General features: G+C 60.8%; 3 protein-coding genes across 3 annotated transcripts; all 3 read left to right on the top strand.

Annotated features, from left to right (window-relative positions):
- The first annotated feature begins 6,129 nt into the window (after window positions 1–6,129).
- DRG2 (developmentally regulated GTP binding protein 2) lies at window positions 6,130–20,714 on the top strand. Its single transcript, XM_030861209.3, has 13 exons — window positions 6,130–6,385; window positions 9,706–9,866; window positions 11,396–11,485; window positions 12,060–12,120; window positions 13,391–13,481; window positions 14,009–14,081; window positions 14,184–14,274; window positions 14,944–15,041; window positions 15,266–15,342; window positions 16,376–16,464; window positions 17,181–17,239; window positions 19,549–19,602; window positions 19,938–20,714. The coding sequence occupies exons 1-13, from the start codon at window positions 6,322–6,324 to the stop codon at window positions 20,022–20,024; spliced, it is 1,095 nt and encodes a 364-aa protein (XP_030717069.1). The 5' UTR covers window positions 6,130–6,321; the 3' UTR covers window positions 20,025–20,714.
- A 592-nt stretch (window positions 20,715–21,306) lies between these two features.
- Window positions 21,307–77,844, top strand: MYO15A (myosin XVA). Its single transcript, XM_060289934.1, has 66 exons — window positions 21,307–21,335; window positions 27,095–28,228; window positions 28,373–30,827; window positions 32,797–32,879; window positions 33,414–33,477; window positions 34,071–34,180; window positions 34,513–34,587; window positions 34,719–34,809; window positions 38,333–38,338; window positions 38,463–38,566; window positions 38,645–38,708; window positions 39,580–39,693; window positions 40,217–40,378; window positions 41,209–41,322; window positions 41,886–41,944; window positions 42,032–42,155; window positions 43,084–43,179; window positions 43,540–43,671; window positions 44,159–44,284; window positions 44,955–45,032; window positions 45,608–45,756; window positions 45,873–45,918; window positions 46,054–46,178; window positions 47,187–47,304; window positions 47,627–47,802; window positions 48,311–48,395; window positions 49,196–49,277; window positions 49,355–49,485; window positions 49,904–49,999; window positions 50,425–50,660; window positions 52,002–52,183; window positions 52,450–52,522; window positions 52,719–52,907; window positions 53,118–53,278; window positions 53,387–53,481; window positions 53,982–54,102; window positions 54,302–54,369; window positions 54,442–54,519; window positions 54,677–54,857; window positions 54,949–55,081; window positions 55,407–55,512; window positions 55,652–55,724; window positions 56,757–56,878; window positions 57,054–57,113; window positions 57,552–57,627; window positions 57,913–58,028; window positions 58,117–58,235; window positions 59,334–59,475; window positions 59,936–60,047; window positions 60,140–60,214; window positions 60,604–60,782; window positions 61,278–61,393; window positions 61,647–61,719; window positions 62,154–62,226; window positions 62,459–62,532; window positions 62,763–62,845; window positions 64,094–64,224; window positions 65,327–65,421; window positions 65,587–65,664; window positions 66,003–66,099; window positions 67,809–67,969; window positions 68,693–68,826; window positions 71,961–72,094; window positions 72,357–72,490; window positions 73,701–73,841; window positions 76,852–77,844. Exons 2-66 carry the CDS (start codon window positions 27,144–27,146, stop codon window positions 76,951–76,953), a joined length of 10,473 nt encoding a protein of 3,490 aa, XP_060145917.1. The 5' UTR covers window positions 21,307–21,335; window positions 27,095–27,143; the 3' UTR covers window positions 76,954–77,844.
- Window positions 77,845–81,110: 3,266 nt separating this feature from the next.
- Window positions 81,111–104,931, top strand: ALKBH5 (alkB homolog 5, RNA demethylase). The gene is made up of 4 exons (XM_030861206.3): window positions 81,111–81,984; window positions 89,970–90,050; window positions 99,740–99,895; window positions 100,673–104,931. Exons 1-4 carry the CDS (start codon window positions 81,215–81,217, stop codon window positions 100,848–100,850), a joined length of 1,185 nt encoding a protein of 394 aa, XP_030717066.1. The 5' UTR covers window positions 81,111–81,214; the 3' UTR covers window positions 100,851–104,931.
- The last annotated feature ends 2,844 nt before the right edge of the window (window positions 104,932–107,775 follow it).

The following is a 107,775-nucleotide window of genomic DNA, read 5'->3' as shown; positions in this document are numbered from 1 at the left end:
CCCAGGTGCGCTTGCTGTGTGCTGACGGCCGTCCTGGGTGCTTGTGACATGTCCACACATGACGGACCTCGAGAATGGCCTGTGTCCCAGCAGGGGGATACATGGCAATGACACAGTAAAGAATCCGTGTCTGTTAGATGTTGAGGGACAAGCGTTACAGGGGAAGAGCAGGCAGAGGTGCAGCAGGCTGGGGGCCACTGTGGGTTGCGCTGGTTGAAAAGACGGTCGGGTGACATTGAGCAAAGACCTGGAGGTGGGTGCGAGCCACGCAGACGTCTGGGGGTGAGCCCTCCAGGCAGAGGGGACAGCGGCGTGGGGTGTGTGGGAGCCTCGGGGCCTGTGGGACCTTGTCGGTCGCTGTCGGGATCAGGGTCTGGCTTTACTCAGAAGGAGGAGAGGCATCGGAGGGTGTGGGCAGAGGTGGGATGGGACCCGATGCAGCTTTTAAAGGATTTTCCCGGGTGGACAGACTGAAGGGGCCGGTGGAGAGCAGTGGGAGCCCACTGCCGAGCTGGAGGGTGAAGCTGACAGGCTGCCTGGGGAGTGTAACAGCGAGAGCTGTCCGGGGGGTCCGAGGCTTTTGGAAGAACCAGCAGCCTCTGTGTTAGTCGGGGTCACTGTCTCATTTGTTCGCTGCCGACGTTTGATTCATGGAGGTGTCGGAGTGGAGGCACGGAGAGATTTGTAAGAGAAGGGAGCACGCCTGCCACGCGGGGCCGCGTGGGGAGCACCAGGTTTTGGGCAGAAGGTGAACAGAAACCGCCGTCTTTGTTGGGCTTTCTGAGGGAAGGGCGGCGGGGGAGGGGGGCAGACCCTGTAGGGCCGGCTAGTTGGAGTGATTCGGGCGGGCCTGGGGCACGAGGCTGCCTGGCCCTGGGACGATCAGGCCAGGGGTAGTGGCTAGACCATTGCATGAGAAGGTGTAGCAGCAGTGTGGGCTCCGGGATGGTGGCCTGTGTGGGAGAATCACACGGGGGAGTGGGAGCCTTTGCCTCCCCTGAAAACGGGCCAGCTCTGGGGGGGGCAGCAGGGATGCAGAAAATCAGAAGCTGTAGTTGATGTAATTGGCCCTGTGGTGAGCGGATGCCCAGCCGACTAAGAAACTAAGAAAGCACCGAGCCGTGATGGAGAGCGGCTCCTGGGAAGATGCACCTGGGCTGCGCGTGCGTCTCCAGTGCACGTGGCACAGGTGGGCACTCGCGGCCACAGGCTGGTCCGGCTCTAACTGGGCCACCCGTGGTCGCCCTGGGCCCGTGAGGATCGGGCGGTGGGTTTCTGGCGGCCGGGTCTGGGGGGTACGCGTGGCCGCTCCCAGCTGGCTGGTGCCCAGGACAGCGGGTCATCAGGTGCAGCGGCCGACGGTGGAGGGGGTCTGAGGGGAGGGCGTGGAGCTCAGTTTTGGACGCGTTAAGTCTGAGGGAAATACAAGTTAGACTCCAAGTGATGGTGGCCGTGCAGCCCTGAAATTCAGGAGGAAGGTCTGGACTGGAGACGGGGATTGGAGAGCTGTCAGCATCTAGACAGGGTGTTTAAAACCATGAGATGGGGCTTCCCTGGTGGCGCAGTGGTTGAGAGTCCACCTGCTGACGCAGGGGACATGGGTTCGTGCCCCGGTCTGGGAGGATCCTGCATGCCGCGGAGCAGCTGGGCCCGTGAGCCGTGGCCACTGAGCCTGCGCGTCCGGAGCCTGTGCTCCACAATGGGAGAGGCCACACAGTGAGAGGCCCGCGTACCGCAAAAAAAAAAAAAAAAAAAAAAACCATGAGATGGGGGTGCTCATGGATGGGAGGAGGGATCCGCGGTGGAAGCAGGGTGGCGGGGGAGGCCAGGGATCTGGGGTCCTGCGGGCCGCGGGACGGCAGGGCCTTCAGGAGAAGGAGGGACCCACTGTGTCTGTGACGCTCAGGGCTGACCATGGGGTCCAGCGTGTGAAGGTCACTTCTAACCTTGGGGGAGGGGCTTGCACGGACAGGTAGAGGCCAGGGGGAGTCAGAGCAAGCGTGGGAGGGAAGGAAAGTGCTCAGAAGGCTTTGCGGGTAAATTATTTCACACTGTCACACACACTGAGGTTTTTTTTTTAATTGTGGTAAAATATTCACAGTGTACATTTACCATTTTAGCCACTTTGAAGTGTACAGTTCAGTGGCTTAAGCACAGTCATCGTGTTGTACACCCATCGCCTCCATCATCTCTGGAACTTTTCCATCTTCCCAAAGTGGAGCTCAGTCCCCATTAAACACCAACTCCCCACCCTCGGCCCCTGGCACCCACCCTTCTACTTCCCATCTCTGTGGACCTGACGGCTCCAGGGACCTCGTGTAAGTGGGATTGCCAGTGTTTATCCTTTTGTGACTGGCCTGTTTCACTAAACGTGTCAGAACTTCCTTCCTTTTTAAGGCTGAATAATATTCCATTGTATGTATAGACCGCCTTTTGTTTATCCGTTCATCCATCAGCAAACACTTGGGTTACTCCCAGTTTGGGGTATTGCGAATAATGAACGTGGATGTACAAATTCCTCTTCAAGTCTCTGCTTTCACTTTTGGATACGTACTCAGAAGTGGAATTGCCAGATCATGTGGTGGTTCTATTTTTAATTTTTGAGGAACCTGCATACTGTTTTCCATAGTTGGCCGCACCATTTTATATTCCCAGCAACAGCGCAGAAGGGTTCCACTTTCTCCGTGTTCTCACCAACACTTGTTCTCCCCCACTCTCTCTCTCCCCCTCCCTCTCTCTCTCTCTCTCTCTCTCTTTCTCCCCCCTCTCTCTCTCTCTCTCTCTCTCTCTCTCTCTCTCTCTCTCTCTATATATATATATATATATATATATATATATAAAAAATACACACAGACACACAAATACACACCCCATCCTCACGGGCGTGAGGCGTTATCTCATTGTTGGCCATCCATATATCTTCTCTGGAGAAACGTCTACTCAAGTCCTTCATCCATTTTAAAAATCAGGTTGTGTTGCTGTTGACTAATGACTTCTTTTTTTTTTTTTTTTTTGCGGTACGCGGGCCTCTCACTGTTGTGGCCTCTCCCGTTGCGGAGCACAGGCTCCGGACGCGCAGGCTCAGTGGCCCTGGCTCACGGGCCCAGCCGCTCCGCGGCATGTGGGATCTTCCCGGACCAGGGCACGAACCCGTGTCCCCTGCATCGGCAGGCGGACTCTCAACCACTGCGCCACCAGGGAAGCCCTAATGACTTCTTTATATATTCTGGGTATTAACCCCTTATCCAATATATAGTTTGCAGATATTTCTCCCATTCCGTGGGTTTCCTTTTCACTCCGTTGATAGTATCCTTTGATGCACAAATCAAATATTTTACAGTTCCACTAGCAGCCACTTCAGAAGCTTGTAAACTCTTACTCTGAGATTCCTTGGGTGACATGAACACGCGAGGTTGGTCGTTGGCGTCCCAGGTTTGGGTTTGGAAGACCCAGACCTTCCAAGCAGGAAAGGCCTCGTTGCCTAGAAAACGCTTGACATTTGGGTTTTCTCCCTTGACCCTGGGAGTAGGCCTGATTTCACAATATTTATGAAGAAACAGACCCCTGGGGATTGCGCGTGAAGCAGACACAACAGCAGAGATGCCAGGATTCTTGAAAGGTGAGTCGCATTCCAGGACATTTCCACCTTCCCAGATGTAAACCGGTAGTGAACACACCTCCGTGGGCACAAGGGTGGTGGCAGTCAAAGCCCGGAACCGTGTCTTGGGGCAGAGGGAATTAGAGGACCTTCCCCCCGCACCGGGCGAGGGCTCCACGCTTGCCTGGACTGCCCAGTTCCCAGAGGCTTTCACCTCCCATCTTCCCTGAACTTCACAGAGCCTGTAGACATAGATGTTCTCCTCGCTGTCTGCCTGTTACCCTGGGGTCCCTGGACTTCACATCTCAGCCCTGCCATGAAAAGCTTGAGCCGCTGGGCCAGGCACTTTGCATGACTTCTAACCTTGCTTTGTCAGAGGAGGAGGAGAGTGGCAAGCTGGAGCTTACGACACCCCTGTCCAGCCTGGAGCCTGGTGCATAATAGGCGTTTGGTAAACGTGGGCTAAGTCTGGGGAGGCTGTGACACCCCCGGAGGACACGTGATGGACAGTGGCTCTGGCATTCAAGGAGGACTTATGAGCAAGCAAACTTTATCTATTATTTCATTTTTACAGCAACCATGTTATCCCCGTTTTCAGGGTGTAGAAATAGACTCAGAGAGGTTAAGAAATTTAACCAAGCACACACAGTTACGAACCTTGGATCTGAACACAGCGTGATTTCCAGTGACCTGCTCCCTACTCCCAACTTTGTATAAAAAACATGCAGGAGGGCTTCCCTGGTGGCGCAGTGGTTGAGAGTCCGCCTGCTGATACAGGGGACACGGGTTCGTGCCCCGGTCCGGGAAGATCCCACATGCCGCGGAGCGGCTGGGCCCGTGAGCCATGGCTGCTGAGCCTGTGCGTCCAGAGCCTGTGCTCCGCAACAGGAGAGGCCACAACGCTGAGAGGCCTGTGTACCAAAAAAAAAAAAAAAAACATGGAAAGTTGAAAGAATAACTCATACACACACACACACACACACACACACACACACACACACACACACACACACACACACACACACCCTTCCCCCAGGTTCAACAAGTGTGAACATAATGCCACATTTCCTTCACACTTTCTCTGAATATATATATATATACACACACGTACTTGAAAGTACGGTATAGACATCATGACCTTTTACCCCTGTTGCGGACTGAATGTTTGTGTCACCTCCCCAAATTCATATATTGATGCCCTAGCCCCCTGTGTGATGGTATTTGGAGATGGGCCTTTGGGAGGTTTTTGGGGTCAAGTGAGGTCATAAGAGGGGGCTAAGAAGAATCACCAGCGAGTTCTCTCTCTGTCTCTCTTTCCCACTGCGCACACTCCCCGAGGAAAGGCCACGTAAGGACGTGGCAAGAAGGCGGTGGTCTGTAAGGCAGGAATGGGACTTGCACCAGAACCCAACCATTCTGGCACCCTGATGTGGGACTTGCAGCCTCCAGACTGTGAGCAAATTAAATTCTTTTGTTTAAGTGAGCGGTATTTTGTTATGGAAGCCTGAGCAGACAAAGACAACACCTGAGCACCACCACGTGCATCTGCTAAGAATAAAGAAAATCTCCTACATAATTACACCCAAGAAAATTACCAATAACTCTGTAATATCTAATATTCTATCCAAAGTCAGATTTTTCCCAATTGTCCTAAGAATGTCTTCTCATAACTGCTTTTTAAATTTTCACCCGGATGGGACTTCCCTGGTGGCACAGTGGTTAAGAATCCGCCTGCCAATGCAGGGGACATGGGTTCGAGCCCTGGTCCGGGAAAAGCCCACATGCCACGGAGCAACTAAGCCCGTGCACCACAACTACTGAGCCTATGCTCTAGAGCCCACGAGGCACAACTACTGAGCCCACGTGCCACAACTACTGAAGCCTGCGCGCCTAGAGCCCGTGCTGTGCAACGAGAAGCCACCGCAGTGAGAAGCCAGCTCTCCACAACTAGAGAAAGCCCGCACGCAGCAACGAAGACCCAACACAGCCAAAAATAAATAAATATATTTAAAAAAAAATTCAACCGGAATCCAGGCAAGGTCCACACATTATATTTAACATCTCTTAATCTAGAACAATCCTTTCCCCACCGCCAGCCCCTCCACCTACATCATTGACAATTTTGAAAACAGGCCACTTGTCCCATAAAATGTACCACTTTCTAGATTTGTCTGATGTTTCCTCGGGTGTAAATTCAAACACAGTATATTTTGGCAAGAATTCCGCATAACAGATGCTGTCTATACTGCGTCCTATCAGGAGGCATCTGTTGGCAGGGTAGTAAGGCTAGGTTGGGGACCCATATTTAACCTCGATACAAAATAAGCCACCAGACTTTCAGCTCAGCGCCTTTTCTTTACACCAGCGAAGTCGGCTGCGCTGGGACCCGCAGTGCGGAGTCCACCGCGGGACGGTCCCTTTGGGTCTCCCACGCCCCGCTCCTGCACATCTTCGCCTGGCCTCGCCCCCGCCGGCCTGGCCACGCCCCGGCCCGGCCCATCCCCCACCCCTCTCCAGCCCCGCCGGCCTAGCGGGCGGAACCAATAGCATCTGGCACTGCGCTCGACGTCGCCCGCCCGGAGTCTGCATCCAGGTGCTCCGGCCGCACGCGGACGCCGTTCTCGGTAGGCTTCCGGCGCACGCTGATCTGCAGCCGCCGACGGGCCGGAGTTCGCGGAGCCGCTGCAGTCTGTCTCGCCTGTGCGCCTGGTTCAGCCGCCGCCATGGGGATCCTGGAGAAGATCTCCGAGATCGAGAAGGAGATCGCCCGCACGCAGAAGAACAAGGGTGAGGGCCGGCCCGGCGGGGCGTCTGCGGCGGGCGGGGGGGCTGCCGGAGCCGGAGGAGCCGGGCGGGATCCCAAGGGTGCGGATCGGGGCCCGACCAGGGGGCCGAGTAGAGAACCCCAGCATACGGAGCAAGCATCCGACCCGGAGAGGCGGGGTCGGGGTTCGAAGCCGGGTCTCCTGGCGGTCGGGCCTGGTGGATTGGCGCTCTGCTCCTTTGTGGGCGGAAGTCCAGGAGGAGACCCCCCCACACACACAGGTACAGCCTCGCCAGCTGCCCGGAGCCCCTCGGTGGGGTGGAGGCAGTCAGGACTTGAGTCTGGCGGACCTGGGTTTGGACCCCGGCTCCACCTCGTACCTGCTGTGAAAGCTCGGGAAGTCACCTCACCTCTGGGAACCTCAGTGTCCCCCTCTGCAAATGAGGGTAATAACCCCGTGCGCCCTCTTAGCTCACAACTAAGTTAAACCGGATTCTGTTTGCAAAGCACTGGACGCACGTGAGCGCCCGGTATTAAAGTGGATCCCGCAGCATAGGTAGCGCTTGAAGCATCAAATCTGGGCGCAGACTGTAAGGGTGGTGGGAGCTCAGAGGAGAGGAGCAGTGAGGAGAGGAGACTGGTGACACCCAAAGAGCCTTCCAGGAGGAGGTGGGACTTGAGCTGGTTGGGGGCGGGATTCCAGGAGAGGGGCACTGCTGAGGCAAAGACACGGGAGCTGAGGTGAGCACGGCGTGTTCATGGGAGAGGGAGGAGGAGAGTCTAGATGAGAAGGAGGGTCTGGAGTAGTGGGAGATGTGGTTGGCTGTGGTGGGCGAGGCCCAGTGCCTGACCAGCCCTGCTGTGGGATTGCAGGAGCAGGAAGCAAGCCTGTGGTTGGTCTCAGTGTCTGTCGTCCCTTGGCTGTGAAGTTGGGGGGCTGCCTTCACTCTCATTCTGTAAATACTCGCGGAACCCTTACTAGGTGCCAGGCACTGTGGTTAAAGCAGTGAACGGCTGGCACGTCCTTGCCCGCATGGAGCTGACCTTCCAGTGGACCATCTGTAAACTGGTAGCTGAATACACAGGATAATTTCAGCCAATAATAAACGCCGTGGAGACAAACTAGGGTGATGTCGCAAGCGTGTCGGGGTAAGGGCTGGGGCTACTTAGGTGGCGTGATCAGAGAACACCACCATGAGGTGGGGACGTTTGAGCTGAGACCAGAATGAGAAGAAGGAACCAGCCATGCAAAGACCTGGGGGGAGACTGTTCCTGGCAGATGAAACAGCTGCTGCAGAGGACCTGAGGCAGGAATGAACTTGGCTTGTTGAAGGAGCTGAAGGTCTGGGGCTGGAGTGCAGGATGGGAAAGGAGTGGGCCAGTCGTGTAGGCCTTGTAGGTCATGCGAAAGAGTCCAGGTTGTGTTCTAAGGGCAGTGGAAGCTAGTGGAGGGTGTTACGCAGCAGAGACTTCTGTTTTAAAAGTTCCCCCTGGCTGCCCTGCAGAGCATCACCCATGGGGCTCAAGGAAGGTAGCAGGGAGGCTTGAGATGCTGCCGCTTGGGCAGTGGTCCAGGAGGGGACGTAAAGGTGATGAAGGGATCAAGACCTAGTCCTTCCCTTCAGAGATGCTCAGGGTCTCATGCGCCGGGGTGACAGAAAGGACCACGTGAACCCGACTTGCTGAGCCTGTCCTTGACCACTTCTCACTGCCCTCAATTCACTCATTCAGTTGCCAAAACACTTCCTGAGCACCACACCGGAAGCTGGGGATCCTGCCCTTCTGGAGGGAAGGAAGCAAAGAAACAAGATTCAGTCGTCCCTCGGCATGGGGGAGGGGGGCACTGGTTCCGGGACCCACCGCAGACCCCATGATCTTAGAATGCCGCATCCGATAGCCGGCCCTCCATGTCCACGGTTCCGCATCCACAGATTCCGTCCACCGCAGACCATGTAGCACTGTGACATCACTGAAAAAAATTCCCGTATAAGTGGGCCCGTGCAGTTGAAACCCGTGTTATTCCGGGGTCGGCTCTAGTTTCAAATGGTGCTGAGAAGCCATGAAGACAAATGGGACCAGCGAGGGGCCTGGCATGGGGTGGGGGTTACTGCAGACAGTAATAATAACTGACTTGTATTGAGAGCTTACCATGTGCTGGTCATCGTTCGCAGAGCTTTCTTTAATTACAGAAATCTGCAGAAGCAGTTATCGCTGCTAACATCCCTGTTTTGCAGATTAAGAAACTGATGCACGAGGAGGTTAAGGAACTTTTCCAAAGTAAAATGGCCCGTAATTTCAGGATGGAATTCCAACACAGGCCCTTAAGCTCCGCGTGACATTGCCTCTGCATGACTGGGCAGGGGAGGCCTCTCTGAAGAGGTGACATGGAGCTGAGAAGGAGTCAGCCTTGGGAAGATGAGGTTGAAATGGAGTAGCAAGTGCAAAGGTCCTGAGGCGAGAATGGGCGGCTGGACTGTGCCAATGAGAGGGACAGTGGTGGAGACGGGAAGTGGCCAGGCCGGTCACCTGACCACAGCAACATGACACGTAGCTGAGGTCCTGTACCCTCCCTCTGCTGCCCTGCAGTGCAGCTCCCCATCAGTAGTGTAACTTACGTACATGAGAATTTGGAAAAAATCGATATCAAGGAGGAGAAAAAGGAAAGTAATTTATAATTAAAATAGGGTTTATTTCCATAAGTGAATGTAGGGGCACAGCCAAGATACAGTGGAGTTACAAGGAGGCGGTGAGGTGTTTGCAGCGCTGCACATGTGGTAGCCACAGTGCAGATGATGCAGGTGTGTCGTGTGGGTGACTCACGTCCCCTCCACGAGGCCTCCCTGTTGGCAGCCTGGGGTCCCAAGCAGGCAAGCCTGTCTGGGTAAAGTTTCAAACGAAACATGCCATACTCTTCCCTCAGCATACACAGTAGTTCCACTCCTGGGAATGTCAGTGTCTGTCAACGCTGTAAAAACGCCCTCTGAGGCTCTGGGCCCCAGAGATCCTGATCCAGGCTCCCTCTGTGGCCCTGCAACACGGGACAGTTCTTGGCTCTGCTGGTCTGACTTATAGAGCTGCGGGCTTCCCCAGCTCCTGCCTGATAAGTGCCCGTGAAGACCACCATCACTTCACCATCGCAGCGACACCTGAAAACGCCCTCCAGGATGCCCCCAGGAGTGGTGCCGCCTTGGCTGAGAACCACTGACCTTGGGTCGTGTCTGTCTGTCGGTTGCTGTCTGGCTCTGAGGGTCCCGGCCAGCATTCGGCTGCGTGTATTTGGTTGCGTACGGGACCCTCCCAACCCACCCGGGACACTCACCTTCCATCTTGTGTTGTCTTTTAGCCACCGAGTATCACCTGGGCCTGCTGAAAGCAAAACTCGCCAAGTATCGGGCCCAGCTCCTGGAACCCTCCAAATCGTCCTCATCCAAAGGCGAGGGCTTCGATGTCATGAAGTCGGGCGACGCCCGCGTGGCGCTGATCGGCTTCCCCTCTGTGGGTAAGGTCAGTGATGGGCACCGCAGGCCTCGGGGAGGAAGGTGGCTGGTCTCCGCTCTGCTGCGGCCGCGCCCCCTCCCTCCTCTCTGAGCCGGCTCCAGGGCGCAGGAGACCCAGCCTCCCTGGGCCCGGTGGGGACTCTTCAGCAGGAGTGGCCCTGCTGGCCTCTGCCTTGTCCCCAAGCACAGATGTTCACTGAGTGTGCACCTCGTGCCAGGCATGTTCTGCCCCTGCCCACTCAGCCCCGAGCTCGCGGAGGAGAGGGGAAGGGCAGGCACGTGGAGCGGGGCGGCTGCCCTGTGAGCAGGTGTGTGAGCAGAGCCCCGAGGAGGGGACCTTGAGGCGGAGGCCGTCGGGGAGCGAGGGTGGCGGGGCGCCTTGAACTGACCGGGTGTGACCCCTGGGCGGCCGGCGAGCACGGCCAGGCTTTGACTCCTAGGGTGTTGCCGTGGATTCGCTCGTTTTAGCCTTTTCTTTCGACCTTACTTTCCAGCCTGCAAGGCCTTCTCTCCCGGGTGAGAAGCCCAGGCTGGGAGGAGCCACTCTAGTGACCGAGAGCTGTGCCCTTGGGGTCTGGGCCCTGTTGGGAATCTGGGCTCTCTGAGCACAGGAGGGCGCGGGCCGCCCTCCTGCAGGGGCCAGACAGGTTCGGGGGTGTCCCCCAGGTTGGCCTCTGGCAACCACGGCTCTCAGGGCCGCCCGGCTGGCCACACCTGTCTACCCCACCAGGTTTTTACGTTTCCTCAAGTTTCCAAGAGGCCCCCTGGGCAGAGACTTTGTGACCTGAGGCCTATGATCTCTCACGAGCCCTGTTTGGGTTCCAGGGCCTGAGGGCGTGTGAGCGAGCTGCGCCCCAGCTCCCTGCTGACTAGGGTGGGGGCGCCGGGCCGGGCCGGGCTGGCCTCGTGGCACTGCCCGCGGCTGTGCTGGCCTCTGGGCCACAGCGTCCATCACTGTGGTTGCTGCACTCCCCCTGCCTTGTCACCTCCTTCACAAGGTCGGGACCGGATCGAGGTCCCGGGTCCCCAGCAGAAGCAGGACCGAAGGCAGGGTCTCTCAGTCCCGGCCGGGTGTGGCCCCACTCCCGCCGTGGGCCGGCCGCGAGGTCCCATCCGGATCCTTCCCTGCTCCCCTCCCTCCCTCCCTTGCAGCCCTGCGCCACCGCCGGCGCTCTCAGGCAGGAGGGTCCCTGCCTCCTTGCCCTCCTGGGAGCAGCAGCTGTGTGCTGTGGGACCGACACCTACTCCAAGTTTTCTGGGCCCAGGAGGGTCTGGAGGTTCCGTGGAGCTGGGGATGGGTCCCAATGTAGCGGGGGAACCCCCTTAGGAACCAGGTCCCTGTGTCCACCCGAGGCAGGCCTGAGGCCTCAGGCACAGGGTGGCCCTGTGGTGTTGAACCCCCCAGGCAGGGCCAGAGGTGACTTTTCCAGCTGTTGTCATCACAGCCCAGCTGGGGGGATGGGGGTCTCCCCGCGTCGCACCTGGGCTCCTGGAGGCGGGGCACGACCCCCGCTGCAACGAGCTGCTTTCTCCCAGTCCACCTTCCTCAGCCTGATCACCTCCACGGCCAGCGAGGCTGCGTCCTATGAATTCACAACCCTGACCTGCATCCCTGGGGTCATTGAAGTAAGTCGGGGCTTGCCGGATCCCAGGAGGGAGGGTGAGCGCGCGCGCGTGCGCGCGCATGCGTGTGTGTGTGTGTGTGTGTGTGTGTGTGTGTGTGTGTGTGTGTCTCGTGTGCCGGGGGAGGCTCTGGGCTGAGCTGCTCTGCCCTCAAGCATGGACACCGCTGGGGGCTGGGGCTGCCGGGACCCCAGAGACGCCTGGCCCGTCCTGCAATCCTGGCTGGTTCCGAGAGTCTGCCAGCATGCACAGCTCTCCCCGGTGCCCCTCTGTGACCCGCTGCCCTGCGCCGCCCCGGCTCGGGTCACCCGTGGCTGGCTGGCTCCTGTTCCCTGAGAAGCTTTGGAGCCTTGGGCAACGGGGGTTCTGTGGCCTTGGGCCTCCCACCGTGAGGAGCTGTTACCATCAGCAGTGGCTGCCGGGGGCTTATAGAGACTCCCGCCCTCCAGGCGGCCCCTCGGCTGGCTCGCGGGACATGGTCCGCCCAGGCTGGGGGGGTGGGGCCGCGGCTCACACTTGGCCGGGAGGCCCCTTCACAGCCCGCCGGCCCCGCCTTACCTCCTTTCCTGCATCCTAGTACAAAGGCGCCAACATCCAGCTCCTGGACCTCCCTGGGATCATCGAAGGCGCAGCACAAGGTGGGAGGGGGAGCAGGTGGGGGGGCGGGGTGGAGCCCAGGCCCCCTGCGGGCGCCTGTGGACGGTTCACGGGAGGGTTGGGCTCACAGCCCCTCCCCGGGCCCAGTGCTCTGTTCCCGAGGGACTCTGGCCTCAGAGCTGAGGGGACTGAGGCCCAGGAGGTGGGTGGCTTGCCCAGGGTCGCACGGCTCACCAGGCAGTTTTGGTTCCCACGTCCAGTGTGTGGTGGACCCCGCCAGGGACGGGCGCACGGCAGTGGAGCCCTAGCCCCGGAGCCCTGTCCTCTGAGATGGGACACGCCCTCGGCTTTGGTGGCAGGTGGCTGCCCGCTGGGGTCGTCCCTCCCTTGCCAGGTGCCAGCTCCGTGCGGACCGTTGTCTCGCTTAATCCTCTGACACCCCTGTGACTGAGCGAGTGTCGTCATTTCCTTCTCACGGCCGGGAGGAGCGTGGGGACGGACGGCTGAGCGTCTGCCCTAAACGACCGTGCACCTGTGCAGTGCGGGACTGGAGTTGGAGCCTCCTCCTGGGGGTCCCGTGCCCACCGCCCTCATCAGGGCGAGGTCCTGCCTACTTGGATTGGCGTGGGGAGCGATGGTGGTCCCCCAGGAACCTGCCATCCCAGCCAGCAGGAGGAGGCCTGGCCCCCACGGGGGAGGCTCACCCGCTGTAGTCAGGAGGCCCCTGGAGACCACCGGGTCCCCGGCTGTGACCCCAGTCCCCAAGTGGCTGTGTGACCTTGGCCTGGTGCCTGCCTTCTCTGGCTGTCCGATGGCAGGGTCTGACCTTGGTGACGGCTCCACAGCCCCTCCCTGTGCCTTCTGCTGCTTCCTTTCCGTAACCCTCGTTCTGGGAGGGGCAGACTCGTCACATCCTGGAACCACGTAGCTTTGTGGTCTTGGGCAAGTGGTTGAGTGTTTCTAAGCCAGGCCTCGGTTTTCTGGTGTCTGGACCAGGTAGATAACAGCGACTGCCCAGTGTGGCTCTGCAGGCTGAGTGAGCAGCTGGTGGAGGATCACCCCGCTCGGCCCGTGGAGCGGGGTGGGGGTGGGGGGCAGCGGGGGGCACCTCTGCTCCCCAGGCGCTGGTGTCGGGGTTGCTCCTAGAACACATTTCCACGAGTGAGACAGGGCTCAGGAGAAGTACCTGCCTGGGGGCGGCGCACGGCAGACCGCGCGGGCCTGTAGGGGCAAGAGCCTGCGCCATGGGCTGCGGGCGTCCCGCGGTCCTGCCCATGTCACTGTGTAACCACGTTCCGCCCTCCTGACCAGGGAAGGGCCGTGGCCGGCAGGTGATCGCCGTGGCACGCACAGCCGACGTCGTCATCATGATGCTGGACGCCACCAAGGGAGAGGTGCAGAGGTCCGCATTTGGGATGGGGCAGGCTGACACGCCTGGGAAGGCCCTGCGGGGGGAACAGGACACTGCGGCTACCGCCCGTGTGTCCCTGAGCTCGTGGTGGGTGGTTCCAGGGGTGCTTGGCGCTCTGCCATGTGGGAGCAGTGGCAGGACTGTCCACGGCTACACCCAGTGCAGGCGGCCTGGGGCAGCCTCCCCGAGAGGCTTGCGTCTGGAGGATGGGGCTGTGCCGTGCCACCCTGGCTCTGGCTCCTGCCTGCGGGGGCCTGGGTGCCCCATTGCTGCCCAGCGTCTGCCAGGAGCCCGGCCGCAGACAGCAGAGCCTTGCTCACGCCCTGGCCTGCGGCTGAGGGCACAGCAGGCCATCTCCCCTCGGACTGGCCCGAGGGTCTGGGGCTCGTCCTCAGCGCCTTTGGTTGCTGGGAGGGGACGTTCGGCGGCTGGTGGCGGGTGCGGGGGGGCCGGCCGTGGAGGGTGGGGGCCGCACGGCCTGCCCCGGGCACCTGTGAAGGCCACGGGGACTCCACCAGGTCCCTGCTGGAGAAGGAGCTGGGGTCGGTCGGCATCCGCCTCAACAAGCACAAGCCCAACATCTACTTCAAGGTGAGGCCTCGGCAAGGGGGTGGGCCCGGCCGCGGCCGCAGGGTGAGCGGTGCGGGCTGCGGCTGCCGCTCTGTCAGCATCACCCCTCCCTCTCTCCTCCAGCCCAAGAAAGGAGGCGGCATCTCCTTCAACTCGACGGTCACGCTGACCCAGTGCTCAGAGAAGCTGGTGCAGCTGATCCTGCACGAGTACAGCATCCTTCCCGAAGGTGCGAGAGGGGGGCCGTGGTCCTCGGGCAGCGGAGGCCCGGGTGACGCAGACTGCCCACATCACCCAGCTCCGTCCAAGCCGCAGGAAAGCTGCGGCCAGCTCACACGAGGCACTTCTGTCCCCTTTGCTTCACGCTCCCCAAGCTTCAGGCTGGCCGGGCCGTAGCCGTGCACCCCTGGCTCCTTGCAGGGTACAAGGCCGGTCACGTGTGGAAGGAAGACGAGATGGCGAGGGACAGGGCCTCCTGGGCTGCGGAGGCCTCGGGGCGACCCCAGGGGGCAGGGGGGGGCCAGGCTGGGGGCGGTGGTTTTAGCGGAGGCAGGGCGGCCGCAGGGGGCAGCTCGCGTTGTAGTGGGAGCGGGACCAGTGCTCCGGCCTCTGGAACTGGCTGCCTTGGCGATCCTGGCAAGGGCGTCATTTCTTCTGTTGTAACAGCAAAGATTTAAAATATTGAACCCCTTACACGTTGTGCTTCCCTGAGAAAAGTGAGGGAGCTCCCCAAACGTTAAAATCCTGTAAAACTGTGGAAGCGGATAACCTTACAGTCCCTCTTGGCAGCGTCTCTCGCGATCGGCTGTTTCAGGCCCTGCTGGCAGCGGGGGTGGGGGGGGTGCTGCTGGCGCACAGGTTGCCCTTAACCCTGGCCCCTCAGAGATCTTCAACGCGGAGGTGCTGTTCCGAGAAGACTGCTCCCCGGACGAGTTCATAGACGTGATCATGGGCAACCGCGTGTACATGCCCTGCTTGTATGTAAGTGGTACCAGCCCCCGGGGCAGCCACGTGGGAGGGGAGCCCTCACCCCAGGGGCTGCTTCCGTCCCGCAGGCGCCTCGGGCTTGCCCCAGAGCGCCAGCGCAGCCTCTCCCCCAGGCCCCTTCAGCCTCTCCCCATCCTTGAGTCAGCGGGTGGAGCCCTGTTGCCACACTGCTCTCTTCCTCTCATTCCCCAACACCTCCTCCCCCTTTCCAACCCCAGGTTTATAACAAAATCGACCAGATCTCAATGGAGGAAGTGGACCGCCTGGCCCGGAAACCTGACAGCGTGGTCATTAGGTGAGGTTCGCGGCCGCCCTCTCTGAGTGGGGGTCCATCTGTCAGGCCTCTGTGCGCCCCGGGGTAGCTGCTGGTGACCGTGGCCGAGTCCCCCCTAACCTGTCTGGGCCAGGTGGGTGACGGGGTAAGCTCTGGTTATGAAAACAGAAGGACTTCATCCACCAAGGTCTGGGAGTGAGAGTGGTTAGCGGCTTCGTGGCTTAGCAGTTAACTGCAGACCCCCAGAGAGCCAGGCTGTAGCCCGCTGCTCCTGAGGCCCTGGAAGATGCGGCTTCTGTCCCCTCCGCTGGTGGGGGCGGGGAGAAGGGACTGAAGTCCTCAGGTGGGGGCTTCTCTGAGGGCCGGGTCCTGGGAGCCGCCTGCACTCAGGCTCGCCATGGCTGTGGGCCCTCTGTCGGGGCAGCCTGGCTTTGTGCCCACCCTGCTGGCTCCCCAGCTCCACCCAGGTGCTCTGCAGCGTCACGGTGGCGCTTGGCTTTTGGGGAGCGGGACCTTGGGGACTGAGGAGGAGCGGGCTCCTGGGCCCACGCGAGGACTGCTTCCCGGGCGTCCCTAGCAGCCATGAAGAGCAGCAGAGAGCGGGTGTCCTTCCCACAGGACAGCTCGGCTCCCCTCCTGCTGCTGCGTCCGGGCCCCGTCCTCAGGGCCCTGCAGGCCACCCCTGTACCTGCTCACGTGCATCGCAGGGGAGGGCGGGTCCCCACTCAGGGCAGTACAGCGGCAAAGGACCAAGCCAGGGGTCACCGCATTGCTGAAACCCCTGCCAGGCAGCCCTGGGCCACTCGGGGGGTGGGCTCTGCATTGTCATCCTCTGCCTCTGGCCACCCCAGCTGCCACAGGTGCCCTGTGCCCTCCACAGGGCCCCGGAGAGACGGCAGGCTGTGCTGGGCGTGAACGTGACAGTGACAAGAGGTGTTGGCAGCTGAAGCGCCGTCAGGCCTGCGGTTGTGCTGCCCCATGGGCGCCAGCTGGGCCGCACTGGCCTGGGGGCCGGGAGCCCTGGGTGCTCTGACCGGCCCCTTCCTCCCGGCAGCTGCGGCATGAAGCTGAACCTGGACTATCTGCTGGAGATGCTCTGGGAGTACCTGGCCCTGACCTGCATCTACACCAAGAAGAGAGGCCGTGAGTCAGGGCCGCACGGCCCGAGAAGCGGCCGGGCCTCCCCCTCCCCCGGGCCGCCCGGTCCGCGCGCGGCGCCCAGAGCCCCGGCCCAGCCAGTCTCTACACGACAGCTTTCTCCCGTCTCAGAGCTGGCACCACCCTCTACCGCAGCCTGTCAGAGGCCTCGGCCTGAGCCCTTGTGGCAAAGAATGCCGAGTTCTGGGGCTGCTGGCCTTGAGGGGGATGTGGGGATGGGATAGACACCGCCAGCAGTGGCTCCCCAAGCGGTGACAGACGCTACGTCAAGGCTTTAGGGCACTGGGCACACGGGGTCCTCCCCGACGTCCCAGCCCCTGTGCACACGCCTCACATCCCACGGCCTAGCGGCCGAGCTTGGGCAGTTTGCGTCGACCTTGGCCGTGTCTGCAGAGGGAGGTGAGGCTGCCGGCCGGAGCCGGTCCAGCCTGGGTTCTCCTGCGGGTCCCCTCGGCCGGGGCTCTTGTGGCTGATGGGTTTGCAGTAGGTTGCTCCCTGGACTGGGGTGTAGTTTGATTTTCTGTGTTGAGTCAAGGCCGTAGAAGTCCGTTCGGGGCTCTTAACGAGGGTGTGCCCGGGAGTGGGGGAAGCGCAGGCCAAAGCCGGAGACTGGAAGGGCCTCCGCTTCCTGCGGAGGGGGGCTGCGTGGCAGTGGGCCCTGACTCTGCTGACTTCCCGCCCCGCCCCGCCTGTCTGTGCAGAGAGGCCGGACTTCACAGACGCCATCATCCTCCGGAAAGGGGCCTCTGTGGAGCACGTGGTGAGTTGAGGAGACCTGTCCAGGCCGGGGTGGGGGGAGCTCTGCCCATCGCCCGGGGCCCTGCCTGACGTCTTCCCGGCCCTCAGCCGCCGCGTTGCAGTCGGGTGCTTGGACGCGTGTCCTGCCACCCAGCTGCAGTTAGGGGGCGGCGTGGAATGGGGCCCAGCGGGTAAGGCACTCGGCTTGCTGCCCGGTGCAGGGAAGACGCCTGGGAAGCGGTCGTCACCATCCTGTCCCACCAGGGCTGCGGGGTCCTCGGGGCCATTCAGGCGTTCGGTCAGTAGAGCTGCCGCCCAGGACGATTCTGGGTTGTGCGTTCCCAGTTGGGCCTCCCCCATGCTTGCCTCCACTCAGCCCCCCGCGCAGCCCGCCCCTCCACGCGCCCCATCGGCTCCGCCCCCAGGGGCTCAGTGCACCCAACATGCTAGTGAGCGTCGGTGTCCAGCCGAGTAGCCCCGGTTCCTGCCGGAACTGGGGTCCTTTGGGGCCAACAGATGCCAGCCACCCAATCCTGCAGCTAAACAGTCCCACACCGAGGGGAGTGCAGTGGGGGGTGGCTGGCGGCACGTTGGCACATGCCCTGGCCCTCTCAGGACGTGGGGCTTCCGCCACACCTGGCAGGAAAGCTGGAGAGGCCAGGAGCAAAAGGCTCTTCCAGGCAGTGGGGCGGCAGGTGCAAAGGCCCGAGGCAGGAGCGAACATGGACTGTGGGCCGTTGGCTGCCAGCTGGCACGGAGGGTCGCAGGGTCGAAGGCAGCAGGTGCTAGAAGGTGGGGAGGGGCCTGCGGGGCCCTTGGTTCCAGAGCCTGGATCTTGTCCCAGCGAGGCCTGCCTTGCAGGACCTCAGCCCCTCCTGGATACTCACCTATCACAGGTGCCATGCTGTGCACACAGGCCTGCCTGGGTGCTGACCACAGACCCAAAGTAGAGAAGCCAGTCAGACATGGGGTTGCACCCTGGCGCCCACATACTAACGTTGAGGGGTAACCTCATCTGGTGGTAACGGAGCCCCCGGGGCCTTTGCAGTCCACCTAGTGGAGCTGACAAGAGCCTTGCCTGCACAGGATCACGGGCCATGAGCTCCAGGGGCAGAAAGGACCTGGCAGGGCCGGCAGGGGTGAGAGACACTGTGGGCTTCAAGGGTCTCCCATCCACAAACAGTATTAAAAAGGATGACCTTAGGGGACTTCCCTGGTGGTCCAGTGGTTAAGACTCTGCGCTTACACTGCAGGGGGGGCGCAGGTTCAATCCCTGGTCGGGGGACTGAATCCCACATGCTGTGCGGTGCAGCTTGGGTGGCCTTCCATCCTCCCTCATTGCTAGAGACACAAGTGCATAGGAACGCTTGTCTCCAGGGAGAGCCGTGGAGCAGGCTCAGTGGGAAACAGCGCCTACTGACTTTGGTGTCAGGGATGCCAGGGCACGATGGGACCTGCAGCAAACTGGAGGGCACCCTCCCCATCTGCCTCGAGGGCTCCCAGGGTCCCGGGACGACTCTGCAACTGTGTGACCCTGAGCTTGTCAGGCAGGTCTAGTTCTGTCGTTCGGAGGCAAGCGCATTTGCAGGCAGAGCTGACCTGGACCGTCAGATTTCGTCTTTTGGTCTAGAAAACAGCGAGTGTCGGGACGGGTGTGTGTGTGTCTGTGCTCGTCCCTGCCGGCAGTGTCCTCAGCTGTGGCCACGCATCCTTGGTCACCCAGAGGAGGCCCAGATCAGGATGGCCCCCCGGAAACGTTCCTGTAGGCCTGATGTCTGGGCTCAGGCATTTGGTCTCTGCCCAGGGCCTGTGAGGCTGTGGGCACGTGGAGGACAGGCGACGTCGCACTATCCTCACCCCGGCCGCCTCCACCGCGCCCGCCCAGCCCGTGCAGCCAGGGGGCCACATTCTCGGGCGGAAGAGCTGGCTGCCCTCCAAGTTCTTCCCTTCGGGCCTCCTAACAGCGCTGGGTTCCTGTGACCTTTGTCCCTACTCGGGACTGCTACAGGATGTGGGCCATCCTGGGCTGGGGGTGACGTGTTATGTGGGAGGTTCCGGGTCAGGGCGGCAGGAGGTGAGAGAGGCAGGCCCGGTGGGGACCCTGACAGCCCTCATCCACCTGCCAGAGCACCTGTCAGGGCTGCCTTTCCAGCAGGGTGGGTGGGCGGGCCCAGGTCCTTCAGCGGCCGCGGCCCCGTAGAGGCAGGAAGCGGGAGCGCCAGAGCAGCTGTGAGCACAAGGCTGCGTGGGGACCGCCAGAGCACCTGCCCTGGGCCCAGTTGCTTCTGGGCGCAGCCCGGGCTCACCATCCGTCTCTCTCCCGTCCCCCAGTGCCACCGCATCCACCGGTCACTCGCCAGCCAGTTCAAGTACGCGCTGGTGTGGGTGAGTCTTGGGCGGGAGGCAGGCAGGGTCGCCCGGGGCAGCCTCAGGGTCAGGCAGGAGCTCCGTCCTTCCGCATGGGGACTGGGGTGTCCGTCAGTCCTGCTCGCGGGGTGTGTGGTTTGCATGCTGACCCAGACCAGACACGGCCCTCCCGCTTCGGGATCCGGGCCGGGTGGACCGCTGGGAGTCCTGCTGTCAGAGGCTGCGGGGTCTGCTGGCGCTGGGACCCCCACTCTAGACCCCCCATCTGCACCTCCACCCCCTTCCAGTGACAGTCAGCTTCGGCCGGGTGGGTACAGAGGCTGATGTGGTCCCCCGTCCCGCTCCCCACTCAGGGCACCAGCACCAAGTACAGCCCGCAGCGGGTGGGCCTGACCCACACCATGGAGCACGAGGACGTAATCCAGATCGTGAAGAAGTAGTGGCCCCGCCCCCGCCCCCGCCCCCAGTGGGACTCACCAGAGCCTAAAGTGGGGAAATACAAATGCACCCCAGGAAGGGGTCTCTCGTGTCTCTGCTGCTTGCAGAAATTTCTTCAATGGGCAGATGGTGGACAGCATGCTGGGGCCTTAGGACGAGGTTGGGGCTGGGCTGGGCTGGCGGTGTTTCCCATGAGACTGGACTCTGGAAGGGGTCCTATTTGGGTCCCTGGGCCTGCGCCTTCTCCCCCCCCTCCCCGCGCCTTCCAGTGCAGAATGAGCAAGCTGCCCACCTGTCCCCAGCTAGGGCCTAGTGCAGATGGCTGGCTTGATGCCGTGGGCCTACTTGGGTCCCTGGCGGCCCCTCAGCTCCTGCCGGTTTTTCTGGTTCTCAGGGAGGGGGCTGCCCAGGACAAAACCCCCTATCCACCCCCCACCCCAGGGCTGCCCCGTGATGGAAACCAGAGATCTGGGGCTTTAAAGGCCCAGCTCATGCCCTCCACAGCCTGACCAGTCCCGAAGGGCCACCCCTTCCCAGGGCACCCCCTGCCCAGCACAGAGCCCAGGACCCAGCCCGGTGCAGATACCTGGGGTGGCGGATTTGGAGTCTGGGCTCTGCGTTTTCTCTAAATACCACCCCACCCTGCACCCCCAAATCTCTCGGCTCTCCTTCCTGAAATAAAAAGTGGAAACAATGCCTGTTCACTAAGGACAGTTTTGTGAGTTTGCTGAACTCGGTTGCCAGGTTGGGTCGGGGCAGCAGTGAGTGTGCGGATCCTGGGCCTTGGGGAAGCAGGCCCAAGCCTGGGGTTCAGGGGGGCCTCTGTGAGGAGTGATGCGAGGCGCCTTGCGGGCCTGCGAGCAGCCTGGGCTCCAGGGGCAGCGACTTGCCCTCGGCTACACGGCTTGTGAGCGCAGAGCTGGGATTGGAGCCCCAGCTGAGGCTGCTGAGCCAATGAGAAGACATCCTCCCGGCCCTGCAGCCTTTGGGGCAGGTGGCAACAGGTTTTCGGAGGCACTGGGCCAGCAGGTGGGGCAGAGCCCCGGGGGCTGGGCTGTGGAGCAGGCCCACTGCCCAGCTCTCCCGGCTGTTCTTGGCTTCTCTGTCAGCAGCTCAGGCTCCTTTCCGGTGACAAAACAGGAATAATAGACGTTGTTAAATATGCATGGGGGCCCCAGGCGGGCAGCGTGGGGGGCTGGGCTTGCCGCCCACGATACAGACGCAGCTTCTCCACTGGCAGCCGCACTCCTGGGGCCCGGCCGAAGGACCCCCGTCGGGCGGCATGCGGGCAGGGAGCAGGCCACTGGACCCAGGTAAGGTGACCCGGCCCTGGACCCCTGGGGTCTCCGACTAGCACCCCCAGGCGGAAGGGGGAAGGGGGAAGGGGGAGGGGTGGTGGCTGACCTGTGGCCTTGCTCCCTCACCGTGAGGTCTGTCTCAGCCTCGGCTTCTTCATCTGTAAGATGACATGATCGATGCCCAGCGCCGTCCTCCTCTCGGCGACCGTGGGCTGCTTACCTTGGCCCCACCTCCTGCCACAAGGCCTAGCCGCAAGGTCCCAAGGGAGGGTTTCTGCCTGGGCGATGGTCATTGCCGCTTCCTGCCTCAGGTTCACAGGGCGTCAGATCCAGGCCTGTTGTGTCCCCCAAGCAGGCTGGGAAAGGATGGAGATGAGGCTAGAGGTCTGGGCCTCCTTGGCCGGTGCGGGCTTGGCGGGGCAGGGTCTGAGGCTCCGGTCACTGGGCCCCCACGTCTCTCCCGTGGGTGGGCTTGTTTCCAGGGTAGTCTGTGCGTCTGTGATGGGTCCTTGGCCTCTTGGATCTGTGGTCAGCACGGTTAGGCTGTCCAGCCTGCGCGACGGTAGGTCGGCATGAACTGGTCTCTCGCAGCGCCTCGTGCTGGGGAAGGCATCCCTCGGGCAGCCCCCCAACACCTCCCAAAAGTCCCTGCCCCACACCACCAAGGTGCACCCCAAGGGTCAGCCCCTGTCCCAGGCGCCCCCTATTGCCATCACTCATCCTCCTGGGCCTTCTGTGCAGGGAGGCTCTGGCCAGGGTGACCCCAGGTCCCTTCTGCTCAAACGGCCTGTCTTTATGAAGGTCAGCAGTACCCACACGTCCCTCTGCCCTGGCTGCAGGGCTGCACTCCCAGGGGGCCCGGCCTGCAGTTTTACGAGACTTGGGTGCCAAAGGGCTCAGGACACGGATGTCCATCCACGTCCCCGTGTTCGTCCCTGTGTCCCTTCCTCTCCAGCTTAGACTCCCCGCTTCCTCATTTCAGAAACCTCCTTTGGCAAAAATCCCTAAGCTCATCTGTCCTCCTCAAGATCCCATGTGGCCCGGCCCCGGGGGGATGCTTACACCACCCAGGGTGGGCGCCTCCCTGTGCCACTGACAGCCTCTGAAACGGCCCTGCCCCCTCGAACCCCGGCTGGAAAACTCCCAACGCCCCGCACTCATCTGCAGCCACCCCTCCCTCCACAACGGAGAGGCCACCTCAGGGCCTTCACTCCTCTCGCATGCTCTCTCCTGGGTCTGTCCTGAGGATTTGCCAGTGGGTCTGTGTGACTCATCCTCCTGGGCCTAGCCGGGGCCACCATAACAAAGTACGCAGGCTGGTGGCTTAAACAATGGACAAGATGTTCTCACAGTTCTGAAGGCTGGAAGTCAGAGATCGAGGTGCCCCGAGGCCTCACTCCTTGGTGTGCAGACGGCCGCCTTCTTGCTGGGCCTTCCCCACTGAAAACTCACTCCTCCCGGATGCATCATTCCCTGTGGCCACCCCCTCCCCCCCACCAGTCACGGCCTGGCTTCCCCACGTCCACCCTCTGCCCTCAGCTTCCCCAGCGTGCTGCCAGAACAGCTCCTGCCGAGGCCACATGCCACCCGCTGCAGAGCTGCGAGGTTTCTAACCTCGTTCCCCTGGGCCCCTCCTCGGCAGCCCCTCCCCGCCTCCTTGGCACACAGTCCTTAAGGCCAGAGTTGGGGTCCCCCCTTCTCGCTCTGTCCCTCTCCTAGACAGCCTTGACCCTGTCACCCCCGACCTGCAGGGCTAAACTGCCTCCCCAACTCTCCACCTGGACGGCCCACGGTCACCCCAAAACCCTCTGCGTCTCAGACCAAACTTGTCATCTTCCCACACCTCCCACCTGGCCTCAGGCACCGGGCCAGCCCCAAAGGCCCCACACAACCCTCTCTGGGGCTGCCCGCTTGACTTGAGCGTGTCCCCCGCCACAGCTGACCCCGGCACAGCTGACCCCGGCACAGCCACTGTCCCCCACGCCCCATCCTCCACACAGTGGCCCAAAAGCTTTGGTCCAGGACGGCCACGCAAGGAGCAGCGTGAGGCCGCAGGTGAGCGCAGGACGCTCTGGAGCAGGCGGTCGGGTCCTCGCTGTGGGCCCTTCGCTCAGCGACCTAACCTCCCTGAGACCTGTTTTATAGACCCTTCATCTACACAGCAGGAACGGCAGCTTCCACCCTACACACTGTGAGGATCTAGTGAGATCCTGGGGGAGAGCATTTGGCCCTGAGCCCGGCTCGTCGGAAAGCTTGGCGGTGCTGGTTACTTTTATTTCCAGACCTGCTCGCAGCATCCCTGACAGCTCAAAGCCCTGCCATGTTCGCTGCTGCCATAGGGATGGAGACCACAGTCCCACCCCAGCTCCCATTCTGGCCACTTGCCACTCCACATGCCCCACGTCACTCCACCTCTCTCACCACCTGGCCTTTGCACATACTCTTCCCTCTGCCCCAACATTGTTCCCTCTTCCATCTGATTAGCTCCCTCATCCCTCAGATCTTGGCTCAGGGTCAGAAACTCAGGGAACCCCCTGGCCTCCCCATGCAGCGTCCGCCCACCTGCGTCGTGGCCTGGCCTTCACGGCTCTTCCCACGGCTGTAGCTCCCCCCTTGTTGGTGTGGCTTTTCACTTAACATCCATGTCCCCCTGACACTGGGAGCTGAGTGGGGGCGGAAGCCATGCCTGGTTCTGCTCGACTCTGTGGCCCCCTGGAGCCCAGCACGGTGCCTGGCATGTGGCAGGTGACACATGAATGAGTGAGAGACTTGTTCCCTGACACCTGCTCTGTGCCTGCAGCAGAGGCCAGGGACCCCAAGAGGGAGGCGGGACCCTGAACCAGCCAGAGAAGGGGGCTCCCCTTAGAGACTGCAGGGTGCAACCCCACCCCCCGGCTCCACGTGACATTTGAGGAAAGTGAGGACGGGAGGGGGGCCCAGGGACACCACCCGGAGGCACACCTCTGCCTGCCCACACTGGGGGTCCTCGGTGGCCTGTGGTTTGCCCAGGAGAACAGCTGGGAGCCCAGCACTGGGCGCTGGCCAGCGACTCACCGGGCTGCAGCGAACCTCAGGCAGGCGTCTTTGGGCTCCGAAGCCCACTGTCCGGATGAAGAGACGGAAGCCCAGAGCGGCCAGCCCAGCCATAGGAGCGCCCACGTTGCTCGGAGAAGGAGCCTGGGGGCTGGGAGGGGCGGCTCGGTACTCTGGGTCGGTCCCATCCCTGTTCTGGATGCAGCCTCTGCCCTGGGCTCCTCAGCTGTACGTGTGGGCACTAGGGCACCCTCCGCTCCTGGGGCCAACGGGCGCCTTCATGAGATAAACAGAGAGCCAGGCACAGGGCCTGCGGAGAATAAGCTGCTCTTATCATTGTCATTACCGACATCGTTATTCCAGGCCGCGGCTCCTCTCTGCTCTGGGGAGGTGGCCTGGGTGACAGCCGGCAGCAGGGCCTGCCCACACCACCCTTCTGGTCTCTGGGGCCGGCTTGGCCCCAAACAGTGCAGCCCCAGGCTCACTCCTAGGGCCCGTCCTCCACGTGCACCCACCCCCGGTGCCATCCTGCCGAACTGTGGCCCCAGCACCACCCAGACGCCGCTGACTCCCTGACAGCCATGCGAGTCCCGCCAACTCCCTGGACGGCGGACGTCCGAGATCACCACGTGCAGGGCTCCACCCACGGCCTCCCTCACCTCCACTGGCCGCCTCCACTCTCCCGCCTGCTTCAGTAAGGAAACCGTGCAGGTGCTCGTGAGCTGCCTGCAGGCTCCACCTGCAAAATATACCAGCATCCCAGCACTCTGTCCACCGCACTGCCCCAGCCTGGCCCAGGCCCCAGCGTCGCTCGCCCGGACCACCACGGTAGCTCCCACAACAGCCACCGCTTGTGCCCTCAGCCCCTGCCATCCGTCCTTCCTGTGGCAGCGAGAGGGATCCTGTGAAGACCAAGGAGGTCCAATTCCATCCCTCTCTGCCACAGCCGTGGCCAAGTCCTCACCCCTGACCTCTGCCCCACCCCCCGTCTTCGCCCCTCACTGCACTCGGTCACCCTGGCCTTGCTGTTCCTCCATCACGTCCGGACCGCTGTGCCTCCCCCAGGCCTCCCTCCCTCCCCTCCTGCAACTCTCGGCCCCCGTGTCACTTCCAGGGCACCTCACCCAGGCCCTGTTCGGGGCTGTATACCCGAGTCTCGATGCCGCGTCCTTGCGCTATTCCAATGCCAGCGCTCACGCCATCCCACCGGTTGTATCTTTCGCTCACTCTCCTTGTTTGTTGCCAGTCCCCGCCCCCCAGAATGTCAGCGCCACGAGGGCAGGTTTCTGTTTCCTTAGCTGTGTCCCCAGTGCTTAGACAGCGCCTGGTTCATGGCAGGCTTCCAGCAGATGCTTCTGAACAAATGAACGGACAAGTCAGTGCATGCTGTCCTGAGGGACAGGGGCCAGGCTGACCAAGAGTCCAGGTGGGGCCCAAGCAGGGACACGGCCTGGGCGACCTCCACCAGCACATCAGGGCCTCTGGCTTGCTCAGTGGCTCAAGTAGGGCCCTCTGCCCCAGAGCTCCTGGAAGGCCCAGACTCTGGGGTCAGCCTGGCTAAGCCCCTGCCTCTGGCCAGTGTCCAGAGCTGTTCCCCTCCCACACGATGGCCCAATGCCCAGGAGCCCAGAGGCGAGGAAGGCCTAGCACTAGCAAGAAATGTGGCTCCGGACCACGCAGGCCTGGGTTGGAGCCTGGTTCCAGGGTCCCAAGCTGGTTGACCTTGAACAAGTCACTTCTCCTCTCCGAGGCTGTTTCCTCATCTGGAGAATGGAGATGACAGTTCCCACCCCACAGCCCATTGTGAGACTCTCTTGAGATAACAGTGGCCAGGCCTCAATTTGGAAACCAGCTCCAGGAGGAGCAGTGGGGGGCGCGGTGTCGGCATTTCTGGGCTCAGAAAGCGTGAACCCCCTGCCCCACAGCCCAGAACAAGGCAGGAGAGCAGGCAGCATCAGAGGGGGTGATGGGGGACTGGATGCCCCCTCGAGACCCCATCCTGCGGGGGCCCAGTTCCCACGTGTCCCCACCCCCAGAAGCCGCCTGACTGTTGGCCTTACCAGGCCCTGCTGGAACCGAGAAGCCCCCTTCTTGCCCTGCCTTCTCAGCCAGCAGCCTGGTTCTCCCCAATAAATTATTCACGCTCCCAAGGGCCGGCCAGCTCTGGTTACACTGACCGCAGCCCTGGGCACCTGCCATGCCCACCACCCCTCCTCCCTTGCCCAGGACCTGGAGGGGCCCAGGTTCCCCCCCCCACAAGGTGACTTGGTGGTCTCTGAACGTCCCACCCTGGCTCAGGAGATGCAGCTCCGCTTGTGGCCCGGAACAGATGCGCTGGGTGCTTTAGGGCAGGTGGCTGCCCCTCTCTGGGGCCCAGGGACCCAAGCACTCACTCGGTAGGGGAGCCGGCAGAGGCTCAGGGAGGGCTTGACTGGGCTTGAGGCACGGCTGTCCTCACGGAGGTTCTAAGGCCAACGCAGTCTCCCCAGCATGGGCCTGCCAGGCCTCCCCTGCTTCCCATAAACAACACCCAGGTGCTTTCCAACAGGCTCAAGGGTGAAATTCTAGGCGGGGCCTGAGGAGATGAATTATGGATCTGCCCTCCTGAAAGCCTGGTCCCAGCCAGAAGGAGCTTGGCTGTCCCTCCCCCGGCCACCGGGCCAGTCCCAGCTGCTCTGAGCCTGAGCAGGCTGCGTGTCCAGCCGCAGGCAGGAGACTCAGCAGGTCCCTGTGTCCCCAAGGCCCTGAGCTTGTGACACCGGCCGGCCTGGCAGGGAGCAGGTGGCCACCATGGCGAAGGAAGAAGAGGATGAGAAGAAAGCCAAGAAAGGGAAGAAGGGGAAGAAGGCGCCGGAGCCGGAAAAGCCCAAGCGGAGCCTGAAGGGGACTTCGCGGCTGTTCATGGGCTTCCGAGACCGCACGCCCAAGATCTCCAAGAAGGGGCAGTTCCGGAGCGCGTCGGCATTCTTCTGGGGCCTCCACACCGGACCCCAGAAGACCAAACGCAAGAAGAAGGCGCGCACGGTGCTCAAGTCCACGTCGAAGCTCATGACGCAGATGCGCATGGGCAAGAAGAAGCGCGCCATGAAGGGCAAGAAGCCGTCCTTCATGGTGATCCGCTTCCCTGGCCGGCGCGGCTACGGCCGCCTGCGCCCGCGTGCCCAATCGCTCAGCAAGGCGTCCACGGCCATCAACTGGCTCACCAAGAAATTCCTCATCAAGAAGGCCGAGGAGTCGGGCAGTGCGCAGGCCACACTGGACGCCTGGATGGACCGCTCCGGCTCCCGCGTGGGCTCGCGCAAGCTGCCCTTCCCGTCGGGCGCCGAGATCCTGCAGCCCGGGGGTCGCCTGCGCAGGTTCCCGCGCGCCCACAGCATCTACGAGTCGGGTGAGCCCGTGGGCTTCCTGCCCTTCGAGGACGAGGCCCCGTTCCGGCACTCAGGCTCCCGCAGGTCGCTGTACGGGCTGGAGGGCTTCCAGGACCTGGGCGAGTACTATGACTACCACCGCGAGGGTGATGACTACTACGACCGGCAGTCGCTGTACCAGTATGAGGAGGAGCCCTACCGGGGCGCCTACAGCCTCCACGGCCCAGCCTGGCCGCCCTATGACAACCCGCACGGGTACCCGCCCGAGGACCCCTACGACTACTACGGCCCAGACTACTACGGGGGCTCTTTCTACTCCAACTACGGCTACCGCTATGGCTACGACGACTACGAGCCCCCCTACGCGGCCCCGTCGGGGTTCGCGTCTCCCTATGGCTACTACGACGCATACGCGGGCGAGGCGCAACTGCACGGCTACTACCAGGACCCCTACGCCCCTTCCGACGCGCTTTACCCGCCCTACCCGCCCTACCCGCCCTACGACCTCGCCTACGACCTCCCGTATGCCGGGCCCTACCCAGATACCTACGGGGCTCCCTACCCGGATGCCTACGGGGCGCCCTACCTGGCCGCCTACGCGCCGCCCTACCTGGGCGCCTACGCGCCGCCCTACCTGGAAGCCTACATGCCACCCTACCTGGATCCCTACGCGCCGCCCTACAGCGTCCCCTACGGTGCCTCCCATGGAGTCCCCTACGCCGAAGGCATCTATGGTGGCGGGGACCAGGCCATCTACCCGCCCGAGGGGCCCTATCTTCCGCCGGAGCAGTCGGCCTTCGCGTACCCGTGGGTGCCGCCGCCCATCCTGTCACCTCACAACCCGTATGCCCACCCCATGGATGACATCGCGGAGCTGGAGGAGCCCGAGGAGGCGGGCAGCGAGCAGCAGGGCACGTCCTTCCGCCTGCCCAGCTCCGCCTTCTTCGAGCAGCAGGGCATGGACAAGCCCGCCAGGTCCAAGTTGTCCCTCATCCGCCGGTTCCGCCTCTTCCCGCGGCCCCAAGTGAAGCTGTTTGGGAAGGAGAAGTTGGACGTGCCCCTGCCGCCCTCCCTGGACATCCCTCTGCCCTTGGGAGACGCGGACGAAGACGAAGAAGAGGATGAGATGCCGCCGCTGCCCCCGGTGCCCTACGGCCACCCCTTCTGGGGCTTCCTCACGCCGCGGCAGCGCCGCATCCAGCGCGCCCTCTCGGCCTTCGGCGCCCCCCGGGGCCTGGGCTTCAGCTCTGACTTCAGACGCCCAGCGCCGCGCCCGGCCACCTCGCTGGCGCGGTTCCTCAAAAAGACCTTGTCGGAAAAGGAGCCCATCCCGCGGCTGAAGAGCAGCCAGAAGGCCCGGGCGCGAGGCCCGGCGGTCAGGGAGGCGGCCTACAAGCGCTTCGGCTACAAGCTGGCCGGCATGGACCCCGAGCGGCCCAACACGCCCATCGTGCTGCGGAGGGCGCAGGCGCGCGCACGCAACAACAACAACTCCCACCGTCCGCCGTCCCCGCCGCGCGCCCCCAGCCCCGCCCCCAGCCTGCCGCCCGCCCCGGCCCTCGCCCCCGCCGGCCTGACCCCGGGCCTTCCCCCGCCGGTTTCACCCTACGGCTCGCTCCGCCGGCACCCGCCGCCCTGGGCCGCCCCGGCTCACTTGCCCCTCGCATCCCAGGCCAGCTGGTGGGCCTTGGCCGAGCCCCCGCCCGTGAGCCCCGAGGGGCCCCCTGACCCTCTGGCCTTCCCCGGACCCCGGCTCTCCTTCAGGGGCTCCCGCCGGCGGGACGCGGCCTTCGGCTTCCCCGGGCCCTCGCCCCGGCCCTCGCTGAGGAGCCCGCCCCGCCTGGGTTACCGCTCACCCCTGGGGCCCCGCTCGCCCCTGGGGCCCTTGTCCCCCCAGCCCTCCGTCCGCCGCGGCCCCTTCCGGCCGCCCTTCTCGCCGCCGCCCCGCCGTCCCCGCTCGCTGCGGGAGCCCCTGTCTCCGCGCCGAGCCTCAGGGCGCCCGCGCGCACCCCGGTCGCCGGTGCTGGGCTCCCAGCGGTCGCCCTCGCCGCCCCCTCTGCTGGGCCCCAGCCCACGGAACCGCTCGCTCAACCTGCCCTCGCGCCTCCCGCGCACGTGGCGCAGCCTCAGCGAACCTCCCATCAGGGCCGTGAAGCCCCGGCCGCGCCAGTCCTACCGCCTGCCGCCCGGCCTTCGGTCTTGGCGGGCGGCTGCCGCTGCCGCTGCCGCTGCCCCTGCCCCTGAGCACCGCGAGAGCCAGCGCGAGCCCGAGGAGTCGGAGACGCTCTGGACAGTGCCCCCGCTGGCCCCCAGCTGGGACGTGGACATGCCTGACACCCAGCGGCCACCCTCGCCCTGGCCGGGAGGCCCAGGCAGCCTCCGTGGCTTCTCCAGGCAAGCCGCTGTACCCCCAAACCCCTTCCTCCAGCACGTGGGCCCAGGGCTATCCCCTGCTGCCCAGCCTGAAGATTCAGCCTCTGACTCAACCGGTATCCTCCTGGGTACACATCACGACCCAGGGCCTGGACAGCTGACCAAATCGGCCAGCCCGAGCCTCAAGAAGCCTGAAGAAGAGGCCTGTCCAGTGGACCCCCAGCCACCAGCAGAGCCTGAACCCCCGACCCTGACACCCCCCAAGGATTCCCCCTCAGAGCGGAAAGCACTGAGGCCCAGCTTCTCCTACCCGCTGGCCGCCTCTGACCAGATGAGGGCCACATGGCCACCATGGCGCCGCTGGGGGACACTGCCCAGGGCCCCAGCCCCCTTGGCGCCCTCTGGGGCCCCAGGACCCCTGCCCAAGGCGGGTGAATGGCTCCAGGCAAGCCCTGGGCGTTTTGCTGTGGTCATGCCTCGTGTGCAGAAGCTGAGCTCTTTCCAGCGAGCTTGTCCTGCTACCCTGCAGCCTCCCATCCAGGAGCCAGAGCCCCGGCCCAGGCTGAGAACCTGGAGTCTGCTCTGGTCCCGCCTGTGCCTGCCGGCGGAGGCCCATCAACCCTGCACACGAGTACACGCTCGCCCCTCGTCCTGCCGCCTGGGCCCTGGAGCTGCCTGCCTGCCCAATGGGGGCCCCGGGGAAAAGGTCGGCCCCAAAGACTGGTGGAACAAGGTATGGGGGCACAGGTTAGAGGGAGGGCTTATGGTTCCATCCTGGGAAACGGGGCAGGAGACAGTCTCGGGACCTTGGCGAACTGCTGCCTGCTTGGGCCTCAGTCTTCCCATCTGTAGCTTGGGGAGAACAGCCTCCCAGAGCTTCTGGGGGATTGAACAAGGGGATGCCCGGCACAGGCAGGCAGAGGACAGAGATGCCAGAAACTGCCCCCAGGCACTTGGAGAAAGGGATCTTGTCCCAGTCTGGGCTCCAAGCAGTCCTGTCCTCGTCCGATCTGGATGGGACGTCCACTCAGAGCCCCCTGCAGGGATCTTGGCTCAGTACGAAACTGCAGACCCTGCCTACCCACCCTGTCCCACCCCCGCATTCACGTTCATGCCGTTCCTTCTGCCTGCTGCTGACCCTTCCTGGGTCCAAACTGGGTCTTCTGTCTCTTTGGGGCTCCTGCCTAAGGGCAGTCCTCCGGGCTGCAGGGTTCTGGACTGTCCAAAGGTGAGGGCTCAGGAACCAACCTTCCAGCTTCTTTACTGCACAGTGGGGAAGCCAAGACCCAGAAGGTCACACAGCGGATCACGGCTGAGCCGGGAGCCTGTCTGGGCCCCCGCAGGGTGTGGGGCAGGCAGCCCTTCTGAGGGGTGCCAAGCCCGTGCCTGGCTGCCACGCTCGCGGCGGAACACGAGCCCGGTGCCGGGTGGCCCTCAGCGGAGGGGGGTGGTCACCGGAGCCTCCCCCGGGACGCCTGGGGTGGGCGTGGCACGCAGGGGTGGCGGGCGTTTCTCAGCCTCTGCAGACGGTGCCCCGTGGAGCAGGCAGCCAACGGGCCCATCAATGGCGACCGGGGCGCCCTGGCTGCTGGGGGGGCCCTGGCCCCAACGGCGGGTGCCCCGGGCTGTGTGGGCCGCAGCGCTGCAGGAGCGGGGCACCAAGCGCCCGGGGGTGAGGGGCAAGGATGCATGGGCCCTCCTCACCCTGGAATACGTGAGTGGCTGAATTATTCAGGGTTTGCGGCCACTGGCGCACATGGGCAGGCGGGTGGGCGGGAGGCCAGGGCCTCTGGGGTGATACCCGCTGTGCCCTACTTAGCACGCGGGCTGCCTCCCGGTGTCCCCTTTCCTCTCCGCTCAGGGAGGGGTGTAGGCTGGACCCGAGAGGCAGGACAGGCGGGCTCACAAGTGTGCTCGCAGTCACACGGGTCACGTGCGGGCCTGGGACGTGTGCTCGGGCGCTCCACAGCTCAACGAGGAGAGCATGTGAGTGCGTGCGCCACGGCCCGGGCAGACGTGGTATCTGCGGGGTCAAGTGTACACACTACCAGGGCACAGTAGTGGACCTGCAGCCCACAAGGGGCATCGGGACTTTCGTCTCGAGACCACCAGGTGTGGGGACACCTGTCACATGAGAACCTGTCCAAGGGACATTGAGAGCACGTGCCCGCACTTGTGTGTGCCTCCAGCCAGGCACCGCAGGCCAGTGTGCACGTCCACAAGCCCCGTGCGAGACCACGGGTGGGCGTGGGAGCACCTGGGCTGCAGGCGCCGTTGCCTGTGGGTCTGTGCGTGTGGGTCTGCGTTTGCCCTGCACGGGATGCGGCGCCAAACGCGAAAGTCCTGGTCCTTCTGGAGGCCCCGGGCACCAGATGCAGATGTTCTCCTAGTTGTCACATAGGCAGACCTGGGGTTCAGCCTGGGAGAACGTGAGGTGGGAGGCCTTCTGGCCAGGCAGAGGGAGCAGTGCCCCTGTGCGTGTGCTCAGCCCCTGGCAGGACCCTCGGGAAGACGGGCAGCGCTGAGGCCGGCCGTGTCCCTGGGAATTAAGCATTGTGTTCCGAGGCAGACAGCCCACAGGACCCGGCCGGCCTGGCCTCAGGGGTCCCTCCTCCACACGGCAGTGGGTCCTGGCCATGTCCAAGCCGGGGGGCCACGCGCAGGCACCCTCTGGCTGGCTGACCACAGGTTGTCTTCCCCAGATGCACTCCATCCGCAACCTGCCATCCACACGGCTCCGCGAGCAGCGCCGGGAGGACGGCGTGGAGGACATGACGCAGCTGGAGTGAGTGGGGGTGGCGGGTCGGTGAGTGGTCACCGCCTCCCACCGGGGTGCCCCTCACCTCCTGGAACATTTTCAGAGCCTGCTTCCTCCCCTGTTAGGCGAGGCTCAGGCAGTGTCACAAAGGCCCAGTAATTCAGATGGGCGCTTATTAGCTGGGACCTGGGCAGACACTCAGCCTCTCTGCCTCAGTGTGTCGCCCACAGGATGCTGTTGGGCGGCTGTTGGTGTGAGGGTGCTGGCACATTGGAGGTGCCTCAGACGTGAGGGTCGTGCTGGTCAATGTCATTATTCAATCACAGTGACAGCCTTCACGTTTGCTACCTGAGAGCATCCCCCACCCCAGCGAGGTGGGAACAGTGATTATCATACCCATTGGATGGATAGAAAAACTGAGGCACAGAGAGGTTAAGTAACTTGCTCAAGGCCTCACAGTTGGTTGGTGTCAGAGACGGGACTTGAACGCAGGCTTTTCTGACCAAGGCCCTACCCTGAGGGGAAGGTGGGCCCTGACTGCCTCTCTCCATCTCCTCGCAGAGACCTCCAGGAGACCACTGTGCTGGCCAACCTCAAGACCAGATTTGAACGGAACCTCATCTACGTAAGGCCTGGGGCTGACCCCCCTGGGCTTGGGTCTGAGGGCAGCTGCCTCCCTGCCTCCTGGGGCTGCAGTGGGAAGCGTGGATTTCTCCTGCTCGCCCCAGACTTGTGGCATCTGGTTTGAACCCTGGAGTTTCTACTATTTGCGCACAGCATTCAAGAGCTGGGAGCACTATAATCCAAAGTCCTAAAACACAGAGGCTTAGAGGGCTGGAGACAGGGAACCCAGAAGTGTGTGGCCCCCACCAGGGGCCCGATGGGTAACGCTTCCAGAGTCCTGGGAGCCATACACCTGGGGCCCGGCGGGGGGACGGTCAGGGGGCGGGCCCCAACTAGGAATGAAGGAAGCGGGCACCCTTGTGGGGTCGTGGCTGTGGGGCTTTGCGTGCGCCACCCTCCTCCCAGCCTCAGCCTGGTTCAGTGCCTGACGCTCCACAGCCAGAGCGCACGACCCAGCAAGCTGTCTGGGGGCCCAGGGTGCAGACGCCAGGGCCAGGCGGCCAGACGTCTGTGCCCGTGAGACAGGGATCCCGGCTCCCAGGAGTGGGGAGGGAAGGACACAGACGGGCCCTGAGGCCGCCGTCTGCCCGGCAGACGTACATCGGCAGCATCCTGGTGTCGGTGAACCCGTACCGGATGTTTGGGATCTACGGGCTGGAGCAGGTGCAGCAGTACAGAGGGCGGGCCCTGGCCGAGAATTCCCCGTGAGTGTCTCCAGGGCTGGGGGAGGGGGCCTCCCCGGGGTCTCCTGGGTTCCTGTCTGAGCTTGGCAAGTCCCTGGTTGCCCCTCAGCCGTGGGTGGTGGGTGGCGGTGGGGAGCCCGGCAGCCTCTCCCTGAGCCTGGCCACAGCCCCGTGGGCTGGAGGCCACTGTGGCTCAGACCTGGGTGGGGAGCCTTGCGGGGAGCATTCCCCGAGGGTGGGGTATGGCAGGATTGGCTGCTCGGCTAGGCAGGGATGTCCCCTGCCCATCCCCTGGGAGGTTTGGGAGCCCCAGCAGGGCCTGGCCCAGGAACGTGTGTGGCCTGTCTCTCCAGGCACCTCTTTGCAATTGCAAATCTCGCCTTCGCCAAAATGCTCGATGCCAAACAGAACCAGTGCATAATCATCAGGTGAGCAGCGGAGGGGCTGGGGGCCGGCCGGCCTGCCTGCCCGTGTCTTCCTGTGTCACGGTGGGGTCAGGGGAGCGCCCAGAAGAGGCCCTGAACAGGCTGGAGCTCACTCTGCCCCTCTGGCCGGTCAGCGGAGAGAGCGGCTCTGGGAAAACTGAGGCCACGAAGCTGATTCTGCGCTACCTGGCGGCCATGAACCAGAAACGGGGCGTCGCACGGCAGGTGCGTCTGTCCCCCCAGGGCCCTCAGCCCAGCGCCCCTCGTGCTCCTCGAGAGGCAAGACTCTGGCCCCACTTGGAGGATGGGCGGCCGAGCCCAGGGCTGCACAGAGAGGCCTCGTAGGACTTGGGCCCCTTGCTGCCTCCCCTCCCGGGAGTTCTCTCCTGCTTGCCTTCCCCTGCAGCTCTGCGTTCCAGCCCCCTGGGGCGGCCCCAGCAGAGGCCACATGGGCAGGGGGCGTCGTCCACTCCTCCTGCCTGGCCTCACATTCATGGTCGTGAAAGAGGCAGGACGGGCCCGAATGTGTGTGATGGCCAGTGTAGGGTCAGGAGAGGCTGGGGCACTGAGAAGGCCTGGCTGGGGCCTGCAGCATTGGAGGTTTGCCTAGAGAGCTGAGTTCTCTGAACCCAAGAACGTCAGAACCTCCGTAACGGTTTCCCGAGGACCTGCTGTATGCCAGGCCCAGGCTGGGCTCTGGGGAGCAGGCAGCAGCAACACAGCCTGATGAACGTTCCCATCTTGTGGGAATTTTGTTCTAGTGTAGGAAACAGAAAGGAAAATAGGCAGGTAAATTCTGGGTAAGTTGTAGGGAAGCATGGGGGGAGGATGGGGCATGTTGGGGATTGCGATTTCAGGCGTGGGGGTCAGGGCAGGTCCTGCTGAGAAGGCAAGGCAGTGGGGCCTGCAGACATCTGGGGAAGAGCAGGTGCAAAGGCCCTGGGGTCCAGCAGGTGTGGTGTGCTGGGTCGGGAGAGGGGCAGCATGTGGTCCAGGCGAGGGAGGATGGTGGCTCAAACCAGAGAGGTGACAGTGGTGTTGGTGAGCACAGCTGGCCTGGGTGCGGTTCCAGGACTTGGTGAGGGACCAGACGGGGCTGTAAGAGGGGATGCCCAAGCTGGCCCCAGGCATTCGGCCTGAGTCACAGGAGCAGCCAGCAGCTGAGGGGCAGAATATGGAGAGAGGACGCAGGTGCCCTTGAGGGTCTGCGGGGCATCCACGCGCAGGTGGTGGGAGACGGTAGATGTGCCAGGAGCCTGGAGCTCAGGGGAGGTGGGGCAGAGGCTGAGGCCCGCCAGCTCAGACTCCAGAACGTGAAGCTCAGGCTCTGGCCCACCCCTCCAGAGGTTTGCAGTGGCCACAGTGTCCCAGCTGGTGGCGACCTCTGCAGGGGATCTGGGGGCACTGGGCAGGGGCTGCCGGGCCCTCGGTGAGGAGGGGGTCAGCCCGGGCTTTGTGGTCAGGAGAGGTCACTTCCTGGCAGGCCACTTCTGATACCGACCTTGGCCTGCCAGCCCCTCCCATCCCAGCCTGGGTCTCCTGGAGGCCAACCACATCATCCCTTTGCTCCAGGCCGGGGGTCAAGCCTCTAAGAGTGGACTCCTGGGAGGACTGGCTGCGTACGCAGGCAGCCGTGTGCGTCAGGCACCCCCTGTGTGCGGGGAACCTTCCGCTCTGTCAGCACCAGAGCCTCGCGGCAGCCCTGGGAGCTGGAAAACTGAGGCCTGGGAGGGTAGTGACTTGCCCAGTGTCCCAGAGTGACGGGGTGGAGGGGCTGGGGTCTGAGGTTCGTGGCGGGGGGCTGTCTCGGGGAGGATGGCGGAGGCGCGGGACATGGCTGGGTCTGAGGGGTTGGGCCGGGCAGAGAGGAGCTGTGAAGATGCGCCTGCTGGCTGGGGTGACCGTGGACTCAGCTCCTGGCCGCCGTTGAGCCGCTCCTGCAGTCGGACGGTCTGGGTCTAGGGTCAGTTTCAGGCAAGGCTGGGTCCAGGGTCTTAGACAACGTCCCCTGTCTCGGCCCCACCCTCCCGCACGTTTGGACATCGTCCTCATCTGTCTCCCGTGGTCAGCACGATGATGTCGCAGCAGCACGGCCCACACTGCCCACCAGGCCAGGAGGTCTCAGGGCTTCCTCCCGTTGGACTGGTTTTGGCCACGCGTCCTCACTGGACCCAGGCGTGCCTTGATCAGCCGAGGTCTGGGCCACAGGCTCCATCTCTGGGCTGGGAACGAGACAAGGGTTCCCTGGGGTAGGGGCTCGGGGTGGCTGAATGCTGCTCAGCCCGGGGCACCGGCACCGGCGCACCCGCGGGTTGGGCTGGACGGCCCCACGGGGCCAGATGTTCCCACCCCTGGCCGTGTGCCCTGCCCTGTGCTGGGCACTAGAGGAGAGAACCCACCCCCAGGTGCCCACAAGGGGCACCCAGGCTAAGGGACAGTACAGGCCAAAGCCCAGGCGGACCCTGACTCCCTAAGCACCCCCAGGCCAGCCCCTGTGCCTCTCTGTACAGTGGGCACAGTATTTCTGGGACTGAGCGACACTGTGGGTGAGCAGGTGGAGGGAACTGGCACCGTCCCCAAGGTAAAGTGTATCATTTCTGTGCACACCGGGCCCCCTCCTTCTCCCCTAAGAGTTTACCCTGAGGAAATGATGCAGCCAGAGAGAGCCCTGCTTACATCGCCGACATGGGCTGTGGTGCTTTGGGCCCTCGCTCTTTCCGACCCTGGAGTCCCGAGCACGCTGCCTCACCTCTCCCAGCCTCAGTTTCCTGATCTGTAAGCAAGGGCGATGTTAGCACCTACCTCGTAGGCTTGTTAACGATGCTGTTAATTGGGGCAAGAGGTCTGGCATGCAGTAGGTGCTTAATAAGTGGGTGCTGTGATTAGCTACAACACCCTGGCGGCTCTGCTCTCATAAAATGCTATCCCCCATTTCATCCATTTAGCAGATTTTTTTTGTGTGTGTATGTTTTGGCCGCATAGTGCGGCACGTGGGGATCTTAGTTCCCCAGCCAGGGATGGAACCCACACCCCCTGCAGTGGAAGTGCGGAGTCCTAACCGCTGGCCCACCAGGGAGGTTCCCGCCCCCGCAGCAGGTGTTTGTTGAGAGCCTCCTACTGCCAGGTCCTGTGTGGGTGCTGACCACCAGGCGTGTGCGCACAGAGTCCTGCCTGTTGGGCTGACGCTCTAGCGAGAGACATGGACGTACGAAGGGCTGAGGGCTGCAGGGGGGCAGAGTGCCAGTGCCCAGAGGCTGGCGCAGGCACAGTCAGGGGACTGCAGTGCTGGGCAGAGTGGGGAGGGGACAGGAGATGGGGCTGGGCCGTGCAGGGCCTGAGCCCGAGGGATGGGAGCCGGGGGTGGGGGACGGGACCTCCCGAGGGTTGCAGAGAACCCCTGGAGGGAGCCAGGCGGGGCAGGTAGGAGGCCTTTCCAGGAGACTGGGTGGTTCACGGCCGGTGGTGGCTGGGGAGGGGGGCAAGAACACCCCCAGAGCCCTTTGGTAGGAAGGCCCAGCAGACCCCCAACCTCAGGCCATGCCACGGTCCCCGAGCCGAGACACCTGGGGCTCTGAGGCTCTGGGGTTTGCTCTCAGCTGGCGGCTCTCCTGCCTGCGGGCCGGGAGGGCTCGGCCACTACCTCCGCGGTCGGAGGCCCCCGGCGTCCTGGGGGGAGCCGGTGGGTCCCGCGGGTGACCCGCTTCTGTTCTTGTCCCGCCCTCCTTCTCTGTGCTGGCGGCTCCTGAAGATAAAGGTATTGGGGGAGCGTGTGCGCACGCTTGTGCGGTGTGGGGCGGGCGGCATGGGGTGGGCGGTGGGGGACCTGGGGAGGCCCCCGCGGGCTCCCCGCAATGCCCGAGTCTTCCTCTGGCGCCCAGATCCTGGAGGCCACACCCCTCCTGGAGTCCTTCGGTAACGCCAAAACTGTCAGGAATGACAACTCCAGCCGCTTTGGGAAGTTTGTGGAGATCTTTCTGGAAGGGTGAGTGGGCCGCGGTGGAGCCGCCCCGGGGCCTTGCGTGCACGGTGCCCAGCGTAGCTGACTCTGCTCCCTCTCCAGGAGCGTGATTTCTGGTGCCATAACCTCGCAGTACCTGCTCGAGAAATCCAGGATCGTGTTTCAGGTGTGTCAGGATGGGGTGGGGTGTGGGGCGTGCAGACCCTCTGAGCCTGGCACCTGGCTGAGCTGATGCACGAGGCTCGGGCTGTGTGTGTGTGTGTGTGTGTGTGTGTGTGTGCGCGCGCGCGCGCGCCTGTGGCCGCGTCTCCTCTCCTCCCCCGCGGCCCCGTCCTTGGCCCTGAGGCACACCTGGCCCCATCCCGCCACAAGGCCTTCGCAGCGCCTGTTCCTTCTACCCGGAGCACTCTTCCCGCAGACAGCTGCGTGGTCGAACCCCTCACCTCCTCCAAGTCTTCGCTGAAGGTCACGCCCCAGGGAGGCGGCCCCGGTGAAGAAATGCAGCCCCCCCCGCCCCCCACCACCGCCCACCCCCTTGGCTGCATTGTTTCTCTGCAGAGCGCTTCTCGCCACTCACGGTGCTCTGCTGAGGGTCTGTCTCCCCTGGCCGGCAGGTGGGCTCCCACGAGGCCAGGGGCTTCTGTCTGCCGTGTTCCCCTTTGTGTCCCAAGGGCCTGGCTTGAGGCCTGGCCACAGTCTGTGCCCACCACCCTGGCTGGCCCTGCGAGTACACGTCTGGTCCGTGGACACACGTGTGCAGAGGCTTGTGTAGCTGGTACACATGTGAAAAGGGCCACCTTTCTTTCATTTCTCCAAGCAGAGTTAAATCCTGCCCAAAGCCCCGCCCCACCACCACACCAGGGTCCCCCCAACCCCCCGCCAGTGCCAGGCTGGGGCTCACTCGTCACAGGGGCACCGGTGTCACCTGAGGCCCGTGTGTGTACTTGTATCTGTGGGCATAGGTGGGCTTGTACGTGTGTCTGGGGGTCACCTAGGTCGGCGGCTCCCCTCTCTGCAGCCTCCAACCCACTCCACAGGCCAAAAACGAGAGGAACTACCACATCTTCTATGAGCTGCTGGCTGGGCTGCCCGCCCAGCTCCGGCAGGCCTTCAGCCTGCAGGAGGCCGAGACCTACTACTACCTGAACCAGGTGAGAGCAGCAGGCATCTGAGGGCCCTCAGCCTGGTCCCCTCCCCCCATCACTCCGCGTGGGCCGAGAGAGCCAAGTCGTGGCGTCCTGATGGCCAGCGAAGGTGATGGAGGTTTGGGAGGGTGAGTTTGGACTTGGCGATGTCTCATCGTGGCAAGGGGGACAGGGGTCTCTGGGGTCCAAGGCCAGGGTAGGGGAGGCCGACCTGATTCTTTGTTTTTCTGGAGCCTAGAATAGAACTAAGTGGGCTGGAGCGACTACACTTCCTTCCAGAGCCTCACTTCCGTCGTCTGTAAAATGGGGACAGCACAGTCCCGCTTTGCAGGGGTGTGTGAGGATTAGGAGAGGGAAACGTACACGAAGCCCTCAGCACAGGGCCTGGTATGCGGTGCCCTCGCGGAGCCTCCGGCCCTCGGGAGTAGAAAGAAAACTGGGATATCCGGCCACACTGCAGGCCGGGGCAGAGCAGGGACCTTGAGGGCTCCTGGCCCCCACCCAGGACCCCTGCCCTGCCCTCGCCCAGGGTGGGAACTGTGAGATCTCAGGGAAGAGCGACGCGGACGACTTCCGCCGGCTGCTGGCCGCCATGGAGGTGCTGGGCTTCAGCGCCGAGGACCAGGACAGCATCTTCCGCATCCTGGCCTCCATCCTGCACCTGGGCAACGTCTACTTTGAGAAGTATGAGGTGAGGGGACACCACGGCCGCACGGCCCGCTCGCTTGGGACATGGGCGTCCTCTGGAGGCTGAAGAACTGGCTGAAATACCGCCGGCTCACAGCCAGAAGCACAGATCGTTTGGTCTTTTTCTCTGCTTTGGGGGTTGTTCATCTTTTTCTAATTGACGTATGAGAGCTCTTTGTATATGTTAAGGGAATCAGCCCTTTGTCTCTAGGATGAATTGCAAATATATTTTCTGGTTTATCATTTATATTTTCATTGTTTATAGGTTTTTTGCTCTTTCGGTTTTGGGTGGGGTTTTTTGCTATGCAGATTAAAAAAATTATTTTCAGGTATTTCATTTATCAAGTCTTATAGAAATTTCAGACTTTTTATGATTTTAGAGATCTGTCTCTCTAAAATTATAAAAGCCTATGCTTACCATTGTTTGAAGACCTTGTATGGTTTCTGTGATTACTTTTTTAACATTTAAATCTCTGGTTTCTCAGGAATTTATTCTAGTAAGGTACAAGGTAGGGATCTTGTTTTTTTGTTTAGATAGTGACTCAGTCTCCCAACTTGAGAAATACATGTTTACCCCGTACTGAAGATTCCCATGTACGTTTGTGTCTCACTCCTGACTTTTTTACTGTGCTTCGTTGACCTGTTTACGAACTGTGTGTCTGTCCCCACAGCGTTTTAATTATTCTAACTTTATGTTTTATCATCTCCAGAGACCCCTGTACTCCTCTTCTGTTTTAGAATTTTCCTGGCTGTTCTCGTTTGTTTCTGTTTTTTATAGGAACTCATATAAAAAGCTTATTTAGCTCAAAATGCACTCCTGTGGGTGTTTTGCAGACAGACGCGCAGGAGGTTGCCTCGGTGGTGAGCGCCCGGGAGATCCAGGCCGTGGCCGAGCTGCTGCAGGTCTCCCCCGAGGGCCTGCAGAAGGCCATCACCTTCAAAGTGACCGTGAGTCCCTGGGTGCAGGGTATGCTATCGAAGCCTCCTGCCAGCCCTGGACGGAGCTGCTCTGTGCCCCGTCCTGTGTGGGCCCCCTGCCCCTCTCCCCCACCTCCCCAGCCTGTCCATCTTCTGGGTCTGGCCCAGAGGTGGGTAACCTCAGACCCCAAAGGCATTTGGTACCAGTCTCCGGGCCTCTGCCTGGAATGCTCTTCCCTTTTTCACGCCTGCTGATCCTCGATCCCCAACACAGGTACCCTCTGCTCCAGGGAGCCGTCCCTGACCCCCGGCTGGGCCAGTATCTCCCACACCCCTGCCCTCCCCCCTCCCCAGGCTGATGTCACCATTGTGTCTGCTTCTGCCTCTGTCTCCCCCTCAGACCGGCAGCCCTCGTCCCACCAGCAAGCCAGGCAGAAGGGGGGACGAGGGTGCCTGTCCTGCCCCTGGCTGACTTTGTGCCTGAGACACCATCTCCCCGGCTCCCCTCCCCACGCCCCCCACCCCCAGTCCTCTGGGGGCTTTCCGGAGGTGGTGGCCAACCCGCTGTCACTCAGGGGCTGCATCCCCCGCAGGAGACAATGCGAGAGAAGATCTTCACCCCCCTGACCGTGGAGAGTGCCGTGGATGCCAGGTGAGGCCACACCTCCCGCCTGAGCCCCAGGTGCCCCGCCCCCTCACTGTGCCTGCCACCTCCCCCCAAACACCATCTCTGCTCCAGGGATGCCATCGCCAAGGTCCTGTACGCGCTGCTTTTTAGCTGGCTCATCGCCAGGGTCAACGCGCTGGTATCCCCGCAGCAGGACGCGCTGTCCATCGCCATCCTGGACATCTATGGCTTCGAGGTGGGACCCCGGGGGGCGCTCTCGCACCATCATCTGTTCAGGGCCCTCTCCTATGATTATCTCCCTCCGCTCGCCCGCAAGCACTCCCTGGGGCCTCCGGGCGCCAGGCCCTGTGGGCAGCACCAGGGACCCCAGAAAGAACCAGACCTGGGCCCCGACCTCGGGGCGCTTCCAGGAGGGACTGGGTGGGATGAGGATGAACACTGACGAACACATGTGGTCAGAGCTGTAACAGAGGCAGCCTGGCGCTGGGGGAGCCTGGAGCAGAACCCTAGCTGGGCAGGCATCAGGTAAGGTTTCCTGGAGGCAGAGGAGACGTCCTGAGCTCATTCCTTACAAACCAGCCAAGGCATTTGAGGTGGAGGGAACAGCCTATGCGGAGGCTCAGAGGTGTGGGCCGTGGTGTCTGGGGAGGTGGAAGTCATCTGGGCGGTTAGGGTGGGGGGCATGGAGAGAGACAGGCAAGATCAGAATAACAGAAGTGGCAGCTGCGGCTCCCGTGGCCCCTGTTGTGTGCCAGCTGACGTTCTAAGCGCTTTGCGTATCAGTTCACTTAATCCTTACAACCACCCTGTGAGGTGGGCACTGTCGTTATCCCCATTTTACAGGTGGGGAAACTCAGGCATGGGGGGCTTAGAAAGGGGCAGAGCCAGGATTGGAACGTAGGCAGAAGGTTCCAGAGCCTGGGGCTTCAGACACTGCATGTGCCACCTTGCATGGGACCGTCAGGTTCTCACCTGTGCGCAGTCGGAGCCACCGAGGGTTCTGGGCAGGGGGTCTGTGGGCGGGGCTCCAGTTTGCTGAAACTGCGGAAGGCAGGGATGAGTCTGCACGGGGGGCGGGGGTGGGGGGTGGGCAGGCCCTGGGCGGGACGGACGGGCTGCTGGCCACGGAGGGGCCAGGCCCAGCCTCACCACACGCCCGGCAGGACCTGAGCTTCAACAGCTTCGAGCAGCTCTGCATCAACTATGCAAACGAGAGCCTCCAGTACCTCTTCAACAAGATCGTCTTCCAGGAGGAGCAGGTGAGAGTCATCCGTCACGCTCTGTCCCGTCCCGCTGGCCGCTGGGCTTCCTCGGAGGCAGATGGGTTGTGCTGGGAACCAGCACACGCGAAAGCCTGTGTTATGGAGGGGCAGGTGCGGGGGTGCTGAGCGCAGAGAAGAGCCCCTTGGGGGTCCTCCTCACCCTTGGCAGGGCTGTTCCAGGCCGGGGGAGGAGCAGGGCCCGGAGGAGGTGGTTCGTGTGGCCCCGCTGGGGAGTGAGCTCCCTGGGCTGGGAGGCGTGCACGCAGAGGTGCCCTGGCCAGGCCCCCGGATGGCGTCCGCCTGGGGGACGGGCTGGGAGGGGCCCGGGGCTCGGAGGCAGAGGCCCGCCGCCTGCAGGAGGAGTACATCCGCGAGCAGATGGACTGGCAGGAGATCACCTTCGCCGACAATCAGCCCTGCATCAGCCTCATCTCGCTGAAGCCCTATGGCATCCTGCGCATCCTCGACGACCAGTGCTGCTTCCCCCAGGTGAGCTTGCTCAGGACGCTGGACGTCTCTGAGCCTCGTGTCCTGCATTCCTCTCTGCTCTGGCGTGGGGTCGGAAGCTCAGGACTCCCAACCTGCCATTCAAACCCGGGGTGACTGAGGCTGGATGGGGGCTCGGGACGAGGGGCTGCACCAGCCTGGGAAGTCATAGAAGGCTTCCTGGAGGAGGTGACCTTGTGCTTGGACCTCAGATTCCGATTGGAAAACACAAGGGTGGGATGGGTGCTCTGGGCAGTGGGACTAGAGCGTGCAGAGACAGCTGAGCTGGATGGGGGGCAGCTGGGAGCACACCCGTCTTCAGGGTCCACTTAGGCCGCCCCAGCCCGAGCAGTGGGCAGCCGGGGGCAGAGGGGACTTGTTCCCCCTCCCCGGTGCTCGCTGGGGATCAGTCGGGGCTGGAGAATTTGCCACTAGGTGAGGAATGGGATGCCGGGCCCCTGTCCACCCGCTGACCGCCGCCTGCCCCCAGGCCACAGACCACACGTTTCTGCAGAAGTGCCACTACCACCACGGCGCCAACCCGCTCTACTCCAGACCCAAGATGCCGCTGCCCGAGTTCACCATCAAGCACTACGCGGGCAGAGTCACCTACCAGGTGAGACCCAGACCCGTGGCCTCCAGCGCCCTTCCCCGCCGCTGGAGGCACTGGCACCTGTTCCCGTTTCGGCCCTGCTGATCCTCAGCTGTGTGACCTTGGCCAAGTCACTTTACCTCTCTGAGCCTCAGCTTCCTTCTCTGGAAAGTGGGGATGATAATAGTGCCCGTCTCACGGGGCAAGTGAGAGAAGTCCAGGGCCAGGGTGGGTGTGATGAGAAGGAGCCCCCAGCAGCGGTCACTGTCACCACTGTCACTTCTGCTCATTCCTGCCCTGGAGCCGTCTCAGGCCAGGATTTTGAGCCTCTGTCCCCGCTGGGCCTCGTTTTCCTCATCCGTAGAATGGGCACAGGGCAGTGTCCTCGCTGAGGATGGGGCCAAGACGTGGACTGGTCACGTGAAGCTGTGGCTATTGCCTGTGCCCTGGGGGTGGAGAGGCTAGTGCGGCAGGAGGGGAGGGGACCAGGCAGGGGGAGGGGCCCGTCCCTCCTAGGATAGACAGGGAGGCCGAGGCCTGGAGGGGCAGGGCCAGGGTCACCCGGGGCTGTGAGCCCCTGACCCACCATCAGGAGGAGGGGGGAGGAGGGGAGAAGGCAGGCTGACACACCCCGGGGCCGCATGGGGTGGGAGTGGGGTCCAGCCCGAGCTGCCCCGCCCCTCCCCCTTTCCAGGTGCACAAGTTCCTGGACAAGAACCATGACCAGGTGCGCCAGGATGTGCTGGACCTGTTTGTGCGGAGCCGGACACGGGTGAGCGGGCCTCACCTCGCCACCCCAGCCCCCCGCAGCCAGAGCACGCAGCCCACCGTTAGGCCCCTCTCCCAGCCCGGTCCTGCCTCTGGCTCACCCCACCCCGTCCCTCCCTGAGCGGTTCTTCCATCCCCACACCATCTCGGCCTCCACTTCCCCCTCTGTTGAACGGGCACCCTCCCCCTGAGGACATTGCCAGAGTTCACGGCCAGGTCTGTAACAGGCCACCTCGGGGCCAGGCACGGAGTCAGTGCCCGTGTGTTCCCCAGCCACGGGCGGGCCCCTTGGAAGGCGCTGAGCACCCTCGCTTGAGAGGTATGCCAGCTGGGAGGACACGGCCTCACAGAGAGGACGGGGGGCTAGCGGGTCACTTTTCTGACCCCTCTGGTGCAGAGACTGATGCCTTTTGTTCTTTCCCTGTCTCTCTCTCTCTCTCTCTCTCTCTCTCTCTCTCTCTCTCTCTCTCTCTCGCTTGCGCGCGCTCTCTCTCTCTCTCTCTCTCTCTCATTTCTGCCTCTGGGTCTCTCCCCATCCCTGTCTCCCGTCTCCCGTGCCTTGACTGCTGACTGGCCCAGGTGGTGGCACACCTCTTCTCCAGCCATGCCCCGCAGGCTGCCCCTCAGCGCCTGGGCAAGAGCAGCTCCGTCACCCGGCTCTACAAGGCGCACACGGTGGCCGCTAAGTTCCAGCAGTCGCTCCTGGATCTGGTGGAAAAGATGGAGAGGTGGGCGTGGCAGGGGCGCGTCACCCAGCCTCACCTCTGACCCACCCTGTGACCCTCAGGGGTAAGCACCCTCCTTCTCTGGGGCCTCACACTGCCCTCCTCCCGCCCCTGCCCAGGTGTAACCCCTTGTTCGTCAGGTGCCTGAAGCCCAACCACAAGAAGGTATGTGATGGTTGAGGTCCCTGGGGGAGCCAAGTCCTCTCCCCATGCTGTGTGACCTTGGGTGAGTGGCTTTGCCTCTCTGGCCCTCCATCTGTTGGGCCGATGTGCAGGCTCCCTATCTGAGCCTTCCCCCAGGAGCCAGGCCTTTTTGAGCCAGATGTGGTGATGGCCCAGCTACGCTATTCGGGGGTGCTGGAGACTGTGCGGATCCGCAAGGAGGGCTTTCCGGTGCGGCTGCCCTTCCAGGCGTTCATCGACAGGTACCTCGGTCAGGGTGGTTCTGAGCTCCAGAGACCCCTTCCCAGCCCACCGTGGCCCTAGGATTACGCAACCCAGGATGAATAGGGCTTGCCACGCAGTGTTGCTCAGATTATGCAGCACACGAGACCAGCACGTGCCAGCTGTTATGTGGAACATGTATTTACTGTTTTGTATTTTTTCATAGCTTTATTCTGTGTGTGTGGATTCTAAAGAGTAGTAATTTTAATAGTTATTTTGATAAGTTTCCAGCAGATGGCAGTAAATCACCTTATTCTACTGAAACAATTTATTACAGTTTTAGGGTTGCTCAGTATTTTTTTTTTTTTATTTTTATAATTTTTGAGTTTACTTTTTTTTTTTTTGCGGTACGCGGGCCTCTCACTGTTGTGGCCTTTCCTGCTGCGGAGCACAGGCTCCGGACGCGCAGGCTCAGCGGCCATCGTTCATGGGCCCACCTGCTCTGTGGCATGTGGGATCTTCCTGGACCAGGGCACAAACCCGTGTCCCCTGCATCGGCAGGCGGACTCTCAACCACTGCACCACCAGGGAAGCCCTGAGCTTACTTTTAAGGCCTCTTTTATTCTATTTAATTTTATTTATTTATTTATTTATTTATTTATTTATCTTTGGCTGTGTTGGGTCTTCATTGCTGCGCGTGGGCTTTCTCTAGTTACGGCGAGCGGGGCTACCCTTCGTTGCAGAGCACAGACTTCTCATTGTGGTGCGGAGCACGGGCTTTAGGTGCGCGGGCTTCAGTAGTTGTGGCGCATGGACTTAGTTGCTCCGCGGCACGTGGGATCTTCCCGGACCAGGGATCGAACCCATGTCCCCTGTATTGGCAGGTGGATTCTTAACCACTGCGCCACCTCAGCAGAGTCTTGAGGACAGAAAGCCCTTTTCTGGTTAGAAGACACAATGAGTAGAGGCACTGCTGGGACTCGGGCTTCCGGGAGACGGGGGCTGACCGGGTGGGTCCCATAGACCCACGCTGGGTTTGGGCCCTGCAGGTACCGCTGTCTAGTGTCCCTCCAGCGCAACCTGCCAGCCACTGGGGACATGTGTGTGTCCGTGCTGAGCCGCCTGTGCACGGTCACGCCAAACATGTACCGCGTCGGCGTCAGCAAGGTGAGTCCTACCGGCACTCAGCCCCTGGGTGCCCCACGGCTGGAGCCTGTGGGCTCAGAAACACTCAGGCTGCAGGCTACTGTCCCAGAGGCCATCCAGTCGAGCTGGAAAATGGATGCTTATCCTGCTTCCGGACTTTTCCCGGCCGTCCCCACTGCCTAATTCACCAGCCCGCCTTCCCCCGCCTCTCCGGACCCAGCACATCCTCCAGCCTACTCCAGGGCTGCCTTGTCTGTCTGCCTCCATGGACTTCTGGAGAGGGAGGGGCCTCCAGGCAGTCACGTGGCCTTCCCCTGCCTCAGTCCTTGCCTCCTGCCCTCAGCTGTTCCTGAAGGAGCACCTGCACCAGCTGCTGGAGGGCATGCGGGAGCACGTCCTGAACCGGGCAGCCCTCACGCTGCAGCGCTGCCTCCGCGGCTTCTTCATTCAGCGGCGTTTCCGCTCCCTGCGCCGCAAGATCATCTTGCTGCAGAGCCGGGCCCGTGGCTACCTGGCCAGGTGTGGCCCAGAGAGGGCAGGACTCCCTGGAGTCCAACGGCCAGGCTCTGGGAAGGCCGAGCCTGAACTTGGGTAGTGAGCTCCCTGTTCCTGGAGGCATGCAAGCTGAGAGTAGGGCCTCTGCAGGAAGGGTGATCAGACTCTCTGTGTCTATGCTTTTGGATGTCCTTCCCTCCCACCCCCTGGTCCTTGTGACTGGTGGGTGGGAATCCCTCCAGCCAAGAGGGCCCCCCCTCCCCGGCATGTCCCATATCCTGGGACTACAACCTGATTGGAGGTACATGGTCCAGACGGTTTAATCCAGGTCCTGCCACTCAGGTTGTCGTGTGACCTTGGCCAGGTCACTGGCTCTCTCCGAGATTGTTTCCCTTTGTGCAGAGGGCCCCGGAGTGAAATGTGGGCACTGATACCCAAGCAAGGCGGGTGTGGGCATCTCTGCCCCTAGGTCACTCATGACCCGTGCCCCGAAACCCCCCTACCCAGACCCTTCTTTCCTCCGCACCCCCAGGCAGCGGTATCAGCAGATGAGGAGGCGTCTGGTGAAGTTCCGGGCCCTGGTGCACACATGTACAAGCCACCAGCGTCACCTCAAGGTGCTGCAGGCCTGCCCCTCGCCCTCCTCCCAGGAGCCCGGCCTGCCCCGTCGGGCTCCGGGGGTGGGGGTGGGGCAGCAGGAACGGGGAGGAAGCACTTGGCCCCCAGGCGGAGACTTGGCCGGGGCGGGCTTGGGTTTGAATCCCCGCTGGGCCCTCAGTAGCCGCGATCTCCCCACCCACCCCTTGGGGATGTGCAGGGAGTTGAAAGAGAGGCTGCATGGGAAGGGTGTGGCTAGTGCGGGGCTCACAGCAGGGGCCCCAGTAACCGGGCCTGATTAGAATCTGGCGACCTGAACAGCACCGGCTCTGGTGGTGCTCTCACCTTCGTGCCAGTCTCGGCTTATCGTTGTATAACCCACTGCCAGACAGACAGACATAACCCCAAAGCCCCGAGGAGCTGCGCCTTTACTGGAGGTTCTGTGGGCGCCGGGGAGGGGCCCTGTCACACGTCTCTCCAGGACTTCCCAGAAATCCTGTGCGTCTCTCTTCCCAAAGTGTCACTCTGTGCCTTCGGCCTGTGTCTCTCTCGCTGTCTTTTCCCACACCCCGTTTCTCTGGCCGCACCTCTGCCCCCCATCTGTGAGGTGGGCCTGGGGCCGTCGCCTCTGCCCGCCGCTGCCCACCCTGACCATCTGCTCTCCTGCAGCCGAGGGCGGAGTGGAGGCTCTGGGTGGCGGAGGTGCGGCTACGGGGGCAGGAGGTGGGTGTGGGGTCCGGGTGGCCGCAGGGGACAGGAAGGGAGGCCGGCAGGTGGGGGAGCAGCAGGCCTGTTTCCTCACCCTGTGCCGTCCCCCCAGGAGCTGAGCAAGCGACAGGTGGTGGCTGTGGGGCACCTGGAGGTCCCAGGGGAGCTAGCTGGGCTCTTGCGAGCAGTGGCAGGTACATCGGCGCCAGGCGGTGTGGTGGGAGCGGGTGCGCGAGGGGACCAGGCCCCTCATGGCCTCCTCTGTCCACAGGCCTCAGGCCGGGCCAGATGCCCCGGGTGGCCCCCGTGCGGACTCCCCGGCTTCAGGCTGAGCCCCGGGTCACGCTGCCCCTGGATATCAACAACTACCCCATGGCCAAGTTTGTCCGGTGCCACTTCAAGGTAAGGGCTGGCAGAGGCCCAGTTAGAGCTGGCACTGTCCTCAGCCTGGGGCTGGCTCCTGGCCACCCGCGGTGGGATCAGGTATGAGCCTTTCAGTTGCTGGGTCTGTGTCATGAGGAGGCCGGGGTCTCCGGGGGCCCTGGATAGCGGTGGAGGGCCCTCGGGGGCTCGGGAGGTGGCTGCTTGGAAACATTTCAGAAACGTAACGAGCGGTGGATCCATAGCGCATCGTCCCTGCTCCTCATTTCCTGCCCCGAGGGGGCCTCGTGGGGGCTCTGTCACCGAGATGCTGGTGTCTGCCCCTCTGCAAGCCGGTTACCCGTCTGCACACTGGGGACCTGCGTTTCCCGGGCTGCTGTGCCCCAAACGCGTCCGTCTGTCCCAGCTCTGTGCCCACGTTCCTGCCCTGTGCCCCCAGGAACCTGCCTTCGGGATGCTGGCAGCGCCCCTGAGGACGCCCCTCACACGGCTGCCGGCGGAGCATCATGCAGAGGCCGTGGGCATCTTCAAGCTGGTACGGGTCTGCCTAGACCACCTTCGAATTCATAGCCCCTGTCCCCGAGGCCAGACGGCGAGGCCCCTCGCCCTGCCCTCCTGGACCCTCTACTAGCCCAAGCCATGAGCCTGGGAGGGATGTGGTCGGATATGCATGTTAGAAAGTACCTTCTGGGGCGTGGAATGTGCAGGAGGTGAGGGGCCTCCTGGAGGCCGGGGGTGCGGGGAGGGGCTGGGGCTATAGAAGGTTCGTGAGCAGGAGAATCTTGATTTTTTCCCAAAGGCTGGGTCACCTGGCCCAGGGTATGGCTATTACACTATAACATGGGGGACTTTCATATGGGCAGGGGGACATGGGAAGGACACGAGAGGGATGTGGGGTGGGGGTGGGGACCTGGCGGGAACAGCCCTCCGAGAAGCCCAGGAGAGTCTGTTTGTGGCCAGATCCTGCGTTTCATGGGCGACCCCCAGCTGCACGGAGCCCAGGACCACGTCTTCGGGAACTACATCGTGCAGAAAGGGCTGGCGGTGCCCGAGCTGCGGGATGAGATCCTGGCGCAGCTGGCCAACCAGGTGTGGCGGAACCCCAGTGCCCACAACGCTGAGCGGGGCTGGCTCCTGCTGGCCGCCTGCCTCAGCGGCTTCGCGCCTTCCCCGCGCCTCGACAAGTACCTGCTCAAGTGAGTGGAGCTGGGGGGCCCGGGGCGGACGCCGGGTCAGGCTGGGCCAGGAGGGAGGCTCGGTCCTTGGAAGCTCAGGCTTGGGGGCTGGCCCGGGGCTTCACTGCAGAGGGCGGAAGTTGGGTGAGGCGGGATACAGGGCTTCTGGAACTTGGAGGTAGCCAGCCCAGGGTGCGGGGAATTTGGAAGAGAGGCGCTGACCTCTCACATCTTGGGGGGCGGGGTGTAGCGGTATGGTTAGGAGTATAGACTCCGACAGTCTGTGTTCAAATCCCAGCTCAGCCGCGTATGACCTGTGTGACCTTGGGCAAGTTACTTAATCTCTCTGAGCCTGTTTCCTCTCCTATAAAACGGGGCTGATAAGAGTACCTACGTAGTAGGCTGTGTGAGAATTAAATGTGCAAACACGTGTGAAGTGCTTAGAACAGACCCAGGCCCACGGTAAGTGTAGCCTGCTGCGTGCGTGTGGCCGTTGTCAGCATCCTGGTCTTGATGAGCTGATGGTGATGTTGCTGTCACTGTGCTGGGTCATACGAATGATTTGCAAGGGAAGGAGCTCAAGCAGGCCCTGGGCAGCATCGTAGTTCTGACACTTAGCTGCTGTGTGACCGGGGCCAAGTCACTGCCCGTCTCTGAGCCTCTTTCCTTATCTGGAAATTGGGGATGGTAACAGGACCCACCTCACAGGGTAACTGTGAACTACAGAGCGTGCAGAGCTCCCCAGAGCCGTGTGCAGTAGGGGCAGCTCCCTTGGCCGGCCCTGGGAATCTGTGCCGGGGGCAGGGCCACTACCTGCCTGCTGGGCTTCCCGTGGGCACGGCTCTAGCTTCCCTCTGGCAGCCGCTGTCTGCCTGCTCCTCTGGTGCTCCTGGCCAGGCTGCCAGCGGTGGGGAGGGGGCAGGGAGCCCGGCACAAGGAGTGCCCGCCACTGCCAGGGATCAGGCTGGTTGGTCCTGGGTCAGGTTGAACCCTCACGGCCGTCTCTGAACTTGGAAGCAGGCTCAGAGAGGGCCGATGACCGCCCGGGGTGGCCTGGTGAGGGAACAGAGGGAGTGCCCAGAGGCCAGGTCTTTGCCCACACCCCCTGCAGCCCCGACCCTGGCAGTGACATTTTGCTCCAACGAGCTTAGGTGGGCCAACCTGGAACCGCTTTGGCCGTCCTTGGACCTCTGGCCTGGACGCTTTCCGCTTAGCCCAGGAACTCCGGGCTGCCCGAGATCATTTGTAGACCACTCTCAGAGCTCTGGGCTGGCCTGGGCCCCCTGACTAGGCTCGGGGCCTTCCCCCACTGCCGGCCAGCCTCAGATCCCTCCTCACCTCGCGCCAACTCCTACCCATCAGGTTTGTGTCTGACTATGGGCGGAATGGCTTCCAGGCTGTGTGTCAACATCGCCTCATGCAGGCCATGGGCCAGGCTCAACAGCAGGGCTCTGGCGCTGCCCGCACCTTCCCTCTGACCCAGCTCGAGTGGAAAGCAACCCAGGAGAAGGCCGGAATGGCGCTGGACGTGGGCTGCTTCAACGGTGAGCTGCCCTCTCCCTGCCCCACGGAGGGGCAGCCGGAGTCAGCAGGCGCTAGTAGCCTGGGCTTAGGAGGCGCTGGGGAGGGGCCTGCGGGATGTAGCCCTGGAGAGAGGTCAGTGTGTGTGGGCGCATGGTGGCTGGACCTGGAAGCGGGGAGGGGAGCCAGGGCCGTGAGATGCAAATTCAGGGTCCAGGACGAGAGCACGGGAGCCGCAGGACTGGCCCGCAGACGCTCCGGGCTGAGCCCTGCACCCGCTGCCGCCCAGGTGACCAGTTCTCCTGCCCGGTGCACTCCTGGAGTACGGGGGAAGAGGTGGCTGGAGACATTCTGAGGCACAGGTGGGCTCCTGGAATGCCCCACCCAGTGCACCCCTGTGCACCTCGGAAGGAGGAAGGGAGGGACGAGAGGCCAGGCCCCCAGCCCCGGAGGGTCCACTCCGGCCATGAGTGGTGTCTGGCTCCCATCCCAGGGTCTCCCCCGGTGGTACCTCTCGGCTCTGTCCCTTACTCCCAGCCCTTCGCGTGCTGTCTCCAGGGGGCTGACCGACGGCTGGCGGGGCTGGACGGTGGCTAGGAAGAAGGGGGTCCAGTGGGCAGAGCTGGCCGGCCACGACTACGTGTTGGACCTGGTGTCGGACCTCGAGCTACTCAGGGAGTTCCCGCGACAGAAAGCCTACTTCATCGTGGGTGCAGAGGGGCCCACGGCTGGCAGGGGAGGTCCCAGGTAGAGATGGCCTCTCCTAGCACAAGGCTCCCCCTCCTGGATGCTGGCGGTGGGGGACTGCGTTCTGAACTTAAGCTTCGAGGCTCGCCAAAGGGCCCTGCCTTTAAAGGGAGAGAGTCAGCCAGTTCCAGGGCACAGGAGAGAACGGGGGTTCTGGGAGGGCTCTGGGTCTCTGGGGGGTCAGCTGCTGTGTGTTCTCCATCCCCACAGGGTGTTTGGAAACAGCTGGGACTCGGACGAGGACGCGCCCGCTAGGCCCCAGCCCCTGGGGCACGTGCCCGTCGTGGCCAACTCCGATGGGTACTGCAGCCACAACGAGGACGGTACAAATGGGGAGACTGAGGCCCAGAGAGGGACAGCGACCCACCAAGGTCGACCAGCAGTGGCTGCTGTCTCTGGTGGGGGGGGGAGCCTGGGAGCCGGGCGTGGTCATCAGCAGGAGAAAAGGACTTGACTTTTGTGTCCCCCAACCCCGCCAGACTCGGACAGCCTTGGGGAGCCCGCTGTGGCCCACAAAGGACTGGACTGCTACCTGGATAGCCTCTTCGACCCCGTGCTGTCCTACGGGGATGCGGTAGGGACGCAGCAGGGCGTTTGCAGACCCCAGCACGGCGTGTGCACACAGGAGGCGCTCTCAGCCAGGGTCTGGGGTGGCGTGTCCTCTCTGGAGCTCTGCTGGGGGTCAAGCAAAGGATGAGGGTGTCCTTACAGCTAGAGGTGCTCGGAAGGACCCACAACTGGGGGTCCGGGACACACTGGGAGCGGGCCCCCGGGCACCCTTGCTCACTCTGGGAACTCCCAGGAGCCCCTCCAAGGCATAACGTGAAGCCCTGAACAGGGCGCAGCCCCTTTGAGCCTCAGTTTGCTCCCCTGTGAAAGGGGTGGGTTGGGGCTCGCAAGGTTGCCGGAGGCCTGACCGGGGTGCCGTGTGGGCAGAGGGCGGGCACACAGCAGATGCTGGCCGGTGGGAGGCCCCCAGGACACAGGCGGTGGCGGTGTCAGGTGCCTGTTGCCTTGGAAGCTGGGGAGTACGGCGCTGGGGCAGTCACTTGAGCCACCTGCCCCCGCTCCCAGGACCTGGAGAAGCCAACAGCCATTGCCTACCGCATGAAAGGGGGAGGCCAGACTGGTGGAGATGGCGGTAGCGGCAGCAAAGGCGGCCCCCGGAGACCTCCAGAGCCAAGGCCAAAGCTAAGTCAGTGGCTGCCCCCGGTCGGTTCCAGGGTCGGGCAGGGTGGAGCCCCTCGGTTCTCAGGGCTGCTCTGGCCCTAGAACAGAGGCAGCCTCGGCCGTGGGGAGAGGTTGAGCCGGCGGAGGAGGGGCAGGCACAGTAGGGAATCCCCCCCATCTCCCAAGCCTCTGGATCCACGTCCCCTGACACGGCCCCCCTGCAGTTCCAGGCCTGGACGCCTCCACGTTGGCCCTGCAGCAGGCCTTCATCCGCAAGCAGGCTGTGCTGCTGGTGAGTGCCGGGCTTGGGGGCTGCGGGGGGCGGAGCCTGGGCCTGCCCGCTCACCACCGCTACTCTCCCCAGGCCCGGGAGATGACCCTGCAGGCCATGGCGCTCCAGCAGCAGCCCCTGAGTCCCAGCCCAAGGCCATCGCCCCCAGAGGTGAGTCTGGTTCCCCAGGTGAGTGCTGTGGTGCCCTGGGGCATCGCTGCACCTCTCTGAGCCAGGAGCCCCCTCAACCCCTCTTGGGCAGATGTGGGGTCCCTGAGAGCAGACTGATGTGTCCCGGGAAGTCCACCCCACACCCTGCTCTCCACAGAAACCCATAGCGCCAGAGGCCCGGCCGAAGTTCGTAGGCACCGGACTCCCGGCCAAGCCCGTGCTCTTGCGCTGCGCTCCAAAGCCTGTGGCTCCCGCTCCTCTGGTCAAGGCCCCGAGGCCCCCCACCAAGCCCGTGGCCGTCCCCATTCTAGCTCAGGACCGGGCGCCTCCAGAATCCAGTGAGTGTGCTCTCCCGGCCGGGGGGCCTCCCACTTCCCAGGGTGGGGCTGGGAGGGCACTCTCACCTGTGCCCCCGTGCCCCTGCCGCAGCTTCGCCCAGCCTAGAGCTGGTCCGGTCCTCGACCCTCAACTCGGAGCACTTCCCGCAGCCCACGCAGCAGATCAAGGACATCGTCAGGCAACACCAGCAGCCGCCCCGGGGAGGCCGGCCCGAAGCCTTCAGGTCAGCCTGGCCTCCCCAGCCCTCCAGCCATCCGGACGGCGGCCTCCCCACGGGCCTGCTCAGCCACCACCCATGTGCCCATCTGCTGGGTTCGCAGCCCCCCCACCCAGCAACTTTTAGGGAGTGAGTGTGTTCACACAGGTGGTCCAGATGAGCCACCCGGGCAGAGGGAGGCCAGGACCACTCTCTAGGGTGTGCTGTGTGTCCCCACACCCGTCTCTGGTCCTCTCTGGGTTCTCGTTTATAGTGATGGGGGTGGAGGAAAAAGTTCCCTATTGTAGAGTTATGTGGCTGGGAAGAGGAGACTCAGTGTCCCACCCACCAGGAAGGACGGCGGGAGGGTGTTCGTGAAGCGGCCGGACCCCCACGAGGAGGCCCTGATGATCCTGAGGGCGCAGATGAGCCATGCAGCGGCAGCCCCTGGCACCCAGGTGAGGGGCAGGGTCTGGCTGGGCCCAGGTGGAGCAAAGGACAAAGTGGGGCCTCTGGGGGAGCCTCAGAAACCAGCTGGCCCCTATAAGCTGTGGCCTTGCTGCTCCCCCCTGAGCGCTGTCTTTGGGGCAGGGACAGGTCCCCAGAGAGGCCGTAGCCCTGGTGAAGCCAGTGACCAGCACACCAAGGCCATCCGTGGGGCCCACTCCAGGTGAGGGCCAGGAGGGAGGGAGGGAGGGGCCCGAGGGCAGGTGTCCAAGTGTGAACACAGGTGAGACTTGGTCTGCGTGACGGTGGCATGTGTGTCCGTGTCCCTGGGCCCGTGTGGACCCACAGTGTGGACGTTTGTGTAATTGCATCAACACTTAACACTGATTTCAGTCCCAGCCCACTCTGGCTTCACTAAATCCTCACTAAGACCCTTCAACACAGTACCATTTGTGCCTCTAGATGTTACAGGTGGGGAGACAGGCCCAGAGAGGTTAAGTGACTTGCCCACGATCACACAGCTCAACAGTATCAGACCAGGGATAGAAACCCAGGCCTCCCGGCTGGAGCCCTAACCTCTGCATCTCCTGCCTCACGGCAGCCACAGCCCTCTTAACAGAGATCAGTCGGTTCACGTCACGCCTGTCAACAGCGCTCCAGTGGCTCCTGGGATAAACTCCAGACTCCTCACTGTGGCCCACGTGACACAGCATGACCTGCCCACCTTCCCAATCCCATCTCCTCCCGCTCCCCCCTCAGACACTCTGTTGCTCACTGTTTCTGGCACACACCGAGCTCATTCCTGCCTCAGGGCCTTTGTCCTTGCTGTTCCCTCCGCCTAGAATGCTCTTCCAGGAAGATCTTTGCGTGCTCAGCACCTCCTCCACATTCAGGTCTCAAGTGTCACCTCCTCAGAGAGGTCTGCCCGACCGCCCAGACCGAACGCCCCTCACAGACCAGCCCCCAGACTTTCCTAAGTCACTGGTGTTATTTCCACCCCAGCTCCCGGCACTGAGAGCTCTGTCCTTCTGAACTGTCTGTTCCGCCCACACCTGCCGGGGCCTGGCCTCCAGGCAGCGGCCTGTCTCTCCTGCTCCCAGGCCCCCGGCCCCTGGCTGGGCCTGCGGGCGCCGGGTCTCCATGTGCGGGGAGGAGGGCTGGGCTGTGTGAGTGTGCACGTGTGCCCGCGTGATCAGGTGTGTGTACGCCACGGGCCAGGAGGCCTCTCTGCCCCAGCCCGCTTCCGCCTCTGCAGTGCTGGCCTCACGGTCCCTGGAGCCGGCCGAGGACCCCGTGCAGACGCGGTTGCACCGCCTCCTCAGCCCCGATTTCTACGGCTACCAGCATGCCCCCTGGAAGATCTTCCTGCGCAAAGAGGTGTTGGAGCCCGGCTGGGGCTGGATGGGGGCAGAGGGGCCCGAGGCGGGCGGGAGACCGGGTCAGGGCGGAGCTGAGCCAGGGTCAGGGTCAGAGCACGGCTGGTGCAGAGCGAGTGGGGCTGCAGCGGGGGAGGGGCCTCCAGAAGGTCCTCACGGAAACGCTGCTCCCACAGGTGTTCTACCCCAAGGACAGCTACAGCCACCCTGTGCAGCTGGACCTGCTGTTCCGCCAGGTGAGGGCCTCTCCTCCCTAAATGCCCCGTGTACTCAGCAGGGCAGGGGGTGCATAGCCTAGCCGTCTGCAAATCCTCCTCCTTGGATTTGGGGTCCTCGACTACAGTGAGGAGGGGAAGCTGTTCTGCCGAGGCCCCCACTGTAGACAGGGTCGAAGAGCCCACAGTCCCACCTAACCAGACTCACAGCAGGTCTGAGCTGCACGGGGCCTGGGGTCCAACCCAAGCCCCACCATACAGATGAGGAAACTAGGGCTTGGGGAGGGTGGAGGTGAGGAGAAGGGAGAGCATCCTCGGGAGTGGGATCTGATTTACACAGATGACCCCACTGTTGCGTAAAGGCACCCCTGCCACATTCCCAGTCGTCCTAAAACGGTCCAGCGTGGGCTCCCGGGTGGGGGAGTCCCACGGGCCGCCGGTGTCACACTCATCCCACAGATCCTGCACGACACGTTCTCCGAGGCCTGCCTGCGCATCTCTGCGGAGGAGAGGCTCCAGATGAAAGCCCTGTTTGGTACCGTGGGGGCCAGGGGGAGGGAAGGAGGTCGACGGGGCAGCCAGCTAGACACCCCACCCCCGCCAACCCTCCCCGCTCTGCTCTTGGCCTCTCCCACGGCCTGGCCGCAGGTCTGGGTTGGGCTCTGCCTGACCGGCTGTGGCCTTGGCTGTCCCTGTCTGTCTGTGGACATCAGTTTCCCAGTATGGACACTGGGAACACAACAGACTGACACCTCCTTGCTGAGGGTCAGCCTCCCCCCATGCCACGTGGGTCAGTCCCGACCCGACCTGTGTCCCTTAGCCCAGAACCAGCTGGACACGCAAAGGCCCTTGGTGACGGAGAGTGTGAAGCGGGCCGTGGTCAGCATTGCACGCGACAGCTGGGAGGTCTATTTCTCCCGCCTCTTCCCTGCCACGGTGCGAGCCCCCTGCCTGCCCCCTGCCCGCCCAGGGGCTCCAGGGATGAGGCCGGAAGAGCCTCACGTGCCACTCGTCCCCACCCCAGGGCAGCGTGGGCACCGGCGTGCAGATCCTAGCTGTGTCCCACACGGGCATCAAACTCCTGCGCATGGTCAAGGGCAGCCACGAGGCCGGTGGGCCGCTTCGGGTCCTGCGCACGTACAGGTGACTGGCGGATGGGCGGGAATGGGGCTGGCCGGGCGCTGGACGTGGGCCGGCACCAGCGCTTCCTCACCGGCTGGCTTCACGGCCGTTGACTGAGTGCAGTTGGCCCTCCATATCCGCAGGCTCCACATCCACAGATCCGACCAACCGCGGATGGAAAATATTCAGAAAAAAATTTCAGAAAGTTCCAAAAAAGCAAAGCTTGAATTTGCCACTCACCAGCAGCTATTCACATAACGTCTACATTGCTTTTGTGACTATTTACACAGCATTTACATTGAATTAGGTGTTAGGAGTAATCTGAAAAGAAAAAGAATAACCTGGAGGTGGTTTAAAGTATACGGGATGTGCATAGGTTATATGCAAGCATCAGGCCATTTTATAGGAGGGACTTGAGCATCCGTGGGCTTCGGTGCCCTCGAAGGGCCCTGGACCCAGTCCCCCTCGGATACCGAGGGGCGACTGTACCTACGATATGCACGGCTCTGCGCCAAAGCCCTTCAATCAGGGAAACAGGCTCATAGAGAGGTGTTGCTTGTCTCGGGTCCCACAGCCAAGGAGTGGGGAGCTGGGAGCCACGACCCCATCCCCATCTCCGGCCACGCTGCAGCCTGGCCCTCACAGAGCTCGCCGTGCAGCGGGGGCGACCGTGTGAACAGCCAGATGCAGACGCAGCTCGGAAGGGAAAGGGTGCTTCGGCGGCGTGAGACCTTCCTGAGTCCTCGGACTCCTCGCTCCTAGCAGCCCACTTGTCCTTTATACCAGAGCACGGCGCGGGGTGGGGGGTGGTGGTGGTGGGGAGCCTCGCTCACCGGTTAGGTGCAGGCTCCTTGCTTCAGGAGCTTGAGAGTTTGCTCAAGGACTGAAAGAGAGATTTGTGTGGGCAAAATCTGGGAGGTTGGATCACGAGGCAAAAAAATAAAAGGCACAACCTGGGGAGGGCTGGAAGGTTGTGGGTTCACAGGGTGTGGGCAACACAATAGAGCTGCAGACAGGAGGGGAGGGGAGGCCGGCAGGCGCAGAAGGAGCAGGACGGTGGGTGGAGGGCATCCCTCTAGCTGCGGGGTCCTGCCCTCATGCCACCTTCCCATCCTCCAGCTTTGCAGATATCCTGTTTGTGACCATCCCCTCCCAGAACATGCTGGAGTTCAACTTGGCCAGCGAGAAGGTCATTCTCTTCTCAGCCCGAGCTCACCAGGTCAAGACCCTGGTGGACGACTTCATCCTGGAGCTGAAGAAGGTCAGGGCCCTCCTACAGATGCCCCCAGCAGGGCTGAGGGCCCAGAACGGGGCTCATGCCTGGGAAGCATGGATGCGTGTGTGCGGCAGCAACTGTGTCCATAGGCTCTTGCACGGGCTGTGCCTTCCAGCCGGGATGCCCGTTCCCCTCTGCCTGCTCCTTCAAAGTCCTTTACTAATGCCTCTGGGCTCCATGGCAGCTGCAGTGCTCATCCTCCTGCAAGGACTGCATTGCTCGCCGCTGCCCACTGCGGCGGGAGCATCCGCCCCCATGCTCCCTCCAGGCCAGGCAGCCCCCAGGCCCGGCACCTGGCCTCAGTGGGGAGGCTTCGGGAGGGGTGGAGGGGGTGAGGCCTGGGCCAGTGCTCTGACGTCCTGTGTGAGGGGCAGGGGAGTGGCCCCTGGCCTCCGGGAGAAGGGGGATGGGACTGCAGCCCTCACCCAACCCCTGGCTGACCCAGGACTCGGACTACGTGGTCGCTGTGAGGAACTTCCTGCCTGAGGACCCAGCGCTGCTGGCCTTCCACAAGGGTGACATCATCCACCTGCAGCCCCTGGAGCCACCTCGGATGGGTCAGCGCCACGGGGAGGGGTGGGCACGGCGGGGGAGGCGGGGGCGGGGCAGGGCGCTTCCCAGCGGGTGCTGACATAGGTCCGGCCCTCAGGCTACAGTGCTGGCTGTGTGGTCGGCAAGAAGGTCGTGTACCTGGAGGAGCTGCGGCGTCGAGGTCCTGACTTCGGTAGGTACCCCGGGACCCCCGTTCAGCTGCCACAGCTGCCAGACCTAGACACCCCAAACAGCGGAGGCACGATTCTGGGTTCCGGGGTCCCAGAGGGTCTGGCCTGGCTGCAGCTCCTAAGGCGGCCATGCAGCCCAGGCCTCTGCCCACATATCTGGCTAAAGGGTCTCCGTGGACATTAGCGTTTCCATGTGTGTGGCCCGAGGGTCCACAAGCGCTGCATTGTGCTCTCTGCAGCTCCCGCTGAGGGGATGCCTTCCCTTCCCAGAGCTGTGTCCTCCTCTGTGAATGGCCCCGTGACACACCTCCCGCACAAGCTCTGTATCCCTGGGCCCCCCTGCTCCCCAGATGACACCCTCCCGCTGCTCAGAGCCCTTCCCGCCCCCTAGGTTGGCGATTTGGGACCATCCATGGGCGTGTGGGCCGCTTCCCTTCCGAGCTGGTGCAGCCTGCAGCTGCCCCCGACTTTCTGCAGCTGCCTGCAGAGCCGGGCCGGGGCCGCGCTGCCGCCGTGGCTGCTGCCGTGGCCTCCACTGCCGCGGCCCGGGAGGTGGGCCGCAGGAGGGAGGTGAGAGCTGCCCGGGGCTGGGCCGAAGGGCGGACACAGCAAGGGGGTCCGCCTGACTGTGGAGGGGGAGGGGAGGGGCTCAGCCAAGAGCAGGCCACCCTGGGGCCCGGCAGCCTGCTTGAGCCAGCAGTGAGCCAGCCAGACGTAGGACCTATTGGGATGTTACCAGAGATGGCTGGAGGCGTGGCCAGTGGGGTCGGGTGGGCGGGGGTCAGCGGAAGGGTTGTGACCAGGCCAATGGGGCAGGACCAGCCTGGGCCAGCCAGCAGGCGAAGTCCACCTGCGCTGGGGCGGGGCCAGGTGAGGGGGGCAGGTCCAGTCCTGTGGCACAGAGCTTGCCAGGGTGGAGAGAGAAAGCAATGAGGGGTAAGGGTCAGCCGGACCAGGCCACTGGGGAGGCAGTGGGCCCACATGAGAGGGTCTGGGCACAGTCAGCCGGGGGTGGCATTGGGCCCGCTCTGACTGGGCGGGGTGCGGCGGCTGGCCCTCTTGCAGGGTCCCCCAGTCAGGGCTGGCTCTGCGGACCGCGGGGAGGACGGCCTGGCTCTCCCACCGTACACGATGCTCGAGTTTGCCCAGAAGTATTTCCGAGACCCTCAGAGGAGACCCCAGTGAGTGGTGGCCCCACGCCGCATCCCCACCCCGGGGAGGGTCTCTCTGGGGCTTCTTGCAGCCGCCCAAGCGGGAGGCCCCAGTTCTGGGGGGGATGAGAAACCCTGAGGTGTGAGGCCCGCCTGCAGCCTCCACTTCCGGAGCCTTGCTGCCCGGTGGGCTGACACTGAGTCAAGCACACTCCAGGTGGGAAGCGGGTGTAGCCAAAGCTTGGAGACAAGACTGGTCAGTAGTGTCCGCTTCCTGTTGCAGGGACGGCCTCAGGCCGAAATCCAAGGAGGGTCGGGAATCCAGAACCTTGGAGGACATGCTTTGCTTCACCAAGGTGTCTAGCCCCAGGCCCCCTCCCAGGCCTGTGGGCCAAACAGCCTTGTCCCCAATGGGACCCAAGCACTCAGCACCCCGAGGGCCCGCGTTTCTCCCAGGGGCAGTGTCTTCCCTAGTGGCGTCCCGGCTGCCTTTTGGTGGTGTGGACCCTCCTGTTGTAAGAGGAGGCACCACGTGGCCCTCCCCCCTCCCCCTCCTGACCCAGTCCTCCCATCACAGACCCCGCCCCCATGACAGCCCTTCCCATCAAGACCCCGCCCCCTCCCGACCCAGCCCCTCCCATCAAGACCCTGGCCCCTGGTCACCCAGCCCCTCTCCCCACAGACCCCGCCCCCTCCGGATTCAGCCCCTCCCATCACAGACCCCGCCCCCATGACTCAGCCCCTCCCACCAAGACCCTGCCTCCTGGTGACCCAGCCCCTCTCCCCACAGACCCCGCTCCAGGACTCCCTCATTGAGCTCAGCGACAGCAGCCTCAACAAGATGGCCACAGACATGTTTCTAGGTGTGGGGGTGGGACTGCGGCCAGGGCTCTGGGCCAGGTGGGACCCCGCACTGTGACCCCTGCTCACCACCACCCCTTCCCTCAACTCAGATGTGGGGCCCCTGCAGAGAGGAGGAGCCTCCCCCTCCTCCTCTGGCCACAGCCTCCCGGGGAGGCGTCCAACCCCAGGGTCCCCAAGGGGGGCAGGCAGCTGGGGGTCTGGTGGCCCGAGTGGGACAGGTGTTTCCTCCAGCTGTGATGCGGTTCATGGGGGACGCCTCGCTGAAGGGTCAGAGTGAACTGGACGTGCTTTGCACCCTCCTGAAGGTCAGTCCCGCTGACTGCTGGTGCTCCCTTGCCTGCCCCGTGGCTCAGTTTCCCCATTTATCAACAGAGTAGCAGGACTTTGGGGAGGGAAGCTCTCATGTGGCCCAAAGAGGAATGCATCCCACTGGTGGGGAGGGGCCTGGGGAAGGGGCACCAGGCCCATCTCCAAGTGCCCACCCTGTTCCTGTGTGCTGGGCGTGTGACCTGTGACCTGGCCCGCCCTCCTACAGCTGTGCAGGGACCATGAGGTCTTGCGGGACGAGTGTTACTGCCAAGTTGTGAAGCAGATCACAGACAACACCAGCACCAAGCAGTGAGTGTCTTCCCCTCCCCCAGCGCATCCATGCTCCAGGAGGGGCCAGGTCAGCCTCCGGAGTCTCTCCCCCTGTCTCTCCCTCACTTCATAGACAGAGCGTGCTTGGTCTGGGACAAGCCCTTTCTTGTCTCTGAGCTTCAGTTACCTTATCTGGAAAATGTGGTGATAATGTGTGAGTCCAGGTTTTTGGTTGCAAGTGACAGAAACCCAATTAAATCTAGTTTAAGCAAAAGAGGGTTCAGGTAACTGAAAAGTCTGACGTAGGACCTCAGGCACAGCTGGACCCAAGTGTCATCAGGAAGCAGTCCTTCTCCGTAGCTTGGCCCTGCTTTCCTCTGTGTTGATATCATTCCCGAGCAACATATCCCATAGATTGGAGAGAAACATTTCCCAGCTCAGCAATCCCAGGGAAAGCAAGACTGACCCAATATTTGCAGCAAAAATTCCCAAATGCAGTCGTATTGGTCCCATGCCCATCCCTGAGCCAACCACAACGGCTGGACGATACAGAGCTCTGATTGGCTAGACCTGGGTCATGTGCCTGTCCCCAAACCAATCACCATAGCCAGAGGGAGGCTGAACTCTAACTGGCCAGACCTGGCTCCCACACCCATCCCTAAACCAGTCGCCGTGGCGGGGGGCGGGGGCTGCGGTGTTCTAGTTGGGCAGTCCTGGCTCTGATACCCATCTCCAAACCACAGGGACCGGGGAGGGGTGGGTGGTTTCCCAAAGGAAGCCCAAGTGCTGTCCCTAGACGCCGGAGGTCCCCACAATGAAACCCTCACACCAGGGCAGCACAAAGGTATGCTTCTATGTCCCGCACACGACCAGCACACAGTGGGGACCCAAAGCGTGTGCCACCCTCCCGTCCACTTGCTCGCATCCCCCAGGAATTTCAGAGCCACTCAGCACGTCCTCCTGCCCCTCCCTCCCAGCCTTACCTGCCACCAGCTCTGCACATGGTCCCCCGGCCCTCCCGTCACCCAGAGAGATGCCCCCGGGGAAGGCTTGTCTTTTGGCCGGGGGGCGGGGCGGGGGGGCTCGTCCTCTGCCTTCCCTACCTCCCACCTGGATTCTCAATAGAACACAGCTTCTGCACGGCTCTGGGCCCGCCGGCCCTGCTCTCACTGGGCAGGGAGGAGGAGCCTCCTCAGAAGATGAGCCGCCTGAGAGTGGGAGAGACTCCTGGCGTGGCACCGTAGTGCAGCGGCCGCCTGCAGCGTAGCCCCATGTGTGTCCTTGCAGGGACAGTTGCCAGCGAGGCTGGAGGCTGCTGTACATCGTGGCTGCCTACCGCAGCTGCTCCGAAGTCCTCCAGCCACACCTCGTTCGCTTCCTCCAAGACGTGGGCCGGACCCCAGGCCTGCCCTTCCAGGGTGAGGGGCCAGCGGGTGGGGAGTCAGGGCCAAGGGCTTGTCTGCGTGAGGACCGGCCGGGCAGCTGGCCGAAGGGCCTGGCCCTTCACAGGTGCCCGGGCAATGTTTACTAACATCAGTCCATCCCCAAACGTTTGTGGAGGTCCCGCAGGGGCAGATGCGATGGGTTGTCTGATCTAACGGGGGGGGGGGGGGGGGGGGCGGGGAGGATGGCGTATCAGGGAAGGCTTCCCAGAGGAAGTGTTGCTCTGGGTCGTGAGCACATGGGAGGGATCTCTAGGTAGGCTGAGTAGCAGGGGTGAAGGCCCGGAGAGGAGGATGTGTGGCATGTGGGAGTGGAGGCGGAGGAGGCGGCAGGGCCCTGTTTCTCTGGTCTTTGGGGATCAACAGGGGTCTTGAGAGGGTTCAGGCAGGGGCGCCAAGGCTGGTGGCAGGGTCTTGGCCTTTTCCCCTTGGATTTTGGAGGAAAGGGGCCACTCCTCAGCCTCAGCCCCAGCCTAGCTTCCAGAGCAACCCCTGGGTCCCCCTAAGAGAGAGGCCGGGGCCCCTGTGGTTACCACGGCGGCCGTGAAGGAGACGGGGACCTCACTCTCTTTGTTTCTGAAGACTCCTCTTTGACTCAGGCAGCAGACTTCCCTGGACTCAGAGGTGAAGAGACTCAGCTCCAGGGAAGGTGGCAGAGTGTGCCCAGCCCTCTTGACCCCTCCCCAGAGCAGGGCGAGGGCACTGCTTAGCCCAGAGAGATGGGGAGACAGATGGTGGGGGCCCCTGCACTGGGATGCTGCACACAGCTGCGTCATCTTAGCCACACACGGCCTGCGGGGGACAAGCCCCGAGTCACCAGCTGTCTGCGGGGCTCATGGATACGCAAGGCGTGCGGGCCTCCGCTGCGTGGGATGGGGTTCAGATCCAGCTCTTACACTCTGGCTCTTGACCTTGGGTAAATCACTGCCCTCTCAACTGTCTCCTCAGCCGCTGAAGGGAGAGCAGACACACGGCCCCACCCTTCTACCCGCCCCCCCCTTGGACTCAGGGCTGGGGCCAGAGGAGCCCCTTTCTCCCCTGTCCACCCTGGGCCAGGCCCTGACTCCCGTTTCTGCAGGGATCGCCAAGGCCTGTGAGCAGAACCTGCAGAGAACGCTGCGCTTCGGTGGCCGTCTGGAGCTCCCCAGCAGCATGGAGCTTCGGGCCATGTTGGTGAGCACTGGGGCGTTGGGGTGAGTGAGACGGCCCGGCCCAGAGACCCCGTCACACGCACTCGCCGGCCCTGCCCGGTCCCTGTGGGGGACCCCCACGGAGGGGACAGCAGCTGGCCCAGAGCCCTGGCCCGGCCTTTCCCACTCCCCAATCTCCTCACCCCAGGCCGGCCGCAGTTCCAGGAGGCAGCTCTTTCTTCTCCCCGGAGGCCTCGAGCGCCATCTCAAGATCAAGACGTGCACCGTAAGTGACGGGATGTCTCCGTCGGGCAGGGACCCCAGCCTCCAGGGTGGGCCCCCGAGGGTGCTGAGCCCCCCAGCCTCCCCCACTCGGCAGGATTTCTCTCTCAGAGGAGCAGCCTGAGCCTGGGGGAGGTGGGACCTCCAGCTCAGGATCAAACTGCAAATAAGAGACAGGCCAACTCGGAACCCGAGTCTCTCAGACTCCAAAAGCTGTGCCCTTTCCTGCATGCGGCCGGCTCCCAGGGACCTCGGGGATCCTCGCCTCTGCGCAGGGGGTCTGGGTGGCCTTGGGGGCAGAGGTCGCCAGGCCAGTGCAGCCTCACGCTTCCCTCGCCGCAGGTGGCCCTGGACGTGGTGGAGGAGATCTGTGCTGAGATGGCTCTGACCCGCCCCGAGGCCTTTGATGAGTACGTCATCTTTGTTGTCACCAACCGAGGTGAGTGGCCAGAGGCCAGAGGGTGCGGCATGCTGGGCCCACGCCCACCACCCCCACTGTAAGGCCCAGGTCAGATGCCACTTCCTCCAGGAAGCTCCTAGGCCCAGGTAGAGGGACCTCTCTGCCCCGAGCCCCCACAGCCCCACGTCTGCCCCTCTCTGCGCCGTTCTGTGTGACCTTGCCTGGCCCGTCAGATCGCGAGTTCCTGGAAGACAGGGCTCCCCTGATGCCTCCCTCTGCCCCTCGGGCCACTCAGTGGGCCCTGCCCTCAGGGAAGATGAGACTTGATAGGATGCGACTCCTGGACCCACAAGTGCAAGTACTTTCACCTGTCTCTTAACGCCTTAATAGTGGCCGTAAGGGCCCCCACCCTTGGTCTCACCTGGCCCTTCTCAGTTCAGCTGAACCCCTTCCCCCTGCAGCCCACCTGCTGTAGGCTGTGGCCTTGCTTCCTGCCACCAGCCTGTCAGTTCCATCCACCTCCAACCAGCTCTCCCGCTGCTGCCTCGGCTCCGAACCATGTATCCTCAGCCCTGCTTGCCCGGAGTCCAGCCAAGACACAGGGGGAGGGGAAGGCAGTAACAAAATGATCCCAAAAACTGAATTTATGGAGCAGAGGCTACGTCCCAGGCACTGCTGAGAGCATGTCATCCTATAAACTGCTTTAATCCCCACCACAACCATATGAAATGAGACGGTTATTGTTCCCATTTACAGATGGGAAAACTGAGGCCCAGGGAGACTGTATTAGTCTCCTGTTGCCGCCATAACAAATCAGCACATACTCATTGGGTTAAAACAACACAGGTTTATTATCATATGGTTTGAAGATCAGAAGTCCTGAAACCAGAGTGTCCTCAGGGCTAACTCCTTCTGGAGACTCTGGGAAAGAGTCTCTTTCCCGGCCTTTTCTGCTTCTAGAGGCGCCCACATTCCTTGCCTCACGGCCCCTTCCTTCATCTTCAAAGCCAGCAGCATAGCATCTTCCAATCTCTCCTTCTTTAAGGACCCTTGAGACTACACTGGGTTCACTTGGGTACCCACGATAATCTCCCCATCTCAAGATCCTTAATCACATTTCAAAGTCCCCTTTGCCGTGAAGGTACATATGCACAGGTGGCGGGGAATAGAACGGGGACATCTTTGGGGTCAGGCTGTTATTCAGCCTGCTGCAGAGATTAAAGGACTTATCCAAGGTCACACAGTTGGGATTTGAACCCAGACTGTCTGGCCTCGAGAGTCTGGACTTTATCATCGTGCCACCCCGCCCCCCCTTTGGTAAAATTTTACCGAAGGTGTGGGATGGAAACAGAAATGTCAGTTCAGGAAATGAAAACTTAAGCCTCTCGTACAGGCTGATACCCGCTCAGTGCCAGACCCCACCGTCCTCCCCACCCGCCCCAGGAGACCGGCAGGGGGTTCTCCCCTGAAGGAGCTCCGCAGAAAGGCATCCACTGGCCCTCCTGACCTGAGGCCTCGTGTGCCCCTCCTTGTCCCCAGCCCTCCTCTGGAAAGGGGCTAGGCTTTCTCGGAGCACCACACAGGGCACTTCCCTAGACCTAGGCGGGCTGTAGCTTGCGGTTACAACTTGCACAAACACAGGCACCCTGTCCCATAAACGTGCTCTCCTTTACTGAGGATGCTGTGTCCCAGAGCGGGGAGGGGGCTTGCCACTCGTACCCCAGCCAGCTGCCCCCGGCTCCCCACAGGCCAGCACGTGTGCCCGCTCAGCCGCCGCGCCTACATCCTGGACGTGGCCTCGGAGATGGAGCAGGTGGATGGTGGCTACACGCTGTGGTTCCGGCGCGTGCTCTGGGATCAGCCGCTCAAGTTCGAGAATGAGCTCTACGTGACCATGCACTACAACCAGGTCAGCGCGGGCCGCTCTGAGGCTCTGGAACTTTCCAGGCTCCCCCGGGCCTTGGCGTTTGAGGCCTTCATGATTCGGGCCCCGAGGCGTCTGCTCCCTGCGGGCTCTGCTTTTCTGAGTCTCCGGCGAGGCCGCCCCAATGGCACTGCTTCAGGAGGCCTCTCCGTCCTCCTTCCTCTGGCCCTCCTCCCGCGCTGTGCACTTGGCCTGTCCCTCGCTGAAAGGCTTTGCCTGGCCTTGTCATTTTCGTGGTGCTGCCCCTCCCCTTTGAGACTTGGTCGTCTAAGTCAGGGTCGTGGGGTTAACAAAGCCTGGTTCTTCCTCTTGTGCCGACACTTGCGGATGTGCTTGGACAGAGAGCGCGTGCTTCTCTGGAGCTGGTGCCGCAGCTGCAACCGTTCCGAGTCCAAATCCGGCCACTGGGCTCTTGTGCCTGAGGGTCAGCCAGCGGCAGCCAGAGGACTTGTGGAAATGGGACCCCAGGTCCTGCATGCTGCAGGCGGGTGCCAGTGCTTCCCGGGGTCCTGTGGCTTCCCGGCCACAGCCCTCCCAGCTCACCGTCATGTGTCCCTCCTCCCAGAAGCCCAGGGAAGTGACAGGCCACCCTCCCCCGGAAGTGAGTGGGGCTGGAACCACTCAGTGTCTGTGTCTGCGCCTCCCCAGTTGCCTGCCCAGTGCCTGGCCGCCCGCGGACCCTCACCTGCCTCACCCCGTCCCCCGCAGGTGCTGCCCGACTACCTGAAGGGCCTGTTCAGCAGCATACCGGCCGGCCAGCCCGGCGAGCAGCAGCTGCAGCAGGTGTCCAAGCTGGCCGCACTGCAGCACCGAGCCAGGGACCACTTCTACCTGCCCAGCACGTGAGCACCCACCCAGCCCAGCCCGTCCAGCTGGGCCCCCACCTCCGGGCATGCCAGGTCACTTCCAGCTGGTAGTAATAGCTCAGAGCAAACGGAGTGACAAAAAGCTTTCGGGACACACACCCTGTGGTCCAGGAAATACACATGGCCCCGCAGAAAGATCTGGCCATGGAAACATTCACCGTGGTGTCACCTACAATCTCCGACGACAGGGAATTCCTTAAAAAACTTGTAGAGGGATTTCCCTCGTGGTGCAGTGGTTAAGAATCCGCCTGCCACTGCAGGGGTCACGGGTTTAAGCCCTGGTCCGGGAAGATCCCACATGCCACGGAGCAGCTAAGCCTGTGCGTCACAACTGCTGAGCCTGCACTCCAGAGCCCGCGAGCCACAACTACTGAGCCCGTGTGCCACAACTACTGAAGCCCACGCGCCTAGAGGCCCTGCTCCACAACAAGAGAAGCCACCGCAATGAGAAGCCCGCGCACCACAACCAAGAGTAGCCTCCACTCGCTGCGACTAGAGAAAGCCCGTGCACAGCAACGAAGACCCAACACAGCCATTAATTAATTAAAAAAATAAAATTAAAAAAATAAAAGATCCCACATGGCACAACTAAGACCCACTGCAGCCTAAATAATAAATAAATATTAAAAGACAAATTGTGGGGCATCAGGCAGCCTTTAAACTGATGTTTTCGAAGAGGCGAGACATCAGTCATCCCAGGCTCTCCATCTTCGGGCCTTTTTACTCTTTTTTTTTTTTTTTTTAACAAAATAATTAATTAATTAATTTATGGCCACATTGGGTTTTTTTAAAAAATCTGGCTCCTTAATTAATTTTATTTATTTATTTATTTTTGTCTGTGTTGGGTCTTAGTTTCTGCGTGAGGGCTTTCTCTAGTTGTGGGAAGCGGGGGCCACTCTTCATCGCAGTGCATGGGCCTCTCACTATGCGGCCTCTCTTGTTGCGGAGCACAGGCTCCAGATGCGCAGGCTCAGTAGTTGTGGCTCACGGGCCTAGTTGCTCTGCGGCATGTGGGATCTTCCCAGACCAGGGCTCGAACCTGTGTCCGTTGCATTAGCAGGCAGATTCTCAACCACTGCGCCACCAGGGAAGCCCTATTGGGTCTTTTGTTGCTGCGCACGGGCTTTCTCTAGTTGCGGCGAGCAGGGGCTACTCTTCGTTGCGGTGCCTGGGCTTCTCATTGCGGTGGCTTCTCTTATTGCAGAGCGTGGGCTCTAGGTGCACAGGCTCAGTAGTTGTGGCACACGGGCTTAGTTGCTCTGCGGCATGTGGGATCTTCCTGGACCAGGGCTTGAACCCGTGTCCCCTGCATTGGCAGGTGGATTCTTAACCACTGCACCACCAGGGAAGTCCCCTACTCTCTTAAAAATAAGACCCCAAAGGGCTTTTGTTTCTGTGCGTTGTATCTATTCATATATTTACACTATTCAAAATTAAAACTGAGAGACGATTTAAAATATTGACTTAGTAAGTAATTAAAAATAAGGACACCCCGTGTTAATATAAAGGCGTATATGTGATAATTATAATACAAATAGTGGAAGGTAACATTACACATTAATGTAAATAAGTTATGAAAACACAAGTGTATTTTCCCAAAAACTCCAGTGAGAAGAGCGGCACTGTTTGACACTCTGCAAATCTCTGTACCATTTGGCGTGACAGACGGCAGCTGGATGCCTGTCTCTGCCTCTTTGTCAGTCTGTTGTGATCTCACGTGTCACATAGCCTCTGGCGGACTCCACCGTGCACTTGTGAGGGAACGAGGGGGGAGAGCAGATGACCACTCAGGTTCTTAAGGGAGTCGCATTGCCCTCTCAGACCCTCGGCCACACTATGAGAGCCCCTGGTGTGAACCAGCGTAGGGAAGGCAGTGGAGTGTGGACAGAGGATGTCCCGGTGCCCAGCACACTGTAAGGGCTCAGCACCCAACTCTCTTTCTGTGCTGTCATTTTAAGGGGAAAGTGCAGGAAGCACAGAAAGTTATCATCCCAGCCCTGGAGAAAGACAGTTGTGGCCTTCCTACTCTTTGCAAGACACTCTGAACACATTGTCTCAGCTAATCTCCCCAACCGCACTTTTTAATTTTTTAAATAAATAAATTTATTTATTTATTTATTTCATTTTTGGCTGCATTGGGTCTTTGTTGCTGCGCGCGGGCTTTCTCTGGTTGCGGCGAGCGGGGGCTACTCTTCGTTGCGGTGCGCGGGCTTCTCATTGCGGTGGCTTCTCTTGTTGCGGAGCACGGGCTCTAGGCACACGGGCTTCAGTAGTTGTAGCACGCAGGCTCAGTAGTTGTGGTGCACGGGCTTAGTTGCTCCGCGGCACATGGGATCTTCCTGGAGCAGGGCTCGAACCCGTGTCCCTTGCATTGGCAGGCGTAGTCTTAACCACTGCGCCACCAGGGAAGTCCCCAACCACACTTTCTTTACCCCTTTTACAGATGAGGAAACCGAGGCCCAGAGAGGGGATATGGCTTCCCCAGCTAATAGGTGGTAGGACCAGGATCCAGACCTGGGGAGACTGGGTCAGATGCCAGGCTCTTACCCAGCAGAGCAGAGAGGAAAGATATTGCCTGGAGGGTCTTTTGAGGGCTTCCCCTGACGTTCCCCCTTCCCCAGTGTGCAGCCCATGGCAGCCGGGACCGGTATTTGTTGGTATTTTTCAGATGTCCTGAGACACAGGGCTGCCCCAGGGGATCCAGCATGTGTCAGGGGGAGGCCTGGCCTGGTGGGCCCAGTGCTCTGTGCCCTCCGTCTCTGACCAGCCACTGGTGGTTGCTCTGCTGCCCTGATACTTCCCTCAGCGTGTGCTTCTCACCCCTTTGGCCTGGGCTTCTCCCTGGGGCGGGGGCTACAAAGGACGAACGCACCTTGGGTTCAAGCCTCGGCCCAGACCGGTCACTGTGTGACCTTGGACTGGCTGGTAAAGTTCTCAGAGTCTCTGTTCCCTCCTCTGCAAACGGGGAGCCTAGTGGTACTGGCCAGCGGTTATTGAGCACCTGCTGTGTGCCCAGGCACTGAGTCAGCCTCACTCCGCAGTGAGTGGGGGTCCAGGAGGTTTAGCGTAAAGCCTGGCGGCACTCAGAGCGGCCTTTCCCTGCACGCCAGGCGCGAGGCCCAGGAGTACATCCCGGCCCAGCTCTACCGTACTGTGGCCGCCTCGGCGTGGCCCAGCCTGCTCGGCCAGCACCGGCAGCAGATGCAGGCGCTCAGCCCCCACCAGGCTCGCGCCCAGTTTCTGGGTGAGAAGGAGTCCGGGCTGGGGAGGGAACCGTGGGGGCCTGGTTGAGGAGGGCGGGGTGGGGGCACCTTTGCCTCTGTACAGAGGCATTTTTGGTGCCAGCTTTCGGAAGTCCTCGCCGGGGCCCCACCTAGGCTGGGGACCCCGGCAGGGAAGGAGGGGGGCCTGAGGCCGGCAGCTGGACCGGCGGGAGGGGCCGCCCGAGCAGGTGGGGGGCGGCACTGAGGCGCCTGCGTCACCTGCCCGCCCCTCCCCCGCCCCAGGCCTCCTCAGCGCCTCGCCCATGTTCGGCTCCTCCTTCTTCTTCGTCCAGAGCTGCAGCAACGGCGCGGTGCCCGCCCCCTGCATCCTTGCGGTCAACCAGAATGGCCTTAACTTCCTCAGCACCGAGACCCACGTGAGTGGCCTCAGCCCCGCCCCGCCCCTCCCCCAGGGGATGGGAAGCCCAGCTCCGCTGCTTACACCTGCGTGACCTTGGGCGAGGCTCCTTGCCTGTCCGAGCCTCACTGCCTCACCTGGGATGCAGGGCTGTTGTCAAGGTGAAAGGAGGTGAAACACAGGCCAACCCTCAAAGCCTGTGTTGGTCCGCTGGGGCTGACGGGGCGGGGCTGGCGGGGCTTCAGCAACGGAAATTGTTTTCCTGGTGGTTCTGGACGGTGGACATCTAAGATCAAGGTGCCCGCAGGGTTGGTTTCCTCTGAGGCCTCTCTCCTTGCTTGTAGATGGCCGTCCTGCCCGTTTCCTCACATGGCCCTTTCTCTGTGCACATCCCTGGGGTCTGTGTGTCCCAATTTCCTCTTCTCATAAGGACAGTGGTCCCGTGGGATGGGAGCCCACCCTAACCTTCTCTCTTCAAAGGTCTGTCTCCAGATTCTGAGGTGCTGGGTCAGGGCTTCAGCATATGGATTTGAGGGACACAATTCAGTCCAGGACAAAAAGGATCTGCTACCCCTATTCTTAGTTCTTCCCCCGGGAGTGGGCCCTGAGATGAGGGCTCCAGGGCACGTAGCTTACGTGGAAACACTGGAGCGAGGAAGTGAGACCGGGAGGAGGGTCGTACCCTGGGGGATGCACCTGGGGAGGAGCGTGTTAACAAGCAGGTTCCTGCTGTGGGGACTGGCGCTCGGTCCAGCGGGGAGCACGGCCCTCAGAGGATGCCCCCCATCGTGCGGGTCGGGGAGCTGGGTTGTCTGTCTGCTGTGGCCTGTTGTTCGTGATGGGGTGCTGACTCCCATCACTCTGGCTGTCCCCGTGTGGGAAGCTTTTGCTCCTGGGGCCGGAAAGAAAGCTCCAGACCAAGAGCGGCGGGTGTGAAGAAGCAGCCTCGATGTGAAGGCATTTCCTGCATCCCTAGATCGCAAGCATTTAGAGCAGTGCCTGGCACGCCGCACATGCGTGCAGCAGTATTTGTTGAAATAATTTCACAGGTGAGAAACTGAGGTCCAGAGAGGTAAAGTAGCTTGCTCCGGGTCACACAGCAAGTCACTGGGGAACTAGTACTCGAACCGAGCTGAGCTGTCACGCCACCTACGGATCTGACCTCCAGCGGTGGGGTAAGGCTGGGTGACTGTCGCACCCCCAAACCTGTCTGCCCCCATTTCCCCCAGGAGCTGATGGTGAAGTTTTCCCTGAAGGAGATCCAGTCGACGAGGACCCAGCGGCCCACGGCCAGCTCCAGCTACCCGTACGTGGAGATCGCACTGGGGGATGTGGCGACCCAGCGCACCATGCAGCTGCAGCTGGAGCAGGTGGGCCCCGCCTGGCAGCCCAGCTTGTCCCCCGGACCCCCACTCCCTCATTCCGCTCGCCAGGCTTTTCTCTGGGTCTGGCTCCGAGATGGGTCAGGTCCTAGCCGTGTCCCAGGGAACATCCAGCCCAGTGCAGGGGACAGAGCTAACCCAACACCTCACAGAACTGTGGGTCATGAGGGCGGTCTACCAGAGAAGCATCTTGATGGTGGGATCATGGGAAAGGGTGGGCCCAGGTTGTTTTTAGAATAGTGAGGAGTTTGATGGGGAATTGGGGAGACACAGCCAGGGAAGGCAGGTCTTAAGGGTCCTTGAATATAAAGCTAAGAATCTGGGGCTTCCTCCTGAGGGCACTCGGGAGCCATAGAAGGTTGGTGGGAGGGCAGGACCCAGGCAGTTGGAGGACGTTCACCTGGGCTGAGGCTCGGAGGATGGACTGTTGAGGTTGAGGGGTGGAGAGTGGGGTTCCCATGTGACAGGGAGGCCAAGGCCCAGCTGCCCTGGACCTTTCTCCTGTTTGCAGCAACTGTGGCGGCTCATTAAAAGCTGTGGCTGACCTCTAGGTCAGTCAAGTCCAAGTCTCGCAGTGCCCGGGGATGGGGCAGGACCAGAGTTCTCAGCCCACTGGAGAGAGGGGACTGAGGTCCAGAGCAGGGGTAGAATCGGGGCTGGGCCCACACGTCTGGGCCCACTGCACCCACTCAAGATGTGGGCCCAGGACCACTTCTCACGGCACGGCCTGCCTTGGTGGGGCTGCTATCCCAGGGCACGAGACAGGGGCTCCCACTGCCCCAGCCCTGCCTCTAAAGGAGGAGCCCCCCGCCCCGGGATCAGTGTGCTTCCCACTGCTCCCCAGTCCTGCTCCTACTGAGGTCACCCCCACCCTGGCCTTATCTGTGGCTCAGCCTGCTTCCCAGAACCCCCAGTCTGAGCTCCCACCACAGCAAACCCAGCTCCTCGGGCCTGCCCGTCCGTTGCCCCTTGGGCCCCTTTTCTGGAGAGCCCTCCCCTGGACGACTTCTAACTGGTGCTGAGCCCGGTCCCCCCTCCCCAACCCCGGCACCCCTCTGACCATGAGGCGTCCAAAGCCAGCTCTGCTGAGACAGCCCCCTATTTCTCTCTCCTGCCCCGACCCCGTCAACATTGCCCTTGGAGACCAGCAGGCCTCTGCCCTCACCTCTCACCCTTGCAGGCCCTTGGGCCCCCAACCCAGCAGCCCTTCCCATCCCTGCCCCCTCCTCTGATTACCTCCGTGGCCTCCGCTCTCATCCCTCCCCTCTGCTGACCTGCCCCCCTCCCCACCCCAGACCCACTGCACTCACTGTCCCCTCTACCTGGGACACGCTTGCCTGCATCACGGGGCTCCCTCCCTCCCTTTGTTCGGGTTTCAGCACAAACATCACCTCCTTCTAGAAGCCTACCCTGACCCTCCTCCCCGATAGTTCACTCTTTCCGCCTCAGCAGCCCTCACATGGCTTGGAAGTCCCTTAGTTATTTGTTCCCAGATTGTCTGTCTCCCCACTAGAATGTCAGCCCTGAGAGGGCGGGGCAGGGCAGGGCTGTGTCCAGCTTGTCCCCACGGTGTCCCTAGCACAGCCCGGCTGTAGTGGGTGCTCAGGAAGTGAGTGGGTGGAGGAGGAGGCCTCTCCGGCTTCTCCGCTTGCTCCCGGTACCCTCCCCACCCGCGACCTCTTTGCGTTGCCACCTCTGCTCTGCCTCTGTCATGCATGTGTAGAGGACACATTTATTAATTAATCATTCATTCTTTCAATGTATAACCAGTGAGCATCTCTACGCAGCAGGTTCTGCACTTAGCTGCAGAGATACTGAGCAGACCCTCCAGCCCTGGCCCCCACAGAGCCCCAGGTCTCAGGGGTGTGACAGATATCAAAGCCTCTCTAATAAACCGTGATCAGTGCGGGGAGGGTGTACCCGTGCTATCCAGGAGGTAATCAGCTTCCAGGAGCAGGTGATGTCTGAGTGCAGCAGTGATCCCGCCTACCTCTGACAGGCTGTGTGAGGGCATCTGGAAGCAGCCCAGCTTCTTATTGAGCCCCAGTTTCCACACCTGCCAAGTGGGGCAGCATTCCCAGTGAGGCCTGGAGTGCTGCAGCATGTGGGTGGGAGGATGGCAGGTGGAGAGGAGCCCACTCTGATCTCATTAGCCGAGGTGGCCCCCAGGGTGTGGCCTTGGGTTCAAGTCCCACCATCCCCAGCTGTGAGGTCTGGGGCAACTGGCTTCAGGGCTCTGGCCTCAGTTTCCTCACCTGTGGAATGGGCTCTAAGAATGTCTGACTCATAGGGACACTGCAGGGACTGGGAGGGGTGGGACATGGGGGGCTCTTGGGACAGTGCCTGGTCCTCAGTTGCCACCCAGTAAGTGCTGTCCTCCTTATTTTTACCCTCCCTCTGGGCAGCTTCCCAGCCCCCAGGAAGCGCCTGGGGAGATTCCGGCACTGGCGGTGGTCTGAGAGACCAATTTTCCACAGTCCCCGCTGCCTGCCCCGCCCCCAGCAGGTGGGAGCCCTGAGGCTGGGTCACAGCTCATTCTAGGCTGTGGGCGCCAGGTGGTAACCACGGCAGCAGCACGTGGTTAGAAACCATTTATTGATGGGGCTAATAGGTGTCAAGTCTAGAGGATTCACGTGTAGTAAAATCTCATAGCATCCTCCCCATGGCTCCGAGAGCCAGGCCCTGGTAAGCCGAGCCCCCCGGGGTGAGACCACTGAGGCTCAGAGAGCTGCAGTAACTGGTTTCAGGTCACACAGGCCACATGCAGCAGAGCTGGCAGGTGCACTGCTCTCCTCCCGGCTCACCCCTTCCCACCTGCAGCCTGGCATTCCTCCCCCTAGCTGCTCGCGGGCCACCCAGGGCCCTGGGGGGGTGGGGATGAGGGTGGGGCCCACTAGTCCCGCCGGAGGCTGGCCTCCATCTCTCTCCCCTCTCCCGGCCACATCTCACCCCAGGTGAGAGCTGGGAAGTGTTGGGCCTCTCACCGTCTCTCCTGCAGGGCCTGGAGCTGTGTCGCGTGGTGGCCGTGCACGTGGAGAACCTGCTCAGTGCCCGTGAGAAGCGGCTCACGCTGCCCCCCAGCGAGATCACACTGCTCTGACCCAGCCCCCAGCCCCCAGCCGCCCTGTGCCAGGAGGCTTGCTGTGTGGTCCCAGGGGAGTTACTGGGCCAGAACCTTAGGGGAGACCAAGAGGCAGTACGTGGCATGGCGCAAGCCCCCAGGAACCTGAGAAGACTGATCCAGAGTTGGGATGGAGTTGCAGTGTGCAAACTTGGGTCAGATGGCAGGAGGGACTTCCAAAGACTGACTAGTGGGGCCTCCTGCCACCTACCACTGTGGCCCTGCCCCGACTCCCCCTGCGGCAGGGAAGCCCCACACCAGTAGCCTAGACCAACTGAACCTGCGTTTGCTTTCCTTGGGGTCTGATGTTCAAATCTGCCCCATGTCCCTGCCCCGGCCCCTCACATGTCCCCCCGTCAGGTGCCCCTGCACTGCTGCTGAGCTTGGGTTCCTGACTCTTGGTCATTTCTGTGCAAATAAAGGTACGCCTGGCAGCCTGTTCTCCATGTGGTTGTTGAGTGACTGGAAAATGAGTCTGAGGGAGGAGCCAGGAGGTTCAAAAAATACTGATTAATTATAATTGCTATGAAATCATTTTATTCTGCATTATCGTGTTTATAAAATTACATTGGTAATGAAGCAAAGGGGGCAAAATGTTAATAAGTAGCCAATTTGGGTAAAGGTGTGTAGGAATTTTTTGTTCTGCTTTTGCGACCTCTGTAAGTTTGAAATTATGTTAAAATTATAAAGTTATATAAATTGCATTGAAAAAAAAAACAAACAGAGCCAGCTCTGTTTAGGGGAACCTGGGCCTCCAGCAGAGACATCTGTCCTTACCTCTCCCTGCGGGCCCCTGCCCCTCTACCCCACACTCCTTGGGTAGCCCTAACCCCAGGACCCCGTCACTGGGTGGGCCACACAATATTTGAGAATGGTATAGTAGAGGGAGAGAGATGTTTCATGTCAGCGGCTGGGGAGGGAGAAGGCTGGGAAAGGGCTTCCCAGGGAATGGGATGTTTGGGTTGGGTTTTGAACCATGAGTAGGAGTTTGCTATAGGAATAGATGGAGGGAAGGGGAATGAACATTCTAAACAGAGAAAACAGTGTTTGTTCCCTACTCTTTCCCCCAAAGCCTAGGACAATGCCTAACGCAGAGTAGGTGCTTAAAAAATACTTGTCGCATGAATGGAAGAATAAATGAATGAATGTTGATGGGAAGTGCTAGTGCTTTGGGGAACTTGTCGGGGAGGGGAGGCTTGGGAGAGGAGGGCTGGATAGGTGTGTGGGGGCATAATTGGCTGGAGCCAAGGTGTCCGAGGAGGGGTTTACTTACTTATTCAGTACCTATTAAGCACCTACTGTGTACTAGGCAAATGCCAGGCACTGGGAGTTGCTCCCAGTTAGAGGCTCTGCCCAGGTGAGAGGACTTTCGGGTTTCAGAATGCAAGTGGGCCGTGTGAGTGAGGCCCCAGCTGAAGCGCATGGAACCGGGAGGAACCTCCTGGCCCAACCCTGGCCACGATGCAGACTCCTGAGCTGGATGGTGTCTGAGGTCTGAGTTTTGGGAGGTTTGTTACACAGCATTGGATAACTGAACAGCAGGACTTCGGGATTTCAGGACCTGGGCCTTAAGGCATAGGCTCATGTTTTAACAGCTGTTCTGGTGCCTCAGTGGTGGCACCAGCAGGTCGAGCCCTCGTCAGAGGTAACGATCCCCAGGAGGCAGAGTGGGAAGACTCGGGTGGCAGGAGAATCAGACCTTGCTGTGGCCCCCAGACCCAGAAAGACAGGAACTCCAGGTGGACGTGGGGAGAGCCAAAGCAGAGGGAACCAAGCCCCAGGGTGCCCGGCCTGGCATGGGGTGAGAACACAGGAGACACATCTGGGAGGCATGGTAGCGTGAGACAGTCACGTCCTGTCTTCGTGGGGAAACTGAGGCAGAGGTGAAGCAAGTAACCACTAACTGGCCTGGCCGAGAGTCAAAGGCAGGCAGGCAGGCTCCAGAGTCGAGCTGTCTCCCCCTGAGGCTCGGATGGGAGAGGGGAGGGCCCTGGCTGCAGAGCATGGGGAAGCCTCCGAGGGGGTGTCTGGGGGCCCTGGAGAGGTGACTCCCATGTTTGCCTGGTGAGCGGAGCACAGGGGTCTCTAGCAGGACTTTCTGATGAATGAGGTAGTGAGCTCCCTGCCACCAGGTGTGCGTGCAGAGTCCGATGCCCCCGGTTGGAGGGCCGTTGAGAGGTGGGCGCTGGGCTTCTGAAGGGCCTGAGCTCTCGTAGCCAAACTGCCAATATGCAGGCAACGGGGCCCTGCCCGGGCGTTCACATAGAATTGCCCAGGCAGGACTGGGGCCCAAGCCCAGCCGCCTGACCTTGGCTTTGCCCACTGGCCACCTTCTCACCACCTGCAGCTGCCTTCCTGCCGCCACCACCAGCGGTGCCCTCCAGGCTGGGTCAGGAAAGGGCAGGAGCCGATTCCCTACGGGTTTCACGCCTGCCCCGTTCCCCCTGCACCTGCTGCTGCTTGGAAGGGAGGGTCAGGGCCAGGGTCCCAGGTGTCCAGGCTTCCCCATACCACAGGCCCTGCTGGCCTGGACTTTCTGTGGCCCCATGACAGACCCCACTTCCCACCAGGGACCGGTAGTCCCCTAATTTAGGACGTGGAAACAGGCCCACACTAGAGGCCAGTGGTCCTCTCTGCTTAACGTACAGGATGCAGGACTTCATCTCATCTTCACACCCACCGCACATGGGAACGGATTTCATTCCCGTTTTACAGAGCTTGTCTGGGGTCCTACAGCCCGTCAGGAGGTCAAGGTCCAAACCCACGTCTGTTGGGTAGCAGGGTCTGGAGCTCAAGCTCCGACCAGCCGGGGGCGGTGGGTGGAGAGGGCGCAGGGGCTGGGGGCATAACGGCCAGGGTGGCGAGGCCACGAAACCCAAGATGCATTTCATCCCAGTGAGAATCTGGGGAGGCTGCTAGAGGGGTGAGCCGAGTCTCCAAAAACCACAGTTAAGGAACGGGTGGGAGGGACAGGGACCAAGGAGCGTGACCACGCGTGCAGGCCCCGCCGTCAGGGGCCGGGAGGGTCTGAACAAAGGCCTGGGCGCCCGGGAGGGCAGTGACTCCGAGGACCGCAGCCCGCGCTGCCGTCCCCAGCACCCCGCCGCCCCGGGAGCGCCCGGCCCAGGAGGGCCGCGCACGCGCCGCCGCCGGGACGTGACTAGGACAACGTACACGCCGGGCGGCGGCGAGGGGGCGGTGTCTGTGGCAGCAGCCGTCGGGCCGGGGGCTGGGCCGGGGCTCTCGGCGCCGCAATCTGAGCGTATCCTTGCGCCCTGAGCGCTTCGCTGCGGTCTGGTCTCCACTCAGGCACTCCCTTAGCCACCCGGTCACCCTTCAGGGGTCCTCGCGGCCCGCCCGCCGCTAATTAGGGGACGGACGCAGTAGCCAAGGCGACCGCCGGATTGACAGGCATGCGCGCCAACCGGCTTCCGGAAGCTGCCGTCTGGGCCTGCCCGGCGCGTGGCCGGTGGCCCAGTGACAAAAGTGGAAGCGCCAAGGGGGCGGTGACCGGGCAGGCTGGGTTGTGTCGGTTCCCCGGTGATTGCGCGCTGGGGGCTGAGGCGATTTCGGGCGTTCGGACGATGCCGTGACGTAGCGTGGCGACAGCGTTGACGGCGTGAGCGCACCCCCGTGGAGGGAGCCCTACGGCCGCGGGGGAGGCGCGGACAGGAGGCAGGCTGCTGTTTGGGGCGTTCGTGGAGCCCTTCAGTGGGTGGGGGAGGGGCGGTGGACGGCCCCCGTCTGCGCGTGCGCCGGCCCCTCTGCTGACCCGGCCGCAGGCGCGCGCATGCTCGCTGCACGCGGAGCCGCCGTGGCCGGTCGTACTGCGCCTGCGCGCGGAACCGCCCGCTGAGAAGAGGCGCTGGCGGACGTCGGGCGGGCGGCCGTGACGTCGTGAGGAGCGCTTTAAAGTGCGGGCCGAGCCGGGCGTCCGAGGGTCCGGCCAGGAGTCGGGCCGAGCCTCCGCGGCCGCCCTGCGCGGCATGAGGCCCTGCCGGCGCCCCTGCCCCCCGGGACGCGGAGAAGGCGGAGGAGGAGGGAGCCTCGTCGCCGTCGCCGCATGACTCGCCGTCCCTGAGGCCGACCCGCCGCCCCTCGACGCCCCTGCTGGGCGGCGCGGCCTCGCTCGCGGGCCTGGCGCTGAGGGCCTCTGCGGCCCGGGGCCCGGGCGCGTCCCCCAGAGCCATGCCCGGCCGCCCCGCCCGCCGCGGAGGGCCCTAGAGCAGCGGCGTGGACCATGGCGGCCGCCAGCGGCTACACGGACCTGCGGGAGAAGCTCAAGTCCATGACGTCCCGGGACAACTACAAGGCGGGCAGTCGGGAGGCCGCGGCCGCTGCCGCCGCCGCAGTGGCCGCGGCCGCTGCCGCCGCCGCCGCGGCCGAGCCCTACGCGGCGCCCGGGGCCAAGCGCAAGTACCCAGAGGACTCGGACCCCGAGCGCAGCGACTTCGAGGAGCAGCAGCTGCAGAAGGAGGAGGAAGCGCGCAAGGTGAAGAGCGGTATCCGCCAGATGCGCCTGTTCAGCCAGGACGAGTGCGCCAAGATCGAGGCCCGCATCGACGAGGTGGTGTCCCGCGCCGAGAAGGGCCTGTACAACGAGCACACGGTGGACCGGGCCCCGCTGCGCAACAAGTACTTCTTCGGCGAGGGCTACACGTACGGCGCCCAGCTGCAGAAGCGCGGACCCGGCCAGGAGCGCCTCTACCCGCCGGGCGACGTGGACGAGATCCCCGAGTGGGTGCACCAGCTGGTGATCCAGAAGCTGGTGGAGCACCGCGTCATCCCCGAGGGCTTCGTCAACAGCGCCGTCATCAACGACTACCAGCCCGGCGGCTGCATCGTGTCTCACGTGGACCCCATCCACATCTTCGAGCGCCCCATCGTGTCCGTGTCCTTCTTCAGCGACTCCGCGCTGTGCTTCGGCTGCAAGTTCCAGTTCAAGCCTATCCGGGTGTCGGAGCCCGTGCTTTCCCTGCCGGTGCGCAGGGGGAGCGTGACTGTGCTCAGGTAACCGCCTAGGAGGAGGGAGCGGCCCCCAGGAGCCCGCGCTTTCCGCTTCTGACCCAGGCTTCTGTTTGCGGGGCGGGGGTGGGGGGCGGGGAAAGGGGTCTGCGTTTAAAACACGGGCAGTAAGAAAACAGGGAGCTGAGCTAGAATTTTCTATCCCGTGGGCAGACTTGACGAGATCGCAGACTTGACCCAGAGCTAATGTAAAGGCATCTTTCTGGAAGGGTGGTTTTCGGAGTCTCCTTTACCTTCGTGATTTGAGCAAGTCACTTCCATTTTGGGCCTCCATTTGCAACTCTGTGTTTTTAAAAAAAATTAGCTGGCATTACCGTCTAAAAGTCTTTCCAACTTGCCATTCTTGGTCTTTTTAACAGAGAACACGTTCGTGGATTCCTTTGAGAGAGGAGATCCTCACAGGAAGGCCCTTGAGCGTCTTTAATTGACACACGTTCTTCATTCCCAGGAGGGGGAGTGGCTTCCCTGGAGTTGAACAGATCAGGGGTTGGACCAGGAATAGAGTGCAGCAAACTTAAAATTCAGTCCCTCTTGGCTGCAGAAGAGCCCATTGGTCCTTTGTAAGATGCATTACCTGTAATCAGGACCATATGAAACAAAATAAAGCTTGTCTCTTTTCCTGGTATTAGGCTTTGTAGCTGTTCAGCAGATCTTAGGCTCTTGGCCTATTTTCAGCCCCAGAACCTGCTGAGGGTTAGCTCAGTGCCCTGGCCCTCAGAGAAGATTGCCTGCTGCAACACCTTTGCTGTTTATATGAAGCAGAAAATTTACTTGGAAGCTCCCTGCTTCCAGCCCTGAAGCAAGTAAATCGAACGATGTACTTCAGTAATCCCCAAAACCTCTTAGGAGATCTAGACTGCAGCTGTTCCGAGCAGCTTGGTTGGCCACCAAATTCTAGTACAGGATCGGCAGGCACTGCACTTCTGTTGTGAGCAGCTTAACCTCTGAATTTCGGTCAGTGCCGTAGGCCACGGTCACGGGGAGAAGCAGGGTCCCGGGAGCCCTCTCAGTGCCCTGAGGCAAGTGTTCTGTCTCATTTGAGGGGAACAGCTGAGGCTGCCTCCGTATCTGGGAATGGCAGCAGAGCCGTGTGGTGCCCACCATGTCTCCTGAGGGGGCAGTTAGCGAAGTCAGTGGCAGCAGGAGCAGTACTTCGGCTTCCTTATGCGTCGAAATCTAGAGGCCACCTACCTCTCAGGTACCCCCTTGTCACGTGGGCTCCCGGCTTCTCCTCGGATCTACGTGGTGCTCCAGATGGATGTCTTGGCAGAGCCCTTTAAGATGGGATTTCCAGGGCACACTCTCCCAAGTGGCCTGCCGTGTAAGGCAGTTAGGTGTCTGACTTCATCGAAGGGCTCTCCGTGCTTTAAGGGGTCTCTCGCACGAGGGCCATTTGCTCTCCTAAGGGGATACTGGTTTCCCACATCATCACAGGTCCTCAGGGCTGTCAGCAGGAGGTCTGGCAGTGGCCCGGTGTGTAAAGGGGGGGCCACAAGAGGCAGTCTGTGACTTGCAGAGCCCCCTCCCTCCCACACACGCACACCCTGTATTGAGGAGAGGTTTCAGGTTCCTAAAGTGCAGGTCTGTTAGCGATCAGCAGCGGGATTGCATCACCAGGAAAACGCTCTTCATCTTTGCCTTAGAGTGGTGAAGTCCCGAGGCTTTCCCAGTCCCTTCCTCCTGGATTCTGACTTGGCTGAGGGGTCAGTGTGGGAGGCTCGGCCACGTCCTGAAAAGTGCTGCCCCTGGCTTTGAACCCAGCTCTCCTCTCGTTTGCTTTGGGACCTTGTGGGCGTTCTCTGAGCTGGCTTTTCCATCTGTAAATAGGGTGATGGCAACTTCCACAGCCTGTTAGAGCTAAAGGTGGTGATTCGGAGTCTAGCAGAGGGCCTGGCACAGGGTCGACCATACACAGCCACTTCGTGCTCCCCTGCTCTCTTGTCGGGGAGGGGGCTAGGGATTTGGGGGAGCCTTAAACATGGCTCTTCCCTTCACAGAGTTCACGGCCCGGGGGAGGCCACAGTCAGTTAGTTACAGCCCAGGAAGGTAACCGCAGGAGTACACTGGGGGGGACGTCTTACTCCACTGTGGAGTTTGGAGGTTTTCAGGAACTTGAAGGGGGCTAGGAGGTGACTGGGAGTGAGCCGCCGAGCAGAGGTGCGGGCGGAGGGGAGCGCATGAGGGCTAGGTGAGGGGTAGGTGCCGACTAGAGGCAGCTGGAGCTCCTTACTAGTCCTCAGAGCCAGCCTGGACCTGAGGTAGACGTTCTGGTGTGGCGTGCCTCGGTGAAGCTCTAGAGCAGAGCTCCTCCGCCGCAGTCCTGTTGACGTGTGGGCAGTCCTTGTGGGGGCTGTCCTGTGCCTCTTGGAACGTTTAGCCGGATCCCTGGCTTCTGTCCGCTATGCCAGAAGCACCTTCCGTGACGACCAGAAATGTCTCTAGACACTGCCACGTGTCTCCCAGGGGTGAAACGTCCCCCAGGGGAGAGCTACTGCTCTCAGGTTCCGGACACCCCCGCTAATTTAAGTTCTCCAGCACCTGTTCACTTAGCTCTCTGAGCTTACTTGCTATGCAGGTGTGTGAACACCTGCATGTTAGTGCTGCCTCTGTGCAAGTCCTGCTCGGGCTCTTCCCTGAGCTGGTAAGAGGGGATGCTTGCTTTCACTTCCTGGTAAGTATCCCAGCGCAGAGGTGATGAGCTGTAAGGCTGCCGATGGAAGGGGCTGATGAACACAGTGGTTCTCTACAGGTGGGCAGGGGTTCTAGTAGTTCTCATCTGACTCAGACTTGTGTTGTTGATGGCAGTGGTGTCTGTACCCGTCCAAGGCAATATGGCAGGAATACAGCTTTATATTTAATAGTTGTCAGCGTGGATTCCAGTGTGTGGCAAACATTGACTCAGCAGTGTCCAGACGTGGGCATTTAGAGCAACTCCGGAGCAGACCCTTCTGGAAGTGCTTCAGACTTCTTTCCGAGCCAGCTGGGAGTTGTCTTCCTGTAACCTTTCCACGCTGGGCCTGAGTGGGTCCTGTCTTAATGCTGTTCTCTAGAGAAATAAATCTTTTTTATCTCTTCTTACATCAGTTCATCTTGTATTCCTTTTCCTGTTCCCTGTATGGTAAGTGGCAGATTAAAACAGATTTCAGATGGATTAATTGGAATAATTACCTCAAGGCTAATTGCATACTTGCTGCTATTTTTAATCACTGCTGAGTGGTCTGTGGTTGCGGTGCCCACATGCCCAAAGAGCCAGGCCTTAGCCACCTGTCTGCAAATTACTGTATCGCCCAGCCATGAGACCACGCAGTGGTGAGCGCAGCCTGTGACTTCCAGATAGGAGTTGATACTGGGTGGAGCGGGCACCCCTTCAGTTCTGGGCAAAGGACTGATCATGTTCAGCTGGTTGAAAGCAAAATTTAGCTTTCTGGCTTAAAATAGTTAGGAATGTAGGGCAGATAGGTCTGGGCCACATCTCTTGTGTGGAATCTTCTGATTCCGTGAGAGGGGGAGGAACTTGAGGATGAAGTCAGGGCTGTTTATTCTCAGGAGGAGCTGGGCTACGGGGTGTTGGCTGGCCTTGGTTTTGCCAGGCGTGAGAAGAAGGCAGAGGGCAGCAAAGGAAAGGAAGCTAGCAGGCTAGTGACGGTCTTAGTCATGAAGGTCAGAGAAAGCAGAAAATAAATAGGCCATAAAAGTTTCAGGGCTGGCTGGCCATTCTTGGCTGGGCCGTTGGTGTGCTGCTGTTACTGGGATATGATGCTAACTCGCTGGAGGCATGGGCTCATCTTTGCGGACTTTTTCCCTGGAGGTGGTTGGAATACCTGTATCCTTTGCTGAGGTCGGTGAGGCCCCCACGACAGATTGGACCTTGTCACTGGGAAACACAGATGGGCTTTTCTTCCTACTCCTCGTTACCTACCTCTCCCCACCGCCACTCCCATCAAAAAACAAAAACCAGTGTAGCATAGACACTGAAACCGAGAGTTTGATTAGAGTTCCATTGCCACCACTTTAGCTGTTTGACTTTGGGCAAGTTATTTAATCTCTCTGGGCCTTAGTTTGCCTCTGCAAAATGGGGCTGTTGAAGTCCTAGAGTTGTTAGCAAAGATTGATTGTCTTTCACGTGACCGAAGGCTTGAGGTTTTGGTGAAGTGTCTGGAAACAAGCTGCCTCTGTGCTCAGCTGCTTTCTGTTTATACTTCGATGTGTACAGAATTGGGACTTGGAGCAGGTTGGCCGCCTTCTTTCTGGGTTCAGAAAGCCCCAGGACTGCTTCATCGTGTTAGGCCATGTGTCTTCTAGGAGGTTCAGGTGTGATTATAACTTGAGTCTGAGGTCACAGTTCTGCCCCTGTGCCCAGGTGGCTGGCCTGCTGCCCCCCAAATCCTAAGTGAGGTCCTGTAGGCCTCTCAGGGGTGAGGCAGGCTCATGGGGGCTGCCAGAGCAGGTGCCCCCGCTGGAGGGAGGTGTCGCCAGGCCGTCCTGGTGATCTCGGCCAGGCCCTCCATCTCTGCCTCTGTCTGCCCTGGGCAGGGCACAGAGTAGATGGGGAATGGCGGCCACCTTGGAACTGTGCCTTAATAATTCCGTCTCCAAGGCTGTCCCCTAGAGGAGAGGTGTGTAGTCCTGCACAGCCCCTTATGAAGAGTCTTCCAGACTCCTCATTTGACCTGCACCTGATCCTCTGAGGAAGGACTTGCTGCAGTCTGTGTTTTGCAGATGCAGAAACTGAGTCTTCACAGCAGTAGGAACGTTGACCTCGACACACACACGTCATCTAGCGTCTGCTGTATGCAGAGATGAGTAAGGCCTTTGCAGAGCTCTGTCTTGTGGGGAAGACAGTTGCCACAAGGCCGAACTGCAGTAGCAGAGAGGGTTGGGTGGGTGGTGTGGCGGAACCCAGCCTGGGGAGTTGAGCAGAGCTTCCCAAGAGAGGGGAGACTTTCCAAGAGTCACTCTAAGGCATAGTGTGGTGGGTGACAGCCAGGCTCTTGCTCTGGGTGGTTGCGGCACACTAGTCACTGCTGCACTGGGGGGGGGGGGGTGCTTGGGCTCAGCGCAGGGCAGTACCGGCCTCAGGTATTTCCCCTCTCCCTTCCCTGTGAGAACAAAAGAGGAGGAGGCACTGGAACTTTTCTTCATGCCAAGGTTAGGCCTGGACCCAGGGTATATTAAGTTTCAAGCTGGCAGACTGGCACTTTCAAACAGTGTGTCTTGTAGCAAGTAAGTTCCTTAGCAGTAAATAATCCTCTGTGGTCTCTGTTGGACACTTTCTGCTGAAGTTTGGACAGAAGAGCTTCCTCTGATAGGACTTGGAGCCTCCTACTCGCAGCAGAGCTTGATACTGAGGACGGGGTCAGTAGGCTGTGTCGTAGCTGCCAGGAAGTTCTAGAAGACCAGTGCCAGTGAGTTCTTCAGGTGGGGGTCAGTGAGCGCCATGGTCATTTCTGTGGGCCCGTGTGGTCTTGCTTCTGCACTAGTTCTTCTGAGGCCTGGGCTGGGGGACAGGAACCTGGCATGACTTGCTCTTTGTTCTGGAGCACGTTGGGAGGTGGGGGGGCACTTAAAATTTGACCAGCGTCTGGATCTGCTGCTTCTGTGTTACAGGATGCAGTTCCTTGCTGAAGATGGGAAGTCAGGGCCCTTGGCAGGTCCTATAGCCAAGTCAAACAGATTAGTAACACTCGTTAACAGTAAGGAAGGTTGCCTGCAACCGGTACTGCAGGTCTAGGCCTTAGAAATATGCCTTGGATTGCCTTTGGGGAACTGGACTTCACTCTTTGGCAAAGTCCCGTGTTAGTATGGGACTGTCTTGGAGCCCAGATCTGCACTCCCCTAATGTGGAGTGACAAGAGAGAGCATAGGATAAGCTTTAGAGCTCCTAGCCCTGGGAGGGGGCCCAGGAGGCCTCTGCTGCAGGGGGAGCCTGGATGAAGGTTGTCCAGGACGCCTGGCTTGTGTCACGTGCTCAGTAAATGGGGGTGCCAGGCACCCTGCATTATCTCACTGAATTCTCATGGTAGCCCTGCAGGTGGGCCTCCCGCTGCTCTTCTCCAGGGGTGCTAACCAGGAAGACATATAACTGTAGTTCTGCCTAGAAGAGACGAGCAGGAGCACTGACCCTTTTAACAGTCTCATCATTAGTCACCACAAAGGAATGTCGTAAGTGACAGAGCACAGAGCAGCACCACATGAACACCCGAGAATCTACTGCTGTCCCTGCAGTTGGCCCAGCATGTGACTCAGCTAAGGTGACAGAGCTCAGGTTGTAACCCAGGTCTCTTCAACTCCTCGATCGCTGTATGGCATTTCTCACTGGGCCTCCAGATATTTTCTTAAAGATTTTTTTTTTTAATGTGGACCATTTTTTAAAGTCTTTATTGAATTTGTTACAATATTGCTTCTGTTTTATGTTTTGGTTTTTTGGCCATGAGGCATGTGGGGTCTTAGCTCCCTGACCAGGGATCGAATCCACACCCCCTGCATTGGAAGGCGAAGTCTTAACCACTGGGCCACCAGGGAAGTCCCTAAATTTTTTTTTTTGTATTTTGGCCATGCCACGCGGCATGTGGGATTGTTCCCCGACCAGCGATCGAACCCAGGCTTCTGTAGTGAAAGCGCTGAATCCTAACCATTAGACAACCAGGGAACTCCCGCCTGCAGATGTTAATAGGTGTTGTTTGAGAGAAGGTTCCTTGGTCAGTGCTCAGTTAAAGTCAGCTGTAGTAATTCTCAGGTCCTTTAACATACCAGTGCATTCTTAAACTCATCAATATTTCCAGATTGATTTGACTGTGGACATTTGTCCGTAGTTATCTCACAGGACTGTTATTTACAGAGAAAATTGAAAACCTGTGGTCGAGGAGCAGCTCAAAGGGGAAAATCCCTAAAATAAGAGCTCTTTTCTCTGCCCTCCTCATGGCCCCAAATCAGATTTCTGAATCAGAGGTACTTCTCTCTAGGACTGTTTATTCGCTCTTGCATCTAGTTCTTGCCCACGTGGGGGCAGCCTGGCCATTTTGAGGAGTCCTTCCCAGGCCTGTGGTGTTTCTGACCATTGCTCCATCCACGTCTTCACAGCTGCCCTTGAGAAGGAGCTGATTAGCAGCTGAATAGAGAAGATTGGTGGTCCCCGGCGGCAGCCAGGGAACCTGAGCAGGGGGAGGAGGCCTGTGGCTGCGGAGCTGCCTTGGCTCAGTGGAGGGCTTAGTGGGGGGTGGGAGTGCCTCATGGCTGCCAGGCTCCCAGTGAGGGCCTGTACTCAGGGAGCTGAGTTTGCTTCCAGAGTTTCAAATCGGAGAGACATTAGCTGTGAAGAGGACAGCCGTCTACCCACATTCACTGGTTTGAGCAGTTTTCAAAATCATGTAACTTGATGAAGAAAATAAATAGATACTTGAGTGTGATGGGAATTTTTAAAATATTCCAAACACAGTTGTCTTCAAGATTTTGGATCCCCCAAAATGAAGGTGTTTGAAAGCATTTTTTCCACGTAGACAAATTCTCTTTTTGAACCTTGCAGCCTTAGTTCTCTCTGGTGACTCAGTGCTGTCAGTGTCTGCCTTGGCCTCCTCTGCCAGCCCAAGGGTGGGGGAGGGGGAGATGCAGTTCTTATCTTCTCCCCAGGGTCTGGCCTGAGTCACTCCATCGGCCTCCAAAGCCACTAAAGGTGTGCCCTCTTGGGGACCCTTTGAAAGAAGGGCTCCTGGCCTGTGCAAGGAGATTCCTGCTTCTGCTTCTGCTTTAAGACCTGCTTTTACCTCATTCCAGGTTTTCTCTTCAGTGGTTTCTGGGCAAAAGCATCCTGGAACTTAACACGTTATTTCCTCCCACGTAGATCCTTGAACGTGTCACGTAATGGGGTGGAGGGTGGCCGTTAAGACTGGGACCCTATTTCTGTCTCCGTAACCCTGGGGATCTTTGGTTGTCCATCTACTCTCCATGCTCACGTGCTCTGTGTTTCTTTTCAGTGGATATGCTGCTGATGAAATCACTCACTGCATCCGGCCTCAGGACATCAAGGAGCGCAGAGCAGTCATCATCCTCAGGAAGTAAGTGTCCTGGTGTCTGGCTCCTGCAGACCTGACTGCAGGTGGAGGTCTGGGTTCCTCTGTCAATAGCCCTCAGCACGAGGGCTGAGCAAAAGCACACGCTCCCAGTGTTTGTGGGCTGGGTCTTGAGACAGGATTTGGGGGACATTCTTCCAGGCCCTGCCTCCCCCCACCTCTTCCTTTTCCTTCCTCCTTGGTTCTGATTTGTCACGTGTGCTTCTCACTGAGTATTTTTAGATTGTGCCTCAGCAGCTTGCTTTAAAAATGCCTGGGTTTTCACTTCTGAGAGGAGCAGGGGGTGAGGACAGGGGATGTAGGTGGGTGGCTGGCCGCGTGTTGAGCAGGCGCATGGCTTGTGGCTGTCCCTCTTCTTTGGCCAGGGGGTCAGGGACGCACTGACCAACATTGCCAATCCTGGCATCTCCAGCACTTCTTTTTTTTCTGCTCACGAGGTGAATGGACTGACCACGTGGACGCTGGGTCAAGACAATCCTGCCTTGAGGCAGGGGTCCTGAGAAGGCTGGCTGATTGCCCAGGCTCGTGTAGTCGTCAGTGAGCAGGACAGTGCCTAGACCCAGGCTGGAGCAGGATGTCCTATAGCTTGCCTTATTTGTTTTTTTTTTTAATTTAAGTAAACTTTATTTTTTAGAACAGGTTTAGGTTTACAGAAAGTTGTGAAGATAGCAGAGAGCTCTCCGTTCCCCTTCCTGGTAATGTCTCACATCAGTGTGGTATGTTCATCACAGTCACGGAACCAATACTGATCCGGGACGGTTAACTGGAGTCCATCCTTTACTCACAGTTCCCTAGTTTCTCCTCACGTCCTTTTCTGTCCCAGACCCCGCAGGATGTGCAGTTGTCGTGTCACCTTAGCTCCTCTCCGCTGTAACACTTTCTCAGACTTGCCTTATTCGTGGTAACACCGACCGCCAGGTGTGTGGTGGAAGGTCCCTCAGTTGGGGTGTTGCCTCATGGTTACACCGGGGTTGTGGGTCTGGGGAGGAGACCGCAGAGGGGCAGCGCAGTTCTCCTCACGTCACGTCCAGGACGCAGGACCTTCCACTGTCAACGCTGACCCTGAGCGCCCGGCTGAGGCTGCGTTCGTCACTGTTGCCCCCTGTCCACACTGTCCTCCCAGGAGGGACGTCGCTGTGAGCGGCACACGTGTAAGGAGTGGGGGGTGAGCGCCACCTCTTTGAGGGCGGAGTGCCACCTCTTTGAGGCGGAGTCACCACAGAGATTGCCTGGAATCCTTCTGTACAGGAGATTTTGTGTCTTGTCCCCCACTTGTTTATTTCTTCGTTCACTCATTCCTGACATCAGTGTGGAGTTGTGGTGTCTGTTCTGTGCTCAGCTTGTCCCAGCTTTGGCCATTGGGAGCTCTTTCTTTTTTTAAGTACATCCTTACTCTCTGGCTTGTCATCTTTTTTTTTTTTTTTTTTTTTGCGGTACGCGGGCCTCTTACCGTTGTGGCCTCTCCCGTTGCGGAGCACAGGCTCCGGACGCGCAGGCTCAGCGGCCATGGCTCACGGGCCCAGCCGCTCTGCGGCATGTGGGATCTTCCCGGACCGGGGCACGAACCCGCGTCCCCTGCATCGGCAGGCGGACTCTCAACCACTGCACCACCAGGGAAACCCTGGCATGTCATCTTTTTTCTTTTTTTTTTTTTTTTTGGTCATCTTTTTAACTGCAATTTATCACTTCTGCATCTTGGCCCTTTGGGTCCGGAGCTCCAGTACATTGTGGTGGTGATGTCTCTTTGGCACGGCCCTGCCACTTTGCCAAGTCAGAACATTGAGTCTGTTTTATCATCTGTAGAATGGAGATGACCCAGACCTGTGGGACAGTCCTGCGGTACAGGCAGGGCGCTGGGCACCTAGGGGAACTCCAGTCAGTGGTCAGCCTGGCAGCGTTTCTCCTCTAGCCTAAGAATATTCCCAGAATCCATCAGAAGAAGGGTTTTTATCTGCTTTTCCGCTTGCTTTTCCTGTGGTTCCCAGCACAGTCCAAAACCCAGGACCCAGAAGTGAGGCAGCCCAATGTGTTGCTCCCTTCTGGCCTTTCCTTCCCAGTCATTTCTTGTCAGGTGTGCCTGGTACCGCCAGCGGCAGCCAGAGACCAGGTGGCCCACCCGGGGCAGGAATGAGGGTGGGGGGGAGTAGAACTAGAGCAGCGCCTTCTAGGTGTTCCTTCCCAGCTCCTCATAATAGCTCATCCCAGGGAAAGCTTCACTGGAGGTGCAGGAGGAAGTGGCCAGAGCTGGAGTGTTGGGTCGTTCTTCTGGCTGTTTCCTTCCTCGAGCGGTGGCTCCCGTACCTGTCTGCCCGAGCCGGATGCTCCTTGGTGGAGCTAGGACTCTGCACTGTTGTTGTTTTTTTGTTTGTTTGTTTGTTTATTTATTTGTTTATGGCTGCGTTGGGTCTTTGTTGTTGCTGCGTGTGGGCTTTCTCTAGTTGCAGCGAGCGGGGGCTACTATTTGTTGCAGCATGCTGGCTTAGCTGCTCCGCGGCATGTGGGATCTTCCCGGACTAGGGCTCAAACCCGTGTCCCCTGCACTGGCAGGCGGATTCTTAACCACTGCACTACCAGGGAAGTCCCCAGGATTCTGCACACTGTTAACCAGCTCACCCCGGAAGCTCTTTGGCCAGCTGAGCCCCTGTAGCGTTCTGACCGAGGAGAATGGCTGTTGTGGGTAACTGGGCTCTTTGACCTCCTGCCCTGAGTGGATCCAGGAGCCAGCCGGGGACTGGGCTGGAAAGGAGTGGATGGGTGCCCCCACCTCCGCAGCTTCCCTAGGCTACTAAGCTGGTGAAGTGCCTAGCTGTAGGCAGCCCACCCAGGGGACCAGAGCAGAGGCAAGGGCAGCTCTCTTGCCTGCAGAGTAAAATCCAAGGTCTCTGTTGGACTTTGCCTGTCCATCCAGCCTCCTCCCTCAATGTTCTCCCTGTTGTCTCCTTCCCACTTAACGTTAAATTACCTGCGGCTCCTAGTGTGGCCCACGCACTGATGTCCCAGACTCTTGCAGCAGTGTGGCCTCTGTTGGGAATGCTTTCCCTTCTGACCCACACCCACCCCCCAGATGACCCACATTATACGCGCTGAAAAGTTGGTTAACCTAGCCGTCCTTCAAGGCTCGAGGGTCAACCATCTTGACACGCAGGAAGCATCATATACATGTAGCTCTCTCAGCCCACCCCCTACCCCCTGCTGTCACAGCCTGTACACTTGCCACTGTGAGTTCCAAAGCTGTGTTCTGTGGGGGGCAGGGAGAGCCGTGTTCATCTGAGTCCCAGCACTGAGGCCGGTCCAGAGGAGGACAGCTCCGGTCGATGAACAGCACCAGGTACAAAAGGACAAGCTGGTGACCTGATGAAAAGGGTTGCATCCTGGCTCAGGCGCTGCCCAGGGGTCAAGGATGTGGCCTTGGTGGGTGCCTGGCTGACTCTGTGTCCTTCGGTGAGGCCACATCCTGACAGGTGGGACCTGGGCACTGAGCCCGGTCCTGCTCCTCGTAGGCAGGTAGGGTGGAGCCAGCTCTGCCTTCTCTTAGGTTTGGATATAGATGCACAGGCTGCAGAGGGAGGGCCTGGGGCCTCTGTCACCACTTCAGGCTGGTCAGCACTGCGGTAGTCTTTCTAAGGGCCTCATGGGGGGAAACGGGTGGGCGGCGGTCAAGTGCTGCCTGACTCAGCAGAACACGGCTCCTTTGCACGGGGATGATGCTGAGTCTTCATAGGAGGTGCCATAGTTTCTCGCTGGGAGTGACCTTCGGAGAGCCTCCCCGGGGGTGCAGTCCCTAGGCTGCAGCGTAGTGTCATCTGTTTGGGGTCACAACCAGTAAATGGCTGAGTGCGGCCTTGAACCTGGGTCTCCTGGTGTTGGGTCTTGTGGCCCTTGATGGTTTGCACAGTGGAACACCCCGAGCCCTGCCCCAGGGCGGATGCTGTGAGTTGAAGAACCCAGAGCCTTACATACAGAAGGGCTTTCTTGCCTCTGCTGTGCCAGTAGAGAGCTGGGGGCTGAGAGTATTTTAAGCGGTAGGGGGCTACTCTCCAGGGTGTGGGGTGAGGCTGCGGCTGCAGGTTGGTCAGCTCTTGAATACGCCCAACTTCCTGGAATGTCGCTGTTTCCCAGCCCACCCAGAACAAGCTGCCCAGCATGCATCTTTGTCAATCATTGGTTCCCCTGGCAGGGAAGCTGGACCTACTTTTTTGGAAGTGTGGTTTAAGTTTTAAATGACTGGTTAGAGAACCAGGAGGCTGGCCAACTTCTGAGGTGTGGCAGTCATTGGGGTGGGGGAGTATTTGGTTTTTCCCACAGTTCCCTGACGTGCGGCCTTCTAAGGGCCTTGTGTGCTGCCCTCTGCCAAGCACCCGGCTACTAGGGGCTGGGCGCCGGGTAGAGTGCTTCCCACACATTAACCCTGAGAGTGGAGGGTATGAACTCTGTTTGGACAGGGGTTCAAGCAGGCAGCTCACTGCCTCGGCTTCTCTAGCCAGTTTGGAGTGATCTCTGAGCAGGGATTCCTGACTTGGGAACGTGAAGCATCTCGTGTGCACAAGGCACCCGAGGTGGGCATGTAGGAGACTTAGCGCTCCCTTGGGGCCGGGTCTGTGGTAGGTGGGCACTTCGCACGCTCAGACAGCACAAGCAGAGTGAGCATTGTCCTAGGAGCACAGAGCGTGTCCACTGGGGCCCAGCAAACACAAACAAAAAGACGACCTGCAGCTTCGGGGGCTTGTTGAGACACGCTTGGTAGCTCTGGCTCCTGAGCTGGAAACTGCTGGCCAGGCAGAATTGGTGAGCTTGAAGGTGGGAAGTATAGAGGGCCTCTGGAATGGAGGGGCAGTGAGGGGAAGGAGGCACCGGATCCAAACTTCAGCATCAGGCGATGGCTTGTGGCCCTCAGGGCCTTCTGGTTGGTGGCCAGGGCACCCAATCTCTTGGTGTTCAGGAGGCCCCCAGGCCTGCATCGGGTTGGCCTATGAGACTTGTGTTCCTGCATGATTAACCAGAGGAAACGGCTCAAGGCGGTGTAAATAGCCTGTTTCTTTGCCGCTGGTCAAGTGGAGCTTGGCTCACAGTGGGCTGAAGTTTGGAAAAGCAGCTGGAGAGTCACTTGCCAAATGTTAACCAAAGCTGGTGTGTGCTGGGCTCTGTGCTGGTGCTGGGAAAGTGGTGAGTGTGGTCTCTTCTCATTCACTTTACCTTTGGGGGAAGGTAAAGGTTTAGCGCCTCACCGGAGGCTGGTCAGGGAATGCTATCGAGAGAGGTGCCGCCTGAAGGCAGTCAGGGGTGGTGTGTGGGCCTCAGGCAGGCTTCGAACAGGCTCAGGGGCAAGGACAGGTCAGGCGGAGGTGCTGTTCCTAATAGAGGCCCCGAGTGGGGAACACAGTGGAGACGAATGGGGCGGGACCCAGTCGGAGCTCGTCAGAGTGCTCGCTGCTGTGCGGGAGGTCTGGAGGGCCCTGGGGAGGACCGAGGCCTGGGAGCAGCAGGTGGGGGCTTGTTTAGGAGAGACTGCCTGTGGGAGGCTGAGCTAAACGGCCTACTGGGTCATTCAGTCCGGGGGCCCCTGGGGTCAGAGGGAGGCCCTCCCAGAAAGCAGAGCAGCCGAATGCAAGGCTGTGTGTGTGGATGAGCAGAGGGTGTGCGCTGGGCTTTGTCCCTCAGCTCTTCGTTTCCCTGATCCCGGCCAGGCCTGAGATATGGCCCCCACCGGGACACCTGCCTGCCACTGCTTGTGTCTCCATGGTTTTTGTCCCGGTACCAAGGACTACGCACCTTTGTTCCCGGGGAGTCCGGAGATTGGGTGTATCCACAACCTGCCTAAGGAATAAGGAGGCGGTGAGGCCGCCAGGGATGTGACTGGCTTGGGCTCCTGGCCTGGCTCTGTCCCTTTTTTTACTGAATACAAGTTGGTTACCTGAGCCCTGTGTTCTTACCTGAAAATTGGGGCCGTTGGGATGCTGGAGATGATTAAACTCGAGACTGCTGTGTGTGCTTCTCGGCCCTTCCTCACCGTTGCCCCCTCTGATCTCGATGGGGCAGGGGTAGGGATAAGGACGGCTGTGCTCGGTCAGGTACAGCGTGAGGAAAGGGGAGCCCAGAGCCATGGTGGTCAGCAGCCCCGGTGCGGGAAAGCAGCCTCAGTGTCAGGTCTCCTGGTGTCCTGGAGGACAGTGAGCCCTTACCAGGGCCTGAACTGGGGGATCCCTGAGCACCCTGATCCTGTGGTCTGGCTGGCGTCTGTGGGGGCCCTGGGTTACACGCATGTGGCATGGATGGCGTGGTGGTAACCAGGCTGGGCGATTTGGAGAGGCTCCCCTTGGGGACCGGGTGTTTTGTTGGCCTGGGTCGGGGGAGGTCTGCTGGGAGCCCAGGACCATGTACGTGCTTGGGGTGCCCTTTCTTTGGGTGATACACTCAGGTGTCCTTCAGGCTCCTCTGACCGTAGCAGGCTGCTGCACCCGTGTCAGCACTGCCATGCGGGGAGAGCAGGGCAGGAGTTGGAGAGAAGCGTGTGGTGTTGGTGGGAGCTGGGAGGCGGTACTACTGCAGGAGGGATGGGTGTGGGTCTCGGCTGTGGGGGAGTCTGATACTTAGAGGGGCAGGAGCGTAGACCTTGGGGCCCAGGGCACTCGTAGGCGAGGAGTGTACTCTGACAGGCCTGCCTCACTGTGCCCTGCCTGCTCGCTCCATTGGGAAAGGCAGGCTTTGTAGTACAAGGGTGCTTGGGGAGGGCGGAACCAGCAGTTGTGGGTGGTTAGCAGCGGGGCCTGAAGTGCAGACTGGTTCCCTGTCTCCCAGAAACGGTGGCCTGCCTCTGCCAGGACAGCTCTCTGCTCTGCCACGGTGAAGAGAGCCTGCCTGGGCTTCAGGGGCATCCTGGGGTAGCAGCTGTGTGGCTGAGGCCAGTGACTGGGTCTCTGATTTCGCACTCTCCCCCTCCCCCACCCCGCCCGGCCCCGCCCCAGCAGCTTCTCCGCGGGAGTCATGATTGATAAAGGAACGAGAAGGCAGCACCTAGACAGTCAGTCTCCTCCCTTCCTCTCTGGTCACATGGTAATGTTACCTTAATGCTTGGCCATCTTCCCTTGGTTCCGGCTTCCCGGTACCTAGGACCAGTCCATGCTTTGTCCTGGGGGCTGTCCCGACATACCTGGGGTGCCTTGCCATGACCCCTGGATGTTGGCTCAGATCTGGAAGGAAGGTCTTGGTTCCTGTTAACCACCCGAGGAGGCGCAGGCCCAGACCTTACTGCTAGAACTGGGCTTCCTGCCTCCAAACCTGTGGCTCTGTCTGCTGAACCCTGGCCTGCTCCCTGGGAGTTGGCTGCCCTTTAAGAGGGGAGGGGGGTGTGCTCTGAAGGCACACTGCTGGTGGGCTCTGGGCTGCGCATCTGGCTCTAGCCTGGCTTCTTGCAGCTTGGTGGCTTTTCAAAAGTAGAGCTCCTCCAATGTTCTGAGATGTACTTGTAACAGCCCCAGGGAATGTGTCAGGCCCCAGAGCTCCTACTGCCCCCAAAGTGGGTGCGGGAGGCTGAGTTTCTGGTGGGGCTGCTTCTGATCACCCCTTCCCTGAGGGCTGGCCCTGACAGTAGCAGAGCTGTTGTGGGGGGAGCTGCGCCTTCCGTCTCTTCTTCTCTCAGGCAGCTGGCGGGACACAGAGCCTGTCTGTGTGCCTGGCTTCTGTCCACTCTCAGCTGGTCCCACCTGTCTCCCCAGCCTCCACAGTAGTCCTGGACCCACAGCGAGGGGCCCCCACCACTGCCCCCGGCTGCCCGGGCCGGCCGCCCTAGTCGCAAGCAGCTCAGGAAGGGCGGGCCCCACCAGGGCTCAGTGTGTGCCAGCCATGCCTGCGTGGCAGGATGTGCCTTCCAGCCCCGGAGGTGTGTGGGCCAGGCTCTCCTCTTGGTGGCGCTGCTCTTCTCTGGCCTTCCACACTCACCCGAGGAAACCACTTCACGGTCTTGGGCTGCGGGTCCTGCCCACACGGGCTTTTCTGCCCTGGGCGTGTGCTCCCGGCACCCGCGGGGTCTTCGGGTCAGCTCGGCTCGGCAGTGCTGGAGGGGCGCTTTCCTTCCTGAGGCTTCAGACTCTGGAGTCCTCTGAGTCGAGCTTTTTGGCTCATGTCACATTTGGTGTGAGCTCTCAGCGCAGGGATCTGAGGCCTGGCCTGGTCAACGAGAGGTCTCAGGGCTTCGGTGATTCTGGTTCCCACCCTCAGGTCTGGGTGTGCCCAGCACCACCTCTTCCCAGCGCCCCTCGAAAGGAGCCTAGCCTTGAAGGGGGCGACTTAGACCCTCAGAACTGAAAGAGGCCTTTGCTCAGATGGGGAGACAGGCCCTGAAAGGGATGGTGACTAGCCCATACTCTGAGTGGCAGCCTCAGGGCTGGATCTTCCTGTTGCTCCTAGGTCCTGTCTCCTGTAGCCTGGGGTCCCCAGAGTGGAAGCCGAGGCTGGTGGGCCAGTAAGTGCAGCTGGGCCCTTCTGGCTTCCCTGTCTAAGAGGCCTGGAGGCTCACCTGGACTAGACTTTTCTCCCAGGACTTCCTGGCACACGTGCCTTCCCTCCTGACTGACCTAGTCTTCCCTTCTGTTACGAGGACCGGGCGCAGTCATTCCCAAGAAGCCAAGGCAGCTCTTGGGTTCCCCTTCTGCTCTCTTCCCCCAGCGTTCTTGTGAGGATGTCCTTTGAGGTACCATAGCACCTTCTTCCTCAGAACCCAGTTGTTCCTTTGTGGCCAGCAGCCCATGGGAAAGATGCCTCCAGGGCCTTCTGCCAGCTGCGCCCCCATCACTCCCCGCCCCAGGCCTCTCTCTCGCCCCTTGCTGCCAGCAGCCTGACTTGCTGGCTTCTGTATCCCACAAGAGGCCTTGGGGCTTCTTTGAGGCTTCCCAGGCCGGCTTCCTCCTGGCCTGACTTCTTAAAGGACTCGGATCGCTGCCCTGGGCTACCCCTACCCAGTTTCTCCATCCCTTCTTCCCCCACCATACTTGAACGCTTTTCCTCGACTGACTGGTGTGTTCCAAGTGCCAGGTGGGGGCTTTGCCTTCAGAAGCCCTCTGGCCTTGGCTTGGTCAGTGTCCCGGAACCAGCAGAAGCTGCCAGGTGTCTGTGTTGGGACCAGAGCCGAGCGTGAATGTGGGATTGGGTCTGGGCCCTCCTCCTGGCTCTACCACAGCCTTGGTGTCCCCGTGTAAGGGTAGGGAAGCTCTTACTCTGTTCCCTTCCAGTCCTTCCACAGGCCTGGACCAGGGGAACCTTCCTGTCTGGATTTTCAGGCAGGGGTGGATGTGTCTGTTGGAGTGTGTTGGTGCCCACCAGTGGGGCCCTCAGTCTTCTGGCAGGTGCAGTAGCTGTCCCTTGAGAATCTCTGGGCCGGAGGAGGGTGAGATGGGGCTGTCTCATCCAGCTGAGAGAGCCCTGGGATCCTTCCCCTGGGGCAGCAGGTCACTGGAAGTCTCCAAACAGAAGTGTTCCCGTTCCCGACTCCTAAGCCTGAACTTGGGAAGGGCGGTCTTTGCAAGTCAGCTGGACCAATTCCTAGTTGAACCATGAGGAGACTGAACCTCAGAGCAGAGACTGCTGGCCTCCACCTAGCCCGGCCAGAGAAAGAATTGGTCTAATGGGGCCACACCCTCCCCAGAGGCCTGCTGGTGACCCCACGTGCATTTCCTTTGCAGGACAAGATTAGATGCACCCCGGTTGGAAACAAAGTCCCTGAGTAGCTCCGTGTTACCACCCAGCTATGCCTCAGATCGTCTGTCCGGAAACAACAGGGACCCCGCTCTGAAACCCAAGCGGTCCCACCGCAAGGCAGACCCTGATGCTGCCCACAGGTACTCAGCTGCGGTCCCTCAACGCAGGCGCCACGGCCTGGCTGCAGGGCAAGATGGGTGGGAAGCCTGGGGTAGGTGGTTGGGAGCCGGGCATTGTCCACCTTTCCAATGCCTTCTCTCTGGTTCCCTGGGGTTGGTGGCGTTCTCGACTAAGCCCTGGCCATCCGCCTGTGGGAACGCTGTGTGCCTTCCCACGCCTTCCCTGGTCCTGCTCCCTGACACACGCTCCGGTGGGTTACATGGGACTTTAGCAGGGAAGTGCAGGCCTCGGAAGGTCGCAGAGCAGGGGCCCGTTTCAGAAGGGTTTCTGAGGAAGCTGCTGAAGCTGAGGCTGGAAGGATGGGGAGGATGTATGGGAGGGGCAGTGTGGGCCAGGGGTGCCGTATGGGCTGAGAGCCGGAGACAGTAAGAGCTTGGTAGTTTCAGGGCTGGTGGGGTTGGTGAGCAGAGAGGGAGACTGGGAGTCGGGGGAGGACTGAGAAGCCGAGGGGGACGCCAGAACCAGGCAGGGGCTTGAGGCTGTGATAGGAAAGCCGCCTTCTGCCCGGCAGCCTTGGCGGTGTCCTGGGGCACCAGGCTCAGAGCCCAGCAGACCCCACAGGGTAACCGGGGAATGTCTCAAAGACGAGGGGTGACCGTTGGCACCTGCTGGGCAAAGAAAGACACGGTGCCAGTGCTTCTGCCACTGCCACACACCCCCCTCCATGGAGACCTGGTGAGCTGGGGTGGCCCTGGGCCAGTCTCTGGGTAACGCCTCCCCCACCCCTTCCCTCACAGGCCTCGGATCCTGGAGATGGACAAGGAGGAGAACCGGCGCTCGGTGCTGCTGCCCACACACCGGCGGAGGGGCAGCCTCAGCTCGGAGAACTACTGGCGCAAGTCCTACGAGCCCGGGGAGGACTGCTCGGAGGCGGCGGGCAGCCCCGCCCGCAAGGTGAAGATGCGGCGGCACTGAGGCCTGAGCCTCCGGGACTCGGCTTGATCCTCACTAGCTGCCCCTCCTTTTGTTGCGTTTTGAGGGGTTTTTTTCCTTTCCTTTTCTTTTTTTGATTCTTATATTTTTTTCCTTGGTTTGTTGCCTGTTAAGGCTGAAGAACAGAATTGGCCAGGACCTGGTTCTCGTGTTCTTGGTTTTCCTCCTGGATGGAAAGGCTGTTGGCATCTGTAGGCACAGAAGCTCACGCTGGAGTGGCCAGTGGAGGCGTGGGGGGCAGCTGTCCTCACGTGGGGCTGTGTCTGGCTGGGTTTATTTAAAAGCAACAAAATGTTTTGGTTTAGAAAAATTCTTGTTTTGCTTTAAATGTAAATCTTCTTAGTGTTGTAAATGAAGTTCAATCTCCTCCCCCTCCCCCCACTGTCTGCCATGGGTTGAGGTCTTGCCGACTCTGCAGGGGGCCTGCTGCCCTCCCGCCCCTCACTTGCTCTCCAGGCCCCAGCAGCTCCCGCAGATACCCGCTCCTCCTGCAGCAATTGTTAGGGATGACCGGGCAGAGGCCTAGGTAGTGCCAGCCCCTGTTGCCCCAGAGCTGTTCAGTTGGCTGAGACCCCGGGCTTCCTGCATGCCCTCTGGCCTGCTCTGCCCACGGGTCCCTGGGCTGCCCAGGGGCCGGCTGCAGTGGTCCTGACCTCTTGCCAGGAGCCTGCCTCTTTGCTGGGTTGCTCCTTTTAAGCATACACGTGTGATTGTGTGGAACAGTTAGACTTGCCGTATTGGGGCAGTTTTAGGAATTGTTTCTAGCTGGAGGGACTGGTGTCCTTCTGAGTCTAGCGTTTGGGCTATGGAAAATTGTTGTGGTGTGTGGTAGGGTTTTTGTTTTCTTTTGTTCTGAGTTTTCATTTTTTCCTTTGGTCTCCTGGCTTTTTCCTTTCCCTTTCCTTTCTTCTCCATCGGCCCTCCTTGGGCCTTCTCCCTATGTCAGTCCCCATAGGAAGCTGCCCGCCCCCTCTGTCCGCCTGCAGGATGCATCCAAGGCCAGAGCTCAGGCCTGCAGACTGGGTTGGTGCCTCCTCCGCCTCAGGGGCATGAGAGCTGGGGAAGGAAGGGTCCATTAAAAGATAATAATGAAAGGGAAAAAATAAGCGAAGTCTTCGGCAGTTTCCTCCTGCTCAGATCCTTGAAGGCTGCAAGGTTTTGCTGATCTGGGTTCATTAGGAATGTCTTCTTGCCAGCCAGGGCCAAGACCCAGGCCTGCTGAGAGCAGAGGCCCTCCCAGTCCCCAGGCTGCTACCATCCCAGGGGGCTAGTCTTACAGAAGAGGCTGCAGAAAGCTGGGAGGCAGCCCCCATCAAGAAGCCCCTCTCAGGGGCCAGAGCTCCTTTGCCAGTGTGGATTCCTCGAGTCGGGGCTGCATAACTAAAGCAGTTGCAGTTTTTTTTTGTTTTTTTTTTACAGCTTTTTTCCCAAAAATGATTTGTAGTTGTGTGTGCAGCACTTTGCCCTGATATGTGTGCTCTACAATAAAAACCAAATCTAATATATTTTGAAACAGTTGTCTGATGCTGTCGTAAGAGAGGACTTGCCTTTGGTTCTTCCTTAATCCCTTTGTTTTGCCCTGAAACTCTGAAGGGGGTGGGGGGGGCAGAGTTCATTGCCCACCGAGGCTGCAGAGGAGAGGAGCAGTTGCTGACGCAGGGCTGAGGACGGGCTCGCCCACTGTCTTTTCTCCAACTGCAAGGAGGATGGACTTCGTAAGCCGTATGTCCAGGTGCCCAGGGCACGGTGGGCCCACAGGAGCCAGGATCCTACTGTGCTGAGTTCTGGAAGCCCGTCTTCCTTGGGGTGATCAGAGAGGCTGCGGGCCAGTGGACGAGGAACAGCACGAGCAAAGGCAGGAGAGGGCCTGGCCCCTGTAGACAATACGTAGGTGGTTTTGCTCATTAAACAAATTCTGGAGTTCCTGCTATATGCTGGCCAAGCCCTTACTGTGGCCCCATAGTGAGCAAAACCCTTCCAGCCCCTGCTCTCAAGATGAGTACGGTAGAGCGGTGGATGCAGATCCAGGCTTGAGGCAGAGGGGTTTGGGTAGAGTAGGGGTGGGATCCAGGGGGTTTAGTCCCTCCAGATCCTGGACCTGGCTCCCAGGTTCTGGTCAGGGGCTTTGGTCTAGAGTCTCCCTCATTCATTTCCAGTGCCCAGAGCCAGTCTGCTTGGCCAAATTCTTGCTGTGAAAACCTGGCAAGCCACTTAACTCCCCATTTAACAGGGAGGGGAGAGTCCAGAGGGAGCAAGTGAGTGGCCAGGGCTCAGGCCTGCAAATCAGTGACAGGATGTGAAGTGGGGGTGGGGTGGGCAGAGCCGCCTTGGGGTCTGTGGCCAGTTGGGCCTGCAGGGGTAGCCACGGGGCTGGGCGGATAGGGCCCTGGATGCCCTGGAGAGGAGACATGGGAGCTGAGGGAAAGGTCACCCACACCGTGCCTGGGCCCCTGACTTGGGTCACGGGATGGGGGCTCATGCGGAGGGCTGGGGAGCTGCGAGGGATTCTCCACTGCAGCTGTGATAAAGCCAGACCTGGGTTCTTCCTAGTGAGTGAAGGAGGCCCTTTGCCTTGAGGACTGAGGGATGAGGCCAGAGGAACGGGGTCCAGCCCTCAGAGGTCCTGCTGTGTCTCTGGCGCTGGTTTCTGTCCCTGTACAGCGGTTCCATGGCACCCGTCTCTGGGACTGTGAGAATCCTCTGAGTAGTTCCCAAGCAGATGGGGGGGCCGTATCTGAGTCCCTGAATCTGACTGTTCCCAGCCCTCTGCTGGGGCACTAGCTCGCTGTTTGGGCCACGTGCTGAGTCCCATCTCTGCTCCCAGCCCAGGCTTGTATACAGCGGTGCTCTAACAACGTCAGGCTCCAGCCCTTCCCAGCTGGGGAACCCATCCCATTCCTATAATCCTGTTGTGTGGTGGGGGAAACTGAGGCCCAAAGTCACATTCATTCATTCAAAAAATACGAGTGTCCGACTGTGCTGAGCTCTGGTGAGGGTACAGGACAAGCTGGTGTGTGTCTCACACACACACACACACACACACACACACACACACGTAAGGTTATTGTAGAGCATACTGATAGATGTGTAGCACGTAGGTTACCAGTAATAAAGCGTAGCACTCTTTAAGTTCTGTCTAGCCCGCTGTTTCTCACAGAATGCTCTTACTGATTTTAGTTGTTGAGTTCTTGTATTTGTAGCTCACCTGTGGTGGTAATCCAGCCACAATATGGTAAACGGAGCTGCATCCCATCTACCTGTATTAGTTTCCTGTGGCTGCTGAAACAGATCGCAACACGTCCGGGGCCTTAAAACAACAGACGTTTATTTTCTCACGGTTTGGAGGTCAGAAATCCCAAATCACCACCACTGGGCTGGAATCAGTGTGGCAGGCCCACGCTCGCGTCTGACAGCTCCCGGCGGCTGTTGACATTCCTTGACTTGTGGCCACATAACTCTCGTCTCTGCCTCTGTGGCCACACGGCCTCCTCTTCTGTGTCCCAGATCTCCTCTGCCTCTCCCTCATTACAGCCTCCCTTGATAACCAAAAATAATCTCCCCATGTAAAGATCTTTAATCACACTGGCAAAGTTAAAAAACGTTAAAAAAATTTTACATTCCAGGGATTGAGACCTGATACTTTTGGGGGCCACTGTTCGGCCTACTACTACCCTGCTCTCTTCCCAATAACTTTGTCCTTAAATTTGAGACGACCTACTGATTACTCACTGATGAACAGATTGTTAGTGGGATTGAAATGTTTCAGCCTCAGTATTAGTTTTAAATTTAATCTGCATCGTTAATATTTTCTCCACCCATTTCTTAAGTCTAGACCTGTGCTGTCCAGTACATTAGCCACTGGAAGCTCGGCTGTTGAGCACCTGAAGAAACGTGGCTGGTTTGAATTGAGTTGTGCTTTAAGCGTAAAATAACACACCAGAATTTGAAGAGTTAGTACAAAAAAAGAGTGTAAAAAATATCATTAGTTACTTTATATTGATTACATGGAAATGATAATATTTTGGACATACCTGGGTTAAATAAAGTATGCTATTTAATTTTACCTGTTTGCTGTTACTGTTTAAGTCTGGCTACTAGGGAGTTTGAAATTACATGTGTGGCTTGCACTGTGTCTCTGTTGGAGGCACTGGTCTAGAACATGAGTGGTAAACCCAGCCTGATTTGTGGCCGTGGAAACATTCCCTTCTGGCTGGTTCCAAGCACGGCCGCGAGCGCCGTTATCACAGTGTCTCCACCACACAGATGCAGCCAGTGTAATGCAGAAGAACAGACAGGAGGGAAACGAAGTAAACCCGGAAGTGCTTAGTTCTGAACTTTACCTCTGTTTTCAGTGTAAGTTAGTTTTTAAACAATGTCTGTGTTTAACAGCCGGCTCACAAAGATTCTTAAATCCTGACAACTGGCAGTTGCAGGGCTTTGCGGAGAGGAGGATGTGGTCAGACTTAGTTAGGGTGAGAGCAGAGAAGGAGCGTGGCAGGCACGGCACCTGTAGAGATTAAGGGGCTCCAAACGGAGGGCCTGGGGTCCTCCAGCTGGGTGTCGAGGCGTTCCCTGGCGCACTCCCTCCGGTGCCCACAGTGCGGCAGCAGAGTCCCAGCGGAGAGTCCCCACTCACTCGGAGTGGGCGGGGCACAGCCCTCCCTTGGTTTAGATGGGGAGCTGAGGCCCCGGGGCAAGAACTTGGGTTCCCCACTGCTGCCACCCTGCTCAGCCAGGGCCCCCGGGTGAGCGGCTGTGCAGGGCCACCCAACTCGCCGGGCATAGTCCCCCGAGCCTTTGTGCTGCCAGTGCCCTCTGCCTTAGGCGGCTCCTGCTGGAAGCCACCTTGTGGGACAGGGCTGCCCTGGGCTCCGTGGACCGCAGGCTTCCCTCAGCACAGCCCAGGGAGTTCTGTGTGGCCCAGTGCTGCCACTGCAGGCTGGGAGACCAGGACCTGACTCCCTAACTCCCACCCTCTCTGGACTCATCGTGAGTGAGGCCCTTTACGATCTGTCTCATTTAATTCTCACCACAATCTCTAATACCTCGCTTGGGGCCCGGGCTCAAATCCTGACTCTGCCACGTACTAGCTGTGTGACTCTGGGCAGGTTACTTAAATCTCTCTGATCTTGGTTTCTTCCTCTGTAAGATAGGCGTAGAATGAAAGGAATGACTGGTGCCTGGTACAGATCAACTGCTCAGTGTTAATAAATGGTAGCAATGACTATTCACCCCCATCTTGCAGATGAGTAAACTGAGGCCCAGAAAGATGAAATGGCAGAGCAGGATTAGAACTTGCAGCCACAGAGACGAATGAAGCACAGAACCCCACCTTCCAGTAGGCCTCTGAGAATCTCCTGGATCCTCAAACCTGACACCCCTGCAGGGGGCTGGTGCATCCAAATCCCCAGGTCCTGTGACCCAGTGTGAGCTGAGAAAAGCACAGTTCAGACCCAGGCTCAGGGCAAGTGTCAGGCCTGGCAGCCCTGTATCTGGAGAGGCAGCTCTGGGCTGGAGGTCCAAAGACCCCTGTGTGGTCCCCCACGTGACCCTGGGCAGGTCACTTCTCTCTGAGCCTCAGGTTCCTCCCTTGTAAAACGAGGACAGGCTGGGTCTGCCCCAGCCTCCCGCTGCCTGGCCCCTTCCCTGAGGCCCAACACACTGCTCACCCTCTGTGGGCCCCAGAGCCCCTGCCCCTGCCCCTGCCCCTCCCCTATATGGGCCCTCAAAGCCACCATGCAGGATGAGGGCTCCGGTGCTCTCCCAGGCAGCCCCCACCCTGCTGGACCCCTCATCTCCTCCCACCCAGGCCCTGCCCGCCCTGCCCCCAGCCCAGATTCCACTCCAGGAATCGCGGGGCCTGCCAGGCCCCCCGGAGCCGAGCCGCCAGGAAGAAGCTGCTTGTGTGGTTTGGGCAGCAGAGGAGGGTCGTGGCCTCAGCCAGGATCTGGGCCAGCTCCTGGAAGGCGGGGCCGTCTCCCTGGCCCAGGCTGTCCCGCCTTCCCTCCCACTCCCTGGCTGCCCCTACTCGGCCTCCCTGCGGGGCTTTCGCCCTTCTTCCCTCCTCTCCACAGGTGGCCTTGGGCCTTAGCTTCCGTTTCCTGTCTGTGAAGTGGGCTGTCCTTGTACCTACCTCCAAGTGTCACGGCCAGGTCCAGGCCGATAAAGCACAGATACAGCATCTGTGGGGCGCCTGCCTCTGAGGATGCCAGCCTGGCTCGGGGACACCCCTACTCTGCACCTGCCTCGCCACAAGCTTCAACCACCATTTCCTATGACCTCTGACTCCCAAACAATGTGGACTGTTGTTATTTGCGTTTTGTATTTTTAATGCAGTATTTCAAACACACTGAAGAATACTTGGGAAGCCACGCTACCACCCACACGTGTTAACAGTTTGTCGCATTTGCTTCTGACCTTTTTTTATTCATCCGTACATTATTTTTTAAATGTGTTGAGTACCTACCGAGTGCCAGGCACTGTTCTAGGCACTGGGGACACAGCAGTGAACAGCAGCATTAAAAACTGAGCCCTCGGGGAGCACATTCTCAAGCTGGAAGACAAGTAATGTACACAGAAGTCAGATGCACGGTGGGTGAGAAGAGGCAGGCAGAGAGGAACAGGCAAGGGAGGCATCAGGAATCGGGAGGCCGGCGGGGGGGCTTACTTGAGCAAGTGTCGTGAGGTCAAGACCAAAAGGAGGGGAGGGATTTGGTTAAGTGAAAACCTGGGGGCAAAGCGTCCCAGCTAAGGAAATAGCCAGTGCAGGGGTCCCAAGGCAGAGCCTGTCTGGTAGGTTTGAAGAATGGTGAGGCAGCTGGTTATGAGCCAGAGTCTAGGAATGGCTGGCTCACTAGGTACACAGCCTGCCAGGCCCTGGGCTCCACGCCTGTTTGGAATCATCTCA

Source organism: Globicephala melas, chromosome 20 (assembly GCF_963455315.2).
Source record: "Globicephala melas chromosome 20, mGloMel1.2, whole genome shotgun sequence".
Classification (NCBI taxonomy): domain Eukaryota; kingdom Metazoa; phylum Chordata; class Mammalia; order Artiodactyla; family Delphinidae; genus Globicephala; species Globicephala melas.
Note: the sequence above shows the minus strand (reverse complement) of the source record. Positions and strands in the feature narration are given on the sequence as shown.

Excerpts from the sequence above, each read along its gene's own strand:
- DRG2 (XM_030861209.3), top strand. The coding sequence starts at position 6,322 with ATGGGGATCCTGGAGAAGATCTCCGAGATCGAGAAGGAGATCGCCCGC. Across the intron at positions 17,240-19,548 it reads GGGCCTCTGTGGAGCACGTG|TGCCACCGCATCCACCGGTC; the intron begins GTGAGTTGAGGA and ends CCCGTCCCCCAG. Across the intron at positions 19,603-19,937 it reads TCAAGTACGCGCTGGTGTGG|GGCACCAGCACCAAGTACAG; the intron begins GTGAGTCTTGGG and ends CTCCCCACTCAG.
- MYO15A (XM_060289934.1), top strand. The coding sequence starts at position 27,144 with ATGGCGAAGGAAGAAGAGGATGAGAAGAAAGCCAAGAAAGGGAAGAAG. Across the intron at positions 57,628-57,912 it reads CCAGATGAAAGCCCTGTTTG|CCCAGAACCAGCTGGACACG; the intron begins GTACCGTGGGGG and ends TGTGTCCCTTAG. Across the intron at positions 61,720-62,153 it reads ACATGCTTTGCTTCACCAAG|ACCCCGCTCCAGGACTCCCT; the intron begins GTGTCTAGCCCC and ends CTCTCCCCACAG.
- ALKBH5 (XM_030861206.3), top strand. The coding sequence starts at position 81,215 with ATGGCGGCCGCCAGCGGCTACACGGACCTGCGGGAGAAGCTCAAGTCC. Across the intron at positions 81,985-89,969 it reads GGGAGCGTGACTGTGCTCAG|TGGATATGCTGCTGATGAAA; the intron begins GTAACCGCCTAG and ends GTTTCTTTTCAG. Across the intron at positions 90,051-99,739 it reads GCAGTCATCATCCTCAGGAA|GACAAGATTAGATGCACCCC; the intron begins GTAAGTGTCCTG and ends TTTCCTTTGCAG.